The sequence below is a fragment of the Dermacentor variabilis genome, chromosome 11 (assembly GCF_050947875.1).
Source record: "Dermacentor variabilis isolate Ectoservices chromosome 11, ASM5094787v1, whole genome shotgun sequence".
Taxonomy (NCBI): domain Eukaryota; kingdom Metazoa; phylum Arthropoda; class Arachnida; order Ixodida; family Ixodidae; genus Dermacentor; species Dermacentor variabilis.
Window position 1 is genome coordinate 51236651 of NC_134578.1, and position 144179 is coordinate 51380829.

The window sequence follows — 144179 nt, forward strand, 5'->3', positions numbered from 1 at the left end:
CTATTTAGCCCAAGCAGCCACTCCTCTATGTCATGTTTACTCGAATCTAATGGATACCTTTTATTGTGGCAGCAGTTAAATGCTTGAAACTGGGCTCACTGTGTTCGTTTTTCCATCTGTTTCATTATACTGTCGGCATCAAATTACCATGTCGCCGTCAGGCCACTACCTCATCCTCGGCTTCATTCTCGCCATGTGGCAAAGAACAAAAAAGCTTTGCCAACTATAACCACGGCAATTGAACTCGTGCCTCTTTTGCAATGTGTATTCTGGAGCCGGATGCTCAACTACTGCGCTGTTGTGCAGCTTTAGGCCTTCGTATCCTGTGCGAAGCACAGGCACTGAGAATGTCCTGCGGTCATGACTCCATCCTGTTTCCGTATCCTCCCCGCAGCTCTTCAAGAACGTGGCGGAGCGTGGCCGGTGGAGCGAGAAGCTGATGCAGGCGTACTCCGACTACCGGGACGGTCGAGTGGACGCCGCCCTCGTGAAGTACGCGTTCCTCGCCGAGCTCGGCTATGAGGTGGCACAGAGCAACTCGGCCTTCATCCTGGACAGGGGTGGGTGTTGCTACAGTGTGTGGGATTGTAAACTCTTTATGTGCACCTATTCTGAGCGGGCTGTTATCAACAGGATTTGCGTGTTAGTTGTGTACTTGGAGTAGAGAAGTCCGATGGGGTGTGCGGTGTGCGAAAAATGCTTGTGTACCATGCTTCGGGCACACGTTAAGGAGACCAGGGGGTTTAAATTAATCTATAACTCCCACATAGCATTGTACTGCCAAGCCCAAGGTTGCTGTTTCAATTCTTGGAAGCCACTGCCCATTTACAATGTGGGCAGAATGTGGAAATGCTTGTGCGTCGCACGTTAGGCTCACTTGTAAAAGACACCGGCTGGCCGAAATGAATAAAATTTCCTTGCTATGGCATCTCTCCCTGCCCATGAGTTACTTTAGGATGTTAAAACCCATGATTTCACTTGATTTGCCTGTATGGTCGTGACGTATGACAATCGTCCCTCTGTCGGGCAGGTGAGAGCAAGTACTTCCCGAAGAACGAGACCTTTGCCTGGGCCCTGCTGTTCTGGAACCGAGCTGCTACACAAGGTGAGAAGCCAGGGAAGCCCCTCACTTTAATCGGCATGCCTGCTTGCTCTTTCCTTCATGCTGTAGCCGGAGTCTGCTCGAAGTTCCAGCCGATTGCTGTTGATCATTCCCCTCCTTGTATGAGCATATGTGTGTTTGTGTCTGAGTCTCACGCATGAGGCTGATCGCTATCATCCTATCCCTCTGTGGACCGTGACACTGGTGAGCACTGTTCTTCGTTCAAGAATTTAAAGTTATATCAATCATATTTTCATGAAACATCCTTAGAAAGAAGATAGTAGACAGTTTTAGTTACACGTACGCAGAGGCTTCACGTACGCAAACGTGAAAAGTCTACGTACCTTACGTGCACGCCATCTGAAACGCTTTTAGCTACACGGATGCGACGCACGCTAAGAGGGACCCCTAGCTCCATCTATCGGGAAATGTGAACACGGCGGTAGCCAATTCAATCCTGTCGCCGTGTTTCGATGTGAGCCGTCTGCGCGCGCGCGGCCCGCTATCGCTTGTTTGTGATCTTGCGGAACTCCCGCGCGAAGCTGTCTACGTGCGCAAGAAACGCACGCAAAGAATTGAATCTCACGTACGTCCGTGAGACGCGCGCGCGCCCGCTACGTTTTACGCATGCGCACTGCTCACACGTAGAAGCTCTACAAACGCAAAGTCTCTATGTACGTGTAACTAAAACTGTCTAGTCTCATTACTGAATCAACAGCATGACTTATGGTTATCATTATCATTTATGTTGTTGGGCAGCTAGTGCTGTTAATGGGTGATGCTTATGGCATTCCCTTCAACTGACTCTGTACAATTACTTTAATTATATTCTGGGACTGCACTTGGCATCTGCCACTTGATTTGTGTTGTCCTTGGAGTGCTGGATAAACGGCGTGCCGGCATGTTTTGCAGGCTACTCGGTGGCACGGGTGAAGCTGGGCGACTACCACTACTACGGCTATGGCACGAACATCGACTACGAGACGGCCGCCACCCACTACCGCATGGCCTCCGAGCAGCAGCACAATGCACAGGCGATGTTCAACCTCGGCTACATGCATGAGCAAGGGCTGGGCTTAAAGAAGGTAAATGCCTGCACCACCCGATGACTGGCCTTGCACTCCGATACAAGGGGGCCTTAGCTTGTTAATATACTTATTGCCCTTTATGGGTATACCAGGTTGTGCGGTCTTTAATACGACGTAGAAAGCCACTCTGTGTGATGTCACGCAGACATCTCGCGATTACTTCATTTACGCGAGCAGCTGAAAGGTTGCAAGCGATTGTGTTTCACCTCTACAAATTCAGCTGGCATGTGCGTGAGAGAGCAAGCATCTAGTACTGCCGCAGAGATGCAACCACCAAGGCGCTAAAATGATGAGATTTGAGCTTTTTAAGAGAAAAAAATGTCAGCGTTACTTCCATCAACATGCAGTTGTGACAGTGACACAGCGCTGTTGAGCTTGCAGCCAGGCTATCAGCCAACGCATCCAGCACATCAATTTCTGAGGTCTGTGGCACAGCAGAGACGTAGCACACGCAAGCAGACGAAAACAAGAATGGCAAACAGTGTCAAGCATGATATATCAAGTTGCCAGACTTGCGAACGAACTACCACTAAATCCGGCTCCTCTGATGCCTTGCATTCGGATAGTTTCAAACGGCCAAGCAAAACGCTTGACCTCGACACAGGTGACTACATCAACATGAACACCTTGCAATGGCATGACGTGTGCCATGTGATGCACCCTGTTTGGAGCAAACCATTTGGTTTCTCCACCATGTGAATGCCGCTTTACTGTAGAAGCAAACAGCACTAGCAACGCTTATAGTGACATCTTGTGGCGGTTTGTCCGCCAACAACGCATTAGAAGCTTTTCTGAGCATTCTCGTTGAAAAAAATAAAGGTTGCGTGGTAATGTCGCCGCGAACTCTTTAGACAAGCAGCCAGATAAACAGGGTCAGTTGCTGCCATACATCTCGGTCCTAGCCAGTTGGACTTTGCACCACAATATGGCACCAGCAGTGTGATTGCTCTAAAGCCCCTCCATGTTTAAAAGTAGAACCACCTCTGCCACCCTCTCCCGTGCCTGCACATAAATGGTGGTGCTGCCAACATCATTGCAATGTAGCCGACGACCTCTGGTATTTTCGTGCATGTTGGGTGGTAGCTGGAGTCGGCTGCTTGTAATTTGACCACGATTTCTTTTGGTTTTTCTCATAAATAACTTCTTTAATGTTTACTTCTACATTATGAATTCGAAAAGTGTGCGTTCCCTTGTTATCAAGTGGAACCGTTGTGCAAATACACTCTTACGGGCACCGAGACATGCTAGACTCCACACACGTGTGCCAATTTTTTCTGATTTGGTTGCGGTGGAGCACAGTATGAAATGCTTTGTACAAGTAGAAAACTTCTCCGCCAGCACACTCCAATTACAGTGCCAATATTCGCACTCGAATTATTTTCGCTATGCACCTCCTTGTCTGAAGTGCAAAGCAGATGGCTGTTACGAATCATTCCCTGTAAGCATATGCATGGTAGCTCATCATGGGACAGCAGGAGCCCTTGGGAAGCACGCCATTTCGGGCAGCGCATTCACGACAGAGGCACTACATGGGGCATGTGCCAGCGTGCGTGCACGCAGCTGCAACGAATGTGGTGCCTGTGGGCCTTTTAAAAAAGTGCATGCTCTTCTTACAAGCAAAAAAAAAAAACAGAAATAGAAAGCGTGCAATGTCACGTGACGATGTTAGTCCAATAGAGGAGAGGAGGTGCGCAGCTGGAGGCACGGGAAGGGAGAGTGGTGAGAGGGTGACTCACCTGGCATGACCGCATCCGCTAAGGCATGTTATATCCATTGCAGCAAAAATAGTTGATGCAAGGATCAAACCAGAACCAACATGTTCTGTGTAACATGGCAGAGTGTGGGTGTAGGCGAGCTGGTGATTGATGATTTTGGGAAGTTACTGCACGGAAAACATGAGACTTGAAGAAAGGGACAACACAAGGGGTACTGACAACTGATCAGTTGTCAGTACTGCTTCGTGCTGTCCCTTTCTTCAAGTCTCATCTTTTGCTTGCATGAGTACACGCACTTCACAGAACGCATGAGAAAAGGACCCCGAGGAGGAAACGCTGTTTTTTCGGCATTGTTTCGCAGGACATCCACTTGGCCAAACGCTACTACGACATGGCTGCTGAGACAAGCGCTGACGCCCAGCTACCTGTCGCCTTGGCACTCGTAAAGCTTGGTCTGCTGTACGGGTTTGCTTACCTCAAAGAGGTGAGTGCACCCATTTCTTTAAGGCTCACCTCAAGGGTTTTCTTAAAATTAATTTTATGTTACCTTCATGCGACATCTCAAATCTTCCTGTGCAAAAAAAAATTTATTTTTCAGAAATCCATCACTACTTTCCCCATATGTTTAATAAATGATGTATTGCGAACGGGTTCTGTTATTGAAATATTAGCCAGTGCCTTTGTTATTTTCTGTAATCTGTTACTCTCAGTTTTTTTTTTTTTTCTGACGTGCAGATAAGTTTGGCTTTAGAAACAGCCTATCTGAAGTGTGAAATTTTTTTGGAGACAGAAGTCAAGTGTGCTTTTCTTCTCCTCCAGGCAACACGTCATTCCCGGCATTGCAAGGAAATCAAATCGCAGAGGCGCAAATGGCAGTTCTCGTTTCGTCATGTCCACGAGAAAGATAGTTGTTGTGCAGAGGCAAGAAAGGTGTTATATCTGCTTCCCCGTAAGGACAATGGCTCAGCGCGAGAGAACTTTAACAAAGTCAGCAGTAACAAGTGGAAAACGGGTCATGTCGGGGGAGGAGGAAAAGAACACGTCTCCGCTGCTCTACCACCAGGGTGCACCAGCTCCACAAACGAAGACAACTCAGATTTGAGTAGTCACTGGACAATGTTTTCTTCTCAAAAGCAGAGTTTAGAATTCCTAAACTTAAATTTTTTTTTGCTTGCACTTGGCTGACGAGCAGCAACGCGACGCAGCTTTCGAATTCTGTCAGGCGAATCGTCACGTCACACGGCACCACCAGAGTGAGAATATACTCTGTGGCAGAATCTTCTCCATTCGGTGAAGCAGGATCATCCTGGACACTCCGGATCTTTTCGATGTTGCTCATTTCTTTGTGAGCCTTGACGTGTGGGCCGGCCTCGCCGAATTGCCGGCACAGCGATCGCGTGCCAACAACTTTTCCGACTTTCTTATGCGGAAATGTCTCCGGAACGGCGAAAATATGTGGCGCACTGTTGCCTCTGGCTTATCGTACAGTATAACCTACCTTTTGAAGATGATTTCGTAATGACAGTGGCACGCCGTCACGAACTGCCTGAAAACTTGTTCTGTCATCATCTTGTGAGGAGGATGGCGCTGATAGCCATCTGTTGCATGCCTAATGCCAACACTGTTTTTTTTTGGAAATGTATATTTTGTGGGGCAGTTATAAACAGTGGACATTTGAGTTAATTTAGTATTCAACATTGTCGTATGGGACATTCAGCAAGTTGTGTTCGAGTCCTCCGGAGCGCTCTGTGTTCCATTCGACCGGTCTAACTCGAACGCTCGGAACACATTCGAATATGTTTTTCAGGGCACTATGCTCCAGCTTGGAGAGCTCAGAGGTGCTCTCACCTTCATCCTGAAAGTGCAACCGAGATCTGGTAGAGTTCTGGCGGTCACATGGCTTGTGCAGCTTCTGTTGTTGGCATTGCTTTTTCTCCATGGCAGCGGCAGTAGTGGGCAAATTCATCGGCACCTGCACACTTTGTTTCTTTACAGCAGAAGCTCTCCCCTGTTTCCTCTTCAATTGCTCATGCAAGCTGCCGAACGTTCTGTTCAGGTGCGCTCTTTATAGCTCCTATCTAGAGCAGCGTCCACATCATTTCAGTCCGAATCTGTGCATGGTAGGAACCACTCAAATGCACCGTTAGCGTCGCGACTCGCAAGAGTATCTCTCAAGTGTTTTTTCTGTGATTTAGCGTTCCTTGCTTACTTCAGGCGTTTCCAGCCTATCTATCTATCTAGCCTCTTACGCCGACCCCGTGACCCAAGTTGTCGACCAGCTTGAGGCTAGGCATGTGGGCATGGTCATGTCGTAATTCCATTGTGGTTGTACCATCATCATCGTTCCAGCTATGTCATCTGACTCTCGTCATGTCATCATCATCACGCCTTTTATACTGACCCACTGGCTTAATAGCTTGGGCCACAAAGCATCTGCTTGTGGTCGTGATGCCCTCGTCGTCATTGCATGATCGTCATTTCAGCTTTGTCATCTTACTCTCATCATGCTGTTGTCATACTGTTGTCATACCATCGCTGTCATTTAGCATCGTCATCTCTTCAAAAACGTCATCCCATTGTCATCATGCCGTCGTCATCATACTGCCTCCGTGGTTCCATCAACATTCGACATCATTCCTTCTCCAACATTCTAGTATAATCATACCGTCCTCATTCAATTGTGATTGTGCCACCATTGTCATGTCATCGTCGTCATTGTGTCATCTAGATACCGCCATGGCCACCATGGTCGTCATACCGGCACCATAATGCCATGTTGGCCGTTCTCACAGTCACTTTAAGTTCTTCATCGGACTCGTCATGCCATCGGTATCACACTAATGTTGTCACACCATCGTCATCGTACACTTTTCATGAGACAGTGCTCATCATGCCATCATTGTAATACACTCATCGTAATCCCATGATCCTCATACCATTGTCATGCTATCAATGTCCCTCGTCGTCATGCATTCATTGTCAAAGTGTCGTACTGATACAGTCATGGTCTTCCCATTCGTCATCATTCTAACTTCGCCATAGCAGTCTCATCATGCTAGTGGCATTGCACATTCATCGTCGTACAATTGTCTTCAGTTTGTCGGCGTCACGCTGTCGTTTTGCCATTGTCATCACTTCAGAAACATTGTCTCATAGTCGTCATGCGATCGTCATTATACTGTCTTCACTGTTCCATTGACGTCATTCCTTCTCCATCATCCTAGCTTAACCATGCTGTCGTCATTCAGTCGTAATTATGCCGATGTTGTCCCGCCGTTGCCTTTTTTGGTTTGTCTGACAGTCACTGTCATGCATGCATTGCCATGCCGTCTTGGTGGCTCCATCGATGTCATTCCAGCTTCGTCATCTGGTTGTCGTCTTACACTCGTCGCCATCCCATTCTCCTCACGACTTCTTTGTCACGCTGTCGCCATTGTAACATTGTCATAATTTCAGAACCGTCCTCTCAACATCGTCACGCCACCTTTGTTGTTCTGTCGACCCCATTCTTTCATCATTCTGCGATGACTATGGGTCACCTTGGTAAGCCAATGCCATACCAAAGTGTGCCGGTGCCGGAGACAATGAATGTCGCATTTAGCCAAAGCAACAAAAGCCTCAGCATGGCCAATACAGAAGTTAAATAAACGTCATTTCAGCAGTACAGTGTGTCACTACATTGCTTGAATGCTAAATGCATTACCGTCAAGAGTCATTGTGAGATGGGATCTGCCATAAATTTTCTTTCTTCGGGGGTGTCCGGTCTTGCTCTTCAGGAGTTCCACTGAAGCAATAATGTGCCCATGGTTAACTTCGTCGCACTTTTTGTGCATTGAACTTCGATGGATTGAGTTCTGTTGGACACTGATTGAAGGGGGGAATAACGAAAACTTCATTGCGCCAGAAATTTTGTTGAAGCAGTATTTGTTTTGCAAGTTTTTGGTAAAATACCTCAAACGCCCTGCAAGGTGATGACTACATAAGGGGTAGGCGTTAACAAAAGAGAGAAATGATGGCAGCCTTGAATGTAAGTAAATAGCATGAACAGTGTCTGAAGGCAGGTCGTTTCAGTCCACAGGCTGTTTTGCATGGCACGATTGGTGTGGAAAAAATCTTTCTGCCGTGTTCGTTGTAGAGTGATTCTTGCTGACAGCTTTCATGTGTGTCTGTGACAGTGCGATTTCTGTCGCAGCAATGCCCAAGATCGCCCCCTACTCACGTTTCCATGTCTGCATCGTTAAATAAAAACGTCATCTAAACTAGTCAAATATTAGAATTTTCTTATATTGTTGTCATACCGTTGTCATGCTGTTGTTATTATTTGAAAATAACATAAGTAAACCATTTTCCAACGTTTAAAAGTTAAAAGAATTGAGACTTTACAATCGCTTAGTCTGCAGCTACAGCGAGTGAAATGCGGCACAACACAGCACCGCAAGTGCGAGCGTGCGGCTAGTGCATCGTCGTTGGGGTGGTTTCGTTTTGTACACTCTAGTTTCGTTGTTGCGGTACTATGGAAGCCACAACTCTTTTCCTGGAGTTGCTTCTGCAAGGAGTATTTGCTTCTGCAGAAGAAGCTACTATTCAGCGTGCAAGCACCTGGCACAATTTGTAGTGAAGAGGAGGCTGACAACAGTGACGATAACATGGGTACGTGCTGTGTGTAACTGGAGAAAAAAAAAGAATTGTTCATGAAACACCTAAGCCACCGGCACTGGTGGGTACGTCCTAATAAAACGTCATTGAAATTGGCACGCGACATTGCTCCACTGTGCTTCCAACATGCGGTAAAACAGGAAAGCGCCTTTTTTGACAGCACTTGCTGTTACATCACACGTCGCCCTGTCCACATCGCACCAATCTCTTCGACTCGGCGACGGTGCCACCAGCTTGTCAAGTCCAATCCAGTCCAGTCGCGGAGAGCCCTCAACGTCCTGGCGGTCATTTAGCGATGCAATTCACATGTGTCACTGAGTGAAAATTGTGCCACGTGAAACAGCCTTATGGCTGCGTGTACAAAAAGTTTGTGACAGTGAGCTGTTGTTCAAGCCTATGGTGGCTGATCTAGCTGGTGTATCAAATTGCGAGATATAACAAACTAACTCTACAATGTTTCTTCCTGACATCAGCGTTTAATGAAAATTTGCTTATAAAGAGTATCAGATTTAACAAAAGTATTATTATGTAGCATGCAATTATGTTAAAACAAAGTTCGACTGTATTGCCCCAGCTATCACACCACAGCCTTCGCATTATGGACAGAACTGGAACCTATTTTTACGTGGCAAGAACAGTCAGGTGACCTAACTGCTGTTGTGTTCTAGAGGGCTGACCTTGTTAAAGGGACACTAAAGTGAAAAATGATTTCTTCTGCATCAGTAAATTACCGTTCTACAACACCAAAAACACCACTTTTACAATGATAAGACGTTTGGTAAGCCAGAAAAAGCGCAAGAACGAAATACGGGCGGCGACGCCTACCTAAGTTCCCGCACCTAGGGGCTGTGACGTCTTGGATTTTGATGGCATCTTCTAGGGCCTACTAAATATATATAGCGGTACAGATTGACTACATTGTGTTCCAAAGAAACCAAATATTAGACATTGCAAGTTTCGGGGAACCTTTATTCAGCCAACGCGGCCCAAATGCGAAAACATACTTTGGAATCCCTGACGTCACGTTGACGTTGCGGTGCTGGGGTTTCGGCGCGAAATTCAAATGCTGATACTTGGACCTTCATTTTCTCATCTAATAATCAAACCATTTGTCTGAAATGACTGCCTGCAGAGTTCTCAAACAATGCTTCATTAGTCTAAACTGATTTATTGCTTCGCTTTAGTGTCCCTTTAACGTTTCGTAGCCAATTATAAACAGCCAAGGCCTTCCCAGGTGCCGAAACTTGACGACATCCTTGACTTTGTCATTGCAGCAACAGTGGGACAAGCTGCTGCCCAAGTTTAGCCCAAGTGATGCGCTCGGGCCAGACTGGGACCTGTATGTCATGACCGTGATGGCTATTCTCCTCGGCGTGCTGGTCTACTTCAGGCGGGCGTGAAGAACCTTGTCCAACCTTGTTCTGATGGACTCTCCCGCTGCCCGGGCAACAAGCACGCATGTGCGTGTCATGTGACTCACGGTGTTCTTGTTTCTCCCGAACTGCAAAAACCAAGGAAACTGCTACTACTAGTCGTCCAGGGTGCCGTTTTCTCTTGGAAGCTCAAAACCTGTGTGCGCGTCGACAAAAAAAAAAAAGGGGGCGTTCTAAGAACTTTTCTTTTGCAGGTGATCGCTGAAGAAGCCCATGGTCGTCGTGCATTGTTTTGCATTGAAGCAACATAGGAAGGAACTGTCATCATCAAGGGAGTTGGGATGGGAAGGGGGGTGGTAAATGTTTATTTTTCTTTGATTTTTGTGGCTGTCCTTGCGCATGAGGGCAGTCATTTTTAGTTGCACAGACAGTATTGTCGTGTTGTTTCAAAAGTTGCGAGATTAAAAAAAGAATGGACAGTCACCAAAAAGATTGGTTTGCTGTTTTTGTGAGGGATACACTGCTTTCACTGTGTACTGGCCTGCCGAAATGACTGGGCACATAACTTGGTAAAAATGCTAAATTCAGAAAATTAATATTTTTTTATCGGCACAAGTTGGTTAAGTGTTGCTTTATCCAGTTGCAAAATTAAAGAACAATACCAGCAGTCATAGCACTCTTTGTTGCATTGTGAACTTGTTCATACTTCCTAGCCCAGAAAAAGAAATGTTAATGGAAACACCTTTTTTTATCTGTTCTGTGAAATTATTGTAAATCGCATTTTCATACATGCACTACAGTCGATTTCAATTCATCTAATCATCCATGGGTCGAATCAAACAATTAAGATGCAGAAAAAATGCCAGAAGACACCACTTATTCATTGGGCAGTATTTGCCCAATTCTAACAGGCCACCGAATCAAACACGTGCTTGCTATGTGTCCAAAGTAGAACTAACATAGAGACGACATTAAAGCTCCTGACGAAAGTAGAAATCAAATGCACGCCGGATTTTTTAGCAAGAAATGTGGCCAAGGGCCTAATATGTGTTGCACAGTGTTGGCCGATTTCCTCAAGTCAGCTTCACCGCAATATAACCTTGTTATGCGACAAAGCATACAAACGCTGTGAATGCAGTTCTCTGCCCATTTTCATGGACAAAAAAAAACGGACTCTCGTTAGGATCAGGTAAATACTGTAAACAGACGTAAGCTACCGTTATTGCTTGAAAATTTGCCTAGGTCAGGCCAAAAATAGGCGTTTGTGTCGGGAGATTGTTTGTTCAATGCATTCACTGTCCCCTAAGCAATAAGGGGTCACTGTTGGGGTCACTACAGGGGTCAGGCACATGCATGCCGACTGGTCAAGTTCAATTATCCAGCAAAGGCCAATTTTAGTATTGAAATAATGAAAGTTTAGGCCAAAAGAAATGCATAGCCACCGGTTGGGACTTTCAGTTGGGATCAAATTAAACGAGGTCGAATTAACGGAAGTCTACTGTACATGCAGTTTCTGATAGGATTCTTGTAAAAAGTTTCACACTTTCTGTCATATCAATGCATTACAATTTAAGTAGATAAAGAAGCCGACCATAAAAATTAGAAATAAAATAACCTGTGTGAATCGTGAACTATGCTGCCGTGCTGGAGTTGAGATGTCTCTTATTTCAAATTTTTATGGTCGGTGTCCAACTTTCAGCTACGTGCAATGTCTCCTCCTGACCAAACAGGTTCCCGTCAAACTCTTGAATTCAATGCATTCCAAGCGCATTGTTACTTACATGTGGGCCCAACTGACCGTAATTGCAGGTGGTTAAATTTTATTAACCTAATTTGCAAACACCAGGCCTGTTTTATCTGTTTTGCCGAACAAGCTTGAAAAGGGACATTCTGAACAAAGCTGCTTGCCTCAGTCATGTCCCCCTTTATGGCCTCAATTGGATAGTGCAAGTAGTAGTTTTCTGCAAAATATTACTACAGGGAACTGTGGCACTACAATAATTAGGGGAATGAAATAATCATTCCCCAAGTCATCACGGAAGTGATGCAATCTTTGTCATTTTTGTGCTTGAGGCTTTATATGTTCTTGTGGCACTATTGCACTTTAGAACTATACTTGCTGGAAGCCATAATTTTTTTCTAAGTTCATGAACATAATAATTTCCTCACCCATGCATAATCATTGCAAATTGTTGCATCTATAATGCATTATTTTGTTGCAGATGATGAATTTGCAAAGCCATTCGAAACCAGAATGACCAAGCGTTCCCGTGCTGGCCGAACTACAATACTTGCAGCTCTCGAGAAACTAGCGCAGGGGTGGATCAAGGGTAACCTCAAGAGAAAGAGAGTATGTGTATGAGAGAGAGAGAGAAAATGGGGAGTTCAGGCCGGGTAGACTCACCACGCACAGTTTTGTCAGCGCTGGAGCACCAATACGGGTACTACAGCGGATACGGGTACATGCTCACCGGTGCTCTCTCCGCCAGTGCGAAGGCTCCAGAGTTCACCATAGTAAACCTCTGGACCATTGTGCCTGCCCGCCATCTCCTCTTGTGGTCAACATACTGGAGCCTTCGTGGACAATGTTCTCCTTGTACAATGGCAGTGGTGGAGCTGAGGATAACGAGGCATTCGACAGCAAAACATAACGTTGGGTGACGACGACGTTCCTCGTCAGCGTAACGGAACGGACGAACTGACGGACAGAGCAAACACAGTTTTGAGCACTTGGAACTGTGTCACAGTAAAACACAAGAGGAAGCGCATTGACTGCACATTCAAGCATGCCGCTTTACTCCTGTACTGGCCCCGACGCAACTGATTCTCTGAGGCGTACAGAGACGGCGATAATGCATCTCTGTCAGTTTTCACTACATATAAAATGAACAGAAACATTTTAATGTTAAAGTATGCAGGCCGGCTGTGTGCATTCGGGTAATGAAGGGCCAGTATTCAATGCTGTCAATGTCGCACAGGATTTAAAACAAAGTGCACGATGGCTAACTTGCGATGCTAAGTGCAATTTGTTTTAACGTAAATACAACTTGCTTGATATTGATGCTCGCGCAGAACAGCGCACACGTCGAGGGAAGTGGCCACTCCACTCGCCCATAGCGAACATCCACGCTAGAATGTACAGGTACAGTTGGTAGGTCTACCAAGCGCAGCACTTGCATGCGTTCCACAGGCACCAAACAGGCGTACCGGAAGGGCAACCACCAGCGTCCCGGTGGTTATGCATCAAGGGACTCCCCGTACGGAGCACTGAGGCACACGATGTCCTCCCCCCTTCCACCCCCTTTATTTTATTGCGTTGTAGGTTAACGGGGACAGACAGTGTTTCCAGCTTTCTTTACAGCGAATTTTTTACATGCCTCACTAATCATCAAACCTTTCCTCCTCTCCAGAGCAAATGAACAGTAACAGCTGTAAAGGAGGACTTCACGAGTTTGTCACATGTGGTACGCTGTGCACACAAATTTTAAGGGGGCGCCAGAACATGTGGATCCACACAGAAGTGAACTATCCACATATTTTGCAGAAATCCTGATACTAACACCGAATTCGAGATATCTTCCTAGAATATGCGAAAGAAGTGCAATCGCAAGGGATTTAAGGCCAGAACCTAATGAGTGCGATGTGCGACGAAGTGGAACGCTGAGTAAGCGCATTTTAAGAGGAAGCTTTAGCTAGAGCCCAACTAGGGTGCTGCCTTAGCAGATACATGTAATAAATGCAGAAATGTTTTTCTGAGATAAGACCTGGGTCGATTTCATGAAATCTATTGAATTTTTATAGAGAGAAAGCTCAATTCCAGTGACTTGAAAACGAAATTTTGATTCAGAGCCTGAATTTTTTTGCGGAAGCACGAAGTTTGCAAATCAGTAACTCTGCACCAAGAACAGATATCGCAGTTCTATAAACTGCATCTGTTAAAACATCCAAAGTGGGCAAATTTGGTATATTAACTTATATTGTACGTGGAATGATTTGAATGTATACAAAGGTTTTGCGGAAGTCCTCGCATATTAGGGGTTTAATTAAAGCCCATATATAACACATCAGTTTTGTCCGTTTTAGATGTACTATTAGATTCTATTTCCAGAATTGATATAATTTGCTATTGCTGTGTTACAGAGTTCTAAACTTTATAGTTTCGTTTTCTGGGAATTTGTGATATTCAATCATTCTTGTGGTAAACTCAACTGCCGAAATCAAAAAGCCGCTTTCAACAGTCACTAGATTATAACTATTTCACTCAAGTGCAACAAACCTCATCAAATTTGGTGCGTTGGTTGCCGATAAAAAAATATTTCTCCTTTCCGATGCATTTAGATAAGAGCCAGCCGCAGCTGTTGCCTACCCAGCACCAGGGGAAGATTAATAAGAGATAAAGTCGAGAGGTATCTGTGGGCATGGAGCCACTGACACAATCAACATTCTCGGCATCGTCGGATGGTTGCTCAGTTCAGTTGCCTTCGCGGCTATGATTGGTATATGTGTGGCCATAGCCTCTAATACGTAATGTTAGACTCGGCTAGGATTTCTCCAGTGCTTAAAATCATACGGGGGGTATAATACATCTAATATGTCTTCGCATTACTCCTGCGATGCTCTTATCAATTTAGCTACCGCGGCGCCGTTTTCCCATCCACTTCCTGGGGTAATACTTGAATTAACCCTGGGAGTGTTATGTCTCCAACATCTCGTTAAAGCTTGTTTCTCTCTCTCTCCTGGGAGCATTAGCCAGCGTCACCACTCATGACCTTGGCAGCGGATGTGGAACATCATTTCTGCCACAGGCGTCACGTCAGCAAAGGGCCTCTCGCATTATTTGGTGACCCGTCAACTTGCCGTTGCGATACAACACATGGGACAATAATCCCAAGAAACCACAACTATCCATTGGTCACGTATTACAAAAAAAAAAAAAAAATATCCAAGTCATTTAACGACGTCTAGTTCACATCTATAATATGTTCCACTAGTACATGGAAGTCGAGGGTCCTTGTGATTTGGACATCTCTTAACATCCAAAGCTTCTGCGAATTTATCGTACATTGTGCGTTCTGACTAGATGGACTTACGTAAAGCCCCTCCATACATGTTTCCACCGCGGTGACGCGTGGATGGAGGGGCTTTAGACGTACCATGCCACAGAATTACAAGCAAATTGACTCTAAAGCCTAACACTGAGATGCTGGGAGAGGAAAAATCGCACTGTTGTCTGTGCCAGAAATGTTGCAGAGCATTTATTTTGCTTTTCCCCATTATGTGCATGTTGCAAAATCCTACGAGATCGAGAATGTGCTCCTGAATTGCGAAATATCCATCTGTTAATTTTGAATATATCCAGCTTGCAGTATTAAAGCCCGGAATTTCACTTATGACAACATTTATTTTTTGCAACGTGGTTATGAGTATCAATTTCACGACCTCTACATGCAATGCTCGACCCCGCGTTTGAAAACCAAAACGTTCGATTTCGGTTACGTCATCCTTTTTCTCGTACAGAAACGCTTTCCTTTACAGTTATATCTATTAGTATACACTGTTAAAGATATGTAATATTTAATCTGCTGATATATTGGAACAGATTATATATATATATATATATATATATATATATATATATATACACACCATACTTGAACCATAGAGAAAGCTCATGTATTACATATCTTGCTTGAAATCTGGTGAAACGGCGCGCGAGCAACACAAAGCATGCTTCATTGGTGCGGCCCAAGCCGCCCAAGTACGTATATACTAGGCAGAACTGTGCAGTTGCGTACTGAAATTTAGAGCTGCGCTTCTGACTCCTGTTTGGGGTACGTTTGTTTGCCTTGCGAAGCACTTATAGAAATGTCCTGAGGGCAACGTTTTGGTAGTTCATTTACAGACATGTTTGTATCGCTTGGTTTCCAGCGTAGCTCTTCAAGTGTCAGACATATTTCTCATTTGCAATGCTTATCTCAAAGTCTCTAGCTGCATTATGTTTTGGGACTTTCGTGATGTGAGAAGCTGCCTGAGCAAGTTGCCTATCAAGATAAACATTCCATATCGGGATTTTACGTGTGTGGATTTTTTTAAATATACATATTTAAGGATAGCTGGAAAGTACTGGCTTTCTAGCTTGAACCTCGTGGTCCCAGAAGCAGGTTCTGACATGCGGGCCATATACCCTTTTGGTCATGCATTAGTATGTGCTATTATTACGTGCTACTAATCAGTCTTACTCTTATTAAATATATCTGTGACATTGAGACTAGTCATTTTCCGAGTGTTAATACCCTTTTCTCAATACTTTTATTTTAGTGAAGTGTAATTTTCAAGAATTTTTGAAGGAAGTTCTTTCTTTTTTTGATCCACGTTTAACCTGTTCGTATACAGCTAGAACTTGCAATTAATATTTTTATACATGTGCGTGGCTCGGTGCCAATCACTTTTACAATAAAGCTTTATCAGTTGTATAAATAAAAAGTAAAGCTGATATGACATTGTGAGTCTCACTTGTGTGCTTTACCTAGCGCTTACTGAACTCGCATTTTTCATGTAGCGATTGCAGGATTTGTAATAATTCATAATGATCAAAATACAGCTCTGCGATTTTGTTAGCACAGTGCTCATATTTTGATGAGAGCTAGGACTAGATATAAAAGTCGACAGTCACTTTAGCATACAGAGCTCTGGATGAAGGTGAAAGTCTGGGTGCTTGCGAGACATTCATTAAATTACTTGTCATTCTCATTTGAATGCATGTCCTTATTGTTTTCTCCCACGAAAGGTGGGTTTGAGTGCCTTAAGTCAACCTTAGTTACATGTGCCCTAATTCATCATCATCAGCCTATTTTGTGTCCACTACAGGATGAAGGCCTCTCCCTGCGATCTCCAATTACTACCCCTGTCCTGCGCCAATTAACAGATTCCAACTAGTGCCTGCGATTTACCTCATTTCATCGCCCCACCTATTCTTCTGCCGCCCTCGACTGCGCTTCCCTTCTCTTGGCACCCATTCTGTAACCCTATGGTCCACCGGTTATCTAACCTGCGCATTACATGACCTGCCCAGCTCCATTTTTTTCTCTTAATGTCAATTAGAATATCGGCTCTACCCATTGCTCTCTGATCCAAACTGCTCTCTTCTTGTCTCTTTAACGTTATGCCTAGCATTATTCGTTCCATCGCTCTTTGCGTGGTCCTTAACTTGTTCTCAACCTTCTTTGTCAGCCTCCAACTGTCTGCCCCATATGTCAGACAGGTAAAATGCACTGATTGCACACCTTCCATTTCAATGATAAAGGTAAGCTTCCAGTCAGGATCTGATAATGTCTGCCGTATGTGCTTCAACCCATTTTTATTCTGTAAATTTCCTTCTCATAATCAGGGCCCCCTGTGAGTAATTGACTTAGGTAAACATACTCCTTCGCAGACTTTAGAGGCTGATTTGTGATCCTTAACTCTTGTTCTCTTGCCCGGCTATTGGTCATTATCTTTGTCTTCTGCATATAACACTTCTACATCCTGCACTATGTTGGGATTGGCAGAAAGTATGAAATATATTTCATTTTTTTGTTTCACCATTAGGGCTTTTCCAGGTACACTTTCTGTTGCTATGCTTCCTGAACAAGTTTATTTTTCGCAGCTTGTTCCTTTCCACGAATTTTATCAGCATGAACAGGAGAGACGTCCCCACGTGGGAGACCTAAGGCCCCGTCGGCAAAAGCTCTGCAGGACTCTAAAGTTGTTACCAACCAACCAACAGGAAAGAGCCATTAGATGTTCCATTAACCTCCTGCATCCCTAAAAGGAACATTTATGAGAGGTGACTTATGTCCAGCTTCGACATATATTTTTTTTAATGTTACGGTAACGTGATCTGGATGGGACTTAGATAGTATGTAGTTGTAATGCTATTTGGAGAAATATATCTAGGATGTGTGGAATGTCTAAAACATGATGTTCTATGGACATCTATGGGGACATAAATGGTTCACTGGGAAATGGCATGCACGCGCTCTGCACCGCCGTGAATACACAATCGGTGTTGTCGCGCGCAGGATCGGCACGTTGGCTTGCCGACTACGGCGGTCCAACCAAGTCAATCCGCCGACGGACTTTTGACACGCGGAGGTATCTTTTCGCGCACCGACAACATCTACCGGTGCGAACATATTAACGGAGAACTTCCACGACAGCTTGTCATGAACCAACCACTCCACCGGCCGCACTGCTTTCGCCGCTAGGCCTAACAATCGCTGCTTCGTCAGCAACCATGCAAAGTTGCGTATTCCTGTCTAGTCGACACTGCGGCAACTTTATTCATGGCCACCATGCACTGCATGCGCGGTTTACGCACGAAACATCGTGCAGCGTCCGAAATTTGGTTTCCTGGCTGCCGTTATACAAAGGTGCTAAGGGCCAGGTGGCGGTGCTACAAGGAAGTCCGAATAATCGCGCACGTCCCGAAATCTGGCGTCTTGAAAATCGATAGTTCCCCCCTCCCAAGTTTATGTGTACCATGAAAAATGGTACCGCCAGCGGTTTCTGCCTATACAAGCGAGCTTTCGCCATTCCGTCCAGTAAGCGCAAAAAAATGAACTTCGCGATATCGTTCGCGGTAGTTGCCGGCATGCGAGCCGCGGATTCAATCTCGCCTTCCGGCCACCTCTAGACCGCGACTTCACAGCCAATTAATCAAAGAAGCGGTTTACTGGTCGAAACATACTGGAGGATCTCGCCGCGACGAGCTGCCCCCCACCGCGTCAGCCGGCAGCGAATTTTTGTCACGGTCCTATGCGATACAGCAAGGCCTAACTAGCGACGCGTCGTCAGCATCCAGCAGCGGCGAAATTAAGTTGCTGTTTGGTGCCGAGTCAACCAAAATCTTGGCAGCAGCCGTACGCCATTCTTGTGACGTGAAAACAAAAGTGGGGGATGAGCGACAAATAGCAGAAAAGTTGTTCACGGCCGCCACGTCTGCGCCAATGTGCGAGTTATGTCCGAAAAATCGAGCGAGACACCATACTGCGTCCGAAGCTTCGGTCACCGTTTTACATTTGTCATACAGGAGGCGCGCGCGGGATCTGGCTCGACCCCAGCGCGTTCGTTCGCTGCAGCTAGAAAATTGAGACTGTCCCGTTGTCTAGGAAACTCGCACGCGTCGGGGTGGAAGTTATTGAATAGACAGGACCCCACGGAAGAAACGTCAGTCGGTCCCTTGACTCGGCCCACCGCTGAGCTAACGCAGCCGCTGGTCCACGCCATGCCGCTTTAGATGGTGCGGTAAAACGGCGCTCGAGGCGACAGTTTTGTTTTTAGAGCGCAGCTCTTTGGCGTCCGTTCCTGGGTTTCGCGTCGTCGTCGGCGTTGTCGTCGGCCTCGTAACCAGCTCCGCCCCCCTTTCATCCCCCCAGCGCTAGCAGCGACCGACTGATACCGCTGGATGCCGCTGACGCCGCTAGAGAGTCAAGATAACGTGACTGCATAGAACACCGTCGCCGCCATGCAGAAAGAGGAGGAAAGGGTCCCCCCCCCTGTTCTTGTGTGGCGGATAGGGTGCTCTTCAGTTGCCGACGCGCCGGTTATTTCACGTAGGCCCCGGCACGTCGACGAATACGTGACCACCTTCCCACGGCTAGACCTGGTTCTTAGCGCTGCGGAAGCGAGGGTATCATATTGTTTGTGTCGGCATCGGCGGCGTTGTCCCTGAAACCAACTCCGCAGCTGGGGTTGACTCACTATCGGCGTCAGCGGCATCAGTCAGTCGCTGCTATCTCTTCCCTCCTCCCTTTATCGTGTTGTCCGCTTGCTGCGCGCGCTCCTGCCCCCATCGTTTGCCGCTGGGTGTACACGCCGCCCCCCTCCCCCCTCTTCCTGCGAGTCTCCGGTTGTCAAAGCGCCGGCTCGAACTTAATTCCTTTCTTCGCTCCTCCTCCAATGCAACCCCTGTGCGGTGGCAATCAGAGAGCCAGATCGGTGGCGGCGGATCTGTATATGTGCACCGCCCGAGGCGAAATTGCCGCTGCCGTTCGCCCTGTGCGGTGGCAATCAGAGAGCCAGATCGGTGGCGGCGGATCTGTATATGTGCACCGCCCGAGCCGAAATTGCCGCTGCCGTTCGCCACTGCGAAATTATCTGCCAGTTCTTTCTGAGCCATGAACGAGACGACCGATGGAAGTCCTCCGTCTGCTGCTGCTGCTGCTGCTGCTGCTGCTGCTAAACGAGCTGCCAGAGCAGAGGCCCAGCGCCGTCGCCGTCAGAATCCAGAGGTGCGTGCCGCCGAAGCAGAAGCTTACCGTCGCCGCCGTCGAGATGATCCAGGAGTACGGGAAATATAAAAAAAAATTCTGTGATAGCGCATACATGTGTTGCTCGATTTCTTTGCCTCAATCTATCGAAAAGGTGAAACAGCTTATTTGCTGCGCTCAAATTTCGCATTAGGAAGTAACGTAATCGTCGGTAATTTTTTTGAAAGCGAAAGCAACATTTCGTCACAGATTTTCCATATTTTGCTGAAATGTAGCAGGATGTAGCAGGGTTCGCCTCTCGGAACACTTAGGCGCAACCGTAGCATCACTGTACTAGGTATATGCTCCATCTGAAAGCTTACACACACACACACGCACACACACACATACACACACGCACGCACACACACACACACACACACACACACACAGGAGCAAGATCATGCTGAAGGTTTTCAAAGCGCTTCCGAATTCAGCGCGTAGCACATCTACCCAGGTAGCACACAAAGTCTTGAAAACGTCGTATTAAGGGATTCAATGTCTGAAAAGGATTTTTGACCAAAATCGACGCATCAAAGACGTTCCAAACAAGATAGCTTAAAAACGAGGGGTGAATACGTTTTGATAACGTTGGAAGCCAGACAGCTTAAAAACGAGGGGTGAATACGTTTTGCAAACGACTCAAAACGCCACCGCCACGCCACGGCGCGTCAGCCTCTTTAGCGGCTTCTACAATATTCAACAACCCATCAACGCGATCCAACCTTGCGCAAGGTGGCGATACCGTCGTCAAATCATGTGACCAAGGTGGCCACGTGATTCGTGATGCCGGGCAGCCGGGCGAGCCGGGGCATAGTCGCGTCGTCATGGCGTCGTCACGTCACCGCACTCGCATTGCGCTGTGGTGTGTTTGCGGCTGTTCTGAACGTGCTGCCGCTGCCCTTTGCTATGTAAGTGTTGCAGTGTTTTGCTGTCAAGAAAACGATATTCTGTGATCAGTTTGGGTTGTGCGATATGTTTGTGTGGTTTTAATTTGGAAATCAGTAGTGTTTTCAATTGTTATTTGATCAAGGCGGCCACGTTATTTGTGAAGCCGGGCATAGTTACGTTATCGCACTCGCATGGCACTATGGTCTGTTTGCGACTGTTCTGAATGTGCTGCCGCTGCCCTTTGTCATGTAAGTGTTGCAGTGCTTTGCTGTCAAGAAAACGACATTCTGTGATTAGTTTGGGTTGTGCGATCTGTTTGAGCCGGGCATAATAACGTTATCGCACTTGCATTGCGCTGTGGTATGATAGCGGCTGTTCTGAATGTGCTGCCGCTTCCCTTTGTCATGTAAGTGTTGCAGGGTTTTGCCGTCAAGAAAACGACGTTCTGTGATTAGTTTGGGTTGTGCGATCTGTTTGTGTAGTTTAATTTGGAAATCAGTAGTGTTTTCAATTGGAGGGCGCGGAGTGGAGGGCACTAATCAGCTCTTCAAGTTCACTGTCATGTTATGTGAGGCGCCTTTTCACTGACGCTGTAATTAAGGCGTTAAGGGCAGTATAAGGACGAAAGTTAGAGGGACGAAATCGTGCCTGTGTGTCCCTAGCGTCGGGGTCGGCCGCTATGCGTGATCCTAACAAGAAAGCATTTTGCAGAATGCGAAGAAAGGCGGCAAAATTTCTGTCTGTGCGCACCTTGCCGATCTCCGCAATAGAGCCATCATCGTGGTATTTTAGTCTCCCGTTTAGCAAGAGTGTTGCAGACAAGGGAACTGGTTCAAACAGGCTTTTTTTTAATGATTCACTACTAGTGCGGTATCCCAAAAGGTGAGGTCAAGTGCTCACCCTATTTTCTTCCCTCGCGCTACAGCGCACTGACAGAATTTTGCGTGCACCATACCGTGCTTTTATCGTTTGCGCTTCAGGTTCTCGATTGTGTTTTCGCCCCCTTTACCCACGTGATGGGTATTTCATGGTATTACCGTGTACCACATGTGTCTATATATTGTGTCCAATATATGAAACGGCCAAATTCGATTTTATTTGACGCCTCAAATGGTAGTAATGTATTGAGTCCCTTGTAGCTTTGTGCTTGTTATCAATTTTACTATTTGGCGAACGGATACAGCATGTACGCTGCATAACTCGCTTGTGCATACTGCATACGTGAGTCGAGTATGCCCTTGGTATAAAATAACGTGTATGCTTTAGGTAGTACGATTGTTTGCAGTTTGGGAAATGTGTCGGAATGTACGCTGTGCGCCCTTCGCGCTTTACGGCGGCCTGCCGAGTTCGTGCGGGTGCCATGTGTGCGCATGGAGTTCGCGAAGCGCTCTCGCAGTTTTTTTTAGTATATATATACATGTGTTCTGTTCGCGCGCTTCGCACAACAGGGCATGTCGCAGTTCTTTGTCCTTGTGCAACACATTTTCCTAGCGTACGTCTGTGCATTATTTGGTACCGGTTTCACACGGGGCTCTTTTAGCCGCTATCCAGTCCGTTACAAATCGAATTTCTCGGTCGTGATGGCTCCTCTGCGCAAGCTACGAGAGTGAGCCAGTCGCATCGATAATTTCGATCCGGATCGGGCTTGATCGCGATCGAGAGTGGTCGTGTGACACCGGTTTTACACATGGCTCCCACATAGGGAACACTTTAAATTCAACGCTACTGAGTGAAGAGCAAGTGTATATATATGCCAGTGGTGGTATGTGGGCAAGTCTTTCTGGTGAAGCCAATACTTGTGCATTCAAAACATTTCAATTACCAGCGTAGTGCATCAATGTGTCTACTTCGACAAAATAGAGCACCAGTGCAGATATCTGAACATACCTGTCCAGGGCAGCAAGTGTGTCTAGATTGAAACCACTACCAGCATGTGCGGCAGTTCTATTTCCAGCAGCGGGACTGCACAATAATCAGTAGGGTGCTCTCAAGCTGTTTATCTATGAAGCTCTGCCTGGACTGTGTGCCAAATATTTTTGGACGTGAAAGTGGGGGTGAATTGGTAAACATCAGTGGAACTGTGCCTGGACTTTGTGGCAAATGTTTTTGGATGTGAAAGTGTGAGTGAACTGGCAAAGAATTTGCTCTGGGCTACATGTGTTAAACGTTTTTCTCATTCAGAGTGCTTTTTTTTACTTTAGGAGACTGGAGATGTGCGCAAAGTGGGACATGTCAGTGTGCTAATTATTGTATTTGCTGGCTTGCAAATTATTCGTTGCAACTTTGTTTTTGCCAGAGAGGTACAACTTTGCCTCTTGTAAAGGGCTTTTTAGATAAAACACTTACTATTTATTATGACCATTGCTTCCTTTGTTACACAAATGCAGCTTCCAGTGCATTCCAGTTTATTGCCATGTTTATGTAAGTTTCTAATATGAGGCTTGCATATTCATTTCTCACGTTCTGGAGTGGCAAGATGCAGCATTACTGTCTCATCGTTCGCTGTACTACAGTAGTGTTCACTTAATTGTTACACTGAATCCCCCGTTTAAGTATTCTGTACTAATTTCACTTGATTGCTTTTTTGTTGTATGGTTATTTTTTTCTCGCCATTACCTTCTTTGATATATCCTAAAGGCAATATTTCCTATTTTGCATTGTTCCCATTTTTTTTATTTCTGTCACAGGATTGTTTTATGATGGTATGCGGTGGTATTTCTTTTTGTGCTCTTTTCAAGCTTCTAGATGATTGGTAACATTGCTTGGAGGCAGTTACCATCCAATTCATACTCTTGCATTTTTCAGTCTACTTCTTCCATTCGCTCCGATGTCACTTCTGCATAACTCTAGTCCATCTAATAGCACGCGCACTTTACTATGATAAATTAGACACTTTAATACACTCCAGGTTTTTCTGTTCATTTTTGTATGTGTACTTGGAATTTAATGTGCTAGTGAATGTTCACTTTCGAGTTAATTACGAATCCTTTCTGCGACTTTTGTCATTGTTGATGTACTTTTACTTCTATTTGCATTTCTCACACAGTTTGTTCGAACCTTGCATAAGCATTACATTTTAATAGTGTTTTTGCTTTGTCACAATGTTCTCATTTCATGCACTCTTGCCACCTGCCAAGACGTGGCCATTTGTTCTTTGCAGGATGTCATTCCCATTGTGGTTGTAAGCATCGTAGCTAACTTAAGGCGGTATTAAGGATTTATTATTCCTAACAGGCTCATTTTCGTGCGACTTGGTAGACGATGCGCCGGCCATGCGGGGAACAGTGCTTGGCACTGCGCCATGGCTCTTACAGTCAACACGGACGCTTCTACTCATCTGGGGCGCGATTGGAGATCGTTGTTCGAAACACCCGATCAGTTTCACCTAACGCGATTGGCCTAGGCCGTGCCAACGGGTGCGGCTGACGACATCTGCGCGGCATAGGCCAGTCGCGTGAGGCGAAACTAAACGCGTATTTTGAACAACGATGTCTCATCGCGCCCGTCACCCGCGAAAATTAGCTTCAGATGATCGTAAACCTTTCAAGACCGCTTCTAGACCAGCTTTTTGATAACGTCCTAAAAACGTTTAGAAATTGGTTACGAATAGTTTTGGCAAAGGGATTACTTGTGTCTTTCCCAATCCTATTTCTAGACCAGCTTTTCGAATACGTCTTGCAGACCTGTTCTAGATCGTCTCAAGAAAGCAATTAAGCCGGACATTAGCAGAGATATCCGACGTTTTCCCGCCGAAGTTCTCTCATTCGTGTCTTCTTTAACCCGTTCTTATCGTCTTGGATAAACGCTACGAAAACGTTACGTATCTCTTTTGTGCTACCTGGGTAAGTGCTTCCGTGCTGTTTTAAGCACATCTACGGACACCACCGCTTCGTCGCAGTAGTAAGGACTGCGATAAAAGGGGGAGGGGAGAGGTCATTTTAAGTGTTTGAATTTATGAACCAGTGACCACTTCTTGTTTCACGTGCATCAATTGCCCTAAAACTCCCGCATGATATAGCTTGCAATCCCGTTCATAAACCTGCTCCGAAATGGGTTGGACCAGTGGCATCACTGCTAGGACGAGTTCGAACATTCGGCTGTCCCAAGGTGTCTACGAGCCGAGAAAACCGGGAATTCTCAGAGATTTTGAATAGTCCGGAAATACTCTGAATAAACTTAGGCAACTTGTGTGTCTATCAGTCAGTCAGTCGAGAACTTTATTGAAGTCCTGAGGAGTTTCAAGCCGTTGGAGATCCCACGCGGGGAACTCCTCCGGCAGAAACCGTAGGCGACGCCCAAGTCGGGACGGGAACGTGGTGACGCTCCGCCAGTTCTTGGGCCCTCTGGACGGCCTTGAGTTGGAGTTTGAGGTCCGGGCTTTTGAGGGCTTCTTCCCATTCGGGCTCACTGGAGGGAGGGCCCTTTGGTAACGCGGTACATTGCCATAGCATGTGCGAGAGTGAGCAATAAAGTTATGGGCAGTCTGGGCAATTTGCCGGGATTTCTGAGTTATATTTGACTTAGTAGGCCTCGTGATGGATACGAGTCCGTTTGTAGCATTCGAAACGCGGCCGCCTGCGCGCGTTCGAGTTTGGCGTGTGGGAGCGGGAATTTGGTTCTGCCTTTCCGATAGTGGGAGGTGATTTCTTGGTAAGTGAGCAGCGGGTCATTAAACTGGATGTCCAGCCCCTCGGTGGCCGTGGGACCGTCGCGGCGGGCAAGTTCTCGCGCACGGTCATGGGCCGTTTCATTGAGGTTAGCTTTTTGCGGGTGAATGTCTTTTCCCATGTGAGCGGGGAACCAGGAGAGGCACCGTTTGCTCTCTTTTGAGCTCGCTATTAGTATACGGGCTGCTTCTTTAGATACGTTGCCGCATTCGTAGGCCCGAATTGCGGCACGCGAGTCCGTGAAGACATAAGTAAATGTGGGGTCTGCCATGCCGATGGCCACGGCTATTTGTTCTGCTTTAGCGCTGGTGCTCGTTTTAACCGATGCGGATGATCGTAGCGTTCCGTTGCCGTCCACGACCGCTATTGCGAAAGTGGATGTGCTGCCGTACTGGGCCGCGTCCACAAATGCGGTAGCTTCACGATCCGCGTCGGTGCGGTCGAGAATCGCGCGGGCACGGGCCCGGCGCCTACCTACGTTGTGTTGTGGGTGGACGTTTCTGGGAAACGGTGAGACTGGGAAACGGTGTTTCTATCAAGGAAAATTTTAATTTTATTGAAAGGGAATGAAAGTCGCGGCAACGCTCTCTCAAATTAAAGAGAGGAATCGTAAGGAATCTACTTTGGCGCCGTGATGTCGGTTGGACAAGTTGCCAGTGTAGAGTCAACGACCGACTTTCCGGACGGCCTATAATTCGGACAGCTTCGCGGCGCCATCATGTGCCCTCCATAGAGTCAACCTCCAAGAACGTCTGAAATTTCGGACGCAAGAACCTTTTGCCGTCCGATTCTCCGGACTTTCTTGCCGTGACCGCAGGTCCGAAATGGCACTGAATAATTAAAGCCACCAACTCCGCCATTTTGGGTACCTCGCCGCCCAAACCGGCGCTCTCGCATGCAGATCCGATGGCAGCCGTAGCCACCACTGTGGCAACGCTAGGCCTAGCTGCTTCGGCGTTCGCTACCAAGCTGCTTGCTGTTCGGTGCTGTGTTTTTCATTAAAACAGTTCGACGCTGTTAGCAATGGCGCTGACTCCGCCTTTGTAATCCTCGCCAACGGCTTCGAAGGTCGGAAAGCACGACGCGTTATGCTGGTTTCCGAAAGTCAGCTTCCCTTACTACAGTTGTGTTACGCGGTGAAGCATACGCGAAAGCGCTGCGGTGAAGCGTAAGCTTGTGAAGGGGCAATTGAGACGGGAGACAGCATGTATTCCTATTATACACGCGTGCACCCACCATCTCCTGTGACAGTACGAGCACCGATATGTCTGCCTAATAAGTGTACTGGCAGGCATTCAGAGCTTTTCCCGATGTGCCTGTCGCCATTTGAGCCCTTAAGGGCAGTAAAAGACATGCATTCATTTTTGCGAACTGCTCGATTTTTCGGACGTTTTCATGGCTCCTAAGGAGTCCGAAAAATCAGACGTTGACTGTACAGCTGATCAAAAGGATGCTTCAAATGAACCGTGGGGCGAACACCTAAGGGCTAACCTCTCCTTTCTGTTTTCATTTTGAATAAGACAAACACTACTGCTTACTATTCAAACTGTATTAAATTCTTCTTTTTATTTTTTAACGTGCTCACTAGAGTGTCTCAGCATCGGGTGACATGGTGTCTCCACCCCCAGCCCGTTCTGACGTAATAGTTCTGCGGAAACCCGCAAGGTGGAGAGAATTAAGGGAAAATAAGACATGTACCCAATCGTAGCAATTGCTTCAACTGCGAGGCTTTCTTTTAGGAATCCATATGGGTTTCCTTAATTTTTTGTAGCAATTGCTACGATTTCGTGGATGTCTCATTTTCCCTTAATTAATTACTTCTTTCCACCTTGCGGGTTTCTGCAGAGCTATTACCCCAAACCCTTGCCTTTGCTTCGAGTTGTTGACAAATTTGACATCGCCCTGGCATCGCTAGCTGAGCATCTGAGGCTACCGCCTGGTTAGCTCAGATGGTAGAGCGGCTGTCCCGGAAAGGCGGTGGTCCCTGGTTTGAGTCCCGGACCAAGACGAATTTTTCTTCAACTTCGAGGCTTTTCTTTCGAGGAACCCGTACGGGTTTCCTTTGTAGCAATTGCTACGATTGGGTAGATGTCTCATTTCCACTTAATTACTTCTCTCTCCACCTTGCGACTTTCGGCAGGACTATCACGTCACACTCTTGCCTTTCATTGCTTCGAGTTGTTGACAAATTTGACTTCGCCATGCTATCTGCTAGCCGAAGTTTAACAGTACATGTATATACTTACGTGCGTACGCTAATACGACGAACAGGCTGTTTCTTCATTTAAATGACGAACTTCTGTTCGCAATACATAGAAAGGTGAATTAAGAACGGTATTCGATACTTTATTTACCTGTGCTTGAAACTTCTGCACTAGGGAACTTTGCTGAGTATTGAACGTTTGGGGGAAGGGCGGAGAGAGTGTAGTTTTTGTTGGGCAGAGGAAAGGTCTCGGCACTATCTTCTGCAGCTCTTCAAGGAGCACGGCTCAGCGCCTTGTGCGGAAGGGGGTAATCTATGGTTTGCATCGTGACTTCGCCGATCCTCCTTTTTCCACCTGTGGCCGGACGGGGTGTACGCCGGGCTGTCACTCAGCTGTTGACCTTGGCCTATCCCGAAGGCGGTGCGATGTCACGTAGCGTCTTTAAGCAGTAGCTGCCACGAGGAAAGGACGGGCAACAATCGATCGTTTTGCTATGCCACGTGACACGCGCGCTAACAGTGTCAAAGCTCTATAGCTTGCACGCAGGAGTTGCCATTTCCAATCCAAACTTAATGAGGATTGTGGCAAGGTTATTCTGTCGTGTATGTAAGATGAATACTGGAATATATCCACGCCTTTGTCAAGCACTCATTTCCAGCTGGCTTATCTTGACATTTCTGTACGTGTATACTTTAAATGCGCGGCATGTCTTTGTTTCTGCACCCACATCTCACTGAAATCTTACAGAAATATCACCGCCCAAGCGCTCCGTACAGGCGCTTAACCAGCGAAGCTGAAACGTGCGGCTGCTGTGTTCGTCACTGGGTTAATCCCGGCAGTTCATTAAACGACGGCTTCGTAGGCTGCCGGACCCTCGGTACGCAGTTGCTGCTTGCGCTGGGCTGCAACATCAGCAAGGCGTTGACGAGCTCGTTCCCAGTCCTGCTCGCAGTGTTGCTGATCGAAAGCTGCCTGCTCCTCAGGAGTATGCATGACCTACCCATTTCGGAGCCGAAGAGAAACTGCTGCGCACGCGCTCGGCTGCGACGGAGAGCAACGACATCACTACTGGCGCAGTCAATCTTTTTTTTTGTGCCCCCTTCCCCGATCACATGACCTTTTCCACCTACAGCGAGGCAAGGTGACTGCCGGGCTGTCACCCTGCTTGAACAAAAAAACCAGTCAAAAACATAAAGGACAAGAGGAGAGGTTCACACACAACGGCTCCAGTCGTTGTGGTGTGAACCTCTCCTCTTGTCCTTTGTGTTTTTGACTGGTTTTTTCGTTCATGTACCAACTGGCCCAGATTTCAACCCTTCTGTCACCCTGCCCCTCGAGAACTCTGACGTGAAACGTCTTTTGGTTAGGTCGACGGCACAAGGGGTCGCTTGTTGAAACCGTAACGAAAACATGCAATACTATTATCGCTCATATCTATGCAACCGTATTGCCCGCGCGTCTTACTCTGGTATCATTGTGTAAAGAAGACATTACCCGATCATGCATGGGTGGCGGCGCGCACGACGCGATCGGAGCTAAAGTTAGCCTCTCGCTTAGTATTCAGAAACATATTTTGGCAGTACGGCTGTCGACCAGAGCAGGAGGGGTCGCGTTTGAGAGTTCACTCAGCCGTAGTAGGTATAACCCATTGAACTTCAACCTCGTGAGCAGTTATAAGGTCTTTTAAGTGTGCATTCATTGCAGAAATTTGACAGTTGCTCGGCTATGGCGCCCCTTCATCCGACACATTCAGTCCGGAAATAGCGTGGAGACTCGGGCAGCAAAGACAAAGGGATGCCACTACACGTTTCAGACCACAGCGGGCCTATTACAAATAGGGACCGAGTACGACTGCAAAGTTCGACCGTGGGGCATCCGTTAGCTGCATTGCAAGTTAATGTAATCTTTGTAATTCACGAATTCCACTTTCTTGTGTAGTATTTGGTTGAGTCATTTTTCTACTATTCACTGTAAAGCAGTTGCATCCTTGGGGTGTGTATTTGTCCCGCAACAATCATTTGCCTTGCTTGCACTTCCTTTCTTGAAAACGCTCCGCTCGCTACTTTCGTGTCGAGAATGCTGTCAAGCTAATGCGCATGCCGTTCGTGCCTTGGAAGTACCGGGTAGGCGACTTACCTTGGAAGATGATTATCATTATGGGACAACATGCGCCCCAAAGGGTGCAAGCTTTTTTTTAAAGAGTAGTGCCCATACACCCTCAAACTGAAAATTTTTTTACATCCTACAGGGATGTACCTTGCCCCCAAATAATGATCATGTATTGCTTGTGTTCTGAAAATTCTGCACTCACTACTTTCCCCGTCAAGAATGCTGCGTCACATTGACAAATGTGCACACCGTTTGTAACCCGGAATTCCTAGGCACATAGTGTTAAATAAGTGAAAAGCCCGCAAGATCGGTGACGTTCACTCACTCGAAAAAGTTAGCTGCATCTGGGGCTTGCCCCATACAACTCATCTCTCTTGCATTTCTTTTTTAACGCTCAGCGCCCGGTACTTTCAGGTCAGAGCGGACGGAACACCACAGCGCCTGACGGGTGAAAAAATGTTTTATTGATGAGCAAAACCACAGAAACCTGACTTTGCACCGCCGACGAAAGCTGGCAGGACCCAAAACTCTGCAAACGTGCTTGGCGCTACTTGCATTGGTCTTGGAGACAGTCGACGAGCTTGTGGCATGGAAAAAAAAAAAAAAAAAAAGACTGCTGCTGACGAAGGGGGTTGCACCGAACCTGAATCTCAGTCGTCGCCGTTTTCGTGGCAGCTAGCCGGGGAACCGCTGCGGCTCCGTGACCGCGATTCGCGCCTTGGGGACTGCGACCGACTCCTGCCGCTTCCTGGCCCGGCCGAGTTCGACCGTGACCGGTCGCGAGACCGGCTACGAGACGAGCCCTTCTTTCCACCAGTCTTGGCGACCTTCCCATTCTCCTCTCCCCGTACAGGCGAAGCAGAGCGGGACTTCCCGCGGCTACCGCTGCGACTTCGGCTAGACTTCGACTCGTCCTTCGACTTCTTGCGGCTCCGCGAGCGGCTCTCGCGCTCCTTCACCGGCGACCTTGAGCGGCTCCGCGAAGCCCCCTTGCCATCGGCGGGCGACTTGGAACGTGAGGCGCTCCGCGACTTCTGGCCACTGCTGGCGGGAGACTTTGATCGGCTTCGACTCAACGACTTCTTCTCAGCCTTGCCCTCGGACCGGCTACGGCTGCGCGACTTCCGCTCGTTGCTGGCAGACCGCGACCGGCTCCGGCTGGACGGCTTGCTGCGCTTTTTGACGGGTGAGCGGGACCGGCTTCGGCTGGCAGCCTTGTCGTCGCTCTTCTTGCTGGCTACGGAGCGGCTTCGGCTACGGCTCGCCTGCTTCCGGTCCTTGCTGGCCGACCGGCTACGACGCTTGGGTGACCGAGAGCGGCTGCGGGACTTTCGGCGTGGCGCGGGTGACTTGGAGCGTGACTCACTGGAGCGGCGCCGCCGCGAACCACTCCTGGAGCGCCGCTTGACGGAGCGCGAGCGGCTGCGGGAGCGTGACGCGCTACGCGAGCGACGCCGTTTCTGCGGGCTGCGGCTCTTGCGCCGCTTGGAGCCGGAGCGGGATCGCCGAGTGCGCCGCGGCGAGCGGCTCCTGGAACGTCTACGGCTGCGACTGCGGCTTCTTGAGAAGCTGCAACGAGACACAAGTCAACAGCTAAGCTGGGTGGGTCAGCCATTTGTTGCACAACTGAGGGAATGAAATGACTACATGGTATAATTAGGATCAGTATCTTTTTGTTAAAGGGGGCGTGACACCCAATTTTCTGCATTGTGTGAGTTAATCCTTGTGCACTCAAGAACACGGGAAAACTTTTGTACATCTGAGCCAGCACACAATTTGTAATTGAATTTTTTATATTTTTTATAACAGTTGAGCAACACTCACACGTGAGCTGCAACGTCACAAGCTGTGCATGAATGCATGCAGGAAACTTCTGCTTTGCTTGCCATTGGAATTGTTCAACTTGCAGCGGCTGAAGCAATGCCACTGCGGCACCTATGTAGTGCTGTGGGGTGCTAGAGCTAATAAAGCAAGAAGTTCCGTATCGTTTTTCAGGTTCCCCACGGAGCCCGTCAAGCGTAAGGCTTGGGAGATGAATGTGGGCAGGCAAGACTAGCGCTTATCTGATGTTTTTGTTTCTCGGAACACTTCACGGCAGGCAGCTACGACGATTTGCGCCTGCTCGCAGAGTTTTGGATAACCGTGACAAAGCTGAGGCTGTGGCCATAGCGATGTCAACTGTGTTCGCACACTGACTGGGCTCCCCTGTCCACCTGCTTTGGTCTTGCTTTGGTCCAAAACACTCCTGACAGTCAAGTCAAGCCGAGGATGTGGAAGGAGGAGGCTCAGGATTAATTTCGACCACCTGGCATTCTTTAATGTGCATCGCTGCCATCAAAATGCAGTTGTTTCGAGGTTGGAAATTTGCAGCAATTGGTGCCGGAGTACTGATTGAGCATCCTCTTTCATATCTTGATCACGCTACTGCATGCCCACCCCTTACCCCACTCCCCTTCTTGGGCTGACGTAACCGTCCCTGGGGTGAAACATGACTCCCAATACAGGGAGTCATGTTTCTGCTGCATTTAACATAAGAAAGCATGCCCTGCGAGGTCGGCTACAGTTACTTCGAGCTGCCGCGTGCCCTGCAGCCTCTGCAACTTTCCTTATCAGCGAGATAGATGGAACAGCGATGTTTCCTGTACATTTCATGTTTGCGATTATCCCGTTTGCATAACAGCATTTCTCCCACTCGAACTTTTTACCCATGCAAATGATTACTTCTGCGTCGATCAACACTAATAGTTTTTCTGCTAGACACAGAGCTTCCAAGTGCATCAAGTACATGCTTCAAATGGCTGAAAACTTTGCTAAATCGAAACCCTGTTAAACAATTACTTTGTTAAATTAAAAAAAAAAAACAAGTTTTGAATAGAAGCTCAGGAAATGAACATATTTTGTTACATCATGGGTTTTGTTAAGTCTGAGGTTCGTAATATTGAGTGCCGACAGTACTTGGCAAAATGAGAGACACGTGCTACCCTACCTTCGGATCGGTTTTTCCTCGATGATTCTGATCCGGCGACCATTGATCTCTGTGTTGTCCAGCTTCTCAATTGCTCGCTTCATGTCAGAGTAGGAGGCAAACTCCACCACACTGCAGAAGACAACCATCATCGCAGATAGGAAAACACAATGTTAAATATTACACACCACAAGCCACATAGTTTCAAGCTCTCAGTGTAGGTGTTCTTAAATGTCAGAATGATAGTTTTGATGTTTACTTTAAGGCTACAATCAACGCCCAGTTTTTCAGACGTGTCCAATGATTCGGACGGCTTTGCGGCACCGCCATGTATCCCACACCATACAGTGACCCTATGTATAAGATCGTCACGTGTACATCCTCCTTATACAGTGAAAGCTCGTTAAACCGTAGTTGGCCAGAGCTTGGAAAAAGTACGTACTAAATGGTGGCACTGTTTAACCGAAATGGCATGAGATCGACCATTTATCTGCCAAAAACGGAACTCTGAGAGAGTGCGATGAAAGGGGAAAAACATGCAGTATTTATTCACTTCGCGCGACAAAGGTGTTATTTTCGTTTGATACCGCGGTGGCCTAGCAGCGACGACAGCGGCCTCAAGCTTACTGAAGCAGCGAGGCAGCTTTTCAGCAGCCCCCCTCTTCTCGGCAAACACTCGCATGGCAGATTCCTCGTTGGCAGCTGCAACACCAGGTCAAGCTGCTTCCATGTTCGCAACCAAGCTTCCTGCTGTTCGGTGGCATGCTTTTAATTGAAAGAACTTGCCTCTGTCAGCAATGGCACCGAGTCTACCTTTGCCATTCTCACCGATGGCCTTGAAGTGCGGAAAGTACGGCAAAGGTTGTATAATGCCAGTTCTTTAAAATCTGTTTTGCTCCAATACAGCGGTGTTACGTGGTCAAGCATATGCAATGTATTGCGGTGAATTCTACCAAAAGCGGAAGGGGGCCACTGTCACGGGACACAGTACGTATTCTTTAATTACACCCGCGTGCACCCACAGTATTACCAATATGCCCAATAAGTGTACTGGCACATGTCTTCAGAGCTATTTCGAACATGCCTGGGGATGGAGATGGTGAGGCAGGAGGAGGGGGCAGGTCCTATACAAACACCAAAATTTCAGGAGGGGTGGGGGGATGAAAAAGGCATATGCCCAGTGTGCCACCCCTGGCTGGTCTACTGATTAGACCTAATCGGCGCTGCTTTGTTGGGCGTTGGCGACTAAAGCTACGGCTTGGTACCAAATCGATGCAGACCTATTTGCAGTGGCCAAGCGATGCTTAGAAAGCCAACAAGCCACCTCGCAAATGAAAACGAGTGTGTGGGATGTCAATGCAGTTGTTCACGGCCTCCATTTCTGTGGCATGCCGCATGGCGGCTTCTCATTCTCATTGCTGTTCATAGACAAACTTTTTTTTTTTTAGCTTTGAGCAACCCGTCACAAGGCTAGCTTTGGATTCACATGGTGGGTGTGAAAGTGCCATGACCCAGTTGTATGCATTTGCGCGGACAGCAAATGAATGACGGGGGCAGGGTGGCTAGGGTGGAGTGTTGCGCAAACTTGCCGTGACTACAGATTTCAGAGTGAATAGTGGCAAATCATGCTCAACCTGATAAAGGTATGTTGGGGACGGCGTCGGCTACATGCGAAGAGGTTTTTCTGCTGTTGCGCAGGTGGGCCTTACGATCAACCCACCTGCCGTAAAGTTGGGATAGCCCTTCTGTACCCGGGAGAAAAACTATGAAGCAAAACTTTCTATGCAATAAATAATAGATTGCCATAAAACACAGGTCCACTATTAAAGTGTGAACCTCACTGATATTCAGTACAACAGAGCATCTTTAAACCATTAGTTTCAGAGGAAAAAAAGCACTTTATTCTATTCAACAAAAATTCTATTGGTAAAAAAATATTTCCCAAACCTTCATGTACTAGAGCTGAGCTGTAATCAGTGCCAACATGAAAAGTTGATGTCCCCTTTAGTAAGAGTAGACTGCACTGTATATCTTGATTTCTATAGACTGTACTGCATATCTGCATTTCCATGTACCTAGTTATTGATAACTTGCTACATTCTTGTTATCTAACACAAGACTCCAAAGCATGTTCAGCACCGCGTTGTCTCGCCCCAAATTTGTAAGCATTAAATTTTGTGAAACATGTCTTAATATTCTATATTTGGCTTTTTCCTTGATTTGATTTGACAGTCGATTCTAAATCTACTATTTGGTATTCGCACACCCAACTTTTTGGACCTTTATGACCTCAATGTTGAGTAGGCACTTCCTAGAGGAAAAAAACTGCTCTTCACCTATGTTCAAGGCGTTCACTGCACGCTGCTGCAAGTGCTTTTTGAGAAAAGTTTCTGCCAGTGCCACGGAAGACCAAGACTGCATAACCCCTCTTTCACTGACTAAGAATTTGTAGCGAGTTCACCGTAGCCAGGTAGAGTGTTCCGAGTCATCACAAAACTATAAATGCATTTTGGATGGGACTTAAAATTTTTATCGCTCCGCAATTAGGATAAACTGATCGTATTGTCGATACTACACTGCACTTCTAAAAGGAAGCATATTTCTAAAGGCCAGCTCTTACACAGGCTGGAGCACCATGAAAGGAACAGTTATAGCAAGAAACCCTCGCTACATGACCCCAATAGAGTTATAGCAGTAAACTTCTTACAGTTTAGGGGATTGCAAGGTTCCTGGAGCTGTAAAAAGCAGTAGCAAAGCTGGTAGCGAGATCTTGTGGCGCTTTGTCCAAATGCAATGTATTTGAGCCGTTTTTGTGTTACACGAGTGTTTTCATCAAATAAAATTTAACAGAGAGGACTGAACGTTAAAGAATATGTTCCTACCGATGCCTTACAACAGTAGTTAAGCCAAATATGGTAAAGTCACTTAAATAACAGCTCCGTGTCCTATCCGGTCAAAGTCTGCGCCACAAGACAGACCCATCAATGTTGCTCGCGTGGATGTCTCCCGTATCCCGGCGTTCTGCAAAGAGGTTTACGGACACAAAGGTTTACGGACAAGCCAAAGCTCTCCAATGCCAGTATCCTGGTGTTCCGCAAATAGGTTTATGGACAAGCCAAAGCTCTCTAATGCCAGTATCCCGGTGTTCCGCAAAAAGGCTTACGGACAAGCCAAAGCTCTCCAATGCCAGTATATGTTCCGCAAAAAAGTTTACGGACACAAAGGTTTACGGACAAGCCTAAGCTGTCCAATGCCAGTCAAGCAATAACGTAAAGGCAGGAAGTTTCTACTAACCCTTCATTGCGCCTGTGCCGGTGTGCATCAGCATAGGTCACATCGCCAACTTGCCGCATACGGTCCTTCAGGTCCTGGTGGGGAGAGAAATCCACACCGCGAGGGCCAGGCAAGGGCGAGCACACTCGAATTTAGGCACGGCAACAACGCAACAACCACGACACTGACCATCACTTGACGCATTTGCAGTAGCAGAGGTGCAGTGAACTGTAGAGGACGATGCTGGAGTACACAGACACAACTGCCATGCACTTGCCAGCCAGGTTTGTGCCACATGAGCTGTTTCACATCTTTTTTCAACAGCAAAATAATAACACTCATTGTACCTTCTTTCAGGACTGAGCCCTGTAAGTGCTCTTTCAGTACGGTATTTGCACCATTCACTAGTACTAAAGAACTACACTAGCAATTATTTACAAATTAATTATTCGTGGGGAGTAATAGTACAGCAAGAAAGGTCCAAAGCTTGAACGGAGTGAGTGAAGTAATATATGTGTCACCCAGGGCTACGACTAACTCAATTAAAATGAGCAAGCATGCGAATCTCTAAGGGAGCTCTACCTCGGAGGAGCTGTAGCAAAACGATAACTGCAACCATTCTTGCTGCTATTTTCTGACAAGCCACTATCGGGAACACAGCACTGGACAAGGAATAATGATAAATCCTGTTGCAAGTCCAGAAACCATAAAATCTGATATTTTTACCTATGAGTACTAAATATGTTATGCCTATTTAAGTGTACCCTGGACGTTAAGAGCTTTCTTTTATAACATGCTGATATGCACATTAAAAGACTGCTGCCATAAAACACTGGGATACAATGGTAAAAATAATAAATGAAATAAGGAAGGATCAGAACTGCATGAGAGAAAGTAAACCTCAGAGGTGCAATTTTAAAATGCACATGCACACCTTTACATGTTGTGCGTCGCACCTTTTAAGATGCCACTTTGTCCTAAAATAGCCTTTCATTTATATTTTTCGGACTGTTTCTCAAAGCAATGTTTCTGCTTTTACTTCTATCAGAAATACAGATGTGCACAGTTCAGACAGGAAAGTACTTGGCAAAGTGCCACAGAAATGAAATGCCCACAAGGATAACTGTCGACAAAATTGCATCCCAAACGTGTACCTCAAAGTAAACCCTTTGTGTTGTATATGGCAAGTATGGTCACCCATTTTTTTTCCTTCAGCAGCATGTCCAGGGGGGGGGGGGAGGGCAGAGTAGCTTTTGTGGATCTTGCATGTGCACTGTGTTTGCCCTACATACCAACTATCTACTTTAGAGCAAAAAATGCTTTTAGAAATTAACATATTGCTACTATTTTGTCTCCACCTGCTCAGGTCAGCTTGACTAAATAAATCTGCCTTCTGGCATGTAAAACCGCAGAATTTAATTTTAAGAAAGTGAATCATCTGGCAAGAAAATATGCCTAAAATTCTGTGATGCCCTCAGAAATGGTGATGAGGTTAACGTAGCAGCAAAAGGTCTCTACTAAAACAAAAGTGTGAGCATACCCTGATTATTCTACATAAAAAAGTTTTCTTTTACATTCCCTTCAAGGTCCACATGGGCTGCATAGCTTGCATTCATGAATTTCTGTAGCACAGGTTTCGATTGTGCAAAATTTTGCCTTCTTTTATCTCTCAACAGGCAAGTGGCCATGCTGATATTGCTTTAACAACAGTGATATGGCACTTGACACCTGACTGGCAAGAGCATCTGGCCACAGCACAGTTAAAAGAAAGGAAAAACTAAAGAACACCCACAAAGTTTGAAAAACAAGCAATGCCACTAACGGACCAGGATAACACTTAGCAAGGGCTTAGCGAAGGTCATGCACGAATTAAAAATGGGAGGAAAAAAAAGAAAGAAAGCAGCTGAAGTTAAGCAACAAGAAAAAGAAAGCAATAAAACAGATACTGTAAAATAGGTTCCAGCAAGCAAACAAGTTTTGCCCAAGGGGACATTTTGGCCACAGCCAATTGACATCTGATACACCAATGTTGGCGTGGTTCATTTTACTTTGCACAACCTGTCCCATGGGCAAAGCCTGTAGCAGGAAGAGCAAAACATCTTGAAAGGCAACAGGGAAAACTAATTTGCCACATGACACAACGATGAACAAAGAGGCTGGTCAAGAAAATTGATAGCTGTCTCTCCAAGTGCATTGCAGTGAATACAGGTCAAAGGTCATGTCAGCCAATTAGTAACAGAAGATTCTGCTCATAATCCAGCTCTAGTTCTCTTGTGCATGACACGTACTTAAGGTAAAATCCCACATGAATTGTCCTTTTTTCTGTCACCAGTCCTCCAGCATATCAGTTAGATAGATGGATCAACGAAGAACAATAGGTCAAGCCTGTCTCCTGGAAACAGTGTCCATGGTTGGCTGACATAACCTTGTACGTTTAACTGCACTGCATGGAGCTAGTGAGACAAGACCACTGGGGTCTGCTGCAAACAGATTAGATCATTCAGAGCGTATTCTACAAATGCTGCAAGAATTCTGTAGCTGCAATCTCACGCTGCTTTTAAGGACAAACCTGAACCATGCTGCAACATGTGCTATGATGGTACAACCAGTAATGGTTACTGCTACATAAGGCTAATTGGGTGCCGAGCTGGGCTGGTCGGCTTGACACAGAACGAAGAAGTCAGTGAAGTAAAGTAACAAGAATGCAGCATGGTTCCGGTCACCTTCCAGAAGTCTTTTTTTCCTCGCACTGTCCCATGAGAAACTGTGCATGTTACTCTTGTCCCACCACAGTACAGTACCTGAGAGATTGCAGCCACAGGGGAAAGAAAGAAAAAGAAGAAATGCAGTAAACAAGAAGTGATAGGGCACACAAACAGCGCAGGCACACAGGAGGAAGAGAAAAGAAGAGGATGTCACCAGGGGCAGCGCAGTCCAGGCGGAAGGGAGCTACGTGAAGCAGCAGGGAAGAGAGACGGGACGATGGACAGGACAAGGTCAGCATCAGAAGGATACGAAGAGGAGGAGGAGGAGCAGGAGGAAGGGAGGATAGACAAGGCAAGACTGGCCTCCTCGCCGCTCATCAGTTATGGCAGGAGGAGGAACAGGGAGGGGGGGGGGGTCAACAATATCCCGCGCACATGTCTTTGCTGCAACCATCCAAAACCCCCCCTGGTTTCTGTGAAAAAGGCCCCGCCGTGGCGATGACGGGGGGGCGGAGACCAGTGGGGTGGTAGTATTTACCTTGGCCAGTGCCCCAAGCGTGCTGGCGGGCAAGCCCCGAGAGCGCACAGTCCGAGAACAACTCTGAAGGAGGGCGCATTGGGAAGGTGGTGGTTGTGCAGTGCAGCTGAACACCCCACCACATCGAGGGGAAGAGGAGGAGGAGGACAGAGCACCACGCTCCGTGTACACCGTGGAGGAGGGACCCCCGAGAGACCGAGAACATCGTGGGGCCGCTCTCTTACCACCACCCTCCCGAGACCATCGACCGACCGACGGCTCGCTCTCTCTACAAGCAAACAGCCCGGGATGTGGCCCCCCAGACCCGAGGTCAAAAACGGCAGCACTGACCCCAACACCTCTTGGCTTCGTGTTGTGCGCGTGCTTTCGTAGGGCACTTATTGCAATACCACTGGCTTTATTTTCAGACTTGCCCCTCGCGGCAGTGCACCAAAAGGCTATAGCCAACGTTCAGTGGCCGAGAGAGCTGGTTAACACTGACGATGAGCTCTTGTGGTCAGGGCTAACGAACAGTGGCACAAGTTCAGGTGGCAGTACTGGAGCTGGCAAAGAATTAAAAGCCAGCATTTTTTTTTTACATATCTTTGGGGACATAACTTTTAGTGAGCAACGATTGGCAAAGCCCCGGCTTGCCGTCCCAGTGAGGCATCATGCTGGACTTAGCGCAGCACAAAAGTGAAAGTATCCCCAAAGGTTACAAGGTGAGAATACAGGACGAGACTACTTTCCTTTCTCGTAGCTTTTTCTATCCCATGGCTGAATGGGTGTGGTTAAATTTGATAGCTTGGGCAACCATTTTTTTGCTGACCAGTGAGGCAGCGGCCAATGCTTGTGCCGTGCATGAAATATGAAAATATAGGTATCTTAATTTACTTTCGGCAACAAAATATAGATGCATGACTTTGTAACTACATGCGGATTTATGGAAACCTATGCCATCAATCCGAAACCTCTATCATCAAAACGCTATGATATTGCTACCTTTAGAAAACGCTATGATATTGCTACCTTTAGTGTAGTTAGAATGCAGATTGAGGTACAGTCGCGTTCAGCATGAGCTGCAATATGGCGCCTACAGTCGAAGGTGCTCCAAGACTGCACAGTGGCCAAAAAAATTACCATAAACAAATTGGAGAGCTAAACAAATATTCCAATTATTAACAGCATTCGTTCAACAACTTTTTTGTATGTAAGTGGCGGCATGCCATCTCGGAGCTTGTTTGACCAAGGGTATCGTGTTGCAGCTCATGTTGAGCACCACTGTACCGCGACTGTCAAATTTCACGCGCAGTGCAGCCCACTGTTAAAGAGAACTTGTGCGCAGAGCTCTGGCAAGCATTTAATGGTCCAGATTTGCAGCAGACTTGTGCCTGGTTGCGCCAGCACCTTTTTGTGACCCTGTGCGGTGCGCTGACATTGCTACAGCTCGCACTCGCAGCTAGAGCGCCAGGAAAGTGAAAGCCGCACGCTGAAGTGTTCCCTTGGAACAGCATCCAGCACTGTACACCAACAGTGCATTTGGCCGTACCCCACTGGTTACTGCAACAGCGGTCACAAAAGCACCGAGCCTGTACCATCTGCTTGGCAAGCCTTATTCCTTGGGCAGTTCTGGTTCAAACCTGTCCCTGACCACCACCTTAGCTTGTACTCACTGCTAACATCACGACTTGGTTCACTTTTATCGCCACCATGTTCCTTAGCTCGTGCCAACTTTCAGTACAGTATGCTCTCATACAAGTGTTTTATGGCACTTCGCTTGTGGCAAAGTCTGGGAAATAAAGTTAACCGCCAGTAAATTGAAAGACAGTAAAGTTAGATAAGATAAACACTGCAGAACACCTTCGGGCTTGGTGTGGCGACAGGTAGAAATACTGTGCCACTTACAACTCCGGGACTCACTTGGCAACGTCAAGTAGACTGGCAATGCTGTTGTCAAGCTAATGGCCGATGTAAAAAACAAAGTATTATGGTAAGCTTAAAGCCAGAGAATGGCATAGTGGCAGAACGTGCCCTAGTTACTAGTCGTGCTGGCTTTTCATTAACATAGGCAGTTAAATTACGGAAAGCCATAACAATTTCATTACAACAGAACGCTGCAGAAGCTTGGAAACACTTGAGACTTCAGCTAGGCGAGAGTCAAGCTATGACAGCCTACTGACATGTCAACCAATGGAAAAGCTCGACAATGGTAATGGCACTGAACATTGGCGTCGTGAACTGAGGCCTCGCTCTGCTATAACATCACATTACCTAATTTTAAGTGTTATAAATGGGCAAACTATGGTTCCCTGGTTGTAAGGGCTTAGCACAATTAAGTAGAAGTCTTCATACAGATAAAAAGAAACATTCCTGTACTGCTCCGATAACAAATAAGCAGTTTTTTAAAATGTAAATTCTATTCGGGTGACTTTCCCAAAACGTTCAAACCCACTTGGACAAAGTGCAGTCTTTTATGCTATGCCAAGCAATCAGTGTTTTGCCATTGAATCTGCAGTTCACAACAGAGGAAGCACATAGAAAAACATGTGTTCGTTCTTTTACCTGCCAGCTGATGCGGCTGCTCAGGTTCTCGATGATAACCCGGTAGTCAGTCCGTGTGGGTGGGCCGTACCTGTTGGTGCCGCTGCTGCACCAAGAGACAACACAGGCAGTCTTTTGCAAGCAAAGCTCCTTGACGGACACATCTTCGGTTGTTTGCTCAGGAGTGCGACACCCTCCATGCAGGCCTCTGACTCGTTGCAGGCAGTGGCGCCTGACGATGTCCAAGATCACTGGCACAGCTATGACAGATGGGACAGATTTACGGCTCATTCACACCGGCGACCGGCAGAGGTCACATGACCAAGTTGGTCGCAAATGGTTCAAAAGTGACTGTTTTGGGTCAGTTGCTTGCTGCGGACCAATCGGCAGCGCAGGAGCAGCATCTCTGTACACGCAGATGTGCACTGTACATGGCGATGATGGTTCGAGCGGACGCAAGCGACATCGACTGCGAGATATTTCAGTGTGGCAATGGGTGGGTCACTCTTGCCAGTGTGAACAAAGGTCACCGCAAGTCACTCGCTGTTTGCGGTCAGTCTCGCAACCTCTGTGAATCATCAGTGTGCATGCAACCTTACACTGTGTGCTTGCCTGTACTGCACTGTTTGCTTATTTTTCAGGGGATAAATGTTGCTGAACATACCAGGCTGTGCAGGCAAGGAACACTTATCAGTGCTTCTGATCCCAGGCCTGGTCTATGCTCATGCTTTGAGCTTAAATTACGAAGTGGCCAAACATCTATTACAGTGGACCACCTGCAAACTGTATTGTTGCAGGCAAGAGAGAAGGAAGAACACTGCTGTGAACAAAAGAATGAGGCTGACAGTGTCATCTTAAGGAAGATCACGTGTGCAAGCCAAAACATTCAGATACACTTTCCAAGGGCTCTGCACGTAACTTAACTCCAGTTAATGACTTTTCACTTAATTTGAACACCCTGGAAAGTAACTGGGCAAAGGCACACCTTGCTATGGAAAAAAAAAATCTTTAGTTCGTTTGTGAAAGCATGCCACTTCAGTTAAATTGACCCCCCCCCCCCCCCCCACCGATGCCCCCTGATGCACATGGTGGTTACTATATGTTGAAAACAAGGAAATGCAGTAGATGGTGCAACTGATTCCGTAAGCGGTGACGGTAGCCACAGCAGCATGTCCCACACTGAGGACAACATTTTTTCTTCTGGGCGATATCCTTTTTGATTATTTTTTTTCCGCGCTGATGATAGTATCGAGTTCTGCTAAGCACTAACTGATGACATCATGTACAGTTATTGAAATACTGTAGTGAGGTAGCCTGTTCACGATGACAGAATATTTTAAATCATAAAACTTTGCCATTTGTTCATTTTAGTGCTGTTTGCTAATTTGACCTTTTGGATTATTTGACTGAAATTTGTGGTCCCGCAAGGGTGATATTAACGTAAGTCTACTGTGGGCCTTGGATGTCCGCTCGGTGACTAACCTGTCGGTCCAGGTGCTCCGCGGCGGAGGAGGCCGGCGAGCCGTTCCGTGTGCCAGCTCTACAACGACCCTGGACGAAAGATACCAAATGATCACATCCAGGCCAACTTCCCATCCCAAGAATTTGAAGAATACCACAGCTAAAGCAAAAAAGATGAACAAAAGAAATTTGCTAATAAAATAGGAATAGTTGTTTTCTTACATAATACACACTGACTGCTTATTAACTCTTCAAGTTATTTCATTAAAAAGTAGAAAATTTCATTTGTTTTACCCTGGCAAATTACTGGACATTGTATCTAAATACGACAAGTGTATTAAACGTGTAGTTTATCTCACATTCGCCCACTTATTAAGAGATTTGCTCTGAAAGAGACTTTCCCTCGGTGCAAGTAATTATTTGAGCAGATAACGAAATAAACCACGAGTGTAGAGGACAATATTCAAGCTGCCAATACTAAAATGCACAAGGCCAACTGACCAACTGAGTCGTCAAGCCCGGCTCGTCTCCAGTAAGCAAAGCAAAATGTGCTGCGGCCTGCACAAGTGCATCTTTGTTAGTACAACTAGAGCTGGTTAGTTAAAAGGTTACAGATATGCAGACTTTGTTCTGCACGGACACTGTGAAAAGACACACTGCTTTAATAATTGCAGCAGGGATGACCTGCACCAGACAAGCAGAAATGTTTATAGTAATGTCTGTTCTTGAAATAAGCACATTATGGCAGCACGGCTGCCGTTACAAGTTGGTTCCATGAGTTGGTGTCACTACTCATACCCACTTATAGTAGTAATACCAGTTTTAAGAATATACAGGAGATAAAAACTGAGCAGTCGCAGCACCGTTAACTTTTGTGCGTGTTTCGTGTTTTACTGACGTCGCCATAAATTACCACGGCGATGCATTCCGGGAAAAGAAACGTTTACACGTGCTTTTCGAAACGTCGATTAGCCGGAGTGCGTTTTCAACGAACTCGGCCACAATTCACGGGGCGCCACCGCACGCGGTGCCGCTTCAGAGGAAGTGTTCGAACACGACGATCAAAGCCATCCGTACCGTTCGCCGTCCAGTTCCCGACCGTTCAGCTCGTACACAGCATCGTCGGCGTCTCGGTGGTCGTCGAACTCCTGCAAAAGCACGATATCTTTTTTTTTATTTTTTCGGAAGTAAAGGAAACCTGCGCCAGGCGCCCGCAGCACGCGAAGCAGCTGCAGTTCGCATCCCTTTCCCCCTCCGGTCAATTAACGATCGACGAACAGCAACGCCCGTATCACATTAAGACAAAAAAAATATATGCATTGCGACATGGCTCACCACAAAGCCGAATCCGTTCTTGAGCAGGACTTCGCGGATCTTGCCGAACCCGCGGAAGAACCGCTCCAAGTCGCGCTCTCGTACACGGTAGCTGAGGTGGCCAACGTAGACCCTGGTCATGTTTTCGGTAGCTCGTCGCGAGACCTGCGTCACGTCGAAAAATAAGGCGGCGCAGTTTCCAGCATCGCTGCGTGTTTCCAGCGCCAATCTAGACGCGTAGTGCGCGCCGGGACGCAAAATATCGCGAGAGACCTTGAACTGTCCGTCGGCAACATAGAATGGCGCGATAGCACAGAACGTTCTAAAGAGGCTCAATTAGCGGCGCGCCTAGCGCGCCGCCGGGCAGAAATTCAATTACCGGATGAAGCCGCGGGTGGTTAGAATGCGGGAATAGGACGAACGCCCAGGATGCCTATTGTGGAGTGTTTTTGGGGGGCGAGAGGTGCGAAGTCGACGCTTCCTCGCAGATTCAAGACGGCAAGGCCCTTATCGCCATATTGCAACCCGCAGCAACATAAGCGTAACGCGCACACGCGACCCACGTGCACATGCTTATCATTAGTTCCTTTATACTAAACTTTAGCCCATTACTTGCCTGCGAAAAAACTGCAAAATTATTTAGCTTTATTTATTAGTTCATTTTGAGTTGCAACGCGCATACAATAGGAAACTGAATTGGCAATTTGATTTTGATTTTGACCAATCGCACGACGGAAAAGTTCACGTCCGGAGCAGTCACAGCCAGCCAATGGGCAACCGATTGCCACGGGCGCATCGGCTTTCAAATAAACGTTTCGGGCCGCTCGCGCAAATCGCAAGTGGCGTAAAGTCTTTTCATGCGGAGCAGCGTATTGTGGCCAAAGCGTGCGTCTGCGGCAGGCACCGTTTCTGGAGACTGCATCGAGGACGAGGCACGCAGGAACCTTCACGAACGGTGAGCGCGCGATTTGCCGCATTTGTTGCTGTGAGGACAGCAGTGGCGTAGCTAGGTCGTCTGGCACCCGGGGCCCATAGGTCTTCTGTCACCCCCCTTCCCGGGTGTAGCCGGCGGAAAGAGGGGTGTCTTCAGACGTATATGACACCCCCCCCCCCCTTCACTGGCCCCTTGCACCTGGGGCCCACGGCCCCCCGGCCCCCCCTGTTGCTACGCCACTGGAGGACAGGCTTTGTTGTGCGTTACGTTGGCCATCTGGGTGACGCCTGACTCGGGGCTGTATGCAGACTTGAAAAAAAAAAAAAAAATGTCCTGACCAGCAATCCGCCCAAGCTTTCCCCTCTAGGAAAGTCCATTTCTCGTGTTCAGAGACTACCAGACATTTTCACATCTCATTGTGCGACCGCCAACTGTCTGCCCTTCTCGGTAGTAAACAATCGCCGGTAATTGCTTTCTGAAACCAGTAGCCCTCGCAACGCCGCTACTGGGCGTGGGGGCTAAATTCATATTGGGCCCACCACAAACAAGCCACTGTTGCGTGACTGTGAGCCTTCGTAATTATATCGCGAGAATAGTCTGGTTTTGCTCGAGTCGTAGTGTGTAGCTCACTTGCTGGTTTAGGGCGCTGTGAAGTTCTCATTGTTTAGCCTATACAGTAACTCTGCCCAGCGTGGGTGTAGTCGGTGTAGTGCGTGGGTGGGCCTTCATTTACAACCGCCTTTCGTTCTTGTGGGGCAGTGCCCGCCCTACGCCCTTGACTTTTGCCTAACGTTTACGGAAAACTGCCTTATTGTCTAACTTCTTCAGCCAGGAAATATGATCGATTGCAAATAAATGTGTAAGATTTAGATAATTTCGTGCCGAGGTGCTGGAGACTCCGATGAAAGCAAGTCAATTTGGTGCAATGGCTGTACAGGTGCTCCCAGAATAATTCGGAACGCTGGACGCGCAGCTGCTCGTCGGCGGAGCGCGCCGGCGGATAAATACAGGCAAGATTTGTGCATGCGCGGTCTCCCTAGCGAGCAAGTTCCGCTCCCTAGTGCATCTAGATTGGCGTTGCCTTGCTCCAAGAAGGTAGCGCTAGGTGCCCTTTAGCGTTGTGCAATGGGGGCTGGGCGAATGAATGTCTGTAGCACAGCATGCATGCACCGTTATCTACAAATAAAGGCTCCTGCATTCCTTGCAGCGCATTCTCGCCATGGTCTGCATCCCGTCTGGGAGATAGCAATGCTTTGCGTGATTACGTGCTAGTGGGGCGGCTTGGCTACAACGGCAACGCTGCCTTATTTTTCCACCGTGTTAGCCTGTCCTGCGAAGTATTAGCTCTTAGTAAAATATCTCCCTACCCGTGTTACTACTAGCTTCGCAATACGAGGACAATTTCCACTATTACATGACCCCTCTTAACGGGTGTGTCTGCGATAGTGGCAATAAAAGAGTTCACAAAATGATATAACGCGGCACATTCATCAAGGCCAATTTATGTCAATCAAGGCCAATTTAGTCACTTCATGGAAAGGTCACTCTAATGAACTCTTCAAGACTCTACTGATTTATTGACGCACCCCGTTACGTGGTTCGTATATATTGTGCGCCAATCAATCACGGAATCTGGACCACTGGTAGCGAGTATCCTTACGTATTGATCACGAGTCGGCGTTTGTTGGCGAAGATAGATTTTTTTTTTGCTCAGAGGAAATATACAATGATAATCCAGGGTAGGCTGTGTGAGCTGAATGCAGAAAAGTAGTAAGGAGAACATAGTAAATCTAAATAATAGGAAGAACACGGGGTTTATTTTTTCCACAGTAAAAAAAAAAGAATCGAAACGTAACTGTTTCGTCTAAAGCGATTGGCGTGTTCGGCTATCAATATCTCCCGAATGCGCCGTCCACGCGAAGCGCAGCTTGTACGCGGCGTGGAATTGACGCGGAGAGCGCATCGACGAAGTCCCTTCTCTCACCAAGGCGCTTCCACTCGCGCATTATGGCGAGCCAGAGCTCGTCGGCACTGGCCCCTCCCAGATTCAGCTTGGATAAGCTTTCTTTCATCATGCCCCACACGTTCTCCATAACAATGAAGTCTGCAGCACCTTTCGGAGGCCAGTCAAGAACGCGAACCCCACGTTCTTGAAGAAGTTTTGCCACAGCTCTACCGGTGTGCACCGGGCTCAGGTCTTGCTGGAAGAAGTAGCCATCTTTAAATGGCCCGTCCAGCGCGTATGGCAATAGGTGGTAGTCCAGAATGTCACAGTAAGCTTCAGCTGTGAACGATGGGGACAGTCGGATTAGTGGACCGAGGCCCTCTTTGCTAATTGCTCCCCAAACGTTGACAGTACAGCGGCCGCTGCTGTGGATCTCCGAAACATACCCAGGCTCGTATTTGCACGAAAAGAAGGGAATAGATAATGGTCTTTTCAGATGAAATACCTTTTGCGCGTCCGAAGAATTTGTGCTTAAATGATCAGAAAGAAAATGAAAATACCTGCAGTTATATGGTCTCCATACGCGGCGCTCTTGGTCCCATCTAGATGAAAATGTCGATTCATCTGAAAATATTACTTCCTTCCATTCTTCAGTCGTCCAGCGCTCATATGCCCTGCAAAACTCAAGGCGCCGGCGTTTTTGGTGCTCTGTAAGGTGTGGCTTTTGTGCCGCGACAAATCCACGAAGACCAGCCTCTCGCATGCGCCTTCTAATTGTTTCCTCACTAGCTTGCAGGTTGAGGGCTGTCTTGATCTGGCGGGCGCTCTGGTAAGGATCAGCAACGGCTGCAGCAACAATAAGAAGATCGGACTCTTCCGATGTGCATCGGTGTCGTCCCGATCGTGCTGCATCTTTGAGTCGGCCATCTTCATCCCTGTAGGCTTGGATTATTCGGTTGACCGCACTGATACTTTCCTGTGAGGCGGCATATCTCACGTTGAGGTATACCTTGGGAACTGAGCTTAACTATATTTCTCCGCACATTTATCGGCACTCTTTTCGGCATGTTGCCTCGATTGGAATAGGGCGGAATTCGCGTAACTGTCGTTGTTTAAATATGTTTGTATCCCTTTATCAATCGAGCCGCCGATATCATTACGGTTGCATCAGATGAAAGCGCCGCCCTTTGCCAGCGCCAGTCACGGTAACCTACCATAAATATTTTTAGCAAATGATAAATACAGCCCACACGAAAAATGAAAAAAAAAGGGCCAAGCACGCGAACATGCAGACACGAGCGCTCACGCTCCAACTCGAGTGCATGCGCAGACACAGCTTGTCACAGACACCACCGGCCCAGCCCCCCTGGACAAAACGTTAAGAGGCACCTAGGGCTACCGTTCTGGAGCAAGGCAACACAAACTAGATGCACTAGGGAGCCAACCTTGCTTGCTAGGGAGACCGCGCACGCGCAGACCATGGTACTACTTCTTCCACGGGTGCGCTCCGGCGGCGAGCGGCCGCGTGTGTGGCGTTCCGAATTATTCTGGGAGCGCCTGTACATTTTCATGCTGAGTCGTCGTAAAAACACGGTAATTAAATATCTATTTCATCTACAGTCCGTCACGCTACGCTTTTTCTTAAAAAGAATGGAATCATCCCCTCAAAAACATGATCAAGTCAATTATTTGCTGCAAGCATTACCAGAAATGGAAAAAAAAAAAGTCATTTCGCAATTAAACCCGGACGCCTCATGTCAAGTTTCGTCGAACACAGTAGTTCACCATAGTGGTGAACTGCAGCGTTACATTTGACACAGAAGTAAAGTGTAGTTACTTTAGGTTTTAGATAAGCAGAATTCTCAATTTACCCCAAGCTTATTGTTCGTGGTCATTTCTGTGCAGTGCTTGCCACCACTGCACAGAAATGGCCAATTTAAGTAGCGGGAACATATGTGTACGCTGGGACTGAAGGGGCACTAAACCATTCTTGCTCGAGTCGGGTGTTGATCACAAGTGCTGCCACGAGTAGTTTTAAGGCTAGACATTGTTCCTGCTGTACACAATCACGACTCGTGTTTCCATCGCATTCAGTGATTGAAGAGAGTAATAGCGGTCCTGGTGACTGTGGTACGATTGCTAGCTTAGCCTACACTCCCTCGAATCCTAGACAAATAGGCTCTCAAGAATGCTAGACAACTGCAGGTGAAAGTGTTGTCCTAATGGCTGTGTGTGTCTGTCCAAGATTTCTCGCGGCAGTCGCCTCCCGTTGGTTGCCGAGCACGTCGCCAACTGCCAGTAGAATAGACATGTCTCAAAAAAGAGATTTTGTCACCATTTCGCAGGAACGTGCGTGTAGATTCTGGCTGCTGAGTCTGTGATGGAAGTGAGGATTTGCACTATAGTGTTAGGCGTAACTTAAGGAGAGCAAGAGACAATTTTTTGTGCTGCTTTTGTTAAACGTGGCCTTATTTAGCATACTTCAGCGACATTCCCCAGGACACCAAAGCTGGAACCCGGACTGCTCCGCGAGTTGGAGGCTCGCCAAGGCCTCCACATGCCGGGACGAGTGGCTAACTTGTATCTCGCTACGAATGTTGATGGGAGTGCAAGAGTGGATCTGTGCGAGTGAACAGTCGACCTTGAATGCAAACGTCCCTTGGCATGCTTCGGCCTCGGTGGCTCCATCCCAGGGACTGTGTTGGTTCCAGCTTTGATGCTCCCTGCTACCCCTTGAGTGCCCTGGAGATCCAGCACTCTATTATAATTTCAGGTGTTTCCTGAGCCCTCCGTTTGTTGGCATCATTTATATTTTCACATGATCAATGATCTCGTAAGACTAATACCGTAGTCGGGTGGCAATTTGAGTGACTCTTCAAGCGAGCGCACTTCGCAGTTAGTGTAATTCGCAGGCTGTCGGAGGGAAAGGTTTAGTGACACTCGCTCCTTCCTTGCTTGTATTAGATAAAAATGAATGGACATGCTAACAATGTTATAGTATTTCTATATTTCATCGCAAAAGTTCTTGCAAATGAGCATTTTCTCTTTTGCCTGATAAAAGAGTAACTGTTTACAAGACTCTAAAGGCTGAGAATAATGTCGGGCCTTATGGCTCCATAGATCGTCATTGACATTGCCGTCAATCTGTCAGAGTGACACTAGGTGAGGCCTGTGCGCTCTCTTGAAGTGTCGCTAAATTTGCCCGTTTAACTGGGGTACTAATCGCACCAGACAAAGTAGACTGGCTTGACCTAGGGGCACCAGGGACAAACCTGGTGGTTCCTGCCCGGTGGTACCTGGCTGGCTGCTGCCAGAGTAGCCATGCATAAAATTTCACAGCTGCTGTGGGCATACAAAGTGACTTCCCCATTGCACCTTGTTCGCACATTCAAAATCGCAGTTGTCCTGCCGACACTGCACAAACCAACTGTAGCCGAAAGGTCAAGAACGATGAGCGAGGCAAACATGGAGGCGTCTATCGAAACCAGAGTGAAGTCTGCGTGCACCGGCTTATATTAGAGTTAGATGGACAAACTTAATGAATGAGCAAGTGCCACCTTGCCGGTACAGTGCTAGATGGGAAAGGGAAGCGTACTTTTGAATTGATGGCACTGTCGATCAGTAAACCAGCCAGCTCATTGCGTATTTAAGCAATATTTGCTAAATGCCATTAGCATGACTAGTTATGACCAAAGACATGACTGCACTGCATACAACACCGGAGTGATAAACTGCATGTTTCGAAGCGCTAATAACGGTGAAGCACCTTAAAAACAAGACTGCTTTTGTCTGCAGGGGAAGATTGGTGGCTTACATAAGCACAGACGCTTGTAACAGTTCAGATCGCAGAGGAAATGTTTCAGAATTTGTGCCGATCATTATTGCATATTAATTTATTTTCTAAGTTCTGCTTAGAAAATAAATTTAGGCGCAGTTATGATAATTTTGTGCAGTGAAGAGAGTTCAACGAACGCACGCACATGCCAGTGCATTCTACAGCTAGTGCTGCTAAACCTTTCCTTGTGACAGCCTGTGATTTGCGCTAATGAAGGGCATTCATTCAAATTGACACTAAATTTGCCCTTCAATACTTATAGAAAAACGTTGCTCTTTCATTTTTAAACTGTTGGAAGCAAATTCAGCTTGAACACTGAAAAGCTTTATATTGTGACACACGCATGTGTGGGTAATGAGAGAGAGGGCAGTACGAACTAGAAGACAGTCACGATGTAACTGATGGTTGTGAAACTTATTTAATTATGCTCAAATAGAGCTGTGCTTTGCAACATCTTCAGTTACAAAAGTGCAGAAACTTTTAGGTCCGTACCTTGATTGCACCAGCAGCGCCTCCGTGTAGTTGGATGTCTTTCTTTAGTGGCAGGCAGCTTTGCCGGTTTAACGTAAAACCATTCCAATCTGTTTTTATTCCAGACCCGCCATTAGCCCTCCGCCATAGGTCAGAACTGTTTGGGTACAGCCCATGTGGGAGGGCACCACGCCCACATGGGCAAAGCCTGAGCCATTTTGTCCCATCAGAGGGGGCTAATGGCCGATTTGAAACAAAAGCGGATTGGAATAGTTTTACGTTATACCGGCTTGTGTTTACCGGACATGTGTGGTGGGGCTGTACATAGCATCTTTTTGCCCATGCAAGTTACACACCAATATATCTTATGATACACGACGCAAGCGCCTTTTATTTCATTTAAACATTGATGCGGCTATCATAAGGCAGTTTATTTCCTGCAAGTTTGTGTGATTAGCTTTGTGATTTCGCTAGGCCTGTGCAGCAGTGCCAACCTTGGCAGGTAAATGCGCAAGCTACTTCTAAGTGTCAAATCAGAAAAAAAAAAAACAAATATATTTTGTGTGAACACGATATTTTGGACATACCTGGCAATAGCAAGCGGGCCAGCTGCAATAATAGCAGATGTTGTGGCATCCATCATCTCCTGTACAGAACGCCTCGCAAGTGACATTGTGCTTTGGGTACACATTTAGCTTTCCAAGCCACTCTAAATTCAGATGTCGTCTGTAATTGTTAAATTTAATATGTAGGTGAATAATAGTGAAAACTTCATCTTGTATTGGTAAGTGAACATTTTTCTGTTCTCACTGCAACTATCTTTAAAATTCAGGCCTTATTGTCTCTATGGGCATGTCGGGAGCTAGAAATAAGCATGGGCTAACATGTCCCAGGAAACAGAATATTAGTTTGAAACCACACGGGCAGTCGTACGAGCCCGCATTTTTCAATGTCGTAAGCAGTTATAGAAAATGTGTGTAACTACTGCGGGTGCTTTTAAACAGGTAAATGTGCATCAAAAGTCCTGTGCACGTATCTGGGATGGCACGCCCACACAGCTATGGTTTAGGAGCAACTAGCTGGAACTGGTTTAGGAGCAACTAGCTGGAACTGCAGTGTAATCTAATCTTCTCTTCATGACCATCCAAAATGTCACTGCATCCCTTGTGCCATTAGTTAATTTCAGAATACCGCGAGCCAGATTAGCCTAAGCAACAGTGGAATATGATACAAAAAAAAAGAGAAAAATTTGAGTGCCAGACACACAGCATTAATAAACAAAAAAAGATGAACAAATGAGTATTTGCCCAACAAATGAAGACGTATATCTCTGCGTCTGTGAAAATAAATTCAAACAAGCAGACTAATGTGGCAACATAAGTTCCAAGTGCCTTGCATTATTTTAGACGGTGAACAAAACGAGAACAAGGTGAAAGCAGGAGCCAACGTTTTGACAAGTGGTCTCGTCTCCAGGGTGACACATGCTTTCTTCGCCACAGTATAAATATACTGTGGCGAGGAAAGCGTATGTCGCCTTGAAGAAAAGTCCACTTGTCGAAGCGTTGGCTCCTGCTTTCACTTTGCTCTCGTTTTGCTCGTCGTCTTGAATTTCCATCTCCTACCTTGCCCCTGTTTTCCTTGCATTGTTTTAGGAATAGTGCTGTATGGCAAGATTTCATCTCATTGTCGTGGTGGTATGCCTGAATTTCATGAAGATATGATTTTAGAACTACATTGAACTCTGCACAACTAAACAGTGGCAAAGAGGGGGCATATGAAAAATAGGCACTAAGAACTGCTAACTTAATTGGATTTGTACCTTCCCTTCGGCATTCTTTAGATTGCACTGTGTTGGGTAAATGGAGATTGTTATTCACATTTTAAAGAAGTCAAGACTAGAAAGTGTACTGCCCATTCACACACAAAAGAAGATGCTTGTACAGGGATTGCCGGCTTCGCATTGTTCAGCAACATCTGTTAGGAGCTGGAAATTGTGAAACATCTCTTCTTCACTGCCGTAAACCTATTCTGTGAGTTAGCAGAAAAAGATATGCATTCATGAGGGAAGATGTAATAATAGTGCAGTAAACGCAGCACACCTGTCCTGTGCTTTTGTCTTTGCCTTTATTGTGCTATTTATTTCTTCGCTATGAACAAACTATACCCGCGGACAACTTTTTGTGGCTATGAAGGAAAAGCTATGGAGGCAAAGCACGGACAAGCGAGAGCGCTTCTGAAATAGAGTCCCGCACTTTATTCCACGTTAGTTTACGCTGGCTAAGAGAAAACAAAACCTTATTAGCAAGTTTTAAATAAGACGGAACACGCCACTGAATGTAAAGGTTTACTTATTTTGCTGCCTTTTCCTTCCCTGTCTGGGGAAACGTGAGATTGTCGCACATGTAAGCTGCGTCGATTTGGCGTCTGTTCCGAGCACCCAAAAGCACTGTCAAATGCTGCCGGGCTACTTGGGGCGACATCACACGTGAGCAGCCACATGCCCGTAGGTTTCCCTTCATGGCCACAGAAAGTTGTCCGCGAGTGTAGCCCAAGATGTTTTGCTGAGCATATTATCGTTGCGTAATCTGTAGCATAATTGCAATGAATGCATTACACTTACTGCACACATCCAATTATTCTGGTTACAGAGTTCTCTGACTAGGCTTTTCTACGTTCAGCATTGATAGTGGTGTCCCTGCGATGTTGCTCAAGTTTTGTCCCTTGTAGAAGTGAGTGTCCTTTAGTCGCATTTAGTGACTAAAGGACTTGCACATGTCCAATGCACATTATAAGCTATGTGAGGCGACTGCTTTCATGAAGCAGTCAATGAAATACAGTATAACCTAATGCAGTGTGTATTCTCGTGCAGCATTTGTTTATGTACTGCATTGATCACAAGCTGTGATGAAATGCAAACACCAATGCAGATGCACACTGAGTCATTGACACAGGAGTGTCCCAAGCACAAAGAAGTTGGATGCTTGTCGAGAAAATAAGTGATGACCAGTGCATGTGCAAAGAAGTTTATTTCCCACAACAAGTACAGGGCATGTCAGCTTATCTAAGTACTGGAATATAGGTTGAACCCCCAAACTTCTGAAAAAGAAACAAGGAAAAAAAAATGGTACGATATAAACTGGTACAAAATGATCGGTATATAAAACGGGGGTCGAAAATTTGCCGTGTTTTTTTGAAAAAAAGCTTGACCCACATTCTGGTATTTACGGTAAAGCTTCTGTAGACGAGCTTCATGTTTGTAAGCGAGAAATCTGACTTCACTAGCGCACAGGCATGAGGGCCTAATAAGCGCTTATTGCGATTTCCTGTAGTGCCACTTCAATTCGTGGCCACAGTGATGTGCTGCTTCGCTTACTTTTCTGTGCGACGATAAAAGGCTCGCGACCAATAGACTCATGCGTGCCTGCCAGAACCAGCAGGCTCGCTGTGGGCAACAGTGCAAAGCTATTTGTAAAACGTTGTCTCCTGAAGCATGTCTACATCCTTTGTCAATGTGGCCTATGCCGACACACTCAGCCGGAGCTTCAAAAAAAAAAAAAAAAGAAAGACTTGCATTACAATGTCTGAGCACAAGACTAATATGCAACAAACACATGACAAAAATTAGCAGCATGAGTTGTACTCCAGGTCTCTGGTGGTTAATCTTTGAGTTCTAGCCTTACAACTTAGTACACACTGCCCTCTGTTAACATACGGCGCTACACAGCAGTGCAGTGTATTAAGTCCATTTCAGATGTGCAACACCATGCAGATGAAAAAGAGGTAGAAAAACAGTTTCTTCTCCTTTTGTCCCCGTTTGTTTGCTGTTGCATATTCAAAAAAAATCTTACCAAACTCGCCCGCCTTGTCACCTTGTCGTAAAGGCTTTGTTGAGAATTTAAGCCATGCACTTGTCATCCCATCTCCAACAGCTGACCGAGGCCATGTCTGTCAACTCCTTCATGGAGGCACGTCAACTTCCGTACCACCAGTAATGGCGTCAAAGGCTACCACAAGTGCAGCTACAATGGCTCCACCAAACCGGAAGAGGCGTTCGAACGAGACAGCACAGCCATCGGCGCCAAAGCGCCGCCGATCGGGCAACAACCCGCCATCGCCCGGAGCGCGGGTGAACGTGGCCGTGCGTGTTCGCCCGCTTGGCGACCGAGAAGTTGAGACGTCCAGCATCATTCGTGTGGTGGACGACAGATGCCTCGTCTTTGACCCCAAGGCCGAGGCAGAGCCCTTCTACTTTCAGGGACAGCAAGTATGTGCTCCTGGTCTGGTCAAGCCCAACAAAGACCAGACGTTCATGTTCGACCAGGTGAGAGGACTCAGACCAGCTCACTTTGAATACAAAAATGGATATTTTAACAAAAAAAAAAATAACTTGTTCCTGGACTCCTTGGTTGATACTTGGTTGCCTGCATCTCGTCGTTTTTCGACATGGCATGGGGACACAAAAAGACTTGCAAGTTTTTTTTTTGAAGGAAGCAGAAATTCATTTGTGGTTCATCAACTGGATAATTCTGTGAGAGATTGCACGTGCATGTCCGCTTGATATTTAAATTTTCTTTTTTCTTGTAATGTAGGTGTACCAAAACTGCATGGAACCACAGAAATTTTATTCCCAAAAAGTGTTCCCAGCAAAAAAAAAAAAATTGAAGGTGGCATTGTGGGTGTCCTGCTATGCTACTCTGTACTGCAACATTTATATACTTCACAGCCAAATTCAATGCAAACTAAGAAAGTTGTCTAAAGCCTTTTCTGCTCATTTTAGTATGCTTAAATGTAAATAAATTCCATGCTTTTTTTTTTATTCAGTCCACAAAAGACAAAAATAAATTCCAAACATGGCCCCAATCAGAAAGTTTGGCAACTTTGATGCGCGTTTTCTATTCCACACAGAAACTTGAAAAGAGTGTCAAATATAGAATAATACCTTTGCAGCATTCCTGCAAAAAGATTGTGTTCAATTGTTACAAGTTAAAGAAGTTTTTTCAAGAAAGCAGAGTTGGCTATCGAACATGAACGAACATTGATTTGCAACACTTGGGTGTCTTGTGAGGCATCTGTAAAGGCGAGGACCTTTTCAGAAGGAGCAGTCTTTGTCATGTGGGACACACAAGCCTTGAGAACAGACTGCGCATTTTCAGCTTTATTTTCTATATTACGCATGTGTACCGCACACTCTGGCATGCAAGCTTCTGCCACCTTCTTCCCTCTCTGCTTTGCATTCCTCGTTCTGTGGAGGAGACGTCACTGCCTGAAAGCTAACGTGTCAGTAGTGTCTTCAAGTGACAGTGACAGCAGAGGGGCCATGTTGCCTGTGGAACACTAATCGCCCTCATTAAAATTATCGGTTAGCATAAGTGCTGACTTTCGTTTGAATTTTCAGCTGTGCAAGATGCTCGGCAACATGTTTTACCAAGCATCATTTGAACTTGAGGTCCACTAATGTGTTATGTACTTAGAAATTGAATATGTTGCACTTGGGATATATGTCGGGTGTGCAGCAGATGTATATGCTTGGCATCTAAAGTGGTTAATGTTAGACGAGAATCGCTTGGCCTGTTCGTGTCAAGTGGGACGTCCCTACAGCTGACGAGCTATTTTGTCTCACACTGGATATCCCAAACATATGTAATGGATGAGCTTTGAGTAGCGGCAGGTGAGTGCTGAGGTGTAGAGGGTTCTTGTCCATATATAAGATAAAACTGTGAAGGACCAGTGGTATCGGGCCAAGAAGAGTTGAAGGTGAAAGTAACATAAGGCAAAGTAACAAGCGTCCCAGTCGTGGTGGTTGGCAGAAACATGTTAAATAATTTTTCATTCGCTCATCTCTTCAGTTTCAAGAATTGCTGCTTGCGTACTCAGTGATTGTAACGTCATCTTCCTTCTGCGGCAGGTCTTTGATGACACCAAGGACAATCAGTACGTGTATGAGCACACCACCAAGGACATGCTGACCACGCTCCTTGAAGGGTGCAATTGCTGTGGTAAGTGTAGGCCGCCGAACTGACAACTGCAGAAATATTGTAGCCAAGGCCTGTCCAGAACAAGGCGTGCATCGTGCATGCATCGGAAAGCCAAATGGCTACTGCTACTTGACTAGCATTGGACATTGTGACTCGTCTTGCATAGCAATGCAGCTCGGCGAAGTAAGCACACATAAACAGATTTACTTCCACTAACAGCTTAACGCTTTATAGTTAAGTGTTGCCTACTGGCAAAGAACCAGAGAAATACTGTTAAAGCGAAAAGCAGCTTTCTTTCAACCATTTTTGTGGTTGGTCAGTCATCGGACTTGCGATGCAAAGGTGCCGAAGGGCAGGGCATGTGCTCTCGTGCAACCAAGTTGAGGAGAGAGGCAGCAGAGTTGTGGCGGAGAGAGAGGTACTGTCGCACAAGAACTTTCGTTTGGGCTGTTTGCTTACATCGACAGTCATCGTCGATGGTGCTTGCGAAAATTTTTTTTTTTGCTCACGGAGTTAGAGTTCTGATTACGCCATTTCTGGCAAAATGTCCTTTGTCAACAGTGAATGGCAGGCAGCAAGCATCATTTGCGAGACTAGAGCAGGAACATTGGACAAGGAGGAAGCTTGGCACACCGCTCTTTCGAAAGTGCAGTTGAAAGCGAAAGGTTGATGCAAGGATTCGGAGCTGCAGTGGTATCAAACAGGTGGCGTGGAGAAAAACGTAATGTACAGCGGCTTCACGTCCTTTGAGAACTGTCTGTACAAGTTCCATGCGATGCCATAGGTGGATAGAGGTGAAGCTTGCTTCCTGTGTTCTGCATGGTGTTGCCCACTTATTGCTGAAAAAGTTGCTGAGAAATATTTCTGCTTTCATTGACTATATTTATTCTTGGTTTGTTCTGCACATCTCAATGAAAAATGAATTTCTTTCATCTTTCTTGTGCCTCGTCATTTAAGAAGGCATAACTGCAATTAATTGCATTCTTTAACTGATATGTGGAACTTAAAGGAAATTGAAACCGCGACAATTCGGATCTGGTGGGAATCTAACCAGTGACCTCCGCGTGACATGTGTCATACTCTGCTACTGTAACTATGAAGGGCGTCTGTCACCTTGTTGATTTCCTTAGTCATTTGTGCATGTGTAATAGACTGTCCTGGAGGTGTTGCTGGTCATTTCGTCGTTAAGAATTTCTTGTGCTTCCTTACCCTCCTGTCCTGTTGTGTGGCATCAAGTGTTTCTGCGTTGTGGAGTGTAGTACATGGTTTATGAGCTGTCCTGAACATAATGTTGCCGTGCGTCTTTCAAAAAGGATTTATCTTGGTGCATTAATTAACACCTTAACTGCTGGGGACAGGCTAACTTGTCATGAGAAAGGTAAAAGTACCTTCTAAACTTGACACATAAATAAATACTACAGTGTCATTTGCTATTTTCAACAAAAGCAGTAAAAGCACTGTAGGCATTCCTGGGTATTGTTCATATTAAACAAAAAAAAGGTCGCCCATAATCTGGTCTTCATCAATTTGCAGTTCATCAATTTTAGATCTCGGGGAATTTAAGAGGTTAAAAAGAATATTGAAACCCCTTAAAATTGAAACCCCTTTAGAACACCGTTTTGTCGACGACTATGGACTAGGCCGACTTACAATTCTCTCCTAGTAAAATTTTTTTCTTCTCCTCTCCTTTATTTACCAGTAATTTGTCGCTGGACAAGTTATTTGAACATTGTAACAAAATCTGAGGGTGAAATGAGCACATCAGTAGTGCTTGCCCTTTTGTGCGAGTCTTTTCTTCGTCATGTTTGCTTCTTAACTATCATTACCACGGCTCTTTTATGTCGTCACCGCATGTCAAGCATTGCGGCACTCGCGATTATTCCAGTGTTTGCGTACGGTCCCACTGGTGCTGGGAAGACTCACACAATGCTGGGCTCCGAGGAGTGCCCGGGAGTGATCACCCTCACGGTCGGAGAGCTGTACCGGCAGGTGGAAAAGCTGAGGTCCGAAGGCCAGACATGCGACGTGGCAGTCGCCTACATGGAGGTCTACAACGAGGTTGTGCGCGACCTGCTCTGCCCCAACGGGCCAACGCTGGTCGTACGGGACGACCCGGCCAAAGGCATCAAAATATCGAACCTCACCATACACAAGGTCAGCCCCCCCCTGGTTGGAACCAGGCTTCTTGCGGAAAAAAAAAAGAAATGCCTGTAAATGATGCGAGGTTGTATGGAGGTGCGCTGTTGTTGTGCCAATTTTTATTTTTCATTTTTGAATGAAAAGGCGTTTTAGACAGTGCCGGGCAGATGGCAAATGCGAGTGGAACACTGTGTATTTCATCGCACAATTTGCGAACATGCACCTCGAAGATTGTGTCAGCCTTGTGCAACTGATATTTCTTGTGATTGCATCAGCTCCAATTGGTAAATTGCAGGGTGTCCCATGAAGCAGTTACTTTCTGGGTATTTAGTAAAATTTTTTGCACTATATAGTAGTTGGACATGCATTCCAGTTTCTCGTGCAAGTAATTCAGGTCAACATTTAGGACTGCGGTGTCTGCCATGTCAATTTTGTTAGGATATTGTAAGATGTCCGTGTATGTTATGCCTTTCCTGCATCCCATTATATTGCCCAAGTATGCAACATATTTGAGGACGGGGCCTTGAATTGCCATAGACAAAGATTTCCATTCCATCAGGCTAGGTGTTTAACGTCAACTAACCTTTCTGTCGGCTACCTACTAGCACATTTATCCAAGGTATCGGCTTCCAGTCTGACATGGGAGATGAAGCTGTATGCTATTATAATCAATTTAAATGCAGAATATCGAGACTTTTAAATGGCATCAGTGATGACGGTCATCATTTTCATGCAGTCTATGGCAGTGCGTCTAAAATAAAATGAACATGTCGCAGCTTCATGCTCCTTTAGAGCGAATGCAGGGGTACCTCTTGCTCTCCCGAGAAGGTGCCACTGTCCTTGCTTGCCCACTGTTTAGCGTGCTCTCTGGAGGAAGGTTACAGCGCATTGCATCGGAAACTTTTCGCAAGGGTGGATCTTGGCTTGCTTGCCCACTGTTTAGCGTGCTCTCTGGAGGAAGGTTACAGCGCATTGCATCTGAAACTTTTCGCAAGGGTGGATCTTGGCTTGCTTGCCCACTGTTTAGCGTGCTCTCTGGAGGAAGGTTACAGCGCATTGCATCTGAAACTTTTCGCAAGGGTGGATCTTGGCTTGCTTGCCCACTGTTTAGCGTGCTCTCTGGAGGAAGGTTACAGCGCATTGCATCTGAAACTTTTCGCAAGGGTGGATCTTGGCTTGCTTGCCCACTGTTTAGCGTGCTCTCTGGAGGAAGGTTACAGCGCATTGCATCGGAAACTTTTCGCAAGGGTGGATCTTGGTGGGGGCAGAAATCTGCAACTGAAAAGCTAGAAAGCAATGGCAACACGCACTTGGAATTGACGTCCACGCATCACCGAAGCGCAGTTGAGTGCTTCTGACGTCTGTTGGGACGACTTCGCCAGTGTTGTCTGTAAGGTCGATGTCGTGGAGCTATGCACGATTGAGGGCATCGCGTGTGTGGTGCAAGGCTTTGTTGGCAATGAATCGGGTGAAAGGGAGGACACTGCAAAATCGGTACCACTTCCTGTAAGCGCATCAGCTGCAGTCGAGTGTGTGGTGTTGCTGAAGTTGCTTGTCGGCAGTTAAAGCTGTTGGTGACGAGCGCTCATCTGCATTGAGCAGTCTGGAAACCATGATTGCTTGGTGGGCTTGGAAGAAGCAAAGCAAGCTTACAGATTACTCTGGAGATCAGTGTGCTTTTGCTGTTTTGTTGGCTTATTTTTGCCTGTCCGCTTATTGCGATCGGCTTCACTGAATGCATTCTGTGTGACTGTGACATTTGTTAAAGGTTGGCTCGATTGTGCAGTGATTGTGCAGCAGTGGTGGCAGTTAGTCACAGTCCTGTAATACAGTTGTGCTAGTAGTTAGCAGCATTAATAGAAATCAGTAAAATGGAATCTGTTATTCAAACCTGCTTAGTTTGAACTTAGTTTGTTCGAACAGACTCTGTGGTTCTGCCAAAATTGCGGGTATTTTCAATGTGGGAAAATGGCCAGTAATTCAAAAATGCAAGTGTTTGCAACGGTTAGTTAGGACGTACCTGCTGACCATGGCTTTCGGCAGTGCACCAACTTTCGGAGCAGTGCTCTGGCTACTTCTCCCATTACAAGTGTACTTTCAGATTCGCCCTCGTATTAAAAGTGTTCACTGCAACGTTGTACGTACAGGTGAAGGAGGCTGATGCGCTTTTTGAGCTGCTCCTAAAAGGCAGCAAGAACCGGACACAGCATGCCACAGACGCCAATGCAGTGTCATCCAGATCACACGCCATTTTCCAGGTAAGGGGTCAAGATTCGATTGGACGTTGACTAAGAGCGTGCAAATATGGGAACCTTGCAATGTCAGTTCAGTGGTTCTGTTTCGTATCCAAGCACTTGCTTCAACAATATGGATATTCAGTTTATTTTTTTGTTTTACGTTCCATCTTTGGTGATTATGTGGGGTTGCTCTCGCTATTAGAGCCTGTCTGCCTTGGTAAAGGGTTGATGTACAGGTGGACACCAGCTGATTGAATTGGACTTGGATTGAATTGGATTGAACTTGGACCTGTGGTGCATTCATCTTGCAAGCTGTCCCTTTCAAGGCATTTGCAAATGGCAACTTGTATAACGAAATGAACATTTCTTTCCTCTACACATTATTTTGTTGATGTTCGTTTTGTTTTACCGTATGGAGAAGCACGAAAATGCTGTGTATGATTGGGTAGTCAAAGCTGTTTTAAAAAAAATATTTGTTTCCGATTGTATTACAGTCGAACCCCGCTACAACGAACGTCGCTTCAACGAAATTTTCGCTTCAACGAAATATTTCCAATTCCCCGTCAGCTCGCTATACAAAGTAATGGAACAAATTTCTCATCACAACGAACCATTTTTGGGGCGCGTTTCCGCTTCAACGAAATTTTTGCTATGCGAAGCTCGATTTAAAAATATATCTTACAATAAAACAAGCATATCGCCGCCCATCTATGTACTTCCATAGGCCCACGCTGCTTTGTTTCGCTAAACATTCGCTGGACCAAACTAATCCACTCACTGAAACGCACATGATCACCGCCATAGCTTGGTGTTGATGACTATCGGGCTGGCTGCCTTGCGACAAGGCGCGGGGGCAAGCTCCCGTTTTCTTCCAATCCAATTCAGAGCCGCAACCAATCCGTTGCCAAAGGACGCAGCAGCCTGGCAACAGCAGCGCGTTTGCCCTAGTTTTTTTCACTCGTGCTTGTGCTGCTAGTGCGCTGTAATGAATGCGAGCATGGCGACTTCATCTAGAAAGCGGAAGTTCCTCTCGCTTGAAGAGAAGGCACGGATTATCAGCGCGGCATCCAGTGGCAGGAAAAAGGGAGATGTTGCAGCGGACTTCGGCATCTCACAGAGCACGCTGTCAACGATCTTGAAGTCGAAAGACGCGATAGCGCAAGCTCTTTCTTCGGGGACATCCGCGAAGCGGAAAAAGCTGACGCAAGCGGCTCATGAGGACCTTGAGAAGGCTCTGTACACGTGGTTCCTCGACGTGCGCGCAAAGAAGATGCCGGTCAGCGGAAACTACATCGGCGACTACATCGCTGTTGACAGTGAAGTGCTAGCTCACGAGGAGCTGAGTGACGAAGCTATAATTGAGGGCGTTCGCCACAACGACGCATCATCGGATGATGACAGCGACGCGGAGGACTTAGCGCCACCACCTGCAATAAAAGTGATGGATGCTTTTGATGTGATCCGCAGATTTTTCGGTGCTCACGATGACGACGTCGCGATGCAACTGTTCACCGAGTGCGAAAGCCGCGCCACTGCACTCGTGGCAAAAAAAAAGAAGCAGAAGAAGCTGACCGACTTCTTTGGAAATAAATGATGTTTTGGGACTATGTGGTCCAACCTGACAGTGTTTTTGGCCTGTTTTCGCCTCAACGAAATTTCGCTTTAACGAAATTTTTCGCGCGCCCCGTCAGTTTCGTTGTAGCGAGGTTCAACTGTATCTCTTTCACCACCTCCATTCTTAAATGCAGCTTTTAAATCCCCCCCACCTCAAAAATAATGTGCACTTGTAATTCTTTACCCTTTAAAGGGTATAGAAGAAAGAATGCATTTAGTTTAGTGAGGATGCGTAGTTGACAGTTTTTGACAATTTACTTGTGCATGCATTTATGCACTTTTTAATGAGATGCCGAGAAAAAGCCAAGCTTTCATTTTGGAATTGCTCGCCAAAATCCCACATTCAAGCAGTGCCAGTGCGACACGGGTCTTAAGAGAGGTGTGTGAGTATGAGTACGATCTTGAATCTAATAATAAAAAAAAAGCGAAATGTTGAATCGAATATCAGAAAATTTGTCGCAAGAATTTAATGCTTACTAATTTTGGGCAAGAAAATACGGTGCTGCATATGCTCGGGCGTCTCCTAGCAGTGCATTACAAGAATGTAGCAAGCTAGCCAGGCAAAAAAGATATTTTTTTTTTGAGCAGTGCTTGTCAAACTTTAATAGTGAACATCGCAATATAGTCCAAGATAACAGAAATTCGGTACGTAAAATTATGCCCAATAGTGAACTACTGATCTTTCGGGCAAGCCCGATAATTCGGATTCCTTTGCGGCACTGCCATGCGCCCCATAGAGCCATTGTATAGGGAAGTCTGAAATTTCGGTTGTTGAAACCCTTTGCCGTCTATTTTTCCCGACTTGCTGCCGTAACTGCAGGTCCGAAACGTCATTAATCAAAGCCGGCACCACCGCCATTTTGATTATCCCGCAGTCTTGAATCGGCGCTTTCGCACTCCGATGTGCTGGTGCCGCCACCACGGCCGCCGCGACAACGCTAGGCCTAGCTGGTTTGACGTTCGCCACCAAGCTTTGCACTGTTCGGTGCCATGTTTTAAAGCGACTAGCTTTCTCTCGCTCTTTTGGCCATTTTCGTGGTAGGTACGATGCTGGTCGGACTTGGTATAGGGTAGCCGAGGAAACCCGCTGAGGGAAAGTGCGCGTGTTCCCAGGCAACCTTGTTTCTAAGAGGGATGCTTGAAGGGAGAGGGGAGGGGGCGTCGCGCGAGCTCTTGCTCAACTGGGTTATGGGGAGTGGGCGGCACTGTCACTCTATATCTCATGCAGTCGTCGCAGGAAGGTGAGAAAGGGCACATGCTTTACAGCAACAGAGTTGTGGGTGATATTGATTGTGGTGGGGGGGCCAGAGGGAGGAGGGGATAGTGTCGTTTGTTTGGGCTATTCACTTACATTGACAATTATCGTATGTATGGTTGTGGTTAAGACTCCAATGCATCTGGTGCTAGGCGCATGAAATCTTGTGAAAGTGAAGGTATCCCCAAAAATGATAACCTGACAGGGACACTTTTTTAGGCCACTTGTGAAATAAGTCTCTCATCCTCTGCTAGATCCGATATTTGACTTTAAGGCGGTCCCTGTCAAGTTTGCGTTATCGGTCGGCAACTGCAAATCCTTCAGAGGCTCAACCATGCATAGTGTGTTCATATTTAACATCACGTTCATGTAATTTTAATAGTACGCTCGCTTAACTCGTTTCCCAAGTGCTGCGTTTTTTCTTGGTTCTGTCAAAAACGTATTGGAGAGTTTTCTACCGTATAACCATAAATTTGGCATATCAGTGTTCGCTGTGACAAGGTTTGACTGTCTTTGAAAGTTTCTTTGGGGTTGCCTATTTTCAGAGTCACAATTAATCCTATTTGCCTGCTTTCAGGTGTATGTCACTCAGACAGAGAACGTTACCAGCACGAGCAAGGGAATCAGAGTCTCAAAAATGAGCTTCATTGACCTTGCCGGCTCGGAGCGTGCTGCTGCGATTAATCGGAACGTGAAGGAGCGGATACGTGAGGGTTCGAAAATCAACCTGTCGCTGCTGGCCCTCGGCAACTGCATCGACGCCCTTTCAAAAAGCGGGGTGAGTCTTTCTGCGTTCAATTCCTCTCGTGCCTGGCATTTGGGTAGAAGTGAAAGATGCTTGGAGCGCGTACATGGCACAGCCAGCTTCACTATATTGCGATTCCTCAACCAGCGTTTGTGTAGAGGTAATGACAGCTGTGATCAGCAGAGGCCTCTTTATAGATAGTATTTGCGCATATCAATTCATTGCATTCATGGGGCTGTTGCTCGCCGTGGTTGCTCAGTGGCTATGGTGTTGGGCAGCTGAGCACAAGGTCACGATATTGAATCCCGGCCACGGCGGCCACATTTCGATGGGGGCGAAATGCGAACACACCTGTGTACTTAGATTTAGGTGCACGTTCAAGAACCCCAGGTGGTCGAAATTTCAGAGTCCTCCCCTATGGCGTGCCTCATAATGGGAAAGTGGTTTTGGCACATAAAACCCCATAATTTAAAAAGGGACTGTCTCTGGGCTGCCATTTTCATCGCTAATATTTTGGGAATGCTCGACTCTCTTGTGACCCCTTACGCAGCCACTGCCGGCACTCGGTGTAGTTGAAAAATAGTATGAGACATGGCACGAGTGTTGCGCCGCTAATGCCACTTGACGGTGGAGTTACTTGGGTGCAAAAGGGAGCAGCTGCTGCCTCATTGGCTTGGGGTCGGCGGGATGTGCCTACGTCTCTCACGCTGGCAGGCACGTTTCGTGGGACTGTCCCAAAAAAGGCTTTGGAATGGGGCACTGGCGGTCAGACAAGATTCTTCCAACACGCCACTGTTCTTGTGAATGTGCAAACGATTATGTGTTGCTGTCCAGCATGGGGGCGAATACATTTGCTTGATATCCTGTCGTAATGAGTTGGGCTTAATTGACTCGTTCTATTGGTTATGATTCGGCTAGCTGGCGTTAGTGTATAAAATGTGCGATAAATGATGTTGAGAGTGTTTGCGCTACTGTGTTGTTTTTCCTTTGTCCAAAGGGCATGTTTGGGACCCCACAATATAAACCAATCTCTACATCCTAGTCTATTCCCAACATTCATAAGTCTGTCATTGCATTGCACACTATGCAGTGTTGTTTATTAAAAGCACAAATGGAGCATTAGGAGCAAATCGGTTTATTCGCACACTCGAGACTCATTTGTGAGGGTGCATATCGGTGGTTTGACTCGAGCAATGTGCCACGCTTCGTTACGTAACTTGAAGTTCATCACACATTTGCTCCAATTTTATGCTGCTTGATCGTAAACAGTTCACAATCAGGACTACTTGAACAATACTTCTATTTGCACTTAGTGATTATTTAATTCGAAGACCGAATTGAATTGGCCGATGTTCGGTCCGTTACTCGCAAGTTTCATATATTCGCTCGCCCCCAGAAAGCAGTCCTACTGATTAAAGTACTAATGTGTGCAACGATGTGCCTAGTTGAAATTGAGTAAGGAAGTTAGCCAGAGCATGTGATGCATGAGGCAGGTAAACGGTGTTACGCTGTAGCAACAGAATCAACTGTCAAGGAAATGAAGGATGGCAGAGGGTAATCGACCTCCCTTCCTTCCTCCCTCCCGCCTCTTCCAGCCACATCGAGTCCCGTACCGGGGCTCCAAGCTGACCCACATCCTCAAGGACTCGCTGGGTGGCACTTGCCGCACCCTCATGATTGCGGCGGTGGCTCCGTCCAGGGCCAGCTACACGGACACGCACAACACCCTCAAGTATGCCGAGCGGGCCATGAAGATCGAGCTACAGGTTGGCAAACTTTGCGCTTGGTAGTCCTGTTGCAGCTAGAGATACTAGAATGACGACACATGGGTCATTCCATGCAGAGTGTCCCAGATGTGCCGCTCGAATATTTCGGACGTTGCTTTAAGACATTGCGGCTCTTCACAACCTTGGTCACACCGATTTCCCAAGATATATTGTGGAAAGAAGATATATGGCAATTTCTCTGGATAGCATACGCTTCTGTGAACGCTGCTATTATTGTTATTATTAGTAATGCCTATTGAAAGCATATATGCTTTCAATGGCACTACACCCCTGCAAGCTGTGAAACGGATAGGTGAGCAAGCTAACCGCAATAGGGCTGGCGGTGGTGCTATGAATGCAATGTGTGCAGTCTCGGAAGGAGGTTTGCTAGTACTGGAACAGGAAACTAAGTGTGCGCTCGCATTTTGACGGGAGACGGGCAGGCGAGTATTGAGGGGTAGCTGCTCTTGGCAAGCGGCTACTTTCCTTGACCGTGTGTGCATCGCACCTTTTCTTGTTTGCACAAGATCTAGCGGCCGGAAAGCATATCGTACCGCAGTTTGGCGACATACTGAACGTTCGTGCCAAAAGACTGTTTTGTAGAAACGTGTGAACTGGTAAAGCATGGCTCTATTTGGTCTTTTTTTTTTGCATTCTCGATTGTGAACATTAGTGCTGGGAAATTGTATCAACAAAGGTCTGCTCTATAATGTGCGAGAGGAAACGCAAAGAAAATCGAGAACACTTTCCGGAGTTAATGACCGCTATACAGGGCCGTGCAGCTGTGCTGTCCAGATGCCGCCATCGTGGTTGTTGTCTCTCGATACTTTCCTAATAATCCTTGTTCCGTTCTTTCTTTTTTTCTTACTTGCAGGCCAAAAAGAATGTGCTCAATGTGAATGTCCACATGAGCATGTACACTGCACTGATTGACGAGTACAAGCAGAAGGTGAGCATCTCTTGCACATGAACCCTGATATAACCACGTACCTGCCAACTCTGCCCAGAATTTTTGGGCAGTTTGTGAATTCTGGCTCTGCTTGTTCTAATGTTGTGCCAAGCTTTACAAAGTTTTGGGGGAGTCGATTTTTGAACCTGCTGGTTAAAGGGACACTAAAGTGAAAAATGATTTCTTCTGCATCAGTAAATTACCGTTCTACAACACCAAAAACACCACTCTTACAACGATAAGACGTTTGGTAAGCCAGAAAAAGCGCAAGAATGAAATACGGGTGGCGACGCCTACTTAAGTTCCCGCACCTGGGGGCTGTGACGTCTTGGATTTTGATGGCATCTTCTAGGGCCTACTAATTATATATAGCAGTACAGATTGGCTGCATTGTGTTCTAAAGGAACCAAATACTAAACATGGCAAGTTTCAGGAGCTTTTATTCAGCCAACGCGGCCCAAATGCGAAAACATACTTTGGAATCCCTGAAGTCACGCTGACGTACCGGTGCTGGGGTTTTGGCGCGAAATTCAAATACTAATACTTGGACCTTCATTTTCTCATCTAATAATCAAACAGTTTCTTAAATGATTGCCTGCAGGGTTCTCAAACAATGCTTCATTAGTCTAAACTGATTTATTGTTTCCCTTTAGTGTCCCTTGAAGGATTCAGTTAGCAGCGCTTCTGTTTGTCTCATCATCCTCTGGTTCCGTGTGTTGTCCTTGATTGCATGCAAAGTTTTGTCTGCAAAAAAAAAGTTTTCAAGGTGTTGAAAAATGGCGTTAAATATGTTGAAAGAACAGCCGCGCATAGCCACCTACTACACTGTAGTACAGCAAAAGGCATGAGACACCGTGAACTCAACTGTAAGCAGTGGGACAGCTTCAGAGTTGGCTTGTTGTAGGCACCGAAATTGAAAGTAGTGGTGCCGGGGTGAAGTTCTGTAGGCAAAGCATTGCCCGTATTTTTCTACTCCCGTAAATATTGGATTTTCCGAACCCATGCACTGTGCCTCTCGGAAAGCAAGTTGCTAGGCATCCACCTTCTGCGACGTGTATGCTAGCGCTGCAGTTTCTGTTAAGGATGCAATGAAATCTAGCAATCCCTGTTTATTGGAATATGAATTCGTAGCACTGAGGCATTGCTACCATGGCACAAAAATTGAATATTCTTATTCTGAAAAGCTTGGTATTCTGAAGTTTGAAGTACTGAAATATTATTGCATTGAAACTATATAAGCAGTCAGTGTGGTATTTTTTTAAGGTTCATTAATCCGAAAGTTAATATTGTGGTATTCGCAGTAACAAGGTTTCACAGTATGGAGGCAGTTTTCAGACGCATTTTCTTGGGGAAAATGTACCTGTCAAAATCTAGCAAATACAGCATGTCTTGCTCCGTGAAACTTGAAGGGCCGCAGAGTGATACGGAAGGTAACACAAACCCTCCCGATAAGGCCCGATTCAATAGGTTGGCGGTGTTAAGAGGAGATGAATGCGAGTAGATTAGACGACACAGCCGGCACTCGATCCTTAAATTTCGCAGGTGGAGGGCCTTCAGCGTAAGCTCGACAAGGTGGAAAGCGAAAAGACTGCGCTCGAGGCCGAGGTGCAACAGCTGAAGGACGGTCTGGCGGCGGTTACGGCCAGCCGAGACGCCCTGCTGCAAGCTCGGGAGACCGGCGGTGGCGGTTGTCCAGCGACGTACAAGGACGTCCTGTCCACGACTCCCGTCCTGTCGCCCAGCGCGGAGATCGGCCGACCCAGTGACAGCACGATGAAGTACTACGTCGATGCGGTGCAGAAGATATACAGAGTGCGTGCAAAGATCATCGGCCAGATCTGGGAAAACGAGACCATCGTCCGCACCAGCCAGGTGAGTAGAACCTTGCGGCAATGCAGCGGGAATGGCAACGGTGAGAGGTTCATGCAGACAGCATCGTTTTGTCAACGTGAATTTTTCACTTCCCTGTATCGAGCAAAAGGTGAGAATCCGGCAGCACAGCTGGCATTTTCCTGGCTTGTATGGAAAAAAAAGGCCATCACCCCGAGTTTCTTTTTGATAGAGTATCGATTTTGTGCGAGAAGAACATATGGGGGGGGGGGGCACTGAAATGGGTTTTTCGGACGCAGCCGGAAAATGTTTCGAATCTGTGCACTATCCTGCTGCTTGAAAACGAGAACGTATAATCACTCCTCAATATGTGGCAGGAAATATACAATATTTCCAAATAGTGTGCTCTCGCCTGCATCTTTTGAAACCCTCGCATTTTTTTTGCCTTGGGCAACACCAGTGGTCACATTACGTCAAATGAGACAGCCCTTAGATGCCACCCGTTGACACATGTATACCACACAGACTCGTGCAAGGGCCGCTTTTTTTCTTTTCACAATTTTTACGAGGCGCGGCTCTTGCGTAGGATTGAACCTTTCGGGCAAAATGATGCCGACTCCGGCAGCCACTTGCGCGCACCCCAGATCTTGTGCATGCCCCGGCTCTCGCCATCTAGTAGCGCCACACGGAAGTACTCAGCACACGAAAATTCACCGATGTGCGCTCATGGCATGGTGGGGCATCGAACGCAATTGCTTCTCTGCTGACAAAAGTTTTTCAAATTTTGGGCTGCCAAGTTGGGTGTGCGGCCCTTGCGCAAGTCCATGCAATATGCACACCTTTCCAGGTTTTCTATAAAAAAAATTGATGCTTAAGCAATCGTTGCTAACATGTCCCCCTTGTCCTGTGACCGGTTGTGGCCTTTGCCAGTGCATGTTAACATGGCTTTCATATCATATCCGTTTGTAAAGTGCAGGTAATTTTCTGACCCATTTTCTTGGATTAACGGTTCGTGTTAGGTCCTTCTGAATATGGTATATAGTATCGGTAAACGTTGTCATTTTGCTTTGAAGATCGGAAAGCACATCTTGAACTCCCAACTGACAAAGGTACATTGGTAATCTGCCAGCATCCTATATGTGCTTGGAACCGAGATCCTTTTTCCAAGTATGACCAGCATGTTGCACGCATGCTTTCAATAGAGTTCTGCAACAAGCTTGTCAATGTAAAGGTCAGCTTAGAAGGCGAAAATTTCTTGCACGTTATTCAAATTTCCGCACAGACTGACTACAGCTAGTACATCGTTGACACTGATGAATTCTCAAGATAAATAGAAGAGCACAAATGTAATGCCCCCCCCCCCCCCCCCCCCGAAAAAAAAAAAGCTAACACAAAACAATCGCCTGTCCAATGCACTTGCAGAGCATGCAGCCAATTCCAAACATATCATTCATTGGGACAATGTCACGTTTCTCTCTTTGGCGATTACTGATGCAAAGATGTTAAATTTTCTGATAAAGGCAACACCTGATACAATGAAACTTTGATATTACAAAAACTACATTAACTAACTTTTCAGAAATCCCCTGCTGACTTATAGTTTCAATGTAAAAATATTTCAGTACTGCAAACTTCAGAATACTAAACTTTTCAGAATAACGATAGTTGTTCAGTTCCTCTGTGATGTTAACACCTCAGTACTACAAGCTAATACTCCGAAATCTGGGGATTCTTACATTTCCGTGTATCCTTCACGGCAGCCAAGACAGTAGGCTAGCAGACAAGGCATAGAGAGCGGACGTTGCGGCTTATGGCTGCCGAGAACCTGGAACAACACCCCCCCCAGAAAAAAAGAATGTGTGCGAGCGTAGGCGATGACGCATCAGGTTTTGCGAGCGCATGCACTTCCCAGAAAAGTGTTGCCTAGCGACGGAGGTGAGTCTCTCCCTTCTTTCAGCCCTTCTTTCTGCGCACACCTCTTTCTTTCGTGCTACTTTCTGTAGCCGTACTAGCTACGTGCGCGAAGAAATGTAGCCTCCGTACTCGTGGGAATGCCACACGATCGCACTTTGCACTTTCCAGACGGTGTCGTTTACGTGTGCTTGTGCTTTGATATAGTTGAGGTGCCCACCTTGAGTGAGACAGTTGCAGTGTCCACGGCAAGAAATGTGAAAAATAAACTAAAAGCAAGGAACATTGCGCTTTGGTGGCGACGTGGAGCTACCTTTTTGTCTGTAGTTATCTCAGCATCAGTGTCCGTTTTGCGCGCATCACTCTTATATGGTGCTTCGATGGTGTATGGCGGTGGAATGTATGGAAAATAGCAACAGCAGATGCCGAGAGCCAGCAGCGACGTTTTTGTGGATAGCTAATATGGTGCCAACTTATGAACTGATGGGTTGATTGTGGGGGGGGGGGGGGGGGGGGGATGGTTAATTTTGTGACTTTTACTGTAATGAGAAACATTGGTTGCGCTTTCTAGACAATCACATTTCTGAATAATGAACAATTTACTGCAGTCCCCTGAAACTCGTTATATTGCGATTTTGCTGCATCATTAACTGGATGAATGGCGCCATGCCTCAAGTTTATTCCCGATTGTTACATCATGCGTGGCTTACGGCCACCTCTTGTCCACGGCATTGTGAACGAGAAACCTGTATTGGTTCTGAAATGTTTTTTGAACTGAAATGTGAAAGGTTTGAGTTAATAACATTCTTGAAATGTAAAAGAATTGTCATCCAACTTGGGTAGTAGCACAACACACAAAAAAAAAAAATAAGTTTCTGAAAAAGCTTTGCAGGTGAAAAAAAAAAAAATGTTGACCTCTTCTGAAGATCCAATCTGGGACTGCCTTGCAAGCTTAGTAGCTGTGCCACCTGATATAACCAGGAGGCTAACATATTGCAGAATGAGAACGACTTAAGAGGAAGCCTTAGCTCAAGTGCTGCTATCTAAATACATGTAAAAAGAGAATTCATTTTTCTCTGTAACCACTGAACCAGATTTGGCGAGGTTTGTTGCATTTAAAAGAAAAACTTAAAATATAGTGACTGTTGGTTTCGAATTTTCAATTTAGGTTGTCAATTTTTTATTAAAAATTCGCAAATATCAAAAATTTTCAGAAAACGGAACTATCATGTTTACAACTCTAACTCGGCAAGGAAAAATATCACAATTCCCTGAATTGCATCTGATAGAACATCTGAAGTGGACAAAATTAATATGTTACGCATGAATCTAAAAAAAATTGAGTAATATGGAAATACAGCTTTTGCAGAACCCTTGTAAACAATGTAACAAATTCACATAATATATAAACTGACAAATCGAATTTGTCCGCTTTGAATGATCTAATGGATGCTGTTTACAGAACTGCGATACTATCTGTTCTTGATGCAGAGCTATTAATTTATAAACATCGTGCGTCTATTCTTTTCAAACTTTCAAGTTATTGAATATAGTTTTCATAAAATTTAGGCCCTAAATCTAAATTCAGTTTCCAACAGTCACTAGAATTTAACTTTCTCTCTCAAGTGCTACATATTTCATTAAAATCGGTCCAGGGGTTAATTCAGAAAAGCGTTTTTGTTTTATGTGTATTTGAATAGGCCACGTCGGAGTTGGGCCCAAGCTAAAGCTCCCTCTTAACAACTCGAAGCACGGGGACAGCGAATGGGGAAATAAACTTACGTGGAAACCCATCAGGTAGAGGATATCTTGATCTGGGGCCCTAACCCAGGATCAAATTTTTGTACTAAATTGGCAAAGATCTCTTCACAGCAAAGCTTTCTGTGAAACCCATGTGGGTTTCCTTTGTAGCTTCATGCCGCACTAGGGTGGATGACATTTTTCCCCTTTTGTGAGCGTTGCTCCACATTGTGGATTTACGCATAACAAGGTTTTGTGGCGTAGGATTTTTGAGGCCATATGGGACTTCAATTTTGAAAGTGAAATTGACATTGTTGCTGGTCTTTTTCTTCTTTTCTCCCAGGTCAAAGAGAATTGGAAGCAGCAGGTCACTAAAACTGTCAAGCTTCTGCAGGGCTGCAGCGAAGACACCATGAAGGTGAGTGTGTGTATGTGTGTGAAATGATGTTAGGTGCTTCTGCTGAAAGCACTAGTGAGCTAGAAAACCTTGACCACAGTCGCGGTATTGAAATTTGGTAGTGCCCGCCACGTTTTAGCCGGGTGGTTGTGGTGCCATGCTGCTCAGCTCGAGGTTGCGTGTTGGATCCCAAATACGGCAGCTGCGTTTCGATGGGACCAAAGTGCAAAAATGCTCCTGCAGTACTTAGATTTAAGAACCCCAGGTGGTCAAAATTAAAGCCAGATTCCCTCCACTATGGCATGCCTCGTAGTTGTATATAGTGGTTTTGTTGTGTAAAAGCCTAGAATATAATGTAAATTAATTTGGAGCTTGATAACGTTGGACTGATGGGTGGCCAAACCACAACGGCAACGTCTGGGAGAGGGTGCTAGGGAACCTAAGTGCCAATGGGAGCACATGCAACCTTATGCACACTTCCAGTGGCTAGGGCATTCTGCTGCCGTGCACAAGGTCCAGGGTTCGATATCCAGCTGTGGCAGCAATGCTCTGGTGAGGAGCAAGCTCCTGTGCGATGCCTTGGGTGATGAGCAGGAAAAGTTGGAGAAACTGGGACGCTTTTTCTAAAGCGAAGCTTCGTTTTTTTCTCGGGGCTTGGTATTCTCCACCACTTGGTGTGTGCACAAATAGATAACTTGTTACTGGCTGTGGTCAAACCTAGTAGATAACTTTGGTCACTAGATTTGTGTGCCACTGGGTGTGCCCACTCTGCCAATCCCCCAGAATGAATGTGCCACTTTGACTCGAGGTGTATGAAGCCTTAAATCGGAAGTGGAACAGCGGCACTATGACTTTGCCCAAAAGTAAGAGACATTTACTTACCTGCCTGGGGAGATGAAACATGTTTTGCAAGAAAGCCAAGAAACCTTTTTATTTCGTGAAAAGAGGCCACAAAAAATTAGTCGCTTTTGTTTTGCCGTTTCGGCAGCCTCACAGCAACACGCGCAGTCTCGAAGCCGTCCAGCTGGAAGGATGTTTCGATTAACCTCCTCGTTCCAGCGAACGGCCGCATCGCATCCAGTGCTCGCGCCGTTTCCACAACTGTCGGACACGGCACGTCTTCCGGCTCGGCATTGTTGTCGTCTTCGCCGTCGCTTGGGCTGGGTAACTTGGCACTGGCAGAGTTGACGGTGTCGCTGCCGGACAAGTCTTCGCGGGTTTTGACGTAGTTGGCGGCGCTGCAAAATGTGGAAAATGGCAGTGTCGCCGCCACCTTGTCGCTGCAACAAAAATTCTGTGAGCAGCGCCTCGCAGCCCACAATGCCTTTTACTCGCCTGTTCGACATTGTTTGGCCGTTTCACAATCTTGCTGCGTCTGCATATCACTGTAGCGAAGTTCTGCACACGTGAAACACGGGCGGCAAACAAAACGACTGCACGCGTGTGTGCATTATTTCCGTGGCTCTCAACGCAGCTCTCGCTCGACCGCTGTGCAAGAGCACTCTTGCCGGCAGTGGGATCTTGCAAGGGCGCTGCGCCATGGACTCAAAGATTATTAGTCCAAGAGAGTGTGCGGCGCAGTTCAGAGGCTACAGGGTGCTCCGCCATGGCCTCCAAGATTACTAGTCCGAGAAAGTGCGCGACGCAGTTCAGAGGCTACAGCTTTGCACCGGCCACGGTGTGCGCGTGTACGCATCCAACACATACTAACTCGCACTTGGAGCACTCCGTGCAGAATCGGTTGGCCGTAGGAGCTAGAGAGTGCGACTGAGGAGTGTGACGGGCACGCAACGAGAAGTGAACAGTACGCATTAACCGACAGGTACACAATGTACTGCTACGGCTTCAGCGGGCATGGTTTAGCGAGATGCCGCTGTATTTAGATAAGAGTCATATGTAATATTCTGTCAGTCAGCATCATGCATCGCCTTGCACCTTGTGATGCTGCAGAGGTGACAAGGTTGTGCTCGTATCATCCATTACTGCTGCTACCTCGCTTACTGAAACGATCTTCACATAATTTAGTCCAGAATTGTGTTGGATCTGTGCATTTTTTTCCCTATAGAACCACATGAAGCCAATAGGCAGTTAAGTAAGGGGGAAAGCATGGGTGAAAAATTCAGTTTTTTTAAATTAAAATGTAAAAATATTTGTCCTGAGTGGAAATGTCTACGATTTCTAGTGCTAGATATATTAGTGCTATATATATATACACAAATACTCCAGAAAGTTGAAGGGGGTTTGGCAGTTCAATGGTAGAGCATCGCATACATAATGCGAAAGGTGTCTGTTCGGCTCCAAATAGCTTCAAGTTACCTTTTTGTTCATTTTCATTTATTATTCCGCCCTTCATTCAAACAGAAAACAGGTAATTTTCCTATGCGTTTTCTGGATTGCTTGCCTATTGGCTCCACATGGTGATTAATTGTTCACCACGCGAGTCTTGAGACTCGGGAAATGGTCTCTGCACCTAGGTTTCTTCCTCGCAAGGTCTCCCGCCACTGCGTCGGTCGACCATTTAACATCGTGGATCTTTTTTGACAGTCCTTGGGTGTTCTTTTATCACATGGGGAAATATTGGAAAGAAAGGTGATGTAGAAGTTAAGAAAATTGCACTTTTCCAGTGTGCTGTCAACAAAAAAAACTAGGTTGGGCAACAGGAGGTGCCATCACACCGCGGAGTGTGCGACTAGCACGACTTTCCGTTGACGCAGCACCGCCATTTCGTCACAGTTGTCAAGAGGAACGATCCGACCTTTGAATAGCCATAGCGTCGTATTTCGCCAAGCAGGCATAAAGCAAAATGTAACGAAAATAAAAGCTAGCGTCACAATTTGTTATTGCTGCCATGCGGACACAGGAAGTGCTCTTATTAGCTGACAGATTTGAATCGCCGGCGCGTGGTTAGCATGCATTTTGACAGCAACAAGCTGCGCATTTGTTAGTCCTGGTTAAGTTTAGCGATCACACTAGGATGGCAGGTGGATCTAAAATTGAAACTAGCGGAATGGTTGTATTGGGGGAAAAAAGAAAGCGTTTAGTCATGGGAGTGTGCGACTCTGCTTGGATATTGTCACGTGACACTGCCACTTAGTTCTTTACTGCAGAGATCTGCCCCTCTGCAGCATTGCTCACAGTTGCCTTTCCTTCCTCTTTGTTCTTTCATATCCAGGAGTCCGAGAGACTTCACAATTTCCTGCAGTCGCAAGCAGCTGTACGCCGTGATGCCAAGGAAAAGCTCGAGGCCCTCCACAATGAGCGTCGCCGCAACTTCGAGTTTGGCGAGGACCTTCTTGCAGAGGCGTCCGCAGCTGGCTGCTTGGAGGTGGGCGTGCAGTTGTTTTTCGAGGGATGCCCTGGGCAAACATTCACACATGTAGATTTTTTTTACTTCCGGTGACTGTTTGTCATTTGGTAATCGCTGTTACCAAGTTATTGTTCTGTGTGAGATGCGCCTACACATTTCGGAACCTTCCCAAACGTTGTCGCGGATTCTGTAATCGGACTGCGTGCAAGACACAAATGGTCTTGTACGTTCTGGAACACGTGCGTGTATCAGGAATAACACTGGAATATACGATTAGAAACGTGTAAATAGCCAACGGAAATGACCTGTAGGTCAGGTTTTGACGACTGACTGTTCTTGTCGCTATCTTTGTGTCTTGAGCGGCATTTTGCTTTGTTTTTCTTGATGCAAGTTCGCCCAGTAAAGCAATAAATTCCCTACTCATAGTTTTGCTATTGTCTGGACGATGACGGTGACTATATCCCCTTCTGTCCCATGTAATAAACGCCTTGCTTTTCTTGCCCGTCCTTGGGCAGGCCGTGGAAGCGGAGATAGCTGTGCTGGAGCCACTGGTGGAGCAGGCCGAGACCCAGGGTCAGCAGCAGATGTTTGCCCAGCTTGCCGAGCTTCTGGGCCAAAAGTGCAACCACTGGGAGAGTCTGAACAGCGTCGCCATCCCCCACCTGCGCAGCCTCTACGTCATCCTGGAGGCCCGCAATTGCTGTAGCACGGACCAGCGAGATGCTCATGCGGCCGTTGTGAAAAAGGTGATTGCCAAGAACAGGGCTTCCTGCTGAGCCAGTTGGTTCATGGTATTAGTAAAATTGAGTGCAAAAAAAAGGTCATGGACAAGATGGAACACAAGCGCTCTCGCTAACAACTGATGCCTCTCGGGAAAAGGTGAAATGAAGAAATCTGAAATCTGCTTCATGACAAGATATTATAGGTGGAAGCATGGACGCTGTGGCTTGTGAGCTCTCGGAAGCTTTATCAAGGAAAAGGGGTGGTGGTTGTGTTAGTGACACATCTGTTATCTCGTGAAAGGGAGAAGCGAGGTTTCTACAAACCATGAGCTGACAAGATCCTTAAGTCTGATAAAGGACTGCCAGAAATTTTTTCATTTTTCAGTGCCTCTGTGAGGTTTGTTCTGTGCCTGCGCAAACCCTGATTTCTCTTTTTCATCTTGCCTTTTCCTGAGAGGCGTCAGTTGCTATTGAGCACTTGTGTTCTGTCTTGTCCATGTCATTCTTTCTTTGCACTCTTCTAATTTTACTATAGAAGTTGATTACTGCATAGGACTTAGTAGCCCTAGGATGGCGTTGTCAGGTGATCGCTTTCTGAGTTGCATTTGAATCCTGCAATTACGAGATTGGTGGGGCAAGCGAAAACGTTTGACTATGTGCCGAAGAATCAAAGTTCACTGTCAAAATTCTGTTGGCTTACTTCGGCGAGTCTTGCTTGAGGCCAACCAGAACCGCATTGCCGACAGCACGAAGTGTGCCCCATGCGTTGGTAAGTGATGGCTTCACTGGCGTGGAGCTGTATACAGTAGAATCTCGATGATACGAATCTCTCGAGATGGCACAAAAATTTGTATTGCCCAGAATATGTGCTGCAAAATTTTTTCCAAGCTTTTGAGCAATCAAAGGGGGTACATGGCAATGGAATGCCCAACTCGCTCAAAATTTCAGGCTTTCTAAGTTTTTTTTTTTTCCCTGCATTCCTAATTTCAATTGGAATTTTGAGTATGTCGTCTTCCAAATAAGCAAATTGGGCTTCCGGAGCTGCTATCGCAACGCTGATTGCATGAGTGCAGCTTTCCATTGATGCAGTGCCGCCATCTCGGTATCGCTGTAAACACGAGAGGTCGAAGATTCAGGTAGTCGCAGTGCTGTGTTTCTCCAGGCAGAAATGAAAGCAACAAAAGCAAATGTGAAAAGGGAAAACTATCGTCACAATTAGTTACTGCAGTGGCAAGCAGGTAGCACTCCTATCAGCCGATGTGAATCTGGATCAATGGTGCGCTTGTTTCATGCGCATTTTGGCAGCAGTGAGCTGTGCGCTTAGCACATGCCTGGCGCTACCAGAGTGCTGGGGCCTCCTTGCCAGGATTCTGAGGTGGCTCGATTGTTCGTATCATTCGCCGCGGCAGGAATGCTGTCTGCAACATTTGAAATGTAGCACGTTGTAAGCTAATAGGCTTACGTGCGCCGGGACCATTGCAAAATTCGCATCGGGTGTGATCGTGTCATGGAGATTCTACTGTAATCGGTAACTTTCAGGGATACGATCACTTTTGCATGATTTGGCAACTGAAGCGTCGGTGTCTTCGTGCCGGAGCTTTCCTGCAGTGGTAAGCACATCATCTTGGAGTCGGGAACGCTTTCGCTCGGTGCGTGGAACTCTCCTGTCGACGCTGACTAGTCTGGTGCTGAGGCACGCAATCTCAAGAAAGTAATTGTATTGCCAACATAGATTGACTCAGAATATGGGCGCCTTCTGGCAAATAGCCAGACCCTTAGCGATGACTGTTGGGCGGTATTGAAGCATGCTTAATTCAGGGGACGTATCCTATCTCAAATAGTCGCTTTTGGCGACACAATACGGTCTCGCTTCTCGATCACGGCTGTAGGTGTGGCAGCCTGTGCAGTGGCCCGCAGTTTCAGACACCTTAAAAGAAGTCCTCTTCGGTGAGACGTGGATTTTGTTTTCTCTGTACTTTGTTTTCGTTGCACGCCACAGTTTTCTCTGTACTGTACGGTCTGCACGGGTCTGTGTGGCTGTGCCATTTGAAATGATCAATCGGCGAACAAGATGGTGGCCACGACGTGTTTGCAGTGCCAGCAGTTGCTTCCGATGCTTTGCTGATTTTGTAAACAAAAATAGCAGCTGAGGAAGCTTGCTGTTGCAGCATTTTACAGTTTTAAGCAGCACAAAATGCATTTGAGCACTTTTTTGAACTTTGCTTTGCGTGAGTAGGTATACGGGGACTAATGTTCTGTGAAATTTCGTTAATGCAGGATTGCAGTTTAGGACCATTTCGTCGTTGTGATACGAAATGCGTTGATTCCGATGGGCATTTGCCAGGGCTACAACAATATTTTTGTTGTGAAAATGTGATTGTCTTGGGCTTCTGTTATGGCAGGGTTCGATTGGACTAGCATTTTTGTGAGGCTAGCGGCAACGCCTTGTCGTCTGCGAATGACTGCATCCCTGCCACTGTGCTACGACAGCGTGCTTGGACAAAGCCAACCTAAGGTGCATATCTGGCATTTAAATGCCAGGTTCGCATTCCAATTCAGCTGAGGCTTGGCATCATGCCAAGAACGCTGTATTGTGAAAGCATCCTCGAAAGGGATACCCAGGCAATGTTGCCCCTGTACGCCATTTCATACGGAGCAGGCAATGCTAGAAAGGCTAGAGACACTTTCTCAAAATATTACATTTAGTGCATGAAAAGTTATTGGCAGGGCTGGGCAAAATTACTTTGCAATTGTATCATGATGCGACACAAGATACTTGGGCAACAAGTATTTCAGATGCAGATACAAGATAATACCGTGATTATTTTATCTGATACGATAATTTTCACTTGTATCTTAAGATACTTCGATGCATTCGCAAATAGTCAAACACGAATATAACGAACTCAGATAGAGCAAAATATGCTCTCTATCGAACACTCGAAGTTCTCCTATCATGATGCATGTAAATTGTATTTGTTATAATGAACCAGACATTGGATATATTGTACTTTGAGCGCATGCAATCTGTCGCCAAACAGCTGCTCCGGGTAGTCTCCTATACAGTCTGCGGCCGCACCTCTCAGCCGTGCCTCCGCGCCTCCATCCAGCCTTACTTTTCAACGCCCCTATTCGGCAGCCACCTACCACGTGAACAACTGTGCGCGATCGGCTGTGGACCTATCGCGCTTTAGGAAAGCTTCGGGTGCCGAGAGAGGACAGCCTACGAACTTTTCCACGTCCTCGGTGTCCACGTCCTCAGTGTCCACGTCCTCCTTTGTTTGCGTTTGTGAGTCGCACTGCTGTTCCTCAGCGCTGACTGCTATGTATGAAACGGTTGGTTCCACAGAACTGACTATGTACGAAAAGGTAGTATTTCTTTTTTTCCAGCTGAGGGGTGAATGTGTTTCAGTGAACAGCCACAGCTCAAGCTATGTCTCTCACCTTCTCATGGGTTTGTCTCTGCTTGCCAGGCCAAGGGCCCTGGTGTCAAATGGGCTGATGAGCAGGAGGAGGCAACGGACGGTCCGTTGGACCTTACGAGTCTGCTGCAGGCTCCCTGCTGGCGGCTGGCGACCACGGTGCGGCGAAAGTCTGTCGCATTACCGTCTGGCAACCTGGAGGAAGCGTTCGAAGGTGAGGTTTCTCTTTTGGCGGTTGCAGATTCTGTCCGCCTTGCGGCCCCAAAGCAACGGCTCCCTCTCGGGGACTGATATGAGCCGAAAAAATGCGTAAGAACAAAAGACCGGTGGCGACAGCGTGGCGAAGTTCCAGCACTGACTCGGTGCGCAGTCGTAATTTTTGAACGTCAACTCGGGGCTAGTGTGTTGTTCAATGGTTAGAAAAGCCTATGCAGTTGACGCTTGTTGAAACGAACCATAACAATTCAACAAAAAGATGTAGGGGTGTGCAAATATCAAAATTTTCAAATACAAATACTTAACTTTGAATGGCAAATAATCATATGCATGTGCATTTAATAGCAAGCTGGGTTAATTTAAGGCGTGTGTGAATATCAAAATTTTTGAATACGAATCAAATACCAACACTTCGCGTCGAATATCAAATCAAGTATCAAATGATATGGGCATGCATTTATTAGTAAGTTGGGTTAATTTGTTATGTTGGAACAGCAATTGCATTTTCAACATTGACAAAACTAGACTAGTAAGCGGTTATACTAAAACATCGTGTTTTGGCTCATGTTAACTTTGAAAATTTAGTAATTCCCACTGGCTGGCCTCGCCAGCCTGTGCCTTATACCGCATCAAATACCCATGAACTCGGAGGAATTTGACCTTATGCCTGTTGTGGCTCATCGCACTTGCTGTCAAGCAATAAGCTCGAAATTAGGAGTGGCACTGGGGGGAAAAAGAAACTGAAAAGTGCACTCGCATTAGCAAACCTCTGCATCGTGCTACAAAGAAGCTGGCTTTTCCGCAAGGTTTGAACGCCAAGTGGCTAAGTGTGCCCTACAGGCAAAATTATGTTAGCAGCACGAAATTGTCACAGAATTCAGCACAAATTCGCCCCCATATTCTTAGATTGGAACCGAATGCTAAGAACCCTGTTTGGTCCTGCACAGCCAGCAATATATTCGATTTGATTTGAGTATTCGTATCGAACCTAATATTCCAACCAAATTAATCCGTAGTCCCCTACAATGGCTTGCCTCATAATTGGATTGTTGTTTTGGCACATGACACCCCAGAATTTAATTTTAATTTCACGCGTCCGTCTGCCTGTGAACTTCTGCCTTGTTCTGATATAACAAGCCATTTTCAGTGCACGAAGCACAATGTAAAACTGAATCTGCATTGCTCTTCTGGTGTGCCTTAGACATAGTACACCAACTCTAGAGGAAAAGTTGGGCAAAAAAAAAGGGGGTAACTGCAAAAGTGCGACCACGTTGCTAACTCCGATTTTTGTAATGCTAAAGATCTAAAAAATGCGAAAAGAAGCATTTAGGTGCAGCAAGTGTACAATGCACAGTGTGTAAAGCTCACTCTATACAGTTTTTCAAGATGATCTGATGGCTATATATAAAATTATGATATAAAACATACGGTGCAGGAACCTGAACTTGATGGCGCCACCATACCGAGGGAGGCTCACGACCGCATTGATCGTGTGCCTCGTCTGAATCGCTTATCGTCGTCTGTGCTTGCGCGCCTGCAAAGAGTAGCAATGTGGAGGCGCCCATACGGTTACCGATTTCAATGCGGGAGTGCTGTAGGGAGATTTTTCTCTAGAATTTGTTCAATCAACTTTATGCCTTTAGATATCCTGCCTTCATATGTACCTCTCTTTTGTTGGCTTTGGGTCAGACTACACAGGAGACGCAACGTTCGTCCGGTTCCCGAACGGCTCCCCGCATCCGCGCCGGCACAGACGCAGCGGAAGTGCGGACATGGCCGTCGCATCTGCAACACCATCCTGGAGCTCGATGGAGATGGGCACGGCGAATGACACGTTTGTGAGCGACACTCCAAGGCTGCGAGTGTTCCAACCAAGTGAGCAATAGTTTCGCTGTGCTCCCGTGTTTCTCAGCAGGGGTGTTTCCAAGCTTTCTCTCAATATTATTATTGTGAGGTGCCTCTATTACCTTTTATAAGGCATCGCAGAATTGGGGATACATCTAGTTAATCTTTTTAGCAACTTAAAATGTGAAAAGAAGACATCATTTGATGTTATACAAACATTTTGTGCAATAGTTTCAATCCTGAATGGCTTGCACAAAAAGTGTCACCCCTCAAAGGAATTTCAGTAATGTTCAAAGTATGATCAATTCTTGATTTGTAATGCGGTTCCCCAATGTGCTTTCTACTAGCTACTCCCATCTCGGAGTGATAAATTCTGTGCAAGAACTTTCACCTCTGGCTCCTTCTGCAATCTTTAAAGGGGGACGTGGGGATTAGATTGCGAAATCAATTTTTGGAAATGAAGTGTTTCAGCATCCGTAACTTTTAATCTGTACTGTATCAAAATGATTTGGCTGGAAATGTTCTGAGTACCCAAGAAAAAGTATTTTGTCAATGTGGACGGGGACAAAGGAGCTGAAAATTGCACAATGGAGTTCATAGCCATCTCAGGTCTTTCGTGCTGCAGAGCACCACCATCATGGGTGTCATTTGAAAGCTGCTTCTTTCCTCCTTTTTTCTTCCACACCAGTTCCCTTCTTTAAGCACAGAGCAAACATATTGACACGTGTACTTATCTTTATCGGGCGACCACGTTTCGCCGCGTAACAAATGTTATCGCACAGTGCAGGACGCGCCTGCATGTAAAAGAAGTTTCTGGAATGTTATCGATGCTTCCGTCCACTGTCTTTCACCGCAACTTGTGTAATCTGATTGCATGTATGCACGACGCGAATAGTGTAGAACTTTGCGAAAGATACGTGGGTCCCAGCGGTTAATCTGGAACATTCGATGACTGATCTATAAAAGCCGATGCGCTCGACGCACTGATCAGATTTTCGATGATCGCCGACCGTGTTCGCCGCTATCGTTGTGCTATAAGTGTAGCCTGTTTTTGTGGGTATAGGTTCGCCCAATAATAGTTAGTTTTGTCGTTCGCAGTATTGCTACTGTGTTCTTCAACGTCACCACCACGTGACAATATATAAAAAAAAGAAAGAAAAGAGGTTCCCCTCTCTTTTATAGCGGCATCTTCATAGCTGACTTTCTTGTCATGTGGTGTCCAGCATGCCGCCATCGGTCAAGTGCACTGTTGCCTTGGCAACCCCCGTTTTCTCGGTGCATCATTCCGCGTGCGAGTGCTGCATCTGCTGCTGCTATCTGTCTGCAGCATGCTCCTTTTCTTACTGCGTTGTTTTGATCGTCCTCGTGCAATTGGGATCAGCTACAATCGTTCGAAAAGATGTATACGACTCATTGGCATGTAGCAAACTCTGTCGAGACTCGTAGGCACTACTTAGTCTGGAGTGCCATTGGCAGTCTCACAGCTGAAAACACCTCTCTAAACCTTGCGAAAAGACGAGAAAGAGCCGTCTGCAGTTGCTTGTGACGGTGACTTTGCTGCGATCGCCTAGAGATCGACAGTTAGAATGCTGTGCCACATGCATGCGCAACGGAATTCTGGGCAAAGTAATGCCTATGAGCGCCAACAGAATTTGCCACACGCCAAGCGTGCCGTTACATGAGTGTTTCACATGAATGTGACATATATGCTCTGTGCTTCACGTGACACTACTCTGGATGAAGCATCGCCTGCGACTGCCGAACGTGCTTGCCACATTCTACATTCTGTTTTGCCGAGGTGCCACGAATGCACCAACGAGGTGCAAGGCGAAAGTGCTTTTGGAGCTCGGTTCGTTATGCGCGCTGTTGACAAAGCTCTGTGTGCAGGCATCGGTCAATAGCCAACAATCATTTGCAGTCCATTATTCATTCAACTGTAGTAGCGAGCGATTTCCTCGGTGAAGGGGAATTTCTCGCGAGGGCTTTGGGTGCCAATCTGTGTCTCTTGCATTACAGAAGACACACCATCTGTGAGTGCCTCTCATGCTCCATTCAGGTGCATCTGGAACCAAAATTTGCATTTGGAATGAAGCCGCATTTGGAACCGAGTCCGCCGATCGTTGTTCCATGTCGGCAACTGAAAGGAAGATGCAACTGACCAGCAATGGTCAAACTTTGCCAGCTGCAGAGCTGGCCGATCAGTTCTTGGGGGTTCAAATCCCAGCGCTGAATGCACTGTTAAGGAACACCACATACCAAAGCTGTCTTCAATCTGGAATTGGGATGCAGCTGGGCACAAGGCTTGGTTCGGCGATAAAGCTATTGGTGGCCTGCTGCACATGCGGCAGGTACTGTTGAAAGTGAGTGGTCTTCAACACTCGCAAAACTTTAAAGGCGGCCAAGCATTTGAAGTGAATTTGAGGTGAATGCAAGCCATGAAGAGCATTGCAAGGGTTCAGCGGCACTGAAAATATCTTCGTTGGTAATCAACACATCGCATCTGAAGAAAGCATTTCAACCTGTTGCAACTGCAGCAAGCGTGTTCAGGGATGCTATGACTGTGTGCAGCACGTGAAGAAATGGAACTAGGGTTCACTGAAAATGCGGCTGTTACGTATGATGGCATGTGCATGACATGTGGTCACACATCTTGTATTGGCACTGGAACTGTTGCAGGGTTTTATGCAGGGTTACTGCTAGATTCTATTCTATCAAACTGATGCCATGGGTGAATGCTAGGGCTTAAGGAAGGTGACAGGGGCTACAGCCAGAGGAAGCAGACTCAGGAGCGTCAAGACCATAATACTAATCTAAACGTAAGAATGATGGAAGTTGGGCACTCACTCTTCGGGCACTCACTTCCCAAGAATGACCTTCATTATACGAACAAAGTGTGCTGTGCTGGCAGTCGTCCATTCCTGGCACTCAATCAAGATGCAACTTATGGTTAATCTCACTTACAAAGATTGAATGAACCGTGTGCAAAAAAAAAAGTGATTTGCTCTTCCTATAATTGCGGCAAGAAAGACCAGCCTCTTAATGGCAAAAGAGGCCTAACGAAGAACGTTATCAAAAACCTAACTGCCTACTATAGGAGGGCTCTCAAAAAGCACTCCGAGGTTGACGAAATGCATAGGGCCGTCATGGGAACATTTTATCATGTGATGCAAGCAAACCGTTAACATTGCCCTGCTGGTCCCACAAGCTTATGAAAGCATGAAGCAGCAAAAGCTTGTGGTCACCCAAACCACAAATGCAAACTGGCAAGTAATGTAGCTGGTACTGCTCTTCTGCCATTTTACCAGAGTCTCTCCGAGCCCCAGCTGCTTGAGCAATGCAAGGGTAAAAAGACTCGGAATGCTGCAGAAAGTTTTCAGAAAGGATGAGAATTCATCGCTCATGATTGCAACGGAGACAGCAGTCAGTGTGATCACCTTTAGGTTTAGTTCTGGAAGCCTCTATGCCGATCCAGTTCTGCTCTTCCGTTAGTATCCTTCCTGGTGGACTCTTGCTGTAGTGAGCAGCAAGGAAAGATGCAGAACAAAAGAAAGCAATGAAATTGCATTAAACAAACATGAACAGAAGAGAAAACAGCGATACCTAGAGAATGACACCAAGAACTACAGTATTGGTACTTTTTAAAGTAGAAAAGAAAGCAGTGCATTGGGGACCATTTTCACCAACTACAGTCGGCGTACAATTTTTCGCGACTCCCTAGGGTCCGCAAAAAACGTAAAAAAAAAAAAAATGCATGCCTTTTACTGCCTCTAAGGGCTCAAATCGCCACAGGCACATTCAAAAAAGCTCCGAAGGCTTGCCAGTTACACTTGTTGGGCGTATCGGTGCTTGTATTACGATAGGAGACTGCGGATGCACGCGTGTATAGTTAAGGAGTACATACTGTGTCCCGTGACAATGGCCCCTTCTCACCCATAGTGTGCTTCACCGCAATACTTTTCCTATGCTTCACCGCATAGCACTGTTGTATCGAAGCGAAGCTGACGTTCGGGAACCGGCATTATGCAACACGTCGTGCTTTCCGAGCTTCGAAGCCATTGGCGAGGATTACAAAGGCAGTCAGTGTCATTGCTGACGGCAGTGAATCGTTCCAATGAAAAACGCGGCACCGAACGGCAAGAAGCTTCACAGCGAATGCCGAAGCAGCTATGCCTAGCGTTGCTGTGGTGGTGGCTACAGCTGCCAGTGGATCTGCGTACAAGAGCGGCGGTTCGAGGCGGCGAGGTAATCAAAATTGGTGGTGGTGCTAGCTTTGACTAATGCCGTTTCAGACCTGCGGCCACGGCAGAAAGTCTGGAAAATCTGATGGCGGAGGGTTCTTGCGTCCGAAATTTGAGACGTTCTTGTACACTGACTCTATGGGGTACAACGTGGTGGTGCCGCGAAGCCGTCCGAACAATCGGGCATGTCTGAAAAATAGGTCGTTGACTGTATATGCAACCTGGTTTGCTCATGGAGCTGGTGTTTGGCAACTGCCGGGGTTATTTTCAATGTTTGTTAGCTTCCTTGAAGAATGCTGTACACTGTGACATGCTTCTGTTGCTGTCAAATTTATGTGCACTTATTGGGTAGCATTTCGTATATATGTCATTCTTGCCCATTCAGTATCGGTGAAGGCAAACGTAAACTATCCGTTGTCACTCAAGAAATCGCTCAGCATTGCTCGGATAAAAAGAAATTGACTGGCATTTTGAGACCAACTTTTGGAAGAAATTTTATTTTGGTGCTAGTGTTTTTCTGCTTTTCATGCTTGCTGTCATATTTTCATGTGCAATGAAGCTTATGGTAGAGTTTCTAAGCTTAAAAGGTTAGTTGTCGGCACTGCTTTTTAAACTCTCTGAATACTGGGTTGGTGACGATTGTCCCTTCTCACGTTGACATTGCAACGTCCTGTGTTGCAGTGCCAGCTTTGCTGTTCCAGTGGTCTCATTGTTTACCACGGCACTGTTGCTCGTTCTGTCTTCCCAGTAACCTCTCCACAGCCTTCTACATCCAAGACTGTGAGCCGGCCCTTCCCCAAGTACCGTCCGTCCGGAGTGCACAAAGAGAACTCGGCGCCACGAGGCAATTTCGGTGAGCTTAGCCATGCTTGAGTAGTGGTAAGGCATAGGATAAGTAGCGCTGACCGATATTGATTGAATTCAGCATATATACTGCCAATTCCTCATTGATGTTATTACAGTTCTGCAAAGCTAATTGAAGTGCCGTTGAACCTCGTGGTAGCAGTCACTCCAGGCACTAAAATGCTTCGTTATATGTACTCGTTACAAGTACGTGCACTGCTATTGGTTAAGAAAAGTCTCATCGAGACATACACCCGAGCATGATGCCTGTGACAGGCCAGTAAGCCCAACTTAGACATGTAATGCACCAATATTGTGAAATCTCCTTACTGCGAACTTATTAACAAATGTTTCAGATTAATGAGAATTTTAAAAATCCCCGGACAAACACCTTTTGAAATAACTTCCTGAAAATTTTATTTACGTTTTCATAGCACATAATAGAAATCAATATATTCTTTGCGACTTTGCTGTGCAAATTAGCTGTAAAAGAAATTAGCTGCATAACCATCAGAAGCAAGTGTTCCTGAATGGCTGTGATTACAAGTACAGTCAACGACCAATTTTTCGGACCCTCTAGGGAACGTAAAAACGTACGAAAATTCAGGCAGTCCGAAAAAATGAATGCATGCAAAAAAACGCACCCTTTTTCTTTTTTTCTCAGATCTAGAGGTAAAGGTCGAAGTAACAGGCTTCCGAAGCCCTGCCACAGCATCAGTGAAGTGGCTATAAAAAGAGGCGTTCAAAAACTCTGTATGCAGCCGACTGCCGGTTTATTATGCACATGTGCATCGTCGGGCAGCCGGTGTTATTGCTGCAGTAGCTTGAAGAACTTGTTGATTGTTGTTTTGACGGCGTTCCGGTTGCATGCGATCATATTCGCCTCGATCTGAGCAAGGGTCATGTCAGCACTGTACACCGATGAAAGAGTCAACAGTGCTCGCGTTAACTCGGCGCTGTAGGCGGCGCAGGCATTGGCTCCTCATTTTCAACATCGGAATCATCTGAATCCCCCACAACCTGACGGACTATTTCCTCGTCAGTCAGTTCTGCGCGGAAGTCGAGCTCGTTGTAAGAGTCAACAAACTGTTCAAAAGTTGTTTCCGTGGGTATGGAAACCCCAGCAGAGCGGAGGTCGTTGATCACGTCGTCCGACGGTACTGCTTTCCGTGCTTCGATGCCATCGGCGAGGACGACAAAGACGGAGTGGGTGCCATCGAAGGCAAGCGAAATCCTCAAGTTGCGAACAGTGGAGTTCGCTGACGAGCGTCGAAGCACCTAGGCCTAGCGTCGCAGAGCACACTTGACACAACAGCACAACCACACACCACGCTAGCCAAAACGTGGCCTGCGCAAACAAACAAACAAAATGGCGCCGCTCCGGAAACTCTGCCGGAGGCGGAAGTGCAGCGATGAACATAGCCAGCGTGGCCAGACCAAATCGGTGTTTGACGGCTAGATTTGGCTAGTTGTGGTTCAAAGCGGTGATATGCTTTGGCTGCAAGTGGATTTCCTTCGCAAGGGCGCTGCGCGAGGAGCCAGAAGACCTTCCGTCCGTCAAAAAGTCCAGAAAATTGGACGGCGTGGGATTCGAGCGTCCGAAACTTCAGATGTCCTTATACATTGATCCTATGGGGCTCGTGGCGGTGCCGCCAAGACGTCCGAAATATCAGGCATGTCCGAAAATTTGGGTGTCCGAAAATTCAGTCGTTGACTGTATGCACCAGCCCTGTCCCCATCAACCACAGTGATGGCGGCTCACTGAAATGTTAACTACACAAATCGTCAGCACGGCACTAAGGAGGTACAAAAACTTGGGATCACACATATTGCATTGTTCACAATCGCGACAATCATGAAAGGGTTGAAAAGTAAAATTTCCGGCAAAAGACAGGCTTGCTTCAAGTGCCATCAGAACCCAAGATAATGCAGCCGCAAGTAAACAAATAGCACAAGGGAAGCGATGAAATTTGTGGATGCTTCGGGGTTTCAGAAATTTTTGGTGACCGTGCCACCCCTGCATATCAGTTGCAGATCTGAGATATGCAAACGCTGCAAGTACTCACCGGGCGCTTCACTGCCAGCCACTGACGTTGTCGTTGGTCGTAGGGGGTGAGGCGCGTTATCTGCACTCCAAAGAAATGCACTGCTGCACGGTTCGTACGGGACAGTTGTGCAAGCTAGAGGATAACTATGTCGTTGTCACCGCCAGCCTGCAGCAGTGTTACATCCCACCGCAGATGAATCGTGCACGGAACTGTTGTACGACTGTTGGTCTGTGGGAATGTGTGCACACCAGGCTCTCGGAGATGACGCACTCCTGGGCCGCACGCCTCTTCGGACCTTTCTCCCATTCTTTCCATCTATCACTGCTCTAGTGCACTTGTTCTGCTGCTTGCTGCCACTTTGTTGTGGCCTTGCACAGCAGTGGTGAGCTCGGAGGCAGTTGTTTGTTTTTTTCCCTCCCATTTAGCATCCGTCAGTGACACATCAATGTGGTCATGGCGTATAAAGTGTGACCTTCAGTAATATGACTGCAACTTTTGAGCACGCACGCTCTGCCCATGCGCTGCATCTAAAAGAAGCCAGCATGCGACTCCACACCACTGTTTCAGCTAAAGTTTCTTACAATGGGAATGATGGTTCAACAGAACCACGGCGCCCACAAAGCCAGTGTGGATCGTCGTGCAATCTGCTGCCAAGTGAGAACATCGCACCGACAATGCAAATGCCACAGCAACTGCACTTCTGTATATATATTATTGACATTCAAATGCAGCTAAAACGTACTTCCTAAGCTGAAATGCACGATTTCCAGCCCTTGCCAGCCGTCCACATAGATTTTGAGGCGGTGTCGATCTTGTTCAGCACAGTTTCCTTAGGCCTAACACAGCCTACTATTTCGTCCTCTACCGGCGGACCTCAGATGCAGGATAAGCAAGTACAACGAAGGAAGCTGCTTTTGTAGTTCAGTCCTGGCCATACAGACTTGAAGTGAACCACTTTCAGCATAGTAGGAAGCACACGCACAAAGTGCGAAGCGGAGACACAGAGCAGTGCCGCGGTACATTGTATCATTCTTGATCGAAGGCTCTTGGTCACACTCGCCGGCACTTCCGTGAACGAAGTGCAGCTACGTAAAGTGGTAGATCTGCATGTTTCTCGGTAACTAATAAATTTTTCACTATGACAATACACAATTTGCCTCTTATGCCAAACAGGGAATGAGTGATGGCCCTTTCGATACTGTAGCGTAAACATAGCTCGTTGCCACATGAGTACAGCAGGCATCAACATTCTTGCTTGATAGCTATAAGCCCTCTCTAAATGAGCGCTCATGTGCACAGTTTACTCTAGCAAGATGTACGACTTGCTTCATGCTTCAGTGACAGTGAGGCATAAATGCTGCATTCTTTTGGGGCGTCTGCTAAAGGCGGGGCAATTGTTCTCTTCCACAGTTCACTTTCTATTTGCAAAGTGAATTTTTTGTGGAATTCATTGCAATACAGAAAGCAGCAGTGTTGGCTTTTTGAATGTCCGGAAGCAGTTATCTCGGACGAATGGCTTCGAATATTGCATCAGGATCAATTGTCTTGACTCCACGTCAAGCAAGCTGTCTTGGCACAGTGACAGTAATGGCGCTGTGCATAGATGCCGGTGTGACGGGTGCCGATGCACATGGCTGGGGATATTACTAGTGCCATTTTGGAAAGTCTGTGTGTGGCCAGCAGGTTTCTATTTTCGTAATTTCGCTTATCTCCAAACTTGCGTTACCCAAAATTTTTTTCTTGTTCTTACAGCTTTGAGTTAATGGGAGTTTACTCTTTAACATTTGACTAGCATTCAAAGTTTTCAAAAAACAAAACTTACCCCCAATTATGCCACAAAATGCAGTCATGTTCCACTTGATATTTTATTTGCTTTCAGGGCTTCGGGGCTTTACAAAGAGGGGCAACAACAAACAAAAATGTTAGGCTATACCTATGCAAGAACTGTTATAACAAACAGTTGCCAATGGCAGACTTGAAAGCTTCATTCATGATGGAGCCAATGCCAAAGCTGCATTCTCATGCTTTGTGGTGCACATCTACCAGGAATGGAAGTGCTGCGTCAATTGCGCCATCTTGCGCCAAACCATAGAGCTGTGCCTAGCTGTGCCAAAACACTAATTTCGAATGCAGTTGCAAAATTTAGCAGGAAGTGCTTGTTCAGTGGCAACCACACAGCCTATAGACATCTGTTGGCTAGCGTTTAGCCCTGCAATCCAAGCCTAAGCAATCCGTTTCAGCGTCGGCGTCTTTAGAGTGTGGGCCTGTTCAGTGGCATAATTATAACTAGGCCACAGGAAAATGAAAAGTTTTATAAAACATTCTTAATGCAATGTATAACATAAAAGTGTTGCGTGTTTGCATTTACGCAGACCAGCTAAAGATTATGTGAACTGGCGCTCGTTTCATGGGGCAGTCGGGATGGAAAGGCACGCTGAACCAGCAAGGTTGTACAGTTTCGTTATGAATCTTTGCACTCAATATTGCACGCTATTGGTGCATCTGTGCTGATTAATCGGAGAATGCCGTGCGTATGATATTATAAATCTATTTAGCGCGTGCACCATGTCTGCTTGCCGGGATGATAGTGGGGCACGCCAACAAATTGCTCTTGTGAAACTTCTTGGTCACAAATATCCAATGGGAACTGCAATAGTCACTCAAATTTTCACTCGGGCTATGCTATTTTCTGCCTATATGCACCACACAATATCAGACTTGCCGCCGCAGAACGGAAGCCAAGGATGTAATGTCTCACATTTAGTCAACCTTAGTGGCCAGATTGGTTGTTCAGCAAAACCGCAAACCTCCTAAATTGCGTTCGCAACTATGATATTCACGACGTGACTTGTGCAGATAGTGTCCAAAAATTTTGATAAACCATTGTTCGACGCATAAAATATCAGTTGCCAGTTTTATGCTGGTTTTATGGTGCCTTTGGCAGAAGCACGATTAAGCCCGAATAATGGAGCTTATTCAAGATATTGGTCAATACAGACCAGAAAGCCAGCGAACATTTTTCATCCTTTTGTTGTTTTAAAAAATATATTGGAGCTTTTTCTCTGCAAGCGATGTGGCAAACATACTGGTCTGGCAAACGTGCCATGACCAGTATGTCACTTTACATTTATTCTACGGTATTCTAAAATTATGGGGTTTAACGTGCCAAACTGTGATCTGATTGTGAGGCACACCATAGTGGGGGATTCCGGATTGATTTTGACCACCTGGTGCTCTTTAATGTGCGCCTAAATGTACACGGGTGCTTTCGCATTTCGCCCTTATTGTGATGTGGTTGGGATTCAGTCCCATGACCTTGTGTTTAGCAGCTCAGCACCATAGGCACTAAGCATTCACCATGGGTATTCTGCGGTATTCTACTATCTTGACTTAAGCTTGCTGAGAATTAGAAATTAACAGAGGGCACTATGAGAACAGCGTTCATTATACCTTGAGTGTTGTTCATGGCGGCTACTGTGAATATTTCTCATTAATTGTGCACGAATGTTTAATTAGCTGAATTTATCTACGTACATCCAACCAGACACACACTTAAACTTGTGCTTAATCTATTGCGTAGATGAGATGTCATTGAAAAAGGTTTGGATGACGTTGACAAATGACTGATAACAGCGTTTAAAAGAACCTACGATTCATGAAGACTCTTTAATGAGAAAGAATGTCTGTGAAATAAATAAAAATGAAGCATGAAAAAAAAAAACGTTGCAACCGTGACAACACTTCTGCGCACCAAAAGTCGGAATAATCTTTACGCAAACATCATCAAACAGTGGCACTGGGAACGAGCGGCCGTGCTTTTTCTCCCCGTGTCAACGGTTTTTGGTTCGTATCTTTGGTCCTTATCACATGTGAAGTAGCGCGATCTTGTAACAGTTCACTTTCCGAACTGTTAAAAGGACTGTGACCCAGGCTTGCACTTTTGTGATATACACAATGTTGATGTTTACGTCTGAGGCCACTTATATTATTGGTGCAGGACCGTGTCATCATGTGGAAAAAAATTTTTTCATGCTTTTTCTTTCTTTTAGGAAAACAGCAGCGACACAAAACCTAGGTTGACATTTATTTTTAGCGGTCATGATGTATTCCACAACCTTTGCATTGGCAGCTTGTTGAATAAGTAAGGTAATAAATGTCAGTTCATTAAAATTAATAGTTGCTTGTTCACATTTAAAAAAAAGTGACTTGCATAACGCAAGCCTATGAACGGAAAGCCCTCGGTTACTTTTTTCGAGGCCACGGTTAGCACAACCAGTATGTAATTTTATGGTGGTTTCTGAGAAACCTGTATGGGTTTCCTTGTAGCTTCATGCTGTAGTCAAGTGGATGTTAATTTCTCCCTGTCTTGAATTTTGCTTGCAGGCTTCTGCAGAATTGATCTGCTGTAACCTAATAGTGTTCCGAAAGTCAAATAAGGAATACCTTTTCTTTGCATGCCTGTATTTCACTCATATTGGCCTTTACTAGGCTGCTCCAAAACGAGTGTTCACTGCTCCAAAATGGACAATTCATGCTCCACAACCTGCTCCAATGTGCAAAATTTGCTGCTCCCAGAGCTGCCCCAAAGCTTCCTTGGCCGCTACCACTCTTATCCACGAAAGGAGACATGGACCCTTTTCACGGCGATCCCATGGGTTGTCACCATTGTTGATCACATGGTGACGTGTCCATTGGTTGCCTCGGCTGCCTCAATTGCCTGGGTGTTTACAGTGAATGTACATGACGCTCGGTGTGGCTCGGCAAACCTCTGTTTTGGCAGATATCATAGATGACGACTGCGTGGATGACACGAAGCCTTGGCCGCAGATTTAGAGAACATGTAAGAACTTTCCGAGCTCATTACGCCTTTTCAAAATGTTGTGAGCAGTCTATGTAGTTCTAGAAACGGGGCTAGAAATTTCCAAGCTGTCCAGACTTTTCGCTTCCAAATTAAATCGGGATTATAGCGTCTTGCTCATCATCTTTTACTTGTCAATAACTTTGAAGCAGCGGCTTATGTTTCTGACGCTGTATCGTGCCTAGGTGCAGTCGCCCTCTGGTTGTTCACTTTCTCCCTAATTGCTCATGGGTGTGATCAGTTGCGGTAGATTTGTTCTTCCTGCACATCATTAAGGCTTGGAGCACAGATGTTCTGTGCCTTGTAATAGCTTTCAGCAAAGTCTTATTATTGCTAGCCGCTCACTTGCTCTGTGTACCGTCGTGAAAAATCCACCTTTGAACATTCATATGCTGTCGTTGTAGTTGTCACCCATGCTTCAGTGCATTGATTTCATTCCTTTAATCTTGATACATAAGCAATAGAGTAAGCATAAGTTTAAGTGTGTGTCTGGTTGGATGTACGTAGATAATGTGCGAGGAACTTACTTTGTCGGGAAACGGCGCTACTTTCTTTGTCACTGAGTAACAAGTGGTGCTCACTTCTGCCGACGTTCTGGGGTTGAAGTCCTTTTTTTGTACGTTAGCGATACAGTGCTGGCGGATGAGTATGTTTTTAAATTAATCCTCAAGGAAAGCTATGCATCACAGATGGCACAGGTAGGCCTTGTGTAGTGGCCGTTCGTGGACTTGGTCACACAGGCTCATTCCATTCTTCTATATGCCAGTTGCTATTTTTGCAGTCAATTACTGCACACGTCTTTCTCTTCTGTTCCCTGCAATTTGCAGCATGAATGAAGCACAATGTATTGGCAATCAGCCAGTTGCATTTCTGACGGAGCATGATTGCTCGGGCACTCGGATGCATGAGAGCACTCAGTTGCATTTCTGATTGGATCACAGAGCATGACCCCACGCTGGAATGTAGTAGAAAATGACAGTTTCGGTGTCTGCGCGCGCGACTACATGACGGTGGGCACAAGCAGACAAACGGAAGTACATCTCTCTTGCTGCGGTGCAAAATAAAATAAAAACATGCAGACATTCAGTTTGTGTGCTTTATTATTTCTCTAAGCTTTAATTTGTTAATTCAAGCAACAGATTGCACAAATAACAGATGTTACCTTGAACAATTCTCGAAGTCACATGTCTCGATGACTGACGTCACACTGCGAACACTAGTACGTAGGCGCAGGAACACGTGTACGTCACCGTCCGGTTTGGTGCGTGGTCGCTGCGAGGGAAAGAGAAAACAGCATTCATACTGAAATTTCAGACCTTTCCGCAGCACGAAGCGTTGTAATACTTTGCAAACACGATCGTTAGCGCGCATTGTATGGCTCTGCGCTTGTCAGCTCAAAGTGGCCAGACGTGGTGCAGGACCCTTCAAGCTTGACCGCACCACGTATCAACAAGCTGGCCAAACTGAATTGACGTGGTGCTTTTGTTTGTTTGACCATACAGTACTTTGCCAGGTAGCAATAAAAGGCACCCGTGTCACGCTGCATGTTGTGCAGCATGAATCCCCCCCCCCCCAGTCTTCCTCATCTGCACTGCCCCATCACTGCAAGGGGTTTCCTATCACTTCCACCAGACCACAAGGGATCCCCGACACATTGATGGCCGAGCACCACTGCTCTAGAGCAAACTGCTTCGTGAAAAGGGTCTATAGTGTCATCCACCTGATCATAGTGCTAGGATACAAAGAAAGTCCAGTGACATACTTAAGCGGAGCGCCACTGTTTTATGTGGCAAAATTTGGGTCTTCCCTTCGCTCTCTGTTTCGCTAAAACACATTGCAACACAATTTAACACGAGCGCTCGCATTGTTTTTTTCAGCGGCACTGAGAAGCAGCATCAGAAGCAACCCTCGGCCCATGGGGAGCAGAATGCGAAAGAGCCTGAGCACATCAAGTCTGCCCCGGTCGATGCCGGCTGCGACTCCGACTTCTCGGGCTGCCCTCCTGTTGTCCAACAGGGGCCAGCAACAGTCTGCAAGCAGATACCGCCAGCCCCAAAACAGGCCCAACCAGTGAGGCAGTGCTCGAGGCAGGGCCAATGCAACAGGCTCTCGCCTCTACAAGTGGTCAGAACAGCTATTTTTTAACACTTTTAGTCTTTGACCATGGAACTGTACTTTACTTTTTTACTCTTTTTTTGCTTGCTTTTACTTTTTTTACTTGCTGACCCTGGCGAGTGTTTGGCCTAAGGGCAGTGAAGTTTTGGCAGGGAAAGCCACAACCGCTACCAGCCACGGGACCCACGACTTTGCTGCAGTTTCCGACGTGCACTAGACACTTGTACTGCACTGTGTGCTTTCGGAACTCTGTCGCGCGTGTCTGAACTGTGCTCCCTGCGAGATGGGCCCACTCTTCCAGAAGCAAATTCAAGCGACACGTTTTCAAGCTTCCTGCAGGCCGCAATAGTAGTGTGTGGCAGGGAGACGGAACAGCCTTCTCGTGGCCATTTCTGCATTGTGGTGTTCTTGAATTTCCGCGACTTGCAGTGCGATTTTGCCGAATTTGGAATCGCGTCCCAGCGCTTCTATTTGCAGCTTGGGTGCTACGGACTTGTGCAGCCTAGACTGCAATTGTTGGCGTTCGTGCACGCAGTTCTCTCTACGGCGAACCCGGCAACTTTTGAGATTAGTAGCCGTCAACACCTCTTGTAATTTGGAATGGCTAGGGAGTGCTTGCTTTTTATTTTTTTAACAAAATTGGCTTTTTAAAGCTTTTCGCAGCTTTTAGTTTTGACGATGCAAATGTTTTGCCTGCTTCACTTCTACTTGTTCTAAAGTGGAAGTGGACTGCTGTCAGTGTTTTCTTCAGAACAGTCGCAACAAAAGATTTCTCACTTGCTGTGGGTTGCTTCATTTGCCTTGTTGCATTCTTTTTGGTGCTCTAGAAAACTGGCACTATTCTTAAAGCATATCATGGTTCCTTGTAAATGACATTATGGTTGTATTGATGTGTTCAGATGCATTGGGCAGCTTTTCTGTGTTCACCTGTCATATCCAATGCCTGAGCCTGTGTGAATAGTTTGAACTGTGCAGCAGCATAATTTATACGGGAGTTGTACTCTTCAGCAGGCTATTTGCTAACTATAGCTGGATGCCATCTCTCTTGTGAAAGGCCTAAATAAAATCCACTTCAATAAAGAATGTTTGTGTCCGTGGATGGAGAGCAGACCAATCTCTTTATGAATTGTGAAGACCAGTGCAAAGAGCGGGGAGCGACAGACCCAGCGCTGAAATGAACAGCGAGATGGCCTATTATATCAGGTCGCATAAGGACCCGATTCCTAGCTGTTCGTTTCACTAGTGAAGAAACTGAACTGCGCAGAGTGATGAGCAGTTTGCAACTCCAGCCGCAAATCTGTTCCTTCTTTTTGTTTTTTAAAGAAGGAAAATGGGGAGGTAGGCTTCAACCCAATTAATAGATGCTAAACCAAATGCTTGATGAGTAGCAAAGACCACTGTACACGAGACAGATAAAAATATTAACACTTAAGGAACTGACTACTGTGAGGGGTCCCTTCACTATAGTACTCGTAACACTATAGTGAATGGGTAACAGACCCAATGCAGAACCTGTGTAAAAGCAGTGCTTTCAGTCTGGTTTCATGGTTCCGCGTAAATGTCTCAGGCTCATGATTGCAGGGTCTTGAGTTCAATTTGGATTGTGGTATTTTTTTAAAAACATTTTTCTTGTTTCACTTCTGTTAAACTTGTCCTTTTGTCCTATGCTTCACCACCACACCTAACACGGAGGGCTCCTGAAGAGGGGAGGGAAGCAACCCGTCGCGTAGCCCAGGGGGAGGGGCTTCAGGTAGGTGCCGCTTGTGCGGCCGTAGGCGAATGAATTTTGACGTGTTCTTACATTGTTAACGTGCGAACCCTTGAGATGGGCCAACCACCGACTAGCGAAACTCTGTGCACATACCATGCAATGGAATTAAAAAAAAGGAATAAAAATGTTATGTGCTGTGGCTGCTTAGTGGCTTTGGTGTTGTGCTGCTAAGCATGAGGTCGCGCGATCAAACCCCAGCAGCAGTGGCCTCATTTCGATGGGGGCGAAATGCAAAAGCACCGGTGTACTTAGATTTAGGTGCACCTTAAAGAACCTCAGGTGGTCAAAATTCATCTGGAGTCCCCAATGACAGTTTGCCTCATAATCAAATTGTGCTTTTGGCACTTAATGCTCCAGCTTCCCGAACTATAATATATATATATATATATATATATATATATATATATATATATATATATATATATATATATATATATATATATATATATATATATATTAATGGTATGTATATGTGTGTATGTATGTCTATGTATGTATGTGTATATATAAATGGGAAGGCAGGGTTAACTGAAGGCCTTATTTTTATTAGTCATATCATAAAAAGCCTAAAGAACACTGACACCAAGGACAACATAGGGGAAAGTGTGGTTAATAAAAAAATAAACAATAAATTAATGAAAGTGGATGAAAAAACAACTTGCTGCAGGTAGGGAACGACCCCACAACCTTCCTTGGTGTCAGTGTTTGTTGGCGTCTTGTGATATGACTAAATATATATATACTAGCTTCAACAACAGTTGTACTAAAAGAAACTTCATGTGACGTCAAAGAATTGTTCCCTGAAGTGACGGCCTTATATGAGTATTTAGAAGACCTCATAGTAGAAGACAGTTCAATTTCACAACCCAAGTCCCCTAGCACTACCAAAAGACTGGCATCACTCGGATGAGCCATGCGACAAGTGGACTCAGTTAAACACGTTGGGGGATGTTTTTTGTACGTATCAAGTCGCACAAATGCACATCAATGAAAAAAAAGCCATGTAATGCCTTGTGAAAGTTCTAATTCATGGGTACAATCATATCTTTTCCTGACGAAAGGTCAGTGTAAAGGATAAGGCATAACATATATAAAAATTACACATTATATAACAATTTGTGAACGCAACTTGGGAATAATTATTAGCCAGTAGGTAGTAAGACTCCATAATGTAATAGATTAATTACGTGCCAAAGTGTCTTATGCCGTTAGTTTCAGTTGTCTTTGGCAGCTTAATAGAGGATTAGAGTATCAAATTATCAGGTGCACAAATGAACAACCATATTAATTAATGGATAAGACACGGCGGTATATCAAGTGCGAAAGGGCATGAGAGCAAGTAGGAACAGTGTAGGTTTTGTTGAGCTGCTGATGCAGCATATAATGAATAAGAAGGAAAATGCACAGTATGGACTAGGGAGGACGCTTTGCAACTTGCGCAACCAAGAGTCTTTGTGTGGCCAAAAAGCCTCACCCTGTTTGTGTGGTTATGTACCACATTTTTGTTCCCTTGGACAACTTGTTTCGTTGCTTTCTAAGCCAGGTTGTTTGCTTTGACTTGCAGGTTGGCACCTTTCTCTTTCCCATTAAATACATTCCTCCTGTAAACTCTCTTCGTTTCTTGTCTGTGCACTTTTACAGTTTCAAGATGCAAGTAAACCAACTAGCCCAGCTATACATTCTGTTAAAGACATTAGTTCTCTGATGCAATGGTTCCACCATCAATGAGAAAGTGTTAGTTTGGGCCCTCTATCTGGTAATGAAGTCGTCAGCAATGTTATCCAAATTGATTTTGCGGGAGAGTTCTTTGAGAGAGTGCGAAATTGCTCGATGGTTCAAATGAGCTTGTGCAGTCCTCGACTGCAAGTATGTTTTCAGTTGCCAAAGACAAGGAAAGGACCTCTCAGATGTGCGATAGTATGTCTTGTTAGTGTTGCCTACTTGAAAGAGAAGCAGTACTGAGGCAGGCATCATTCGCGTGCATTTCACATGTTTTGATAAGACTCTGCCGAAGGGGTCGCTGAAGTCTGCAAGTTTTTTCAGGGTAAAAAACTAATGCAAAGCAATTTGAAGAGAGGTGAACATACAGCAACATGTTCATTCTCTAGGCATAGGCTATTCATACCATTAGAAATGTAAATTGGCTACTTCTTTCTCTTTAAAATATATAAGCTTTGTCCTGTGTATATATAAATTTATTTTGCCATGTGTGTGGTGTCCACAGTGGAAAAAAAAATTTTGAAGTGAAAAAAAATATAGATGCGGTAGCTGCGGCTGGCGCTTCTAATGCGCTTTTCTTCCTATTGTCAGGATTTGCAGAAATAAACCGAAAGTATGAATTAAAAGCCGTGCACGTCTGCACCAGCAAGGATGCAATAAGTTTTTAGCCACAATAAAATTTAGGTGGAAAGGTAGAAGCCTCAAATGATCTGGTTAACATAACTCTGGTAATGACAGTTTAGGGAGGGTGGGGTGGACTTGGGCATCACCGGGGAGCGGACGCTCAGAATGCCCTCCCAGAAAGCTTCGGAAGAAATTCGGGCCCTGCAGCCCCCCCTCCCCCGTAGTGTGCCTATGGATTTAGGTGCGCGTTAATAAACCCCAGCTGGTCAAAATCAATCCAGAGTCTCCCACTGCGACGTACCTCATAATCGGATCGTAAATTTGGCACGTAAAACCCCATGTAATTTTTGAAGTGGCGAACACCTACTGGTACATGCCCAGTGGCTCGGAGGTAGCTGCTTAGCGCGGGCTTTGAAAGCGATCTGCGGTGGGGACAGAGTCTAGGTGTGCCGACGGCTCATAGCTTCGTATGCGCTGCAGTGTTTTTCTCGCCGCTCAGTTTCCGTTGGCAGCTATAGGCAGCACGAAGGTCATTTCGCTCGCGGCCGCGCTTCCACCCGCCAGCGTTTTGACAGCGAGTGTCCGCTGTCATCGAGTGAGATGTGTTAATGTTTGCGAGTGCGTGCGTGGCACCATACTTGTTAATTTAGTTGGTAAGCGAATGTTTACGAGTTTATAACGCAGATAAAACTTTCCTTGCTTCGTGTTGATGTCTAATAACTCGCTATCGCAAGCTATGCTTCACTTTCCGGGCGAAACGGCGACTTTCTTTTAATGCGCACGCATTTCTATGCCTACCCAAGCATTTATATGCTGTCCGTCACGTAAGACGATCGCTCTCAAGATAGGCACCGCAGAAGGGAGCGAATGACCTTCGTGTTGCCTGTCGCTTTAACGCGAACTAAGGGGCGAGAACACCGGCCTGCGCAGCCGCCACCGGAGTACAGTTGATCGCCCTTGATAATGGTTCAAAGCAGATGGACAAGGCCATCAATTCACCTTGTGCCGCCGTCCGCAGCAGTTCGCGTCGCTGCAGCGCTGTCGTTTGCACTGGTCAAAGTTTGATAACATTGATAAAGACACCGGGCTGCGTGCTGACGAGCAAGTGGCACAATGCTTGCGCATACTTGACTCCCAGAGGAGTTCGTGCGCGAACTTTGTTTGCCCGTGTCTCTTAATTATTTCAAAAAATTGTTATGATTCTTCATTGTGTGCCCTTCTTTTTCTCCAAAGTTTCTTATAAATATTTTTATTTGTCATTAGGCCCGCTCAACTCGGGGCTACGTGTCATACTTGAAGAAATCATCATCAGTGGCTTCTCGTGAAGGCATGGCGCGCGGTATTCGCCACGTTCGCTCGCGCTAGCGTTGCGCTACCAGGCCGAACGTCGCAGAGCTCCGACGAAAAGGCAGCGGTCTCGATTGCTCGCCGTGGCCATGGCGGGAATGGCGTGGACCCTCCACCCGGCGCTCTTCTACGAGAAATACGGCACGGTTCTCGTCCAGCTATGGGAGTCGGGCGCGTTCGGCACCATGTTCCGGCCCGTGCGGAGGCTGTCCAAGAGCATCGGCGACAGGATCACGTCTCTGCGTCTTCAACGCTCCGTGGCCGCGCCGCCCAAGGCCATAGCAGAGGCCGAAGCCGAGGTGCTGACCCTCACGGACGACAGCGTCGCCACGGATGACGAGGCCCTGTCGAGGGTCAACCGCGAGCCGGGTGACACGTCGCCCGAGCCCAGCACGTCGCAGCAGAACGAGCTGGCCTTCCAGGGTGACATATACACGCAGATGCGGCGCAGTCGCAGGCAGCGCGAACGTATTCAGAAGATCCGCGAAACCCGAGAGAAGTTTCTGGAAGCTGGCAGCTCCAGCAGCGGCAGCGAGTTCGGCAGGAAACGACGGGGCTTCCATGCTCGCGGGGGCTCCATCATGGCCTTCAAGAAGGACAAGGAATTGAGGAAGGCGACCGGTGGCGGTACGCCGCTGACGGACATGGAGGGTGCCGCTCCTGCACGAGCCGTCGTCATAGACGTCTCCTTCGGGTCTCCTGCCTCCGCAGGGAGCTCGGAAGACGAGGACGACGCGGCCGGGACCGGCGGGGAGCGCGGCGCCCGAATCAAACCCGAAGAGCTGCTCGAGGAGAACGACAGCCTGCAGACGTTCAGGGACATCTGCAGTCCCCGCAAGAAAGGTCACGCGTCACCGCCGCCGAATGTGCGCGAGCCGTCCGAGTCGCAGACGACCGAGACTGCGTCTCTCGCCAGCACTGCGGCGACTGATCAAGCAGCAGCCGGCAAAACACCGCCGCCCGAGAAGCTGGCAGAACCGATCGCGGCCGCGAAATCGCCGAGGAAATCTGCTCTCCACAAACGCAAGGTTTCCAGGAGAGCGTCGGCGGTGTCGGCGGGCAGCGCTGGCGAGCAAGCGACGAAGACAGCGCGAGAAAAGCCTTCGTCTATCGCGGCAACGGACTCGTCGTCCGCGGTTGTTGGTAAAGCCAGCCAGCCGCGAGCCGAGGTCTCTTCGGCAACAAGCTTATTGTCGACCAAGGAGCCCATCGCCAGCGACAAACGCTCTGCGCCTACGAGCACAGCTGAAAGCGTTGCGAAGAAAGACAAGGCTAAGCGGCGGAAACCGAAGGCCGGAAGCCACAAGAAAGCGAGGGGCAAGTCGGCGAAAACCGCTCACGGCACGGCAGAGAAATCGCCTTCGTTTCCGGAGGAGGGCTCGTACACGGCTGGCGATGTGCATTTAGGTGCCGTCAGCGAGGATAAGCCGCGTCGGAAGCACGATACACCCGGGGCCCCTTCGAAGGACAAGGTGCGCTCCCGTGTTGCAAGGCATCCAATCGCCAGCAAGGAGCCTTCCGCTTCCACCGGCGCAACCGCACCATCGCAAACTGCTGAAGCTGCACGACGCGGAAAAAGCGCGAGAGCCGTTTCTCAGCCAGCGACTTCCATTAAGGTACCGGACGAGCTGGTGGACGCGGAATTCCACGAGGACAGCAAGCGGCTACAGGATGGCAGCAAGGCTATTCCATCGGCCACCGGCGCAGCCATGGTGCATGCCGCTGGCAGGGGCAGTCATCCAGACGCGAAAGCCATCAAGCAAGACAGCACTGCCGCTCTAAAGACCGCACCGCCGCTCCGCTTGGAACAGTGGACGATCGAACGGGAGGAACGCGACGCAGAAGCCAGGCTGTCCGCTAAGGCTCCGGTCGACGTTCGGCGAAGTAGCGGGGCTGTCGGAACATCCGCGGGGGCGAGTCGAGGAGTCGGCGTGCATAAAAGGCACGCTAAGAAGCACAGGACCTCCAAGACTCTGGCCACTGCTGTCGACGCCTCGTCCGGAGCAGCCACGTCGGTGAAAGACGTCGAACCGGAGAGACCCAGCGCGGTAAATCCACGAGCGGTGTCGTCCGATAGCGCCGAGAAGGTCTTCGACGAAGTCGTGGCCGTCCACCGCCATCGTAAACGGAGCCACGGCAGGTCTAAGAGGCACGCTGAGGGAGTCCGCAGGCGGCGCTCCAGAAAGACAAAGGATGACCCCCCCGTGGACTCGACCCAGCTGGCGAGCGGCGGCGCACTTCCGTCGGCGACGCTCGCCGACGCGATCGCTGACGTCGGCCCACCTAGGGTCGACGGCTCCGCCTTGGCGGCGCCACGCAAGGACGTCGTTGCCGAATCGACGACGAGCGTGGCGTCGGCGCGGTGCCGCGTTATGCCACCCACTGCTGACGTCACGCTGACGGGCACCGACACGGGGATCTCGGCGGCTGGCGAGAGGCGTCCACCCAGGGCCACCACGGTGGTCGAGGGCGACGATGTCACCGTCCACGTGGACTTGAGCAGTCGCGACAGGGCAGCCATGTTCTGGCCGTTTGGCCGCAGACACGACAAGAAAAAGAAGTGAAGCGACCGAGAATAGCCCGACGTCGAGATGCGTGTATCTGTGGTCGCCAGGCGCGCACCTTCTGTGTCGACGCTGGGGCGAAGTATCTGTGAGCGGTAATCGCCCACTCGCGGAGGTTTGACTTCGCTCGAGATTTTTTCTGCGAAGAACAGTGCATTCACAGCGCCAGTAAATATAATAAAGAACGGTTTGTCATTTGAGCAATTTCTGGTGTCTTCCCATGGGGACCCCAAGGAAAAAGTCGCAGTTTCGCCCGAAAGGCGAAGCATCGATGCGATAGAAAATTAGTAGACAGTTATACGAAGAAAGGCTAGTAGATTTATCGGCCGTATAAACTGGGAAACATGCGTCAACTGAACCAACAAGCGTGATGTCATCGTGCACAGGCAAACATGAGCACATCACACTCGATGATCGTACACTCGCTGTGAAGCGCTGGCGTAAAAAGCGCGGCAGCAGCAACGAGCGAAATGACCTTCGTGCTGTATATCGCAGCCCCGCCTTTTCCCCCCGCGCAGCCTCCCCACTTTCCTCCAATTCGCGCGCGATATTGCGCCGCGATCGTCAGTTCCCCTTTCGCCTGGTCGCGAAATGCGCAGTTGCGGCCAGAGCGAAACGCCGTCCCCCCCCCACCCTTCTTCCCATCACCCCCCACAGCTTTTCGCGCTACGGAAGAGGGTACCTTAGTCCCTCGCGCGTGCCAAGTGGAGCCGCGATCTTAGGCTCCCCTCGCGTGCTATCACTCGCGCACACAGCATAAGGCGACGGTGTTATCGCCCTTAGGCTTATACAGAACATCACGACGACGGCAAAATGCGCCAGCAGTATCCATATAATTGCTATCGCAATAAAAGTGCAGCAAACATTGCATAAAACGTAGATCGCAGTCTCCTCCAATGCATACGACTGTTTCGTGCACACGTAACAACTCATTGATGATAAAACCGAGCATTACGATATTACACACCTTTAGAAAGGCGTTCGGGCTGGCAAAAGTGTTGGCTTTGCCAATATACGGTTAATATATCGTGCACCTTCAGTGCTTCTCTTGTGCGTAGACTTCTTCAATGCTGCGTGTCCGAACTTCCCTGTCTGGAATGCATACGCCTCTCGGTCGCCGTGTCGTTACTGACAAGAACTGTTGCGCAACTTCGGTCGCGAAGTAGCGAGCGCACATAAATGAAGTGCTTGTAGTAGTGATGGATATTACCCCTGTCACACGGCAAATCTAATGTCATTTCCAACAAATGACATTTGTTGCGATTAATGTCATTATCACAGCGCGCTGTCACACGGCGAAAACTAATCTCAATTGAAAATGATGACAATGACGATAGTAAAAAAAAAAAGACACGTCTCGAACCCACTTTTGTCCAATAATTATTTTCCGATATGCTAAATTCCACTAGAATATGTGATCGTTGCTTTCAAACCGTAGCGTTCGATCACTAACTTGTCGACATTGCCAACGAAGTCGAGTCGAGCCAAGCCAAGCCAAAGCTAAGGCAAGCAACAGGGCGAAGAGAACGATAGGCGCGTCCGCCACATCTGCTAAAGTGGTACGAGGACAGTTGCATGTCATCGCCGTTCTGATGTGCATGCGGGCTTCTAATATCCTCATTCTTGGCGCGTGCCACAGAAAAACACGCGCACGCTTTTACGCCAAGTCAATTGAAGCGGCCGCGGCCGATGCCGCGGTGCGAACCAACACGACTGCTGCAGCGAAAGCTAAAGACGGCTGTCTGGTCACTGGACTGAGAGTAGTTTTCTGTATTTACGCACGTGATGGACTTCAATGTCGTTAAAGAAATAATTAGGTAATGAAATGGATAGAATAATAGTGATTTTTTTGTTAAAACAAGAAAGAAGCATGTACTGTTTGCGAAACACTGGTAAACTCGTGGTGTCGAGGATACACATTCAGTTCCAAACGAATGCGAATGAGTTTGGCGAACTCATTCGTTTGTAAATTTCATTTTCGAAAATGACCTTATGTTTTACTGTGTGACACCAAACAAATGGCATCACCAGCTAATGTCATTCGTTGTAAATGACATTAGATTTGCCGTGTGACAGGGGTAGCGATAGCGTTAACCCGTGTCGCAGAAAAAACGGCGTCCGGCGTGGGTCGTTTCGGCAAATAGATTTTTAGATCCACACATACCCAGGCCCTCCATGTTACGCAAGGAATGTGCTGTACTAATTGAAGTTCTCAAGCTAAAATACGCGGAAAAATAGTAAACTACGATTTACACACAACCTACAGACATGATAGCTCTAGGATATTAATTTAGCTATGCGAGAAAACGTAATTCTGTTGCGCGAGAACTCAAAGAAACCTTTTTCACGGCGTTTCTACCATTCGCAGACCAGCCGCGGCGTCCGCCATTTGCACGCGCCGGCGCGCGGGTGTCTTCGGGGCCATGGAGCGGCGCGCCCTGTTCCTTGCAATACCTCCAACTGGCATTCGCCGCCGTCGCATAGTAATGCTCGCATGGCGGCCGACGCAAGAGGCCGCGTTTCTACCACAAAGCCCGCCTTCGTGCACAGAGTTTGCGGTCAACGTTTCCCGGTAGAGATTACGGTTACATACGCTCCAGTTGCCGGGAAGCGTGGGAAGCAGTCAAAGATCTTTGAATGCTATCGCGTTCCACTTTTAAAGGCGAAGCTGAAGCGTTCTCAAAATTTTTGTACTGTTGTAGATCAGCCCTGAAAGGTCTATCTTCTTTTAGAATGTATAGCCTTCCTTTAGACTATTCATGGAACGGTGTTAGGGGAGCCGGAATATGTAACGGTAGAACATCATTGTTGGGTGATTTGTTGGGTTTACTTGACATACGATACTGCAACAAACGTGCTGGGTTTAGACTGCATAGAATATGGACTGCAAAACCTCAGTACGTGTATTTTTGCGGGCTTGTTTGTGCATTTTGTGATATTCGTACTTGTCGCTTTAAATTTTGGTTTGCTGAGACGCGCGAATAAACGAAACCAGCAGATCGAAGCGAACGTGAATTTATTTCATTGTCGCGTACAATGGTGCTAGAAACGATACTGGGTGTTTCGAATTTGGTAGGGTGTTTTCGCACACCTTTACTGATTTCAGTGTAATTTCAACTTGAAGCGAGGCAGCGTGCCTAAAGTCAAGGAATACTTATAGTTTATTAGATTTTACAGCGAAGCTGTCAGCCTCTTCGTGGTCGGCATTTTTCCTGTCGGCGTCCTTAACAAAAATGTGGGCCGATTCCGGCGATAGTGTAGGCCAGGAGCAGTAGCTTGTACCCACGTAAGCAGAGGCTTCAAGCACTCAGCAAAGTGAAGCGAACGATGCATACATTCTTTGGAATCAGGCATAGGACACGCGGAACTGCATGCGTTTCGAAAAAGCGCAAGCACAAAACAAGCATCCAAACCACATAATTGATGATAAGGCGAATTCTAATAGCAATCCGAAGCACGTAGCACTTCCCGCTTATGTTTTCCTGTAAAGACTACTGTTGCGCAAGCTGCCGTGGTGATGGCAGCTTGCGACGTGGGGAGTGACGTCCCGAGCCTATCGTATATAAAATAACGAGGCTAACGACTCATTTCAGTGTCCTCGCTACACCGCTATGGGCGGCGGCGTACTGTCAAAATTACCATTGCTCCCATTACCACCATTACTCTAAATTAACGTTACTACCATTATTCTAAAGCAATAAAGCATTGCATACCCCCCTCAGTAGACCGGGTAGTTTTCAACAGCTTTGCTGGAAAACCACCACTACACCACTATACCAGCTTTGCCGGGATTGCGAGTAAATTTTTTTTTGGGCGAAGCTTTCCTTGCGTCTTTCTTCGATTTTTCCACTGCTGCTGTTGCTGTCTGGCACATTGTGTTGAGGGGGATGTTGGGAGAGAGGTCAGAGCGGTCACATCTCGACAGGAGCGCGACACAGAGGAAATCTGACGTGAGAAACTCGTTTGAACATTTCGAACACGTCGCCAAATGCCTTCTGGAGCTCCCTGGGGTCGCCATGATACATTCTCCCCCCAAAAGTGTCTCAGAAGTTGCAGTGCTTACCTTTGTACTAACGAGCAGCAGGTCAGAAGGTATACACAAATATGAAATGGCAGAGAGAGAAGGCAGAGAACGGGTAGGGCCGGTAGAAGCTACGCGGTAACAAAACGAGGCAATAACAGCTTCGCTCATGGTAGCTTGAATGCACGGGGAAAGAAAAAAATAAATTATGGGATTTTACGTGTCAGATCCATGATCTGATTCCGGAAATTTGGGCCACCTGGGGCTCTTTAACGTGCACCTATATTAAGTACACGCGCATTTCCGCATTTCGCCCCCATCGAAATGCGGCCGCCGTGGCTGGGATTAGATCACGCGACCTCGTGCTTAGCAGCCCAACACCATAGCCACTAAGCAACCACGGCGGGTATAAAGTGCATGGTGGGGGGGACCGCGGAAGAGCGAAAGGTGACGTGAAAAAAACAAGGAAACGCTACTACCAGACACGGCAGCAGTTGCGGACAAAGTGGTTAAATTTCAGTTCGGGTGCGGTGCGGTACGTTTCCGCTGTTTCTGAAAAATAAACACCGCTAAATGGGTCAAACGGACAAATGACGCGCGACGTGAAGAAGCGAAGCCGCATTAAAGCGCTAACCACACGTACGCGCATGTGTCATCGTTGGCACCAGCTCACGTCTGATTGTGGAAAAATTGACTATTATTTCTGGACAAAAAGCTTCCGGAAATAACAAAAATTAATGTTTTCCGCCCTCTCGTCCGGCGAGGGGATTGACGCAGAGGTGCCCAGGTCTGTCTTTGCCAGAAATCAGCGTACGCAACTGGGTGGTTGTGGAAGGCGATAGCGAGCTGCGTGCCCATTTGAGCAACTCCTCTACACTGACCCTCGAACAAAAGGGGGCACCCTGCAAGTTTCTAGAATCTCACTCTATCCGCAATGGCTCCTGAACCCTCCTTAATTTTTCTACCTGTAGAACTTGCATTCCCCCTTGGGAATGCAAGTTCACCACCGCCAATTATCGTTAATGCAAGTACACCACCGCCATCTATCGTTAATCGACGCAAACAGCACATAAAGCTTCGCTTACGTCGGTCCCCACAGTGCGTGAGATCCGCATGATTTGTTTTTTTCTTTTTTTAAATTATTTTTTTCGTTTATTTTTTCTGCGTCCAGCAGTCTACGATCACGATGCAGCTTCGAGCACTTCATTGGCCGAACCGCGGATCTGTAACATCACATGACCGTGCACCAACCCCTGATTTTCATGACGTGTAGAGGATGAACCATCTCCAAGGCGCTCGCGAAAATCTTGCGTAAGTGCTCCTTTAAGGACCTAAGGTTGTAGCACGTTATTCTGTGCGCTATAACTTAAGAAGTAAACGAGAGGGCACAGCGAGTACACCAGCCGGCAGCTGGTGAACCACTCGGCGGGCTATACTGCGTTGGCCCGCACGCCTTCTCGACACAACGCCTTGAAGTCAGTCAGCTATAAGCGCTATATCTCACACTAGCAAAATCCGCGTTAACAGAAGCCTGGACTGCTGAATGTCCTGTGTCCTCGCCGGAAGACAATTTCGTAACCACGTGTAGTTACGCACTAACCGGTCCAAGAGAGTGAGAGAGAGGTGAAAGGCAGTGAGGTTAACTGGAGCAACTGTCCGGTTTCGACTGCTCTGTGCGGGGCCAAGGTAAGAAGATTAGGAGAAAAGAAGATGCGAAGAGAACGCACAGGCCGCAAATCACAAAGGCTGCAGTTTTTCACAGTCCTGCTGCACTGAGATGCTGGTGCATTGATCACAATGCCAGGAGTGCAATAGTAAAGACAACAGTCTCGACAGTCTCACTCCCCCGCAGGGGCGTCTGCGTCAGCAGGCGTTTGGTGTGTTGCGACACCACGGACCCGAGCACAGGAGGTTTGGACCCCCCCGCGCGTAGCCGTACGCGGCGTAGCCGTGTCCGGAGAAAGTGGGATCCTGGGGGTTGAGCTATGCAATACCGGGTGTTCGGACTTTTATGGCACCTCGGCGGAGGCAACACACCTCTCTAGCCTCCGCTTCACGTATTCGGCACTACGGACCCGAGCACACGAGGGTTGGACCCTCCCGCGTTAGCTGTATGCGGCATAGCCGTGTTCGGTGAAAGTGTGATCCTGGGGTTGAGCAGATGCCGGATGTTCGGACTTCTGTGGCACCTCGGCTGAGGCGACACACCTCTTTGGCCTCCGCTTCACGTATTCGGCACCAGGGACCCGAGCACACGAGGGTTGGAACCTCCCGCGTGTAGCCGTACGCGGCATAGCCGTGGCCGGTGAAAGTGGGATCCCGGGGGCTGAGCCGATTCCGAGTGTTCGCACTTCTGCGGCACCTCAGCGGAGGCAACACACCTCTTTGGCCTCCGCTTCACGTATGCGGCACCCCCAGACTAACCTACCTAGGGGAAATCAGTAGTTGCCTTTTCCTACTCTTCTCTCCAACCTTCCTCTTTCTCCCTCTGTTCAAATATTTCCTGTCCTCTCCTTATTTATTTTTACTTCAATTTTCTCGGGCAGCAAGGTTTAACGCTGTGTGGGTAGCCAACCTTGGCTACAGCATATTTGGATATGTAGTGTCGTGCAGCTGGCGTATGCAGGACCTGCCCTTTCAAGGTACTGCATGCAGCGCCCCTCGTGGGGCTTCGTGGTGGGTGACTGGCGCCATTGCCGAAATATATTATGCGCATCTATGGCAACTTCTTTCCCCCAACTTAGTTATTGCCCTCATAAACGAGGGTGCACCGAAGTCTTTTAATTTTTGGCAACCGAATGCAGAACTGTCCGCGCTTCACGTAGTGGACTCCGATCAACCTGAAAAGACGATGAGAATTATCTCACCCTTCGTCGTCTCGAAATCTCTAGCTGAAGTTTTCGGCCCAGTTACAAAATGGCAAGCGGTGATCTACTTCTAGAACACCGCGATTAGAAACAACATTAGAAGGTGTCCGATCTTGTGTACTTTGGAGATATTCCAGTAACAGTGATGCCACCCCGCATCATGAATACCACCCGCGCCGTCGTCTCCGATGCCAATTGGCTGGAGCTCTTTGAGTTTGAACTTATAGAGTGCTCGAATTACCAGAACATTAACAGTGTGAAACGAATTAAGATAGTGCGCGACGGAAAAGAAACCCAGACCAAACACCTTGTACTTTCGGTTCAAGTGTTCTGCCCGAGTTCATCGAGGCCGGGTACCTCAATATCCGTGTTAGGCCATATGTGCCAAACCCTCTCATATGCTTCAATTGCCAAAGGTTCGGCCACAGTTCACAGAACTGTCGAGGCCGGCAGACTTGTGGGAAATAATGAACATTCCTCTGAAACATGCCAGAACGCACCACACTGTGTCAACTACGATGGCGAGCATGCCGCATACTCGCGGTCCTGCCCATCTGGGAAAAAAAGAAAAAAAGATATCGTCACAACCAAAGTAAAAGAAAATGTCTCATTCAAGGAGGCACGCACGCGGGTGTCACACCTGCCCAAGAACAGCTTTGCCGATGTGGTTCGCCAGGGGACAGCCACACAACGGCTTCCGGCGACTGTCCGGCCCACACGCAGTAGTCCGCCAGTAACGCCACCACCCCATTGGCGGCTGCAGCTTGTGCCGCTCTGCCGCCTTAACAGAAGGGGCCATTGACCTCTCGGCTGGTGACCTCAAAGGTCTCGTCCTTCGAGACCTTTGAGCCGCCTTGACGTCAAACAGTGCTCGCAAGAGCGGGTGTCCAGCGCCTCGCAAGAGGCTGTGTACATGATATCCAGCCAAACGGCGCAGCTAGTGCCTAAGGAGCGGCGAGAATCTCTCGATCGCTCCAAAAAAGACAAAAATCCCAATCGCAGGGCCCATTAAAGGTTCTGTAAATTAACTGTCTTTCCTTGAAGACACAGCACAAACTTCTCTTTCAATGTGGACTCGCAAATATTGCAATGTAACGCTAGGGGACTTCTCCATAACCTCGACGACGGTAAAGAGCTCCTTTGTAATCAGAGTCAGAAGGTGCTGCGCGTTCAGGAAACAGATCTAAAACCTACTCAAACTTCCTCAGATATTATGCTATCTTCCGGAAAGGCCGTGACGACGCTGTTGCCTCGTCCGGAGGTGTAGCATCAGTTGTAGGCAAGTCTGTTGCTTGCCAGAACCTTTCTCTCCAGACACCTCTCGAGGCAGTGTCTGTACGAGGGATTCTTTTCATCAAGCTGATAACTGCCTGTAGCATTTATATACTACCTGATTATCACTTCACTTAAATAGAATTTTAAAACCTCATTGACCAGCTTCCAGAACCATACATATTCGCCGGCTATTTTGATGCCCATCACACTCTTTGGGGAGGCTCACGGTGCGATGCGAGAGGCTGGCTAATAGAAAACTTCCTAGTAAACTACAGTACATGTCTCTTCAATAAGAATAAGCCAACTTAGTACAATGTTTATTATAATACGTATTCATATACATATCTGTCACTTGGCTCTGCTTCTGTTTTTCTCTGACGTATAATGGAATGTACTCAAAAATCCATACGGAAGTGACGATTTTCTAGTAACCTTAAACTTAGACAACATGACTCCTCACCGCATGCCCCAAGGTGGAAACTAGCCTCTGCCAAATGGGAACATTTTAAACAATAATTTTTTTTATCACGAGATTTGACCAGCGAATTTAGCATAGACAACGCAGTAGCTTATTTTAGCGCTTTTAAATAGGCGCATCAGAAAATTCATCCCGTAGATAAATGGTAACTCACGCAAAAGACGAGTCCCTTGATGGAATGATGAATGTAGACAGGTGCGTATGAAACAAAGCAAAGCATGAGGAATTCTCCATCGATATCCTAATGCGGAGAACCTCATTGCATTCAAACACATTAAATCGCAGGGAAGGCGGGTGCGAAGGCAAGCAAGCAGGGCAAGCTGGGAGAGGTTTCCGTTTGGCATTAATTCGTACACATGCGAGTTGAAAGTTTGGGACGGGCTGTGGAGACTGAAGGAGCAGCACATCCATCCGTTGCCCTTTAAGAACGAACAATTACACAGCCTAAAGGACTCGACCAACACTCTCGGTGAGCACTTTGAGTGCGTTTCCAGCTCTGTGCGCTATTCCTTGTCTCTTATGAAAGTAAAGAAATACGGAGGAACGGAAGTCACTCGATAGTAAATGTAGCCCAAGGGAACCTCCTAACCGGCCTTTCTGCATTGCCGAGCTGAAGGCTCTGAACACATGTCAGAACTCGGCTCCAGGTCCCGATAGACTTATGTACGAGATGATTAAACACCTTCACCGATACACACAAATCACACTGCTCGCACTCTTTAATACTATCTGGGCAGCTGGATATCTTCCATACTCGTGGAAAGAAGCCATTGTCATTGCTGTGTTGAAACAGGGTAAAGATCCGGGCTCAGTAACAAGCTATCGCGCGATAGCGCTAACAAGTCTAACAAGCTAACTTGCCTCTGTAAGTTGGTAAAAAAATAAATCGTCGCCTTCCACACCCCCTTGAATCGGACAAAATGCTGGATCCGTAATAATGCGGATTTAGTGAAGGCCGGTCAACAACTCATCACCTCTTGCGTGTCGAGGATCTTATTCGTGATGCCTCTGTCCATAAACAGTTCGTTCTATCGATGTTTCCTGACATGTAAAAGGCATACGATACCTCGGGGAGATATGGAATCCTCCGAGACCTGTCACGAATGGGTATCAGGGGGAAGATGATGCAAGTTATCGAATGTCGTACCTCTCGAAACGTACTTTCCGCGTAAAAATAGGCAACACGCTCTTGCGTCCATTTACGCAGCGAACTGCGGTACCTCAGGGAGGCGTCCTCAGCTGTACGCTTTTTATTGTAAAGATGAACACGCTCAATTATTCACTATTTCCAACCATTTTTTATTCTTTTTACATAGGCGACGTACAGAAAGGCTATAATTCCTGCAGCCTTGCAGTCTGCAAGAGGAGAGTTTAGCTTGGGATGAAGGTAGCATGAAAATGGGCAGACGAAAACGGGTTCAAGATCAATCCACATAAAATCTCCTGTGTTCTTTTCTCAAGAAGGAGAAAACTGTTCTCTGATCCCACTATCAAACTGCAACAACAGCACATTCCTGCCAACAAAGAACATAAATTCTTGGGCGTCATACTCGACTCAAAACTGAGTTTCATCCCCCCCATCAAATACATCAAGGCCAAGTGCCTGATTGTAATGAACATACTGAAAATTCTGTCGCACACAAATTCGGGCAGCAACACAAGATAGTTACTGAATCTCTGTAAAAGTCTTATACGATCTCTCTTAAACTACGGGTCTGTGTTACGCAGTCTGCTACACCTAGTGTCATAAGAATGCTTCATCCTATTCATCAGTTAGGTGTACGCCTGGCCACACGAGCTTTCAGAACTAGCCCAGTACAATGTTTCTATTTAGAATCCAATGAGTGGTCTCTCCATCTGCAAAGGTCGTTGTCCAGTTTCATGTATTTCCTGAAAGCACACTCTAAGGGTTAACATCCTTGTAACGGAACCGTAAGCGATGTGACTTTTGCCGCACTTTTCTACAATCGTCCAACAGTGAGAGAACCCTTTTCACTGCGTGTGAGGAACCTCAGCAAAGAAATGGCTGTCGCACTTCTTGAAAGCTCTCTATGGCTCCAGCCAGGCCAGTATTACCGTGACAGTGGCAGCAGATCGATTTTGACACATTACCTGTAGAAGTGACAAAGAACGACCCGGAAATACAGATAAAAAGGCACATTATGGAACTTCAGCCAAAGTATACTCGCGCCCAGAATTCTACACTGATGATTCAACTTCGCTCGCCCGCTTTTCTTATGCTGCAGTCCGCCCATCCTCCTCGGAATCCGGCTGTTCGCACCCGGAAACAAGTATCTTTACAGTGGAGGCCTACGTACTATATATTGTCGGCTCTACGACACATCAACGAAATAAAACTACAAAAGGGTATAATATTTACAGATTCATTAATCGTCGTCAAACCTTTAGTGTCTGTACAAAATAATAATAACCCTGTCTTTACTGAACTTTATTCCATCCTCTGCACTTTGTACGCACCTCATCAACGTATCATATTATGCTGGCTACCTGGTCACAGAGGCACCGAGGGTAATATGTTTGCCTACCGTTACTCGCGTTCTTAGCACATCATCCCTTGGTAACAGAACTTTTATGTTCATAGCATACAACACTAGTCGTTGTCGCTATTTTAATACCTTTTATTTTTCTCACTTTACTACGACTAAGTTTTTAGACCTATCTACTGCCAAGTTACCTGTACCATTCACATCCTGATTCACAACCCTGAAATCGGTCACGTTCTACCATCGACACTTCATTTATTAGCTGTTTGGCCCTATCTGGTCCTTGCGCCAATATAATCCATGCACAATCATCACTTCCCCACACAATTTCTTGGCGCTCTTTGGCCATCACTGGCCCTTGCGGCAAAAAACCCCGTACATCAACGTCGACAGCATCACTCCATCTACTAAATAAATGTGTCCACCTTCCGGCCATAGAGGTGGCTTAGTTGACCTATCCCACAATTTGTTTACCTAGGTAGGACATTAGGCAGTATAATAGCAAGAGCTTGGTAGCGCAACCCACCGCCCCGTTCCAAAGGGGACGCTCATAACATCCATCCACGTCCGTCCGTCCGTCCGTCCGTCCGTCCGTCCGTCCATCCATCCATCCATCCATACATCCATCCATCCACGGCTTTTGGACATGCACACACGCGCACGGTGACTGGATCGATTCGCGCAAGGGGCATGATTGTTTTTCGGCTTGAATTTACCGGTTATATACGTCCGTGAGATACAGGAAGATATTGGAATGCTCCGGAACAGTTTTGACGAGAAGGGTTTATTTAACTTCCACGTATATCTCCGTACTCGAGCGTTGTTGCGTTTAGTTTACAACAGAATGAGGCCCATCGCAACAAACCCGCGCCTATGTGCTCAGAAGTATATATAATGCTATTGTCGCTGAGCCACCTTGGCAGATCGGTCTAAAGTGCAGATAGCATGCCCCTTCCTGATCGAGCTGCCCTGATTCGGGAGCAGAGAGTTTCTAACAGCCTGCTAGAGACTCCTCATGCTTCTTTTTGATTGAGCTCGCCAGTTTAATTTCCGCTACATTCAAGGGTCTGCAACAAGAAAACACTTCCCATATCGCAAGTGACGTTTTCTTTTTCTGACTCGGCTTATTGATTCGCTTCTGCTCGACGCCGCGGTGGCACCGAAACAAAGGAAACCAGATTCAAGGTTTCAATTCATTGGAAAGAGGAAACAGATACGAAAGAGCAAGATGGAAAAATGACAACTAATAAAAAAAGACACCCAGTACAGGTCATAGGAAGCAACGTAGTGAAAAAAAATAATGTACGAGGCAAATGTTTCTAGTAATATAACGTTAGCCAACGTTTTCGTCAAGCATAGCTACAACATTGTGCGACGGTGGTTCGATTCAATAGACTTGCGAGGGTAGGAGAGGCTAAAAAATTCCTTGAGAGACATGGATCAGTTGGCTCAGTCCCAACTTTATGAATATGATGAACACATTGCGATCCATAATGTGGCCTTGGAATGAACGGGTCGTGAAGCGTAAAATGAACGTCAGTGATTGTCTTGTGCACTTTTATTTCTGTTCCTGCTTTTACATGAGCGCCGCAAAAACCGCAAGATGAATGTGCTACAACTTGCTTAGTTTTTTTATTCTTATGAGAGCCTATATAAGCTTCCATCCAGTAGAAGAATAGCGCTGGAAGATTTTCTATATTCGACCTATACTCTATTCTTGGGCAGCTAGGTATGTGCTATTGGGTGCTCCGAAATATAGAGCATGGAGTTTCGACCCACGATGTAGTGCCAGCGAGCATACCATTGTTCTGCGGAACAAAACGACAAATCGCCTCTATAACCTGTGCATGTATAGTCGGCTCGTAGGTGTTATCAAACACACACAGACCTGTTAAAGGAACGGCGGGTGACATTCAGCGGTATTGCTTTTCTTAAATTTCTTATATTTGGGCTTACCGTCCTGGTGGTCATTGGATATACGTGCCACTGGTCAAGTGTCCATCCTTTGCCAATCTTCCACAAAGGTTACGTGCCGTACTTGTTTCCCAACAGTGGCTCATAATCGCCAAGGGGGATTGTCCAAGAAGTAGGCGGATTTACAAGCGTTCTTAATAAGGCTCTAACCAAAAAATGAAATCTTTAATATTACACTGCGGGTGAGAGAAAAATAAATGTAGAAACGAAAGTTATAATAAATTTTGAGATAAATGTAAATAAAATCAAGAGATAAAATAAGAACAGGTAAATTAAGTTAGAAAATTTATTGAGATAATCGTTTTGTATTCTTAATAAAGTGTCCAATAGCAAAGAAAGCATCCGCTCTCGCTGAATCCAAGTGAGGTGACCCCTAGGGAGATCATCATCGTCATCATCATCAGCCTGGTTACGCCCACTGCAGGGCAAATGCCTCTCCAATACTTCTCCAACTACCCCGGTCATGTACTAGTTGTGGCCATGTTGCCCCTGCAAACTTCTTAATCTCATCCGCCCACCTAATTTTCTGCCACCCCCTGCTACGCTTCCCTTCCCTTGGAATCCAGTCCGTAACCCTTAATGACCATCGGTTATCTTCCCTCCTCATTACATGTCCTGCCCATGTCCATTTCTTTTTCTTGATTTCAACTAAGATGTCATTAACTCGCGTTTGTTCCCTCACCCAATCTGCTCTTTTCTTATCCCTTAACGTTACACTTATCATTCCTCTTTCCACAGCTCGTCGCGTCGTCCTCAATTTAAGTAGAACCGTCTTCGTAAGCCTCCAGGTTTCTGCCCCGTACGTGAGTACTGGTAAGACACAGTTGTTATACACTTTTCTCTTGAGGGATAATGGCAACCTGCTGTTCATGATCTGAGAATGCATGCCAAACGCGCCCCAGCCCATTCTTATTCTTTTGATTATTTCAGTCTCATGATCTGGATCCGCGGTCACTACCTGTCCTAAGTAGACGTATTCCCTTACCACTTCCAGTGCCTCATTACCTATCGTAAACTGCTGTTCTTTTCCGAGACTGTTAAACATTACTTTAGTTTTCTGCAGATTGATGTTTAGACCCACCCTTCTGCTTTGCCGCTCCAGGTCAGTGAGCATGCATTGCAGTTGGTCCCCGGAGTTACTAAGCAAGGCAATATGAGCAGCGAATAGCAAGTTACTAAGGCATTCCCATTAACTCTTATCCCCAATTTTTCACTATGCAGGTCTCTGAATACCTCCTGTAAACACTCTGTGAATAGCATTGGAGAGATCGTGTCTCCCTGTCTGACGCCTTTCTTTATTTGGATTTTGTTGCCTTCTTTATGGAGGACTACGGTGGCTGTGGAGCCGCTATAGATATCTTTCAGTATTTTTACATATGGCTCGTCTACACCCTGATTCCGTAATGCCTCCATGGCTGCTGAGGTTTCAACTGAATCAAACGCTTTCTCGTAATCAATGAAAGCTATGTATAAGGGTTGGTTATATTCGACACATTTCTCTATCACTTGATTGATAGTGTGAATATGGTCTGTTGTTGAGTAGCCTTTACGAATTCCTGCCTGGTCCTTTGGTTGACGGAAGTCTAAGGTGCTCCTGATTCTATTTGCAATTACGTTAGTAAATACTTTGTAGGCAACGGACAGTAAGCTGATCAGTCTATAATTTTTCAAGGCTTTTGGCGTCCCCTTTCTTATGGATTAGGATTGTGTTAGCGCTCTTCCAAGATTCCGGTACGCTCGAAGTCATGAGGCATTGCGTATACAGGGTGGCCAGTTTTTCTAGAACAATCTGCCAACCATCTTACAACAAATCTGCTGTTACCTGATCCTCCCCAGCTGCCTTCCCCCTTCGCTTAGCTCCCAAGGCTTTCTTTACTTCTTCCGGCGTTATTTGTGGGATTTCAAATTCCTCTAGACTATTCCCTCTTCCATTATCGTCGTGGGTGCCACTGGTACTGTATAAATCTCTATAGAACTCCTCAGCCACTTGAACTATCTCATCTATATTAGTACTGATATTGCCGGCTTTGTCTCTTAGCGCATACATCTGATTTTTGCCTATTCCTAGTTTCTTCTTCACTGCTTTTAGGCTTCCTCGGCTGATAAAGGTAGTAAGAGCACAAGATGGCGAAATGTAGGTTGAGGGCACATACTTCTTATCAGTATTCGCCCTTCGTCGAACTTGGGGACACCAATATCTGCGTCGACAGTGTGTATTCGCCACATTCGGCGTGTCTGTTTCGACATATATATAGCCTGGACGGTGTAATACTTAAACGTTGCATTAGACTGGAGGTGTGACCTGTACCGTGCTTTAAAAGGACAGGTTGCAAGAGATAAAAATAAGCAGTACTGCACTGTCGGGTTTTGTAATAGCGTGTGACCACTTCACACAAATACGTGCATGTGTGAGTTCTTACATCGATAACAAATTATCATAATTTGTTGTTTTAACTGTCACGTGTCTTACAAATACCTTTCTTTAAATTTTGTTATAGCTCTTAATATTGCATATTTCTTTTCTCTCAGGATTTTCTTATTATATTACTGTTTGTAACGTAACCAGCCCCCTTGTGGGTATGTGCCATGTTTAAAGGTATCAGCATTACTGGCTTCTCGGGAAGGAACAGCGCGCGGCATTCGCCACGTTCGCTCGCGCTAGCGTTGCGCTACCAGGCCGAACGTCGCAGAGCTCCGACGAAAAGGCATCGCTCTCGCTTGCTCGCCGTGGCCATGGCGGGAATGGCGTGGACCCTGCACCCGGCGCTCTTCTACGAGAAGTACGGCACGGTGCTCGTTCAGCTATGGGAGTCGGGCGCGTTCGGCACCATGTTCCGGCCCGTGCGGAGGCTGTCGAAGAGCATCGGCGACAGGATCACGTCTCTGCGTCTTCAACGCTCCGTGGCCGCGCCGCCCAAGCCCATAGCAGAGGCCGAAGCCGAGGTGCTGACCCTGACGGACGAGAGCGTCGCCACGGATGACGAGGCCCTGTCGAGGGTGAACCGCGAGCCGGGTGACACGTCGCCCGAGCCCAGCACGTCGCAGCAGAACGAGCTGGCCTTCCAGGGGGACATATACACGCAGATGCGGCGCAGTCGCAGGCAGCGCGAACGTATCCAGAAGATCCGCGAGACCCGAGAGAAGTTTCTGGAAGCTGGCAGCTCCAGCAGCGGCAGCGAGTTCGGCAGGAAACGACGGGGCTTCCATGCTCGCGGGGGCTCTATCATGGCCTTCAAGAAGGACAAGGAATTGAGGAAGGCGACCGGTGGCGGTACGCCGCTGACGGAAATGGAGGGTGCCGCTCCCGCACGAGCCGTCGTCATAGACGTCTCCTCCGGGTCTCCTGCCTCCGCAGGGAGCTCAGAAGATGAGGACGACGCGGCCGGGACCGCCGGGAAGTACGGCGCCCGAATCAAACCCGAAGAGCTGCTCGAGGAGAACGACAGCCTGCAGACGTTCAGGGACGTCTGCAGTCCCCGCAAGAAAGGTCACGCGTCACCGCCGCCGGAGCTGCGCGAGCCGTCCGAGTCGCAGACGACCGAGACCGCGTCTCTCGCTAGCACTGCGGCGACTGATCAAGCAGCAGCCGGCAAGACGCCGCCGCCCTCGAAGCTGGCAGAACCGATCGCGGCCGCGAAATCGCCTAGGAAATCTTCTCTCCACAAACGGAAGGTGTCCAGGAGAGCGTCCGCGGTGTCGTGGGGCAGCGCTGGCGAGCAAACGACGAAGACAGCGCCAGATAAGCCTCCGTCTACCGCGACGACGGACTCGTCGTCCGCGGTTGCTGGTAAAGCGAGCCAATCGCAAGCCGAGTTCTCTTCGGCAACAAGCTTATTGTGGACCAAAGAGCCCATCGCCAGCGACAAACGCCCTGCGCCTACGAGCCCGGCCGAAAGCGTCGCGAAGAAATACAAGGCTAAGCGGCGGAAGTCGAAGGTCGGAAGCCGCAAGAAGAAAGCGAAGGGCGAGTCGGCGAAAACTGCGCATGGCCTGGGATCGCCCGCAATTCTGGAGGACTCGTGCACGGGTGGCGATGTAGATTCAGGTGCGGTGAGCGAAGATAAGCCGCGTCGGAAGCACGAAAAGGCCGGGATCCCTTCGCAGGATGAGGCGCGCTCCGGTTTTGCAGGACGTGCAATCGCCAACAGGGAGTCTTCACTTTCCACAGGCGCCATCGCGCCGTCACCGGCTGCTGAAGCTACGCGAAGCGATACAAGCGCGCAGAGACAGTCATCTCTTGGCGGAGGCAGTCATCTCGACGCGAAAATTAACAAACAGGACAGCACTGTCACGCCGAAGACATCACTGCCACATGGCTTGAGGAAGCGGACAGCTGGCAAACCAGAAGGACGTGTCGCCGAAGCCAAGCCGTCCGCAAAGACTCCGGTGGACGCTGCGCGAAGTAGCGAGGCAACACCCGCGGCGACAAGTCGGGAAGGGGCCGGAGTGCATAAAAGGCGCAACAAGAAGCACAGGAACCCCAAGTCGCCGGCCGCTGTCGTCGAGACCTCGTCCGGAGCGGCCACGTCGGCCAGAGACGCCGAAACGGGGAGACTCGGCGCGGCAACCCCACTCCCAGCGTCTCCCGACAGCGCCGAGAGGGTCTTCGACGAAGCCGTGGCCGTACGTCGTCATCGTCGACGGAGCCACGGCAGGTCGAAGAAGCACGCCAAGGAGCACGGCCGCCGGCGGCATTCCAGAAAGGCAAAGGAGGACCGCCCTGCGGAATCGACCTCGCCGACAACCGGCGGCCAACTTCCGTCGGCGACAATCGCGAACGCGACCGCTGACGTCGGCGACCGGCCATCCAGTGTCGAGGACTCTGCCGCGGCGACGGCACGCGAGGAAGTCGTAGCTGATGTGACGTCGAGTGCGGTGTCTGCGCCGTCGCCGCAAAGCGGCGTTATGACGACCACTGCCGATGTAACACTGTCGAGCACCAACACAATGTTCTCGTTGGGCGGCGACAGACGTCCACCCATTGCTACGACGGCCGTCAAGGGCGACGACGTCACCGTCCACGTGGACATGACCGGTCATGACAGCACGGCCACGTTCTGGCCGTCTGGCCGCAGAGGCCGCAAGAAGAAAGAAGTGAAGCGACCGTGAAGGCTCGGACGCAGAGAAGCGTGGATCAGCGGTCGCCTGGCGCGCGCACCTCGAGCACACCGAGGTGCGCGAAAAGCCGACGTTTCGGCTTCGCTCGAATTCTTTTGCGGCGAAAAATGAAATGCATTCGCTGCGCCCGTAAATGTTTTCGTCGAATACAGTTCAGCTGATTTCAGCATTTTTTTTGTGTGTGTGCATATGTTCATATATGCCACGAAAACACGACAGGGAACTTTACACGTAGAAATCCTTCAGATGAGATGAGAGGGGCATACAAACAGTCCGAAACACTCGTGCGGGTAAAATGGTTCCAATTTTGTACACCCTTCAAACAAATCGCTCTTAAAATACGGGCGTTCGCAAAGGTGTTTCGTTTGGCAACCTTTGCACTCTACGTATTGTTCGCATCCTTTATGGTCTTCCTTCAGCCCAGTACGAACCAGTTGGTACGGCATGCGTATTTCGTGAGCCGCAGTGCCACTGACAAGAACCGTTGCCGAACTCTGTTTGCAAAGTATATAACGAACGCAAATGAAACAAAGCGCTCGTTAGATTGACAGCTGTGGATTGACGAAGTTGTTGGCCTAAGGGTGTGTATATATTTTTAGACGGTATATTCTTCGTAATGGTTTAAACTGTTCTTCAAACCGTCTGAGTAAAGAGTGCGAATATGGTAAACGATACATAATTTCTTGGCCGATTTCCCCTTCATGTTTCGCTTACGTGAAACACGGCGCTGCTACAAATGCCCTCGGTTCTGACCTAATTGACGTGGTATGTGTAAACCGTAATAATTTAATACATGCGCTGTTGTTTGTTTCTTTATGACTGTTTTTTTAATTATTGCACTCGTCAGATTTTCTCTGCTGAGACTAAGTAACAAGAAATTACGGAGATCCAAAGGACTTTATGGTATCTAAGTGATGCGAAGCTCTTTTGAAGCGGGTAATGAATTACTGCTAGCTTTTGCCTGTTTGGTTGGTGTGTATTTGGCGTACACAAAGCTGGCACTCGCATCTCTTCTCATTTCTTATTTATATTAAATGTACCGGCCGTTTCTTGGCCGATCCCCTCATTGTGGGTATGTACCATAATATCGAAATCAACATCACAGCGAGTGGCAACCATCTGAAAGAGCAATAGTTGACGTTGGCGCGAGCGATAGTTTTAGGCAACAACAATGTGTACATGCGATCGCGGCCTAATGGCAAGCAAATAAAAGCGTCCACTAAAGTCATCCAGTCCGGTGGTGCGCACTGCGAACGTAAGCTGCAGATTCCCGAAAAGAACGACCTAGTGCTTCACGGTGATTCGGCATGCCTGTCGAACATTCTGCTTCGCCAAAGGGTCAAGTAATATGACCATGCCACATGGTAGGTCACAGGAATTGTCACAGCCCATACAGAGCGCGAAAGTACATAGCGTACGTTTTTGGAATCATCTTGAATTCCTGTGGTTCTTTGCTTTTTATAGAATAATGTACTCCTATGTAAGAAAAAAGAAGCGATTGTGGGCCAGTGGTGTTGGGACTCAGGGTAGCTATCCCACCGCCAACACACATTTGTTGAGAGTCGTATCTGAGCGGCGATTACGGTTCCGTGGCTGGTGATGTGGCAGGTGGCGGGTGGTCGATAGGTCCGGGGCGACGTCCAAGAGGTGAGAAAAAGGGTTTCTTTACAAATTTACATGATGACAGTTTACATGTACTAGTGCGAGTACGATCATGAGCACGAGTAGGAGCACCCGTACGAATAGGAACACCAGTGCGAGCCGGAGCACACGGCCACAACAATCGAGATCCAGGTTTTATGTACTTCCTTCTCCCTTTTCTCTCGTCGGGAAAATTCGCTGTCTTCTTCTCTGTCAACCGCAATCGTTGAACCGTTCGCAAAATCCCGCCCTTGACGTCGCATCGTTCCGCCTGGCTCCACCTCCAATGTTGCACGAACGCTCCCGCATACGAGGCAACGACGTGTCAAACCGGCATCTTCATGTCGACGTCGTTCCCACGGAAGTCCTCGACGTTGGCCCCGTTGATCAGTGGGCCATTCGTGACGGTCCGATCGTCAGGTTCAGGTTCCGGTAGAGTGGTATTCGAGGTAGTTGTTGCTTCCACGAAGCGTGGCGGCTATTGTCGCCTCTGGTGAGCTCTTTTGTTTGCGTGTCACGGACTCTGTCGGGTCCCATCTAGTCCAGGTGGACGCTCGCCGTGTCCGTCAGCTTTGGTGACGCTGATTGAGTCGCCAGCACACTGGTCCTGAGAAAACGACGACGCAGCGTGAAGAGCCTTTCATGGCTGCACGCTTGCCGGAGAAACATCAATCGTCGAGAAGGGATGGCGGGTATAACAATGCTGAACGCCACTCGTAACAGCATCTCCAGCGGGGGAGGAAGATCCCGGCGCGTAGGGACCAGCAGCCACAGCGCGAGACGTTTCAGCAGCGGAATTTCCTTTTATTGTGACGAACTCCTTGTTCGTAGCACGTGGATTCCTTGTAGTCGTTCAGCTGGCCTCATGATGCTCTTGTACCTTTTCTCCCTGGACCGGTCTGGTGAAGCTGCGCTTGCAAACCGGTATCGCAACCTCTTCTTCGCCTGGTTGATAAGCAGTCATTCCAGGACAGTGCCAGACCTACAACCAGAAAGAAATAGACCACAAGGCCACCCTCACTGAGACACACTAGGCTTTAAAAAAAATCGCTACTGCTTTTTTATCCCTTTCGCGCGTCCCCCATTCCCCGTAAAACTCTAAAAACAGCCATTTCTCAGTCTCTTTTTCCATGTTCTTTATTCACTTAGTTCGTGTGACGCCTTTGGCGGACGCCGTAGGGACGCGTTGGTGGCGCTTGTGTGTCTTGAAAGCGATTTGCAACGTGGCCAATGTTCACGCCTGCGCCGGCCTCATCTTCAAAGCAATCTGCAATGTTGCCAGAGTGCTTCTAGTGCCAGTATCTTCGTATGCGCTGTGCTTTCGACGTTTCGTTCGCGATCAAGCGAGAGACGCACGAAGGTCAATTCGCTTGCTGCTGCCGCGATTCCTCACTCCAGAATTTTGATAGCGAGTTTCTGCGCTCATCGAGCGAGATGTGTTCATGCTTACTTTTGCAAGTGTTACACCGTGCTGGATGATTTAGTTAAAACACGTTGGCGGGCTCGTTAGTTTGAATACACGATAGAATGTGTAAGCGCGACTGAACAAGGAACTAGAAAGAAGCAGATACAAAGACTGCGCTGTCTCTTTGTGTCTGTTTCTTCGGACGTCCTCGTTCGGTCACACTTACACATTATAGCATTAGTAATTTGGTTAGTAAGCGAATGCTTAAAAGTTTATACGGCCGCTAAAACTAATATTCTTACTTCGTACAGCCATCCACTTATTTGCTATCACAATCGGTGCTTCGCCTTTCCGGCGGAACTGCGGTTCTTTCTTTAAGGATGAAAGAGTCACGGAAGAGTAACTGCTACACATACTGCAGAACAAAAGCATTCACTCTTTCCGAACTCTCCTGTGACGGTGGAGTAAAATACAGCAATCACTACAAGTACCTCATTACAAGGGCAAATAAACTTTACACAGAGAATTTCACCTCCGAAAATCTTAGCTAGAGCAAGTTTTCCCTGCAGTGAAGCCACCGGGAAAGCTTTGTTTATTGTTCTTGCCCTGGTGGGCAAAAGATCCTTTATATTTCATGCATTTTCGGGAGGAATAAAGTCTAAAAAAGCACATCGTCAGAGGCCCTTGAAGGTCAACGGCAGATTTAAAATGCTGTTCTTTCGATTACCGCAACGTGAGTACTGTCGCACAATAATGTCACGCCTCGCTCATCACTTCGCTATGAATGGCTCACCAGCATGCGTGCGCTTCACTGATAATGACACTTCGTGAAAAATTGCGCTAGAACAATTTTGGCATAGTGTATTGTTGAAATACTCCATCGCACTACACGCTAAGTTACAGAGCTCGTTTACCCTACCCACGATGGAGTAAATGTACTGTAAAACAAGGGTCTTGTAGTATGTGACACGCAGCAACTACACTAGCGGAGTAGCTTCTTTCGCTTTTCGTGCACTTTTGTTTTTTACAGTGTATTGTGGACCTTTCCGTGAGTCCGATCTCGGAACTTGGTTTTCGCGAAAAAACTGCGCAACTACTCGATTCGATCTTTCTTTAGAGTGTTGTGTTTTCGTGTTTCTAGTTCATAAATAATGACATACCATGAGCGTGTGTTTGGAAGCTTATCGGCTAGTTGACTCGACATTAGCATTGGTAAGACAGCACAAAAAACATGGAATAAATGAGGACTTTTTGAAGACTCATACAAGTCCTCTTATCGAGGCGTCGGCACCAGCATCATCCATTTTCCTACCACCTGTCTTCCATTTTCTCCACCTGTCTTTCCACCTGTCATTTTCTCCACCACTTGTCTACCATTTTCCTGTCTGTCTGTCTGTCTGTCTGTCTGTCTGTCTGTCTGTCTGTCTGTCTGTCTGTCTGTCTGTCTGTCTGTCTGTCTGTCTGTCTGTCTGTCTGTCTGTCTGTCTGTCTGTCTGTCTGTCTGTCTGTCTGTCTGTCTGTCTGTCTGTCTGTCTGTCTCTCTGTCTGTCGGTCTGTAAACCAACCATCTTCATCTTGATTGGTTTCATATGGTATTTTTCAGCTTGAGAGATGAACGGAAAGAAGAACAAGAGCTGAGATTCTTCTGTCCCCCCCCCCCTTTTTTAATTCACAGTGCGTGTCATATACTTTAAATGTATTAGTATTCAATGTGCAATTGAAAATGAATTTTGTTGATATTCAGATGTGCGTGCGAACTTTGTTTGCCTATATCGCGAAAGTGATGCCCTTGCTCTCGCCAAGCCTGTGCAAAGCAACCTCACGAATTTCTTCATAGCGAGCTCGTATCCCATGTATTGCATACGACTATACGTTCATAAAATGACCTTCGCAGCTGCAAACTTGCTTGCTTATATTGAACCCACTGCGCACTCTCGATCTCCCCCTCTTCTAATTTCTGTTTCTCCATCTCCCTCTTCCTCCCTTTCCTATTTACCAATGGGTAGATCAGCAGTCGAAACTTGCTTTCAGTTATGCTCCGTCAGCCAACCTCTCTTCCCTCCCTCCTTTTCCTGCACCAATTATGGATTACTCAGCCTTCAAAAACGGTAATAACGGTCTTAGTGGCTCCAAAATGCATTCTAACAGAATAGCCTAATAGGTATCGTTGGGGTACTTTTATTGAGACTGAACTACGCTAACATTAGTCTGGTGGCGACAGAAGTGTAGTCTGACAATCTAGATCCACATTTTCCGTCGGTGTCAATTTATTGAACTTGAATTTTTGGCCTTGTATCTGACCTGAGTGTTCACAACGTAAAATGCAGGGTCGCGCATGAAGACGCAATCTTAACCATTGCGGTGCTGGCTCAAAATCGTGCCTTTATTCCTCACTCAGTCAACAAAAGTCAAAGACCAAAGGTCGGTCAACTTTGACAGAAGAAGCAGCGTGATGTCGTCAGTGACTCAGCTTCCTGTTCCCTAATTAGGCGCCTCTACGGCAAGGCGTGCACAATATAAAAAATTGTGCATTCTTTAAAAGTTCGACGATCATTTCTTCACACTTTCGCTGGTTTGAACGAGAATCACGGTGTACGTGATGACTGCTCCTGCAAGCTGCAAATTGAAAGAAAAGGTGTCATTTTAAAATAACTGTATACTAACCGTTCCTTGTTTCTATGTTTAGATAGGACATGTTCCTTTTAAATCTTACTGAGAAACATAGCACTAGTTTACCTTTTGAAACTTTATTGCCGTAGGCAGTAATTACACGAGAAATCGCAATGTCCCCGTGTGGCAAAAAATATTGTGTAACTAAATTTCAGCTTTCATTTCATGGCACACGTTGCAATTGCAAAATCGAAGACAATAAATATAGAAACGTCTTCCGAAATAATGGGACTAGGAGCGCCTTCGATATATGCAACCTTAAAATGTACTGCGAAATTTTCCCAATTTCCCAAAAGCATCGCTGTAGCAGTTGGCGATGATCTTAACTGGAACGCCAATATGCCTATCTGAGAATACGTTTGTTTACGGATGTCAAGGATATGCATATATTTCCGTAGTTCATATATCCATAACATTGACCATTTTGAAATAGCTAGAAGGCCGAATTTAACCTTAAGATAACGGGGGATGGGAACTATGGAGGGATTAGTGCCCTTTTAGCTGTTCAATTGTGACACATGCATTTCTGAAGAACGATTGCGTGAGGTAAAAATATTAGTTAGGATCAAAATATTCTACAGCCCGCGATGAATTGATCAAAGCTTATCGCAATGAGACCACGTGCTGCTTTTATCAGTGTTACGTCCATGTGGCTCTTTTCTGCTGAGATAAAATTTTTGTACGAGAAATTGTGACCTACACGGTTTCATAAGAAATTGACATTAGGCGAGTGTGTGCTTGTTCTGTGTCTGTATATGCTGCCTTATTCCTGATATACCACCGTATTTATCGTGGATGGTTCAAAGAGCCGCTAATAAAACCAGCTACGATAATTAAAGAAAGCATCGATCGCCTGCCGTCTGCAAGTTTTTTCCTGTGCCTTGTCATGACGCCAACAGGGTAGATGCTGTTGATCGGTTCATAACTAATTCGTACATGACGTGCAACAGCAAGCACGCCTTTGCCGCGGCCACTCTCGCACTTTCTTTTTTTCGCAGGGAAATCATTTGCCTGTCATGCGCAACTGACTAATTTCACCTCGTTCACCGTGACTTGCACTGCACGCGCGGCGACAATTAGCAGCGTGTAGCCTAAAAACGCAGAGTCCTGATAAGAGCGCTCAAGCAGCACTTTCAGGGATCATGGCCTAAAAGCGCAGATACCTGATAAGCGCGCACAAGCAGCACTTTCAGGGATCATGGCCTAAAAGCACAGAGTGCTGATAAAAGCGCTCAAGCAGCACTTTCAGGGATCATGGCCTAAAAGCGCAGATACCTGGTAAGCGCGCTCAAGCAGCACTTTCAGGGATCATGGCCTAAAAGCGCAGAGTCCTGATAAGAGCACCCAAGCAGCACTTTCATGGATCATGGCCTAAAAGCGCAGAGTCCTGTTAAGAGCGCTCAAGGAGCACTTTCAGGGATCATGGCCTAAAAGCCCAGAGTCCTGATAAGCGCGCTCAAGCAGCACTTTCAGGAATCATGGCCTAAAAGCGCAGAGTCCTGATAAGAGCGCGCAAGCAGCACATTTAGGGATCATGGCCTAAAAGCGCAGATACCTGGTGAGCGCGCTCAAGCAGCACTTTCTGGGATCATGGCCTAAAAGCACAGAGTCCTGATAAGAGCGCCCAAGCAGCACTTTCATGGATCATGGCCTAAAAGCGCAGAGCCCTGTTAAGAGCGCTCAAGGAGCACTTTCAGGGATCATGGCCTAAAAGCGCAGATACCTGATAAGCGCGCTCAAGCAGCACTTTCAGGGATCATGGCCTAAAAGCCCAGAGTCCTGATAAGCGCGCTCAAGCAGCACTTTCAGGGATCATGGCCTAACAGCACAGAGTCCTGATAAGAGCACGCAAGCAGCACTTTCAGGGATCATGGCATAAAAGCGCAGTCCTGATAAGAGCGCTCAAGCAGCACTTTCAGGGATCATGGCCTAAAAGTGCAGATTCCTGATATGCGCGCTCAAGTAGCACTTTCAGGGATCATGGCCCTAAAGCGCAGAATCCTGATAAGCGATTAGGTAGTACTATTAGGGATCATGGCATAAAAGGGCACAGTCTGGATTAGCGCTCGGGTAGTACTTTCCGGGATCATTGCCAAAAAGTGCAGAGTCCTGATAAGCGCGCTCAAGCAGCACCTTCAGGGATCACGGCCTAAAAGCGCAGAGTCTTGATAAGAGCACTCAAGCAGCACCTTCAGGGATCATGGCCTAAAAGCGCAGAGTCCTGATAAGAGCGCTCAAGCAGCACTTTCAGGCATCATGGCCTAAAAACGCAGAGCTTCGATAAGAGTGCTCAAGCAGCACTTTCAGGAATCATGGCTTAAAGCGCAGATACCTGTCAAACGCCCTCAAACTGTACTTTCAGGCTTCATGGCCCAAACGCGCAGATACCTGATAAGCGCGCTCAAGCAGCACTTTCGGGGATCATGGCCTAAAAGCGCAGAGTCCTGATAAGAGCGCTCAAGCAGCACTTTCAGGGATCATGTCCTAAAACCAGAGTCCAGATAAGCGCGCTCAAGCACCGCTTTCAGGGATCATGGCCTACAAGCGCAGAGTCCTGATAAGAGCGCTCAAGCAGCACTTTCAGGGATCATGGTCTAAAAGCGCAGATACCTGACAAGCGCGCTCAAGCAGCACTTTCCGGGATCATGGCATAAAAGCGCAGAGTCCTGATAAGAGCGCTCAAGCAGCACTTTCAGGGATCATGGCCTAAAAGCGCAGAGTCCTGATAAGCGCGCTCAAGCAGCACTTTCAGGGATCATGGCCTAAAAGCGCAGAGTTTCGATAAGAGTGCTCAAGCAGCACTTTCAGGGATCATGGCTTAAAGTGCAGATACCTGATAAACGCGCTCAAGCTGCACTTTCAGGCATCATGGCATAAACGCGCAGATACCTGATAAGCGCGCTCAAGCAGCACTTTCGGGGGTCATGGCCTAAAACCACAGAGTCCAGATAAGCGCGCTCAAGCAGCGCTTTCAGGGATCATGGCCTAAAAGCGCAGATACCTGATAAGCGCGCACAAGCAGCACTTTCAGGGATCATGGCCTAAAAGCACAGAGTGCTGATAAAAGCGCTCAAGCAGCACTTTCAGGGATCATGGCCTAAAAGCGCAGATACCTGGTATGCGCGCTCAAGCAGCACTTTCAGGGATCATGGCCTAAAAGCGCAGAGTCCTGATAAGAGCACCCAAGCAGCACTTTCATGGATCATGGCCTAAAAGCGCAGAGTCCTGATAAGAGTGCCCAAGCAGCACTTTCATGGATCATGGCCTAAAAGCGCAGAGTCCTGTTAAGAGCGCTCAAGGAGCACTTTCAGGGATCATGGCCTAAAAGCCCAGAGTCCTGATAAGCGCGCTCAAGCAGCACTTTCAGGAATCATGGCCTAAAAGCGCAGAGTCCTGATAAGAGCGCGCAAGCAGCACATTTAGGGATCATGGCCTAAAAGCGCAGATACCTGGTGAGCGCGCTCAAGCAGCACTTTCTGGGATCATGGCCTAAAAGCACAGAGTCCTGATAAGAGCGCCCAAGCAGCTCTTTCATGGATCATGGCCTAAAAGCACAGAGTCCTGATAAGAGCGCCCAAGCAGCACTTTCATGGATCATGGCCTAAAAGCGCAGAGTCCTGTTAAGAGCGCTCAAGGAGCACTTTCAGGGATCATGGCCTAAAAGCCCAGAGTCCTGATAAGCGCGCTCAAGCAGCACTTTCAGGAATCATGGCCTAAAAGCGCAGAGTCCTGATAAGAGCGCGCAAGCAGCACATTCAGGGATCATGGCACAAAAAGCACAGTCCTGATCATAGCGCTCAAGCAGCACTTTCAGGGATCATGGCCTAAAAGTGCAGATTCCTGATATGCGCGCTCAAGTAGCACTTTCAGGGATCATGGCCCTAAAGCGCAGAATCCTGATAAGCGATTAGGTAGTACTATTAGGGATCATGGCATAAAAGGGCACAGTCTGGATTAGCGCTCGGGTAGTACTTTCCGGGATCATTGCCAAAAAGTGCAGAGTCCTGATAAGCGCGCTCAAGCAGCACTTTCAGGGATCACGGCCTAAAAGCGCAGAGTCTTGATAAGAGCACTCAAGCAGCACCTTCAGGGATCATGGCCTAAAAGCGCAGATACCTGATAAGCGCGCTCAAGCAGCACTTTCAGGGATCATGGCCTAAAAGCACATTCCTGATCAGAGCGCTCAAACAGCACTTTCAGGGATCATGGCCTAAAAGCGCAGAGTCTTGATAAGAGCGCTCAAGCAGCACTTTCAGGGATCATGGCCAAACAGCGCAGAGTCCTGATAAGAGCGCTCAAGCAGCACTTTCAGGCATCATGGCCTAAAAACGCAGAGTCCTGATAAGAGCGCGCAAGCAGCACTTTCAGGGATCATGGCCTAAAAGCGCAGATACCTGACAAGCGCGCTCAAGCAGCACTTTCCGGGATCATGGCATAAAAGCGCAGAGTCCTGATAAGAGCGCTCAAGCAGCACTTTCAGGGATCATGGCCTAAAAGCGCAGAGTCCTGATAAGTGCGCTCAAGCAGCACTTTCAGGGATCATGGCCTAAAAGCGCAGAGTTTCGATAAGAGTGCTCAAGCAGCACTTTCAGGGATCATGGCTTAAAGTGCAGATACCTGATAAACGCGCTCAAGCTGCACTTTCAGGCATCATGGCATAAACGCGCAGATACCTGATAAGCGCGCTCAAGCAGCACTTTCGGAGGTCATGGCCTAAAAGCACAGAGTCCAGATAAGCGCGCTCAAGCAGCGCTTTCAGGGATCATGGCCTAAAAGCGCAGATACCCGATAAGCGCGCTCAATCAGCCCTTTCAGGGATCATGGCATAAAAGCGCAGTCCTGATAAGAGCGCTCAAGCAGCCCTTTCAGGGATCATGGCCTAAAAGCAGAGTCCTGATAAGCGCGCTCAAGCAGCACTTTCAGGGATCATGACCTAAAAGCACAGAGTCCTGATAAGCGCGCTCAAGCAGCACTATCAGGGATCATGGCACAAAAAGCACAGTCCTGATCATAGCGCTCAAGCAGCACTTTCAGGGATCATGGCCTAAAAGTGCAGATTCCTGATATGCGCGCTCAAGTAGCACTTTCAGGGATCATGGCCCTAAAGCGCAGAATCCCGATAAGCGATTAGGTAGTACTATTAGGGATCATGGCATAAAAGGGCACAGTCTGGATTAGCGCTCGGGTAGTACTTTCCGGGATCATTGCCAAAAAGTGCAGAGTCCTGATAAGCGATTAGGTAGTACTTTCGGCAATCATGGCCTAGAGCGCAGTCCTGATGAATGCCCATGTAGTACCTTCAGGGCCTAAAAGGGCACAGTCCTGATGAGCGATTAGGTATACTTTCAGGGCTCATTGCCTAAAAGTGCAGAGTCCCGATAAGCGACTAGGTAGTACTTTCAGAGATCATGGCCTAAAAGGGCACAGTCCTGATAAGCAGGCTCAGGTGGTACTTTCGGAAAACATGGCCTACAAGCTCAGTCCTGATAATCACTTAGGTGGTATTTTCCCGGACCATGGCAACGTGCTAAATCTCAGCTGCGCCCCACAAGTGCATTGGTAGCGTTCCTGCAGGATACGCGGATCAACGAGACTCTGTAAATAACTCATGCGTTTCCGCAAATATGTTGGTGTCTGCGTGAGTGCTAATTGTTTTTATCTCTATCTCGTTCCTCCTCATATCCCCTGGAGTAGCATGCCAGGTTTATCCCTAAACTAACTCCTACAGACATCAATAAACGTTTCCCTATTCTTAGTCTTATAAGTACAAGTTGATGGTGTTCTCAAAGAAGCTAAGAGCGCCAACCTGAGGTTCCGTACTGAAGTACTTTTCATCAAATATGTGGTTTCACGTGCCAAAACAACACGATACGATTATGAGGCATGCTGCAGTGAGGGACTACAGAATAATTTTGACCACCCGCGGTTCTCTAACGCGCACCCAATGCACGGTGCATGGTTGTTTTTGCATATCGCTTCCACCGATAAACGCAGCCGCCGCAACTGGGATTCGTTCCCTCGCCCTTGGGCGTAGCAGCGCAACGCTAGACCCACTACGCCACCATGATTGGTTGACGCAGTGTTCACGTGCCTTCTAGAGAAGCACGCCACGAGGAGGACAGAGTGCTTGCAAGGCCCTTCCTATGTATGCGTTTACAAGCAGAGTTCCCTAAGGGCTTCCATTTAAAACCTGTGAATCAAAACAAGCTACAATAGCCTAAAATAAATAGTTGTGTAAACGGAGGTCTCATGTTGACATCAGTTTTGCTGTGTGGTTAAAATGTTGAGTAGTTGGTCGGGATTTTTTTTTGTGGTGTGCTCTCCCAAAACACGGTAGCTGGAAAAGAGGTTTGTGTTTGAGTTTCAGCGTAACAGAATTCTGTTTTCTCGAATATCTGAATTACTGTCTGATGCCATAATGTCTGTATGTCGTGTGTAAGTCGTAATTTCCGAATTTTCTTACACATTTTACTTTGAGAAACTCAATTATTCAGTAACACACTAGCGCCAGGCCGAGGGCCCATAAACAAGAATGCAGCTAGAAAGCTTTGTGTTCGAGTTCCCACGCAACATAACTTTATTTCCTCGTATATTTGAATTACAATCCGATGCTATCTTTATTGGACGTTGTGTGTACGTCATAACTTGCAGGAATCTTCTGACGCATTTTACTTTGAGAAATTCAATTACTTCAATACCAAACTTGCGCTAGGCGGAGGGCCTACATGAGTGAAGATGTATCACGGAGGAAGGAGACTCAGGAGAGGCCCTGACATCACTCTTTGTGAAGCGAAAGTGAAGCCGGAAGTTGGCGTTGCTCATGGCGTTGCTCCGCCTATCGGGCCTGCTCTCCTATATTGTTTACATTTCTCGCAAAACCACGTCGCGCTGCGCGCAACCGTGCTGCTCGGACCCGCGCGCTCCACAGCAATACTAAACAATCGTTAGCACGTTAGCATGATTCCGCCGAAGAGGGCCAAATTTCCCGCGGATATTCCTTCGTCCGTTGCCATTTCCACGGCGCGGTACATTGCGTACAGCGTCGCATGCGCGTTCATTTCACGAATTTTAGTTCGTCGTGTCCCTCCTGGCCACAGCAACATCCGGTAGAGCACGGTCCAGAAAACGCAACGCAACAAAACACGGAGACCAACGCAAACCTACCCGCACGGCACCTTTGCCACGGTACGAATCCTACAGAGCAACACGTGTGAGCGCACAGAACAATAACAAAGCCGCCATTGTGGCCCGAAAGGCGGGGCCACTACAGCAAAGAGATAAAAAAACAGCAGAACAAAGGAGAACCTACTACGTCATTTCCTCCACACTTTTCTCCTAGCGCGCGGAGGGGGAAGGGCTTCTCCTCAGTTTCCTTCCTCCATGGGATGTATCCTACGCTAACGGTACCGCCACCTAGCGGCCGCGGCCACTCAGACAGACCTCAAATGGTAGCGGGAAAAGGGCTTTGTCTTTCATTTCCCGCGTAACAGATTTATGTTTCCTCGTATATTTGAATAACAGACTGAGGCTATCATGTCTGCAGCTTGTACGTAGGTCGTGCTTTACGCATTTTTCTGGTGCTATTAACATTATCATTTATTTAGTTCAATAAGGCACTTGCGCTTGGCGGATAGCCTAGAAGAATGAAGTTATATGAAGCACTTCCGCACACGTGCATGACGTACGTCGCTTGTGATAGCGGTGCTTGTGTAAAGTACTCTAACATCTGCATGACATTCACTGTACACCTACATTCACAGGGTGGGATGGAGGCGGATGTTTGTTTTGCTAACAAGAAAGCTGCATACATGAGCTCGACGCATGGGGCACGTTCGTCATTTCTGAACACATCAAGAAGATGCGCCTATAGTAAAGGATGGTGCAAAATACTTATTTTTTCTGGGGTATAACTTGAGTGTCGGAAATGCATGACTGGATGCTTTCTGAGATCATAAACCCACTGTTGCCACAAGCGAGGATAGGAGTTTCCTGAGATAGAAACCATTCTCTCCCCTTCGAGCTCACAGTGGTTTATGGGTCCTCTAAGCTAGGTTGTTCTCGAGCAATATGCTTGAGGACATCAAGCCATATCTGTAAGCACTCACGCTTTACCTTCCCATATGTGGAAGCTGCTAAGTTCCTTACCGAAACAAGCAGCGGTAGTCTTAGCGAGAAGAAACCACCTCCGGACAGAGCCATTTGTCCAGGCTTCAAGGAATTCGCCAGAAAAAGTAGCTGCAAAAGAAACGCAGCGCACTGAGCAAGCGAAAATTATTGAACCCAAAGCACTCGCTTGCAGTGAAGGAACAGTGCGCTTCGGAGTCAAGTTGCGCTGTCTACCGGAGACTGTCCGTTGATTTCAAACGGTGCAGGAGAAGCCGCAAGGAACGAGGGAGTCTGTCAAGTAGGCGCATATAGCATTATGTGTATTTTGTACCTGCCGGATAATGGCAAAGCAATGAGAAGCTGCATAAAGTGGAAAGTTGGGCTAGTTGGTGAGTAATCATCATACCTTGCTGGTGAAGCAGCGCACTGACACGGACACAGTCAAGACACACAATAAGAACACAGCTGCTAGTGTCGTCTTTTCTTGTGTGTCTTGAATGCGGTCGTGTCAGTGCGCTGCTTCACCAGCAAAGAGAAGCTGCGGTTGCTTGAACTAATATATGGCTGTGGCACAGCTTGCGTAGGTTGTCTCCAGCGCACTTTTGACATTTGTTGGCTCCTCGCTGTGGGCAAAAAGAAAGAAAGAAAAGATAAAGGCATGGGTATCAATGAAAAAAATACAGCGGCGAGCGGAACATCAATTTATATTTATTTATTTATGACACCTCAAGGGTCTTAGTCTGCGAGATTGCGCGAGGGGGGTGCTAAACATAAACAGCTGAGAAAAAGAGCGCGAAAACCTGGAGGTTGCCTCTAGAAGTGGACGTTTCACGAAATGAAATGGGTGAACAGAGACCTAAGAAGTCAGGGCGGGAAGTGCATTCTAGTATTTTGGGCGATATACATGAGAGGTGAGCACTACGAAGTGGCAGTATTGGCACGAGTAGAATACATCCAGTCGGATTGGCCGGTCCTGTATTTGTGGTCGGCCAGGAATATGAGCATGTGCAGAGAAAGAGATATAAGTAGAACCTGTGGCGAACTTGACCAAGAAATTGATTCAGGCTATATAGTTGAATAAAGGGACAATGAGACATCCACGCTTTCGTAGCAATTGCTACAAAGGAAACCCATACGGGTTCCTCGAAAGAAAAGCCTCATAGTTGAAGAAAAATTCGTCCTGGTGCGGACCGAATTTTTCTTCAACTATGAGGCTTTTCTTTCGAGGAACCCGTATGGGTTTCCTTTGTAGCAATTGCTACGAAAGCGTGGATGTCTCATTGTCCCTTTATTCATTACTTCTCTCCGCCTTGCGGGTTTCCGCAGAACTACTACGTCAGGCTATATAGTTGTTCTGCTGTACTGAGGTCCTCAGTATCGCTTAGAGAGGGACAGAGAGATGCAAATGAGAGAAAGGCAGGGAAGTTAACCAGAGTTAAAGCCTCCGGTTTGCTACCATGCACTAGGGGAAGGGAAAGGGGAACTAAAGAAAGAAGGAAGCGCGGGGACAAAAAGAAAGGCGTGAAAGAAAGGATGGGATCATTATAGTCTTTCTAATAAGCCACTGCCACGTAAAAAGTTCGACAAAGCCTTGACCGACATTCGTTGCTACGACAGTTCATGTCGACATTCCAAGAGAGAGAGAAACGAAGAGGGAAAGGTAGGGAGGTTAACTAAGGATGTGCCCGGTGGGCTACCCAACACTTGTGAAGGGTAAAAACGGGAAAAAGTAGATAAGGCGAGAAAAGAAAAATTATAGTCAGCCATTCACAGTCAGTCGCACAGGAATTTCCCCTGTCACAAGCGTTCATACAATCCATTATCCTTCAAGAAACGCAGAAGGGCTTTTGTGGGCTTGTGCATGTAATAACGCGTAGCCCATGAGGCAAGGATATCTTATTCTGAGAGCGCTCTGTTGTCTAGCAGGTTGTGTTTCGTTGTAAAGTACGTCGTTGAGTGCCAAAGCATGGGCAGTGACAAAGAAGGTGCCTTTAGAATATCATCGTATCCACACATATTGCAAGCAGCACTGTTGGCCATTCCTATCAGGAATGAACAGGAATATGAAAATGCGATGCCTAACCACATCCGACACAGTAAAATTGTTTCGCGACGGGAGAGTCCAGGTGGCAGGCGAAGTCGCAAGTTAAGGTCGAGAGAGTGCAAGCATGAGGTGGTGAAATCCGGTGAATTCCATCGTAGAAGTGTGATGTGGTGGAGAAGTGATTGAAGTTGTGGCGCAGCTTCATCTGCGCTGTTGTTGCCGACACTTCCACTATGGCTTGGCAACCATTGAAATACAATGTAGTGACCTTTCTAGAGCGCGTGATTATGAGCGTGCCTTATTTCATGCCCTAGCTGCTCGTGTTACCCATGACATGAGGCAAACTGCAGTTTGTAGGGCTGCTTTGGAATCGCAGAAAATGGCCCAACGATTTGGTGGCTGCTGGAGCATGTACTTGAGTGCACCTTGAAGAGCTGCAAGTTTTGCTGCTGTCGACGTTGTATTGTGCGAATATTTAAACTACAAAGAGTCGCGTCTGATGGAACAACTACCGCTCCGGTAGAGTTGTTTGAATTGGTGGAACAATCCGTGTATATGTGTATGCGGTCACAATAAGACTCTGGAATTCCGAGATTCTGTGTTCTGAAAGAGGCCTGTCGTCAAAGCGTGCCAACACTGCCGCTAGTGACAGCCGGTGCTCACTGTATCGAGGACAATGGCAAAGTACGTGTTCTATAGCCTTCTCTCCCGCACAGTGACTGCAAGCCGCCCTCGCGTCCATTCCGACTCGGAAGGCAAAAATCCTGTGAAAGAGACACCAAGCCACAGTCGCCAAAGTACTGTTGTCTGGAGTCGAGTGAGTCCAGATGGGGGTCGAAGCCGAAGGGACGAATATTGTCGGTGCATACCTGTGTGCTTCAAGCTTGGCGTTTTCTATAAAGATCTCATGGCTTCATTTGCAAGAATACGAATTTTCATTGCTGCGTCTATTTTTGAGAGTAGAGTCTTGCAAGCCCACCTCATGTGCAGATCGTGCTGCTGCATCGGCATGCTCATTACCCGTTACGTCACAGTGGCTTGGAATCCACTGTAACGTGATGTCCTCTCTTTGCTTGACGAGGTGGTGAAGCCGCAGTCTGATTTATAGAACTAGTTGTTCGTGGTGTACGTGGCGTAACGCAGAACCCAAACAATGAAGAGCAGCTAGCCTTGTAGTCACTAAACACGCTCCATTTCTTGGGCAGTTCAACAGAAATTGCGCAAAGCGCACAACGAATAGCACCGAGTTCCACGGCAGTCGATGTAATCTGGTGAGGTTGTTGAATCTTCACGGCGAAGCCTTTTGCAGGAACGATCACCGATCCTGCATACGCACTTACCATGGTTGAAGCGTCAGTATATAGATGATGATGGTCGTTGCATTTCTCGTACAGCAAGAACAGTGAAAGCTGCTTGAGTGCTCGAGACAAGAGTTGTGCTTTTTTTCGTATTCCTGGTACCATTAGTCGAACTTTTGCTTGAGCCAAGCACCATGGTGGAAACGGAACTCTTGCTTGGAGCTGTATGACCTGATGGAAGGTATGCACGATAGGACAGGATAGTCTGACAAAAGGAGGCACGTGGTCGATCCTCTGGCAGAGAGGCTAGATGATGGGCATGGGCTCGAGCAAGGTGTCTTACGTGTGCTCTGAGTGCTTCCACGACTATATGAGTCTTGTCTGGGAAGTCGGGTGCAATCGCAATTGTTTCAGGTGTTGACAAGCGTCGTGGCCATCCAAGACACACTCTAAGTGCGTGGACCAGGACGCTTTCGAGTGTAGTTATATTAGTTCTGCAGGTGTTGGTCAGCACATGCAAGCTGTATCGCTAATACCCGAGAAAGAGCATCCTGTATAGTTGCATCATTGCATGTACTGACGTACCCCAGGCTTTTCTTTCAAGAAACTTGAACAAATTAGAAACATCCGTCAGGCGCTTCTTTAAGTAGGCCACGTGAGGTCTCCAGCAGAGCTCACGATCGAAGATTATGCCTAAGAATATGTGCGTCGTGACATAAGGTATGACATAAGACCGTCGATAAAGGCATCGTATGAACTCATTCCCTTTCGGCTGAACACGACCAATGCGCATTTTTCTGGCGAGATCTTGAGGGTTTGCTCATCTAGGTACGTCCATGTTAACGTCGCAGCTTTTTGAAGCCTTGCGCGTACATGCGGCCGTGTCACACCAGATGCCCAGACGCCTATGTCGTCGGTATACATTGATACTTTGACCGTGTTTGGTAATCTTTCCACGAGATCAACGAGTACAAGGTTGAAGAGCGTGGGACTCAAGACACCGCCTTGCGGAACTCCATGGTGCGTGTAATATCGCGAGGTTGGGCCAGCTTCAGACATATAAAGCTACATGCGTTGTCGTTTCTATGTCAGTCCCTCTCCCTTTAAGCGTTTTTGAGGATCCCCGTTTTGAAGACGTGGGCGAACAATTCTATGGCGAAAGAAAAGAGGGAGCAGGTATGGCTGGCACAATAATGATGATATACTGGTTGCGAAATAATAGTCTGAGGCAGAGCGGGAAGCACACGGTCACGGTGTTTATCTGATTGCGTGTCTGAAACTTGTTTGTTGCTTATGCATGGTTGAAATGTCTAGCTCAGAAGTGTGCCTTCAAAATGAAATCACGAACTACCGCCACACATGAGCAGCGTTGGTCAAACGTGGCAGTGCCGTCGCCAAGTGGTCGTGTGTAGAAATACTGAGCGTGCTGAACTGTAGTAGAGCTGCCCTGAGTGTGCAGATAATTGAATTTACTCACAGCGAAAGAACGAAGTTCTTCTTTTCCTTGCCACCACTGAGAACTGGCAAAGTTCACCATGACTGAAAGTGCTAAGGCAGGAGTAGCTAGAGATCGCTGAAGAGGTCTTCGTCATTGCAGTGGAAATAAATTTTGATAATAATGATATTCCTGCTGATTATCATGACTATCACGACTATTGCACTTACAGGCAGTTCAGTTAACCAGAAGACATTTGTTTGAGAAAGACGCACAGAACGGCTACATGTATATAAAGAAACGTGCAATCTGTGAAGTGAGTTCCCTTTTTATCAGGGAAGAGCCCTCAATGAAGCCCTGTATCACTTTTCAAGCCACCGCATTTTTGTGGCAGGTTACCTAGACTGATGGCTGGCGATACTTTTAGCGTAGGCCAATGCACCGACTTCGAATATTTGATATTTTAATCACGCAAACAAATAACTACATCGCTATTGACCACATCGCGCAGTGGCGCTCACCAGAAGCATCGTAGAGGGCCTCTGTAACAGCAACTGATATTATTCGTGAAGTTGCACAAGCTACTGGCAACAAAAGAAAAACGATTAACATTCGCTTGCACATCTGAAGTAAATTCGCAAGAACTTTCTGGAAACCGTGGTCTTTAGTTAATATTGGTTCCGGAGCGCACTGTTTCCCGCACTCTAGTAAAAGAAAATGTGTTTTTCGAGCGGCGCATTCATTAACAGTAAGAGAGACGCATGCATACCTGGCTGACGTAGTTCATATTTTCAGAGGAGGTCGCGACCTTTTGCAGGGTGTATCTGATTCTCCGCACCTTGAAAGAGAAGCAAAAAATATCTAAAGAAAACACTCTGACGTTATGCAGGGCTCAGAAATCGAAACGCGAAATATTCTGAAAGTACCCCAACATGCTGTTTCGATCCCAGGTTGACCTGCATTTGTTTTAGCAGCCTCATTGTGACCTGAAAACGTACACGTGTGACTACTTCATGCTTACAAACCTGCCACAGAGGCCATTTCGCGTCAGATTTGTATGTGTAATTAGGCGTAAATGGCTTTCGTTACTT

The 144179-nt window shown here is 47.1% G+C and overlaps 3 protein-coding genes across 3 annotated transcripts in view; 2 read left to right on the forward strand and 1 right to left on the reverse strand.

The window, feature by feature from the left end:
- LOC142564275 (protein sel-1 homolog 1-like) overlaps positions 1 to 10610 on the forward strand; it is a 36933-nt gene extending 26323 nt beyond the window's left edge. The window contains exons 12-16 of the mRNA XM_075675216.1: positions 395 to 560; positions 1031 to 1105; positions 2015 to 2187; positions 4267 to 4389; positions 9836 to 10610. Coding sequence (XP_075531331.1) covers positions 395 to 560; positions 1031 to 1105; positions 2015 to 2187; positions 4267 to 4389; positions 9836 to 9961 — 663 coding nt within the window. The 3' untranslated portion in view covers positions 9962 to 10610. The remainder of the gene's footprint in view (positions 1 to 394; positions 561 to 1030; positions 1106 to 2014; positions 2188 to 4266; positions 4390 to 9835) is intronic.
- Positions 10611 to 30536: 19926 nt separating this feature from the next.
- LOC142564281 (uncharacterized) lies at positions 30537 to 45412 on the reverse strand. Its single transcript, XM_075675222.1, has 8 exons — positions 45250 to 45412; positions 44892 to 45035; positions 44634 to 44704; positions 43578 to 43646; positions 42117 to 42201; positions 36354 to 36427; positions 33081 to 33191; positions 30537 to 31663 (listed from the first exon to the last, which is right to left on the reverse strand). Exons 2-8 carry the CDS (start codon positions 45009 to 45011, stop codon positions 30745 to 30747), a joined length of 1449 nt encoding a protein of 482 aa, XP_075531337.1. The 5' UTR covers positions 45012 to 45035; positions 45250 to 45412; the 3' UTR covers positions 30537 to 30744.
- Positions 45413 to 45615: 203 nt separating this feature from the next.
- Positions 45616 to 99310, forward strand: LOC142564280 (uncharacterized). Its single transcript, XM_075675221.1, has 16 exons — positions 45616 to 45825; positions 55985 to 56376; positions 57961 to 58051; positions 59916 to 60184; positions 62317 to 62427; positions 65853 to 66053; positions 67616 to 67786; positions 68661 to 68735; positions 70278 to 70607; positions 74560 to 74634; positions 77786 to 77938; positions 78436 to 78666; positions 82116 to 82278; positions 83970 to 84155; positions 89112 to 89216; positions 97990 to 99310. Exons 2-16 carry the CDS (start codon positions 56047 to 56049, stop codon positions 98184 to 98186), a joined length of 2688 nt encoding a protein of 895 aa, XP_075531336.1. The 5' UTR covers positions 45616 to 45825; positions 55985 to 56046; the 3' UTR covers positions 98187 to 99310.
- Positions 99311 to 144179: the final 44869 nt, after the last annotated feature.

Excerpts from the sequence above, each read along its gene's own strand:
- LOC142564281 (XM_075675222.1), bottom strand. The coding sequence starts at position 45,011 with ATGACCAGGGTCTACGTTGGCCACCTCAGCTACCGTGTACGAGAGCGC. Across the intron at positions 44,705-44,891 it reads AGAACGGATTCGGCTTTGTG|GAGTTCGACGACCACCGAGA; the intron begins GTGAGCCATGTC and ends GTGCTTTTGCAG. Across the intron at positions 33,192-36,353 it reads CGGCACAGGCGCAATGAAGG|TGTGGTGGAGTTTGCCTCCT; the intron begins GTTAGTAGAAAC and ends TGTCTTCTGCAG.
- LOC142564280 (XM_075675221.1), top strand. The coding sequence starts at position 56,047 with ATGGCGTCAAAGGCTACCACAAGTGCAGCTACAATGGCTCCACCAAAC. Across the intron at positions 74,635-77,785 it reads GCAGCGAAGACACCATGAAG|GAGTCCGAGAGACTTCACAA; the intron begins GTGAGTGTGTGT and ends TTTCATATCCAG. Across the intron at positions 89,217-97,989 it reads GGCGCCACGAGGCAATTTCG|CGGCACTGAGAAGCAGCATC; the intron begins GTGAGCTTAGCC and ends TGTTTTTTTCAG.